This window comes from Pempheris klunzingeri, chromosome 10 (assembly GCF_042242105.1).
Source record: "Pempheris klunzingeri isolate RE-2024b chromosome 10, fPemKlu1.hap1, whole genome shotgun sequence".
Classification (NCBI taxonomy): Eukaryota; Metazoa; Chordata; class Actinopteri; order Acropomatiformes; family Pempheridae; genus Pempheris; species Pempheris klunzingeri.
This window is the reverse complement of record NC_092021.1, coordinates 8066729-8210907: the sequence shown is the minus strand read 5'-3', so window position 1 is coordinate 8210907 and position 144179 is coordinate 8066729. Positions and strand designations below refer to the sequence as shown.

The following is a 144179-nucleotide window of genomic DNA, read 5'->3' as shown; positions in this document are numbered from 1 at the left end:
ATTGTAACAGGGAAATCCAGAGTCACCATCACAAATATGTTGCAATACCACATGACAGTGTGTGTAAATATAATAAGACCCCATTGTTGTTTTTAGTGTCATGCTGAGTGTTGGATTTGGCAGACACATGCAGGACTGTCTCACATCTGTGTCCAATAGTGTACTTCCTCTGAATAACAAACACGCGCTCTCTCCCTGCCATACATATGATTGTCGATGGCAACTGTTGAAAGAGTTTTCTCTTCATTATGTAAATCTCCTGGGTCACGGCATATTTGCACTGGCCTTTCAAACGGGGGCCAAGCTGCGCTTACATCTGAAGTTTCTTAAAATCGTGTGTGACGAAAGGGCTGCATCACTTGCATTGTGTGAATGAAGAGCAACACAGATATGCATATTGGCTGACCTTTTTCAAACAGGGAAAATGGGTGCAAATTATTCTCGTATTTACTGAGACATAACTGAATGTTTTGCATGATTTAATAAAGTTTTTTTTTTTGCAAAACAGATACAATTGGTAATACTTTTCTTTCACACCGTTCATGCAAGAGGTAGAAAAATAAAAAATCATTGTTCAGTTATGGAAAATACAATGAGAAATCATGAGATGTAAGGCCCACATAGACCGTACAGTTTCCTGCAGTATGTAAATGAGGACCTTTCTAATGCATCAGCATGAAGAGACGTCTCACTCCTATCGATTTCCTATACGTACAGCACTACCCTCAACTCGTCTGTTCCCAGAGGAATGAGCCCAATCTGTATGCATGGAAACACTGTTCCATATGTATGACTCCGGTCGGGACACTGTGCAGTCAAAACTTTGTTTTTGTGGCAAAAGATATCCATTTTTACCATTCATCCATTTATTTGCTATTGTATCAGAGTAAAAATAAAACCATCTTATCTGCCTCCTTGTCGGTTGTTACAGCCCTGTGTGTAATCTTTGTTTACTTTGCTGTTTATAGCACTGCCGGTTGTACTGTATTCCTGCCTCGCTTGCTAGGAGTGAGTGTGTGCGTGTGTGTGTGTGTGTGTGTGTGAGCATGTTTGAGTGTGTAGGGTGATGACTTGCAGGCAGTGCTGTGTGATTGGCTGTTTCAAGTGATTGCAGAGGGGTTTCACCTGTTGATTGGCATCTGTTATGACAGGTTGGCTTCACTCTTATTCCAGCTCCTGACGACTGCACCAGCAGCTCGCCAGCTTCGCTGTGATCCAGCCTGTCGAGGGTCTTTCACTTGAGTGAAGATAATTGATTGCTGAGACCCACAGTTGTAAAAACGGCATCTTTGTGAATACATATCAGGCTGCTTAATGCTGTCGTTTTGGAAGCACTTGAGATTATGGCTCGTCAAATATAGGTGTAACTGATAAAATTAATAATGTGTGCTCTCTAATTCAAGTGATGAGGAGTCAGGACCTAAATGGCACGGAGTTGTCGTTAATGTCCTTAGTCACACCTTTTCGTTTCCTCTTACGACAAATCAAAACGATGTGAAAAAGGTTTTCACTTTACTCTGTAAATGGGAAAATTATTAACAGTAAGCTTTTTTGACTTTCACACATGTTACAAAGTAATATGAGCCATAAAAATAAGATCAACAAGCAATGATGAACAATAAGGAGCTGTGAACTATGAGCCAAAAAGATCAAAACAAGACATATTAATTGAGTAATAAAACAAACAGTACACTGTGTAGTCTTTGTATGGTGAGAAATAAGTTTCAAGGGGGACAAATGTGTGTTTTATAACTGTTAGAAATGATAAATGGTTTTCCAAACTACACAGTGTTTCTATATAAAGTCTATAATAAGGTCACAGCAGTAATGTTAAAGGGGTAGCTTCTCCGGTGAAACTAGATAATTAATGGATACTTGTTACATCATACATCAAAATAAGAACGTCTGAACGTGGATTTTTTCTTCAACTATTTATGAAGAACCACATAAATGGTTAAAAAAAATGAGTCAGGTAGTTTCCTATGTTTGAAAATGTACTTGGGGAAAATGAGTTGATAAGCATGTCCAGTCCGGGGTCTCTGGGTTCAGGCCATTTGTTAAATTCTGGTGGTGTAGTCTGGTTTTATTGTAGTGGGTAGACTGTTATGCATTCACACAGGGCTGGTGCTGACCCCCCCTGGGGCCCATAGCAGATTTCTGCTAAGGGCCCTTCTAACTGACCTGTGACCCCTCAACCATTTGCCATTTCCACACAGTCACACCTCACACCCCAGCGCTCCCATTACAGTCCTCCCTCCCTCAAACAGTTTGTGTCAGTCTAACAATAAGAAGACATACACAGAACAGGATGAGGTAAAAACTATCTAATCTATTGAATATAATTTTTTCTTTTGGATATTAATATTAAAAAGTGAAATTTTAAATTAGCATAAAGAAGAAATTGTAGATAAAATAAAACATAGAACATTTTGAATTATAATACTATTGGCTCTGCTACCTGATAACTAGTCTGGTCCTCACAATATTAGACAATTAGCTTTTGGCTTTATAATGCAAACATGAGCCTATACACTATGGCTGCTGCTGTATGTCTCAAAATAGTAAAAACTGAGCCTGGACGTGGATCAGCTGAGTCTGTGCTTGAACTGACTGATGATCTAGTATCTCCTCTACTGGCAAACCTGTAAAATATACATAACAATGCTATTATTCATTTTACAAGCTGTATCAGGCCAATCAAACTGGCATTAAGTGCCAGAACACGGCCCCGACAGTGGCTGGAAAGCAAGCGGGACTTAGACGGACCGGGAGATGCACTGACAAGTCAGGTAAGTAAAGACAGACAGACTAGAGAGCGAGATGTGCTGCAAGCCGCACATCAGTCTGTGTGGCTGTGTTTTTGCTGACAACAACCTCGGAGAAGAAAGAACACAAGTTTACCTGATTGCTGTTCCCCACAATTCACTCTCATGGTTTTTGTGTTTTTGCAGACAGATGAGCAAAAAAAAACAAAAAAGAGTTCCACTTTATCCTCTCAATGAAGAAACACAGACTCCCGCTTCGACATGAGGGGAAGGCAGCTCACTTGCATGATATTTAGGGTTCAAAGCAACTTGCTTATTATTAAAAAGAGTTAAAGACCTTTCATAAAACCTTTCAGTGGGTAGGCGGCGTATACCTGCGTTTCACAGAAACTAAACAACAGCCACAGGAGCACCCAGCCACTCTCGGTATCACCCTTGGTGATACCTGACATCTGTTCACGGCGGTTTGTATTTATTCGTAAAACTGTTTGACAGGGATGAGGGAGAGGAAGATGCATTTGTGTTCACCATCATCTGTTCTCAAATCACCACACACGCTGATAAGCCTATCTCATGAAACACTGTTAAACTGGCTTCTTTTTCAATGTTTCGCAGCTCACTCACCTTCGTAAAAGAGCTGAGAGCTGACGGGAAATGAGGAGAGGGAAAGATGTGGAGTGACATGCAACAGAGATTCGTGGCTAGACTCAAATTGCGGACACCTGCAATGATTTGGTCAGTGCAAAAAAAAAAAAAAAACCCTCAGCCACCAGGACGCCGATAAAAAACTCATTCCTCTCTGTTATAGTAACAGTTGTATAAAGAGTGAGCAGTCATTTTTTGTTTGGTGTAGCCTTGGCGTGCTTCTCTTGACGTGGCTCACCCTGAAGCTAAATTCTAAGATCACAAACAAAAAGTGCAGCTTTGAGCTTTGAACTTTGATTTTATTGGTCATTCTTGGAAGCAGGGAAGTCGAGCGGAGCACCATGCTTGTCTTCTGTCCTGGTTCCCAGAGACTTGGACTTGGAGTGGGTCACCCTCCCCTCCTCCCAATAAGCCAGTAAATAACACAGGGCTGTAAGAAATAGAATAGAGACCCAAGTCATCTGTATTTCAATTCAAATTCTCACTCGATATATGCCTTCATGGGGCTGATGTTGCCTCTGTATGTGTTTTAGAGAACCACCAACAGCGAGCGGCCCAAAAACAGCTTTGTCTAGATTGATGTCTGCAGTCCACCTGACATCCCATGTAAGTTGATGAGCACCTGGGAGCCGACAAAGCCAGACTCCCCTCAGCGCTCCAACAGTGACATCAACATTATTGCAGCTGACAGTGCCAAGCCCCTACATCGCTGTGCACTTCAACAAAAATTGAACGAGTCCACTTTCAAATGTCAGTATTCTGCTGCAATATTCAAAACCATGTTTTTGCTCTGCGAGGCTGCATCCACACATTGCATTTGATTAGAGAGCCACACTCCGTCTGTGGGTATGTATTAAAACATAACATGCTTTCTCTTGATGAAATGCTTGTAAAAACAAACAAAAAAAAAAGTCCGAAAACAGTGCCGGTAACCAGACGAAATGCTTTATTAAGCTTTGTGCTGCTTTGAGCACTTGATGCAATCCCTTTTTACTTATTTACTCTCATACAGAGCGAACAAGTCGAATCTGAACTGAGCCCCCATCTCATGTTTGATGCAATTGTTGCATACCTGTGTAAATATAATACACACACACACACACACACACACACACACATATATGTGTGTGTATGTGTGTGTGTGTGTGGAATTACATTCTATTTAAAAGATGCTAAAACTGAGCTCCACTTTTACCGATGATCTCTTTAATGATCTCTGTAAAAACATGACTGAGGTAAATCGTGTCCATTCCTGACCTTGAGTTTGAATCATGTTGACGACTCAGCTACAAGGAACATGATGATTAGTATGAAAAGGCGGTTCTTTGCTTTCTACATCTGCCACGTCCGTATACCCTCACCAAAACAAATTTCTTATTGAGTTACCTGGTGAAAGATGTGGACAGGAATCCACAGCGGGGAGCCTCCATGGACCACACTCTTAATTTCCATCCTGACTCCTCAGCTCAGGTGCTGCAGGTTCAGTATGTCTAAGCTTTCTCCAATTATATACTCTATGCACTCCACATGGTACCATGCTACAGTGAGCTTTACAGGTTTGCTGAGTGTTAAACCTCAGGTCAGTTCTTACAGCACGCCGGTGCTAACAATCTCTCATGGGATTGAAGCTGCTCACACTCGGCCTCCTCCCTCATCCGCCCAAACCTGGGTTTCACTTTCTGTCGCGTTCTGTTCCTTTGTCCTTCAAGTGCAGCTGCAATTTGGAGCATGGCGAGGAGCTGTCAGCTGAAAGTGTTAATGGTGAATGAGCGCAGAGGAAATATGGGCTCTTCTTAGTCGCTGGTTGAGCGGCTGAAGGTGTGGACACGTCGTTAAGTTTAATTTGAACTTGCTTAACATTGTGCCATGCTTGTCCCTCAAAAGAGAGAACGTTTCTCACTGAAGTATTACATTCCAAAAACTGTATTTTCTCATATGTTTTATTAAAAGCAACAGGGGAGCAATAGCTTCAGCTCAACAGTAACAGTCTGACAGTGTTGATGCCTCAAGTGACACTCTAAATGTAGTTGACACATTTTATATTGCACTTTTATTGCAGCAAGCGCTGGATTTATTTTCCTTTTGCTACTGAGTGAAATACCCAATTTAAGTTCACGCCTAAAATGACATAAAAAATACCCTGGGAAACTACATTTTTGCCTTCTCTTAAACCCTAATTATTTTGGTGCTAGTCTCATACAGAAATTTATAAATTCCTACAGAGCTCCTGATCTTGTTGACCATTCCATGGCTTTGAAGGATAAGGCTGGTGTTATTCTATATTTTCCTCATTTCATCTCTCAGTACTTACCATTCCCTTACTCTGTCTGTGACAAAATGCTCAGATATTTACTATAGCAGCAGGGCACTGTAGCTGTTAGCAGATGTGACTCAAACAGGAGTAAATGGCGGGTTTGTTGGGGATTATTTTCAGCAGTGGATACACATTCAATTGGTGTGCTAGTGAGTATTTACACCAGCGGGACGGTTTGTATGGAACTGATATAAACCACTACATCAGGCTTCGGCTACACAAGCAATACTTGCCAGTAGGATGTATCCATTGCTGGCTTTGGTCTTAACAGGGGATTGACAAAAAGAAAAACCAAAATCAGCAGCTTTATCCTTTAATGGAAGTGGAGTTCGCTTTATTACTTCATCCAAGGACATGTTAGAAACTTATTAGAAGTGTGTAGCATGGGCCAAGGAAGAACCCACTCAATTTTGGAGCATCTAACTGATGATAACCAATAATACTGACCAAGTTTTAACATCTATGACCACATTCACTCACATACATTTTTTAAAAGATATGTATAAATGTATCCAGACATATGGAGACCTATTGGAGATACTATATGTGCTCAAAGTGTATTTCTAGTTTGAACATACAATTGTAGAGCTCTGAAGGAGGACATAACGAAGAAGCTGTGAGGATAAAGAGATGATGTTTGCTTAGTCCTCGCAGCTTCTTCATTATGCCAGAACAGCATGAGTAAAATATGAAGTCAAATTGACGTTAAATGGAAGTGAAACTCAGACCTCCCAGAATTCACCGCGGCTCTGTCTCGGCCCGCAGCTTTGGACCTGAACTACAGCACGCCATGATTGATGCGCCAGACTAATCAGACGAGGGGGTGCGGAGGCTCGCTGGAAAGGTTCAGTGCTCCTGTTCCATTGATAATCGTATTCATTCAGTTCCTTGATGGAGTCTCATTCCTTTTAATTCATGAGGCATGATAGGACGATTTGAGGCTTAATTGGTGGAGCAAGTATCCCTGTCTCTCTCTCTCTCTCTCTCTCCCCCCCTTCCTCCCCTCCTTTGCAATTTGACCTTCAAAAATGCCCAATGTGATAACAGATTAAGGTCAAGATAAAGGACATGAAATGTTTATTTGCACAATTACAGTACACATAAGAAAGGTTACATTTGCATGGGCGGCTACAACACGGTGCCACAGCGAGCACTGCAGATGTGTTTTGCAGCCGAAGGATTACACTGACGTGGAGGGCATGTTCAAAATAGCCTGGCAAGCTGCGCGTCCCTCGCAGCAATGTTTCACAGTGCGGGACACGAGCTGTGATTTCAACCGATCATCTCAGTGGTCGGTGGAGGAGCAGTGTGAATAATTACACGGACACAGTGGATTCTCTGCTCAGTGGGGCCGGCGACACAGATGTACCACCGAGGGGTGAAAGAGGAAGTCAGTCCCTTATTTACTGTCACTGAAAACATCAGCGGGGTGCCACACATGACAAGGAATTTCAAATGCATCCTCACAAAGACTTGATAAATGAAGATGTGAAGCCTGGCTCTGTTTGGAGTTTAAAGAATACATATGTCTGACAACATCTATATACTGACCAACGAACATGGTGAATCTTCTTTGTTTCTAGAGGACACAAACAGATACAAAAAAAAAAAAAAAACATGCAAATTTGTGATTTTAGAAGGATTTAAGTGGAGTATGTTGACTTTGGAGTATATCTTTGATTGAGCTATACTGAGTGATGAAAGTCATTTTAATGAATAATGTAACTTTTGATGGTAAATAATGAAATTAGCTTTTTAACAAGTAATATCAAATGAGCAACTGATTCCATTTTTCTATGAACTTTCCCATCGCTGACCACGAGAGCGGTGTTGATGTTCCCATCTTTCTACTCTTGTTGGCTGATAATCTTCATTCTTGTCGTTTTGTCCCTTTTCTCTTCACATTTAACTTTTTCAAAGCGTGTATTAGGAGTGCTTACCATTTTTACAATGTGCCAGTTTACATGCATTTCAGTGAGCGCAGCTCGAGTTGTCCTGTCCTCGAGGCTGCTGCCGGACGTTTGGCTGGACTCTGACTCATCAATAACTGACTCACTGGCAGCCTGCGCTCACTGGATATAAAAGTAAGAGCAGCAAATGAGACTCTGACAGTCATTAATGTCTTTGCTGAGTCCCTGCACTGCTTCGTACCACGTACATGGCCACAGTATACGAATTTAACACTTAGCAATTCTATGAATCAAACACAGGCCAGCAGAGAGCAGCTAATAACATTGTGTAATATATGTCCTCTCATGTGAGACAGCTTTTTTTGGCCACTGGCAGAGACCCTTCACCATCCGCAGGTGAGGCTGGAGGTGGTGATGGATATTTGACCATCCATCATACTCGTTTTAATGACCACGGGGAACAATATTATTAATATGTTCCAGACAGCAAGTCTGTGCAGTGAGTGCAAACAGTAACACACAGCTAATAATGCAACACAGTAAAAGCAGGCGTTCTGGAAAATGAGCTGGCGTTAAGTGGCTGCGGTGGGTGGCTGAAAATTGAGTTTAAAAACCCACATTTAAGGGCAAGTCTTGGTTATATTAACCAATGCTGATACTGTTTTTGATTATGTGCTCTTTGCAAATGCTGTAAACCAATGCAAACCATTCAACCTGCATGTCTTCAGATTGTGGGAGGAAGACGCAGGTCCCGGAGAGAAGCCGCACAAGCGTGGGGAAAACATGCTGAGGTTTAAACTGCAAAACTGCATTTCTGCCAGTTTGAACCTGGAACCTTCCTGCGGTGCTAATCACCGCGCCACCGTGCGGCACATCAACATATTGTTACATATCAATATATCCTTGAAACTGTACGTTATAATTGTGACTTATCTAATTTGCAGTACTCCCTCTCTACTACCACAACCATTAGTTCATCATAACTACTGTTATTTTATGGGCTGCTGGCTGTAATCTCGTCGGACCACTTCAGTTTATCGTTGTTTTTTTTTGTATCCTTATCCAGTGCCTTTATCATTTTAGATAAACTGATTCCATTCCATTCACAACACAACACACACTGAGTATGTAGAATAATATTTGTAAAGTTGTTTCACCTCGTTGAAGGTAAATTTTATGGTTTGACTCGGTGTCAGTGCGACAGGATTATTTTTCTAAAACTAGCAGGTGTACAATCTGGATGGGATTATGTCATTCTCTGTTCTTTCTTTCTTTCTTTTTGTCTTTTTTAGGTAAGCAGCATACTACCATGCTGCTACCACTAGGGGACACCAAAGGTGGACATTTTAAAATCCAAGTTAGACTTTTAAATCACATTTCTACATGTGATCATACAGATGCAACATTTATTCTAAGTACACATTGATTCAAAACAACATCAGTATTAATCTGCACTTTTTCTACCAGCCACCTTGTCTATTTTCTTCATTATTTATAAAGCTAGAATCGAACATCCTTCCAGGTATTCATTCCACCTCTCACATTGCAAAGCATCACACAGCTGTGGGCTCCCCCGCTCAGCCTCCAGGTGGATTTCGTTGTGTCAGTAGTGGTGTGTGTGTGTGGTGAACAGAAGAGTAGTATGGCAGTACACTCCGCAGACCATCACTCCATTTTCACAGCCAGAGGAGTCTCTTAGTTAAATTATTAAATCCTGATTCCATTCTAGGCCAGTTTCTCTGCACTTTGTATGAGTTAGCTTCACTTTGTGCTGCACTGTATACACTGAGGATGTACAGTCCACACCTGAGTCACAGGATCTGTCTTTCAAAACACACAAAATGCACTCACCTGTCCTTGCCTCCGCATGGCAGCTCTGTGCCCTGTGCTCATATAGACTGTTTGTCTTTGAAGCCCCAAACAGTAAAATCGAAGGGTTTCTTCAAATATGTTTACTGGACATGTTTTCATTTTTTCATCATAAATCAAGTAGAAGCACGACACTGTCTCTGCTGTCTCAGGCTTGTCCGAAACAACAACGTAGACTTTATTTCCTCAGAAGAATCTGTTTGGAGCGAGCCGGGATGTGCCCCCAGTGGCTCCTGGGAACGGCCTCAATGCCTGGATGTCATCTCAGGGTACAATGCACTCTCGTCAAAGAGACAAATAACAGAAGATGTCACAACATACATTCCCTGTGTTTAGTACAGCACGCCAACATACCTGCTGCCTAAGGCGAGATAGAGACGCAGCGGGGAGAGGAGGAGAAAAAAATACTTGGCATTAAAATCTTACCAGATGCTCTGGCAGTGCATATAAGTGTCATGTCTCTGCATGAGGGCTGCAGGGAGGTATTGTTTTATATGTAAATGTATTTATATAGGGGATATCAGGTGCATTGGACTGCAGTCTAATTTATGCTATTACCTGTGGATTTAGATGGATTTGTTACAGTGCAAAAATAGGCCATGAATATAGCAGAATACATTACAGGATACATTTTGCAGATTTCATTCCAATACTGCAAACAAAATATCAAACATTTGGGGCATTTTTCATATAAAAAAACAGAGACAAATAAACTGAATGCATTAAAATCTGTGTATTGACAATAAAGTTCACAATAAAACTAATATAAAGGTTTACAGTATGATTAGTTTGTCACACATAGCTTTGGTAAAGAGAATCACAGTACAAAATTATTCACTCTTGTAGGCTCATTGATGTGTTTTTAATACTTTTTGGACAACAATGGAGCTTTGTGGCACAGAGGATTTATCAGGCTTTGGCTGCACACATGCTAGTCGGATCAATTCATTGTTAGTTTGGGTCTTTTCATGGAATAGGATGTATTTTTCAAAAAATATCACCAGACTCCTTAAATGGGACGTATTTTTCCTGTTTCAATTCAATTATTTATTTAACATAAATTCAGATTATTTTCCGGAGCTGAAGATTTAATTCTTGGATTTAATCAAGCATAAAAGGAATATCAAATGTGCATTTTGAATCATATTAATCATGTCCAGCAAAGCGACGAGATGTATCTCATCTCTACATAGTTGCACTCCTAATGAGCGGCTCGCCACTGTGGCCTTGCTAAGAATGCTCGCACTGTGTATCATTTCCATCCGTGCACATTGATAATAAGCACTGTGCTTTTCACTTGAGGCGTGGAGGGGGGGGGGCTGATTGCTGGCCCACGCTAAAACCCTGAATGCTCCTTTCACTCGAACCATGCTGCCCTCAAAACTGGGTCCACACTGGACCACTTGGCTTCGGAGAGAATGAAACGGACAAATCGCCGCTCTTTTGTTTCGCCAGTGGGTCGTTCCATTGGGGACGTGCTCGGCTGGTGGATTGCCAAGATTGCTGCTCCACATTCTTTCACATTCTTTTGGGCAGCTATGTTTTTGTTTTGCAGCATTTGTACCTCCCTCTCCTTTGTCTCCTTCTGCCTCTCTCCCTGTCTGTCTCTCTTTGCAGCTAACAGGCTCTGTGACACCTAGGCCAAAGGATGCGGTCTTTGCACGTCGGAAAATGAAGGAAGTGTTGATAGAGCAGAAAATTGCCCTTGTTGCTCCCTTAAGTGAGGCTGGGAAATTAGGTAGCCATGGTGATATCCCTCCATAGCTGCCACAGAGGCTCCACTTAACAGCTTACCACACTGGGCAGGTATCGACCATTCCCCTTTGGGCACCCGACTAGCCTCAGCTTGTGCCTCCTAATAAAAAGAATCAAAATGCATTAGGACTCAGGGCATAATAGGAGGTAAGCAGGGAGCAAATCCAGCAGGACTCTGAAAGAATGAATGACAGCTGTGATAGGTTGGGTTTTTTTCTGTTGTTTGTTTGTTTGTTTTCACCACTTTTGGCTGGCATAGCCAAGGGGTGAAACATCCTCAGTGAGGAAATATGTTGAAGAATATCTCCAGATACACTCTTCATCCACTGCATCATCTTTTCATTTCCCAGAAGACAAGGTTCTGCTGGCCACTGCGATATTGCTGCAGGCCACTTCTCACACACAATGAACAGCTTTTGTTGGCTTTCCAGCAGCCTGATGAGCTGTCATGACGATGTCACTATAATGGGCCTTGGACCGGCCCGTGTGCGCTGTAGCCAATAAAGTGGTTGTTCTTCATCTGTTTTTTCAAAGCGCCCCAAATCTCAAGAACATTTGGCTAAAAAATATCCCATGTTCCACTGTAGTGTCCCTCCTTCTGCTGACAGTGCTTTAATCGTGCTCAGGTAAATGAAGTACTGCACACACACACACACATTATACCACACACAAACACTAAGATGCTCATTGACCTGAATTAATACGCACTAAATAAACAATTTGGCTGCTTCATCTCACTTTATAAACTGGCTGACAGGTGAGAAATATAATGCAATTTCATTGCGCTGATTTCATTTTCTGTCTAGTGAGTCTAATGGTGCGACCAACAGATCTGACTGTAAACAATGTTCATTGAAAATCTGTTTTCATGCACTTTTCCCCCCAGAGGGAATCTTAATGGTCTGAGTGCAAATTTCTTTTTGATGAAGTCTTACATGGTGTGATTACTTTAATGAGCCAATCTGCTGGCACCCTGCTGTAAAATCCTGCACATGATAGTGTTAATGCGTGCTAATGTGGACCGCATTGCCTCTCACCTAGTTAGAGATCAGACTAAAACATAGGAGCTCCTACTGGAGCCCCTGATACGATTTGATCTGATTCCTGTAGGGTTTGAGTTCTGACTTGACTAAGCTAGAATATATTTTGGAATCTCACAGTTATGGCTGCATGAGGACGGATTCACAAAAAGCACAATTGCACATTATAGATACACTTTTTTTTTATTCAAAGAACGGTCATTATATTTGTTGAAATTGTTACAATCGAGGTGAAAATACTCTGCTTATGCATTCAGATTGTGTGACATATGCAAAGAGCAAATGTGCAGCATATCAAGGCCAGCAGTGTTTGAAAGAGCCAACTCTGTTTGCCTCTGAGCTCAAAGTATTGTCATGATAAAATGTCCTTCAAGTTCCCTCTGAATGCTGGCAATCTATCTCGAAAGCTGTTCATATTTTTTTTTTTTCTAGGCAAGAGGAAAATCAATGGCAAAGCTAAGTAATGAATTCCTATTGGCCTGCAGCAGCGAGTGCACTGGCACTGCCAGCTGTGCATCCTGGGTAGTGAGGGTCTCCAAATAGAAAATCCAAATAATGTGCCGGAAAACAATTTCACTTCTCATGGGCGAGCCATAATTCACCCGTTAAAGACCGCTCTCACCATGACATCCTTATCAATACAGTATGCTCCCTCTGGCTACTGCGTCTTGATTTGGCTCCGGACAAATTAATTTCTCCCAGAGTGCAATTCATCACGTCCTCTGCGGTTGGGAGGGAAAAAGTTTCACAACTGACAAGAGGAACACATCTTTTTCCATGATGCATTTTCAACACAGCCGTGTTTACTTTGCCTGACTGAATGTGTTCAAGTTGGACGTGAAGTCAAGTGTTTTGAGACCCTTATTGAAGTGCTGCTAAATGTTATAAAGAATCAATCTGGTTCTCTTGTTTCAAGAAACCAACAAAGAAAGCAAAAAAAAAGCAAAAGCATAAAAACGGCAGTTCTGTTGATCTTGAAAGCCAACGCAGTGGGCAACCGAACAGAAACCTTTAGTCTTGAGCAATCAAAAAAATCACACTCTTGAATTCTTTTTTCTTACTGAAAAGGAATATTTTGGTTGTTCATGTTAAGTTTTCGTCCTTTTCTTACATTCCATGATCCTTTCATTTTTGTTTTCTTCCATTCAATCGACACACATGCAGTTTGCCTCGTGTTTTTATTTTTAGTCGTAAATAAAGCCCTCTAAACATTCAAATGTATGAATATGTGGGAAGTGTTGCCGACACGTCCAGCACCACAGCTGCAGAAGGCCATAGTATGTCAAACGTGAGTGTGAAGTCCAGTTAAATGTTCAGAATGTTCAGTTAAAGCTTTGGTTTTGCATAAGCATGAGTGAAGTGCAAAGAAAGGGACACGCGAATCCAACATCCACCCATCCATCCATCCATCCATCCATCCCTTATCTATACCACTTATCCGTCAGGGTTGCGGGGGAGACTTCGGGCGAGAGGCGATGTACACCCTGGACTGGTCATAAATTCAACATGCGATTGCGAAATTTTGGAATCAAGGGATTAAAATATGAATAAATCGCCATCATTGAAAGCACAGATAACAGCACTCATCCATAGAAGACAGGCAGCATCACCCACAGAACAGCAAAGAGCATTTATGGCTACAGCTGTGTGTCTTGGCTATGATTATGCTATTGGGACAGTTTGTAGAGAACACTGATGGAGGAACAAACCCTCTGCAGTCTGCTCCCACTTTACAGATTATGGAAGGAGGTGGGAGGGTGAATCTTGGAACTATTTTATTTTGGTGTGGTGTTTTTGCAGTCATCTGCAGAGGTTCAGCGCACAGTTTGTTTTCAAACTAAATAGGATTTGTTGTGTTGCATATGCACTTCTCTTCACTTTCCAAATGCACCCCCGTCCATGTCCTAAAAGAAGAAAAATGTTGAGGTGTGAAATTGGGAATCACTTGGAGCGCTATGTACTCATCTCTCTTATCAGCTGACCCATTTTTAATGGGATTCTCAATTCCATGTGTTCTGTGCTCGTGGGTGCTGTCTTGTGTGGTGAACACATTTGGACACCATGCACCCACTGCGAGAGAGATTTAAGGCTTAGAACAGCCTCCCATCCACTCATACACATGCATACAAAGTATCCATGTGTATGCATATAACCAGCTGAGATGCAAACAACAACAAACATAGAGACGCATACTCGCAGATATTTATCCCTCACCAACAGCAGACACGCAGGTTATACATATACCAAAATTTATAAATGTGCTTGTAGCTAATTTTCATCATCGGCCTAAGATGGATGAGCGTATGCATCAGCACGCTTACACTTACACACACACACACACACACACACACACACTTAATTACATATATAATCCACCTCTCTTAAGAATGCATTAAAATTTTTAATGCATTAAAACTTTTAATGCATCATAGTACTTGTGGTAATCAAATTTGCACATCGTAACTTTGATTTACAAGATTTACAAGCAACATATATTTTTGTATTATATCACCAGATCCCATTAACTCATCGTACATACATACAACATATTCTGTCATTGCAGTTAACACAGAAAGTGAAAATATGGAACTACGTCCCTGAGTGAGATCCTCAGTGATGGCACAGAGCTACAGAGTAAACTACACTGGGCACCTACATTACAACAAAAGACTATCCCACCGTCCGCAGTGGGTTTTTTTTTAATTTTGAAGAAATTAAATGGTTAAAGTGTTATCTTTATCTGCTGGTTGGTGCTTGGCAGATACAGTACAGTGAGGTTTATCAGAGCTCCCAGCAGCTGCCCTCTGCTGCTGCAAACCAGCATAGTAAAGCTGCAGTTCATAAACACACTACACATAGTGAATTGATCCATTATTAATGCGAATATATTGATTAATTTAGCTTGGATAAGAGAACACACAGTTTGCAAAGGTTAATTGTGGTTTAAGTTTCACTGTGATATGTTTGGAAGAGTTTGATCAATAAAGTTGAGAAGATATACACTTTATTTATCAAGAATAAATCACATTGTCACAATCATTTCATGAGAAGAGGTAAAAAACATTTTATTCCAACTTTATGGGCAACAGTGTAGAACCACAATCAGTTCACAACTGATACCAATACCAATACCAATACTGTGTCATCACATTTACCGTGCAACAAGTTGTGATTTGGAGACTGCAATGGTGGTGGCGACACATGAAATGCAATGCATGAAGTCCAGTCAGAGTAACACATTTACAGTAACAGCTTGTCAGTTGCCAAACCACATGCACAAAGGTTTGTAATATTCACAGGAAGGATCTTACGATCTCAGAAAATTATCACAGGGGCAAGTATTTTGTCTTTTGCTGTGACGATCACGAGGTAAACAGAAGAAATATGGCATAATCCTCCAGAAATATGTGCTAGCTGCATGTATTTGTTTGCCAGATGACCCCGTGTTGTTTTGCTGGAGCCCCCCTGAGTTGGCAGCCAGCCGGCTCCTTTCAGTTGAATGAGAGGGCTGCATTTTTCCAGGCAGGGCTAAAGTCGGTCTCTGAAACCATTAGCTCCCGTGACGAATTGACACAACACACTGTATTGTACTTTTAACTGCTATTAGCTCAACACAAGTCACACTTTGTATAAAGACTATAATGAACTATTGATTCACTGTTTCTTTTTGATCAAGAGTTTTGTTTATTGTCCTTCAGAATACTAGCACTCATTAAATGTATAAATTGCTCATTTGGACCCACTAAATTCAATGAAAGTTAGAAATGGAACACCCACGCACACATGTAAAGCTCTCGGCCGTGATGCACCCGAGAACAGAGTGCTAAATGTTGCATCTTAAATCATTGATTCTATGGTTGCCTTCATCTGTAAACTCCTTTCTCTTATATTTTATTTAAGGCTTTTCAGGGCAAAAATAAACCAAGCAGGACTCTGCAGTGCACACACACACACACACACACACACAGAGACACAGACATTTAATGTGTAGCAGCTACTTACCATTACCAAGATGAAAAGTCATCTCTTTGTGCCCTTTGATCTTCTGTTCTCTACATCCTGTTGGTACACAGAACTGGATAATGAATCAGCAATGATGCTCCTGAATAATATCTCTGCATGTATTCATTCATTTTACTTCAAATGATGGCCTTGGATTCATCAGACAAGTCACAAGCTGCGGCGGCTGAGCTGTAACAACAAAGAATCAACGGTTTGACTGATGGATCTGTGACTGTGTGTGTGTGCGTGTGTGTAAATCAACTTCAAAGTCACTACTGGGCTCCATATATGACCTTGTTAGCAGAATCACGCCATGCAGAAACTAAGCTGAGATAATTCAGTTTACGGAGAAAGTCACACTCACTGCAGTGTGCAGTGCAGTGTTAAAATAGCTGTGTACGGTAGAGAGTAATGCTATAGATGACATTAAGTAGAAGCAGTGCCATGGTAGCACATAGGCTGCCATAGGCAACGAACCATGATGCCCTTCAGGGTGACCTCAGTGGAGTTCTTTATTCTCTAGAATGGGCAGTATACCACAGAAAAATGTCTTAATATAGCAAAGAGTAGGAAAGTGCTATAGAGGTAGAGCAATATAAATGTTTCCTTCCTGTACATTTTCCACATTAGAGCAATGAGAGAGATCCTTCGAGGCATTTGGAGTATGGAACCAGACTTGTGAGACTGATGTTTATGAGAAAAAATCAAGAAACTGATTTACACAAGAGGATTAGAGGAGCTCGCTGTCATTACACAAGAACACAATGTGTTCTCCAACTTATTATGGGTCTGTGGGCTGTAACTAGACCCGAGACTTTTATTGTGGTTAAAGCCACCTTGAACTTCTGCAAGGTCCTGAGCAACATTTGATTCTTACGCCTTCGACAGTGGTCGCTGCCATTATTGTCAAGCAGCTATGAATCCTGAGTTTTATTATCCGAGAGTCAAAGGAAATAACAAAGTTTATTGCTGAATATCACAAGAGATGGACTGTAACACGCAGGCAGCCGGTCACTGCTGACAAGAAAATCAAGACTTCTATGAATGACCAAATCCCACTGCACACACATACACACACACCAACATTCATGGGTTTTTGAGCATTTCATGTTACAAATCACTTTTTTCTCAATTTTTGCTCTTCCATAGGTTATTGTGAACCACATGTACTATATTTCTAAGACGTTGTTTGGCTAATTGACGAATTTGCTATTGTTTGCTATTTTTTCAATCGATACCATTCTCATGTCTTTGTGTTTAGTATGGAGCTAGAAGCTGGAGGTGATTCGCTGAGCTAGTCACTCCATCTAGCATCCGTTTGTAAAGAAATAGTCACAGTATGTAATTGCCCATAAAATCACATATATCATGTAAAATTTAACAAATCTAACCAAAGTAGAAGGAATCTTTGTCTGTAAGTCTGTCCTTCGACATCCACTCATCCGATCAACTTCACACTCAGCGTCCACAGTTTGCATTGCTGTGGAAACCAGCAGTGTCGAGTGTGAAGTTGACCAGTGTGATGCGATGGTTTGCATTGTTGCCTCACGGCAAGAAGGTTCCAGGGTCAAATCCTCTGACTAACAGGTTTATGGTTTAAACCTTGAACCTTTCTGCTTGCGTGGGTTTTCTCCAGGTTTTCCTGACATGCAGGTTATGTTAACTGGTAACTCTAAATTGCCTGTAGGTGTGGGTGTGAGCATGAATGGTTGTCTGTCTCAATGCCTCTTGCCCAGTGTCAGCTGGGATTGGCTCCAGCTCCCCGTGACCCTTAGGGATAAGTGGTATAGACACCTTCATTCTTCAAGCATTTTTCTGAAGCCAAGCCTTGGTGGGTGTTCTTATCAGCATATGCCTCAGTCTTCCTCCTCCAGACAAACCGCTGATCCATAAACCTGAAAAGTTCCGGTTTTGTTTCATTGCTCCATGGAACAGAAACCCAAAGCTTCTGTGGCTTATTTATATGGTTTCGAGCATATTGGAGCTGACCTGTCTTGTGCTTTTGGGTCAGTAGTGGTGTACATCCTGGAGTTGAGTCATGGAGGCCTTCAGCGTTTAGTATGCACCTTACTGTAGAGACTAAAACCTCAGTGCCTGCTGCCACCAAGTCTTGCTGCAGGTCTTTTGCAGTCACTTGAGGGTTTTTGGCCACCAGCCTCCTCAGAGATCTGGTGGCAGCCATTGAGAGCTTCCTCTTTCTGCCACAACCAGGTATTGTAGCCAGTGTACCTTTAGCCTTGAACTTGCGAACGATGCCTCCAACAGTATCTCCAACAGTAACAGTGGGTGGGAGGCTGTTCTGAACCTTAAATCTCTCTCGCAGTGGGTGGTGTCCAAATGTGTTCACCACACAAGACAGCACCCACGAGCACAGAACACATGGAATTGAGAATCCCATTAAAAATGGGTCAGCTGATAAGAGAGATGAGTACATAGCGCTCCAAGTGATTCCCAATTTCACACCTCAACATTTTTCTTCTTTTAGGACATGAGTATCCTCTCTTAACTTTTTGGACAATTCTCTTAACTTACCCATATTTCTAACATGCAACCAAATGCAATGTGAACAAACCCCTAGTCAGTCTCTGTATTTGATGTGTTCTATCTCAAGCACACCTGATACAACTAATGAGCCTCCTTGATTAGTTGCATCAAGTGTGCCTGAGACAACACCTGATTTGCAAATGAGTGCTCTTTTATTCAGGGGGTTGAATAATTTTGAGACTGCAGTAGTCATTAAAAGTGGCATTTTGTATTAGATTTGGAGAAATCACCTGTAATATTAGTTATATTGAGCTATTCCAGTTGTTCTTGCTTGAGTTGTTCATTGAACATAGCTGAAAGTTTGTACATTTTGCCAATAAACCTAATTTGTAATCAGGGTTGAATGGTTTTCTGCCAAAATAGCTGAAATGATGACCATTCTTTAACCAAAATGCTTTTGTGGCCTAAATTAATCATGTGAAGTATACACCCACCATCCTCCCACCCACCTCCCTGCATTTCATTCATTAAAGAAAACATCTGTCTGTGTACATAATCCAAGAATTGTATTTTCAAACTTTAGATAGAGCCATGCTAGCTGTTTTCTTTTGCTTCCAGTGTTTATGTTAAATTGCGCTAATTGCTTCCTTGCTTGAAGCTCCATACTTCAAGCACAGAAATGGGATGGATCCCAGAGATCCCAGGGATATTCACATTGAACTCTTGGCAAAAAATGCAAATCAGTGTATTAAATGGGATGTGAAAACATTGATCCTTTATCAGTGTTGAAGTTAGCGCTGATGTTACGAAGCCCGCTAAGCTGGCACCTCAAAAATCTCTTGCTGTGCAAAGCCCCAAAACAGCTTCTAGCATCTTATCCACACATTGTTCAAGTATGTCATGGAGACAGGCTTAAATTGATGGGGAAGTCGTGTTAAGTTATAAGCAATGCTGAATTAATTTTATCTGAAATTAGCAAAAGCATGTCAGACACAGGAAGATCAAGCAAAGCAACATCAAATTGGCGGCAGATTTAGAAAACACTGGAGCAAAGCATGCTTTTTCACCACAGGGATTTCAGTTGACACTGCATGTTTCTCCATTATATACAGATTTTGTGTCATCTTTTTTTCTTTTTTTTAAAATTCCAGACCCTGGCTAATTTTTTCTCCACGTTACTCCAGAGAATAGTTTATACTAAAACAACAATTCCAAACAACAATTTCTTTAAAGTTCCATTCACAGCTGGATGCTTTCTCCACTAGAATGGTGCCACATGGCCACACAGAGCTGTAATGCCTCAAAACTGAAGCTGTTGGGATCAAGAACAGAACCTGGTACATGCACTGAGGCAAAATGACAGTGAGCCCCTCTAATCCGCTGCTCTAATCCACCTCTACTAAAGGCAACTTGCCCGCTTTTAGCAGAGGTACACCACTCGCCAGAACACCTGATTCAGCAGGCACAGTAGCCAAATGGCTGAAATGTATAGAATACAATTTGGAGAACATCCTATTATCATAATGAGATAATAAAAGAAAAGAAACAGGTTCCAGGGATGTGCAGACATGCACTCTATGCAGTGACAACTTTGTGAGCCATTTTTAGTCGCATTTATTTATAATACCTCTGGTGTTTTCTGCGGAAAGCTCTCTGTGGTGGTAGAATGTTAATGTTCAGTCTTCACTGCAAAATGTACATTTAATGCAATATATACATGTCACAACATGCATTTTATGTCTTCATGTGAAGGAATAAGTCCTGCATCATCCCGTCTGGGTTTGTTTGGACATTTCATCCTGCTTATTATAAGGCTTGGCGCTAAAGAAATACACTACTGGACACAAAACACTGCCTTAAAATGCTCTCTCATGGCTAGTGTTTGTCTTTCTACTCTTGTTCTCAGTTGATATTACAGCACTGCATCCCCTTTACAGGAGCGGAGTAATAACACAATCACTGCTCTAAATGTATTGCATGTTTGGGATGATCTTAGATTTACTTACTACTTGCAGGATTATCACGTTGACTGAGAGACAATGGTTTTACTTTGCGGAGGGAATTCTCAGGCCTGCAGGCCTCTGATAACAAGAACGCGAATTGGCAATGTCTTTAAAGAGAGTCAATTAAAATTAAAGGGATGGGTGTTCTAAATTAGTCTCTGGGAGAGCTGGCTTGTAATTTGATTGACGGCCTTTGCTGAATGTGTAATGATGACTCTTTTGTGTGGACCTAATCTGTCATCTAAAGAGTAACAAAGCATATCCTTACTGAGGAAATCTGTAAAAAATATGGTAGGGGACACGTCTCTTCTTTAAACTGACTGGGCTACAAAGAGACATAACGTGAGATAAGCATAAACCTGTCTGCCTGTCTGATATCCTCTAAAACAAAAGCTAAAGACACGACGTGAGATTAGAATGGTGGAGGTGGGACTTTAGCTCATGGTTTTAAATTGATGTCTACAGAGCTGTTCACCTTCATTCGTTTTGGCCGGAGGACAATTTAACGATGACAATTTTCACTTTCTCATTTAAAGAGATTTACATTTACAAGATAATACATTGTCTAAGACAAAAAATATAGGCTCATGAACTCCAGCTCGCTCTCTTTTGTGTTCCACCAAGGAGCGCAATAATGAGGGCAATAACATCAGCAACACATGGACTCTTCTACTCAGTAATGGAGATTTGATTTACTTGTATCTGCCCTCTGGGTCTGAGTTGCCCGAGGCTGCTATCACGCTCAAAGCTTTCATGTTCAGTTCCAAACGGCCTCCAATACCTCTTTTCGTGTTGTACTGTGTTTTTGGTTGGCTGTACATTTCTATTACTCACGACGAAGCGTACCGAATACTTTACTTTACACACAGCAGCACGGGAGAACACAAGTACTATTTATTCATGAGATGTGTCCATAAGAATAAGTGAGGGAAAACCTAGTTTCGTTTTGAAGATTTCAGGTTGCATGTTGCAAATTTAATGGGATGATCCTGAGATTAGAATTGTAAATGTGTGGCTACATGCTGCTCTGACTGATCACACTGACTAGACAATGACATCTGTGGTCGTGTGTCGAGGTAAAATCTCAAGAAACCTTTGTCTGTAAGATGAAAGAATTCTCCATCTGCACCTTCGAGTGGAATACTGGAGTTAGTGGTGCAGAGAGGAACTCATACAGTGACTTTGAGTAAATGCTGATTCATTATTTTTTGAATAACCTAATATGGCAGGAATAATTTCATATCTAACAGTGGTTCCACATACCGTTGACCCACTTTAGAACCTTTTAATAGCATACATGCATCATACATGCTGTGTTTTTCAAAGCCGACACAGCAGTTGCACACAACATCGTCAACAACACACTCAGGAGGGACAATTGCAAAGAACTGAGAAGAGGGACGGAGATGGAGAAAGATGACGGACTAGTGTGGCAGAGAGAAACAACGAGTTACAATGTGAGGCCATACGTTGCATACGTTGCAATAAAGAACTATTAGCATCTCACTGTATCTCATTAAGTGAAATCTATAATAAAAATAGCATATACCTGATTACTGCAGGATGGCAGCAATTAAAATTAAAATGCCAATGTTTATGTCGACTGTTGTGTTAATTAGCTACTATAGCTGACTATAGCTCTCTTTCATAAAAGTTCTGTCTGACAATGATCAGAGATGGAAAATAAATGGTAGAAAGTGAGTCATCTTCTTTGGTCACTTTGATTCAGGGACACTTGAATACTCCTCTGAAACGCCTTGACTTTTTGTTGCACAATAGAAAAATCCTTATCCGCCACCTCACAAAAAGAAGTAATAATAGACCAAGGTCTAAACACTTAGATAATTCAGCCCATATAAAAAAGGCTTACCCTTTCCCACACAGTGGTAGGTACATATAAATCTCTCAGTTTTGCCAGCTGATCTTTATACTGTTGTGCTGCGGCACAAGACTGTCCTCCCAAGACAAATAACGCTGTCAGATGCTTCAGAAAATGCCCCACAATGACATTATGTTTATGACGTAAGCTACAGTCACAAAGCCCTCTGGTGGTCATAGGAATGATGACTCCTGTCCTTCAAAAGCAGAGAAGGAAATGTGTGACATGACTTTAGACACACAAAGTCTGCAGAGACCATGGTTTGTTCCCGTTTTTTAGTGACAGTCTGCATTGTTTTTTGAGCATAAGTCCCAACATTAACTAATAGTTATTTTAACCCAAACCATGACACTTCACTAATCCCAACCAAGTCATTTATGTGCGTCCAACTAACCAAACCCAAACACTAGGAATGTCAGATCAGAAAATGCTAAACTCAGTTTTATTATATATGTATATGTGATACACTCAAAATATGTCACAACCCTTGTGTTTCTGTTTTTTTTTTTAATTAATCATAAGTCATTGACATTATACCAAAGGGATAAATGGGAGCCGGCAGAGCGGAACTGTGTGCCGGATGGCGTTGCGGCCGGATTCCCGTGGCAAGGGGCGTTTCCGTCCATGACGTCGGAAGGAAATCCGGAGGAGAAACGAGCGGTCAGCGTCACCATCCCTAACATGTTGTCTACCTGTTTTCCAGGTGTGTACGCTGTGAAAAAACCATACATGTGACTGTTCACTAAATTATAACATTATTTAGAAAGACTTTGACATGGCTGTGACGGGATTTAAGTTTGTAGCGGCGAGTTAATTGCGTGTGAAAACTCTGCTGCCTCTGTTTCCTGTTTTGCCACTGGCGGGAAAATGATAAAAATGGCAGTTCCTGTAAACGCACCATTCTAATGTGAATGTACACATCTCCTAGTTCAATACTTAAGCTTCCTTTGTTCCTGACACATATTAATTAAAGTCAAGTTCTGATCTGATATATTAGTATAAAACGTCTGGGTTTAATCAGACTGAGTTCACAGAGTATCCCTAAGTGCTGTGTTTATTGAGGACAGTCTTAAATGACAGGGAATATCTAAAGAAAATCCCTTTAAGCACTTTTGTTTATTTTGACACTAAGAATACCCCGATGGAAGTCCAACTTCATCTATGTGATCTATTCAGAAACCAGCATTGAAGCTTCCCTGTTCCTCCTGTGTGAAACTGTGGAGTCATTGGTGAGGAGTGAAGAGTAAGGAAAGCCCAAACTATTTGGCTTATTATGTATTTAATTTTTCATTATTTATTTATTTTTCTGTCATCATTTGGTTTACTGACAAAGCAGGGACAGAGGACCAACAAATGGACATTTAAACAGACACTTGCACTAGTAAGGAGTGAAATGTTAATTGTTTACATGAGATTATGGTGGAAATAAAGAGAAGGAAATCCGGAGGAGAAACGAGCGGTCCATATTGTCCACCTGTTTTCCACTGAATGAAGTCCAACTAGTCAACATAAATCTATTTGTTACTACGGTCTCAGCCACTTGGGACTCGTAACATATATATTCATAAATAACATAACGTAAATATTCTCTATTTAATTTGTGGTACTAGCACGGTCCACCAGAAATTAAGTATATATATATTACTGAATTGTTTTCCCAAAGTACTTTGAGGGTAATCGCAGTGTGTAATGTGTTTGCAGGCAACAGTTTTTGTGACTGAATTAAACATTGTACATGGCACAAAATGCCGGACCGTGACACCAGAGGTCAGGATTTGCAGTCAGGTTTAGGCACACTGAAGCAGTTTGGCTAAGGTCCAGGAAAGATTGCAGTTTCCGGTTAATAAACAGAGCTCTTCTTCTGCACTAAACCAAACCGCCATCTCTCCCCAGCTCTAACCGAGTGCTGTGCGTCCCTGAACATAACCGTAAAAAGGTTTAATAATGCAGGGGGAAAACAACAACAACATTTTACTGATGCATTCAGAATCAGCACTCCAATGGTTTTTTCCTCATTATCTTAATAGAAAAGCCACCATTACGTTTCCTTCATAACGTATTTCCTGTTTCAAATTATTCCATGAAAGGAATTTTTTAGGAGGCAGAGTTGGTGCGGAGCTCGCTTGCTCTTAATGCTGGCCTGAAAAAACGTGACCATTTCAGTTAGATTGAGTCAAACCATTAGCGAAAAACAGAACTGAAAATAGCTGATAATGATGATGACTTAGAGGCGTGATGTTATTACATCACAAAGCTTCATGTTCGTGCAATGTGAGCCTGATTGTGACACAAATGTAGGAGGCCTGCTGGCTGAATGCAGAGCTTCGTGCTGTTGTTTATCCTGAAATAGTGTCTCGCTTCCATCAAATCTCCTTAGTGTTCGATTTTGCTGCTGCCACCGTGTTGTAACTTTCCATTCCCTTAATGATTCATGAGAGGCCATTTCTCTCCCTATACTGAAGCTATTAGGACCTTGCCACCAGGCAGGGCATTGTAGCTGTGCACTTGTCTTGCAGTCTATAAAGAGAATCATATCACCAGCTCTAATTGTAATAAATCCGATCAGCAAATTTACGACTCAGGGTGAAGCCTAACCTGCAGCCTGCTGCAGACAGAGCAGGTATCTTCGGAAGACAGCATGATGTAAATTCCAATCATGGGTAGATTACATTTTAACAGTGATATCCGTTTATATTTAGAGGCATATTTTAACAATTACCATGCTGTGACTATTTAGAGATGCATAGCCTGAGTGGAGCTCCCTTCTACATTAATGTCTCATTTGCTCTCAGACTCGCCCTTCTGTCTGCTTTCTCAACACACAGTAAGGGAAAATAGAGGAAGGAGTAATTGATGTGAGCAAGGCATGACAATGCATGCAATCATGGTGAAGGTTTTAGCCAATAACCTCACACAAAGCGGGTAAAGACTGCCAAAGCACAGTTCCCCTAATGGCTGCTTTATGTGACATCAATACTCTCATCTTATGAGATCGGATATACAGAGTACAACGCTCTACTTTTGGAACAAGCCCTAGCTCACAATGCTGCTGCGTGGATTTCAAATCCAATTATTACAGCAGCAGATCACAGGACAGCTGATTTTGGGGAAAAAACCCTGTGCAGAAAATGTGGAGTTGACTACTTCTGGTACGATGCGCCTTAAGAGAGAAGATCTACAGCGCAATAATTAGTATTTTTGTGCTCTCTAATGTTTTTAAAAGATTAATACCAGTTCTACATTGTGTGGGACTGCTTATATGCTTTTGGTATAGAACACTTACCTCCCACTGTGTTGAAATGAAAGAAATTACAGAAACAGGACTATGAGTGTCGCACGAAAAAAGCATAGAAGTTTAAAGATATAAGCCAGAAGAAGACAGAAACATAGGAAATGGAGCAGGCTCATTCCTCAAAGAGAAAACCATGTGAGACAGAAAGAAAATGATACTAGATGGAATTCAAGCCATAAAACCTAAAGTGCTGTGCCGTGCCGCTGAAGTTGCAGTAGCTGATAGTGTGGATATTGACAATTATGGCTCTAATTTTCTCTGAAATTCCTATTCCAAAAACAGACTATCCCCTCAATTTAAAGAGCAGTGAAAGGAAAGCACAGCAATGCTCGGCTTGTACATCTTTTTGCATTAATCAATTCAACGATGATCTCCCCTGACGGCTCCGCTGATGAGCTGCAACGATGATGGATATGTAGATCTGTCCTCAGCTCTGCTCTTAATGTGCGGCCTTGTCTCGCCACCGGGAAATGGATAGATCTGAGGTGTTGACTGTGACTATTTTCTGAAGAGACCCCTGTTGCCGACGGAGAATGGGATTGCAAATAACAATATGAAATAGAGGTGGCTCCAACAAGCTGCTGCTGCGTAAAGCGAGACCTCCAGTGCAACTGGAAAATCCACTTTCATATCTCCTCCTATATGAGAATTAATGTGCCGTACGTATGTGGTGTGAATTTCTAATGTTTGCCTGAAAATAGCTGCGGAGCAGACTACACACCAAAACCTGTCAAAAACAATCAACTGGCAGGGCTCGGCGTGCAGTTAAAATCAGCACGCTTTGACATTATACAGAGGAGACAGCCTCTCTAATGCTGGGAGCTCTTTTGAAAAGCCTGTTTCTCTGTTCTGCGCGCTGTGAAACAGGGAAGCTACAGCTGACGAAAAGAACAGTGAATCGGGAGAAAGTGGATGATGTTTGTGACTTTGCCCCGCAAATCAGCAGCAGAGGTTTTCCCAACATCTACCGCAGTACAAGACCAGTGGCCATAAGTGTAAGCAGCCTTTAACACTTATAAATAAACTGGGTCTTTAATTTACATATTATAGCATGTTTGAATATTTGCCATGGCTCAGGGGTTTGCTCCAGGAATGCTGTCGGCGGCAAAACGAGGTTTGATTTTTTTTTTGCTGCGGTCTGATTATTATTCATTAGCTCCCTCTCTCAACCACCTAAAGATTATTTTACCATGGTCATAAAAAAAAACCCAGTGATCTTGTTTGGTAGTTGTTTTGTAATTACCCTTTGGTTCTCCAAAGAAAATGTATTCTGTATCTTGATCAAAGGCACTTAGGAAGGACTAAAGTTATTGTTGTTATACAGACCAGAAATTGCCTTCATGTAATACTAATTTGCAACAACAAATACATTCTGAGACAAATCCAATGCTATACAATGCCACCCTGAATTCAATTTTTTTTTATCATAACGTGACACAACATGTTCACAATGCAACTGACGGACACAGACAATAATTTATTTTTGCTACAATATATTGTGCAATATGATATTATAAAAATATAAACGTTTTTTTCAATACTTTTTAACTATCCTGCTTGGTGAAAGGTAATGAATGGGCCCAACTCCTACTGTGATCTTTAAAAACAGATCACTTGTGCGCTTCTGTAATTTCCTGAAACAGCTGGGCGATGTCATTTCTAGCAAAACAACCTGTGCATTTGTTGGGCACAATTTTCTCTAATGAGCATTTAAGACAGCAGGCTATGTGAGACTGAGTCAAAATAAACTATAGCGCCCAGGTTCATGCTTCTGAGGGGATGCGTCACCCAGTACGGCACAGAGGAATAAGCTCCTAATGGCCATGTATTCAATGTATACAAGCCATCTTTTATTACCTAACAACTACAAGCTTTTAACACAGAATGGTTGCATCAGGGAATGCCTTGCTGGCTTATAAGATTTGCCTTCTTGCGTTGTGTGTTACATGCTGCGTCCTGCCCATCTGCAGTATTGCAATCGTATATTGTTTATGATATGTGTTTTAATGGTGTGCTATGAGAGAAGCTAAAGGCAAATTAATATAAAATATAATATAGTATAATGTTGGCTTTGTATTATTATCATTATCATTATTACTATTACTGTTGTTGTTGTTTTGGTCTTTACAATAAGGAACATATAGAATATCAGAAGACTTATTAACTTTTCATCAAAGTGCTTTTGATGCCTAAAACCACCCAGACCAACTTCAGTGGAAAACCATTACCGTCGCTGAATGTAATTGAGGCAGCAATTAAAATTCCAAGAAGACATATTCGATCAAACAAGTCAGTTGTATATAAATGAAATGTCTAAAAAACAAAAATAGGTATGTGCTATGAGCCAGGGATCAAATCCAGACTGTGCAATTGAATGAAGGCCTATGGAATTAACAAGACGCTAATTAAAGACGAGGGATTATCTCGAAAATGAAATTCAGATGTTCGTATTATTCAGCGTCATGGACAGTTTAATCCATCGTTGTGGAAATCAGTGTCAGCCCTAACCTGAAACCAGGAAGCCAAGACGCATGATGTATCGGCAATGTCATCAACAGAGTCTCTCTGAAGTTGGTCAGCGAGGGAGAGACTGTAAACACTGTGACAGCACCTGGGGTGATTCTCCTGTGATACTGATACATTTTTAGCACAGTGACGAGGGGTAGTCATTTAAATGTGACTGTCTGCCAGTGCCCGTGAGACCAGCCTCTATAATCCTCTGTGAAATATCTGAGCCAGACTTGGGCTGCCATGAAATAAACTTAATTTTCTTGTAAATGCTTTAAACAAGAGCCTACATTTGAAAGTGGAAAGCTAATCTCTCTGCCATTATGGAAAGGCCGACTGACCTATTTGGATTCTTCTCTTTTTGAATCCTTAAGAAATGGATTTATATTTTAATGTGATGCCATGTGTCACTGATCCTTGTGGGAAATTGTAAATGGTAAAGGGGGCTGCACTTGTGTAGCGCCTTTCCAGTCTCACGACCGCTCAAAGCACTTTTACTCTACACTCACATCTCACTTATTTATGGAACCCTTTTCCGCACATGCACACACTCACACACTGACTGCAGAGGCTACCGTGCAAAGCAACTTGCTCATCAGGAGGAGTCTAATCATTCAAACACACACACACACACACTGAGGGCACAGCTCCGGGGTGCAGTATCTTGCCCCAGGACACTTTGATAGGTGGACTGCAGGGGCCAGTAATTGAGCCACTGATCTACTGATTAGCAGATGAACTGTTCTACCTCCGTGAGCCACAGCCTCCCACAGCATTTTCTTTTCCTCTAAGCTTGGACCTATTAGTTCTAACCACACTAAGTATAACACTTTATCAAATACTAATATAGTCTATGCCTTTATGTATGCATTTATTTTAAAGTGACACAATAAATATGAGATAAATTAAGCAGGCTTTGTTTCTTTGTTTTTTTTTTTCCCTTTTAAACAAGCACATATGTACTCATTCAAAAGTATCCATTAAAGATAATTTACATCTGCAGTAAAAAACAGTGTGTGTCATTTCAGTCTGGGCTTTCTGTGTGCAGTTTACATGCTCTCCCAGTGCTTGTGTAGGTTTTCTCTGGGTTTACTCTGGCTTCCTCCCACAGTCCAAACACATGCAGGTTAAGATAATTGGTGGCTCTACATTGCCCGTAGGCGTGTGTGTGAGTGTGAATGGTTGTCTGTCTCTCTGTGTCAGCCCGGTGATTGACTGCCGACCAGTCCCGGGTGTACCCGCCTCTCGCCCAATGTCAGCTGGGATTGGCTCCTTACAGCTTATACTTAAGGATAAGCGGTGGCTAATGAATGAATGATACTTTCTGTCACAAAGCTGTAAGATGGCTTTTCAATCATAAAATGATATTTGATTAGCACTGACAGCCTGGGGATTATACTATTTTTAACATGCAGTATTCATTCATTTATCAATGGTACCATTGCCTATCGTCTGGTAACAGAAACAAGAAAATAGTCAAAAAAGAACCCCAATACTGTTAGTGTGACTCCATCAATGAAAACACAGAATAGATGATCACAGAGACCAAATAAAAGGAACACATAAAAACAACCAAAAAAACTTTAGGCATTATGGATGTTGTCTCACCTCGAGGCCACCATCAGATCTTCCAGAGCTGATGCTGTTTCTCATCCCACTTGTTGCCAGAAAAGTTAAGATATAAGCAATGCCAATTCTAGATAAAGGTTCTAAATTTTTTTTAAAAAAGAAGAGGAAACTATACAACAGAGGCTTTCTGGCTTCCACTAAATATCTCTCATAACCTTTCAGTGGTGTGACACTAGTAGCCCCATATCCAACAGATGTTCAGGTCATGGTTGAGTCAGCTACATTAGCGCCTCACTCCCAGCCTCACCCCTGACTGCCGGATGCAAATATGCTTTTCGACTTCCTGTGTCCGGTGACAAGGATTTAAAGGACAGGAAGACGTTAGGGTGGCTTCTGAAATTATTGATTGAGCCGATTTAATTGACATGGCTTCTATCGCGAGAAAGTCACTTTTATGAAACACAAATCCTCATGTTTATTACTTAACTCTGATCTTTCCTCAGCTGCCATTACCTGCTGTGTAGTTGTCTAATGTCTCAAAACGTGGCTTATTTGCACCCTCACTAATGGATCCGACATTGTGTATGCTGACTAAGGGGAGTAAATACCACAGATGACCTTTACAGTTAGGGAACATTTTCAGCTTTCACAGGACTTTCTGTTTCATTTTTTCCAGATAAGACAAAGTAGTTCCTTCACTTTTCCCCCTGAATTAACCCTAGGAGATGAATAAAGTATCTATCTATCTATCTATCTATCTGAACTTCCCTTAGACAATGTTCTGGGGCTTAACCCACAACAGACTTACTGTTTCCATCATACACAACTTGTTTAACTCTGTTGATTTTGGCACCCTCATCCAAGTCTAATGTGGAAAGAGGAACCAAAATTTAATACTGAGTTAATTCAAAATGTATTTGTCTAATGCCAAATCAGCTATTTGAGGTGGAACACGCTGTACCATCCCCGGATCCTCCAGTCCACATGTCACAGAGTCCTCGGGCAAGATACCGAACCCTGAGGCTGCACCCTGGCTGTGTGAGAGCGTGAGAGAGATGACGGTTGTATTAAATGTGATGGCTCCCCCACCAATTCACATGCTTGGCTCACGCCCCATTTACATGACTTTTGGATAAAAATGTTTTGTAACGCAATTATTCATTTTAAGGCAACGGTTAATCACAACCAATTACAGCGATTCTGGCATTTTCTATGATTATCTTTTTGTCACATTGTGTTGGCGCCAGCTTTCACTACCTGAAATGGAAACATCCCTCACCTCCTAAAGTTGGATCCAGAAACTCGGTTGAACCTTATGGATTTTGTGAAAACGAGGTACCTCACAGTGGGCTCCCTGAAAACGTTCCATTTTAGAAACCCAAAATACAAGTCTTCACATGTATTAATATATTATCCATAAAAGTTTTGTGTTTATTAACAGTGTATTGAATTTTAAATAAAATAAAATTTAAACAGAAGCCTATTTGCTTAAATGTACATGGTTCGATAAGAAATAGAACATTTGTTTGATGGCTAGCATCACACTAGCTAACCTTAATTGGTCCTACTTAGCTACCGTGCTGCATTACAGCAAAGGTCAGCTATCCTGTAGCATAAAATGTGCACCATTAGAGCTACTTACAGACAAACAACTAACTGACAGCAGAAAACTACTTATTTAGCTAAATTCTGCTGCTGTGACGGCCATGATAACATTTAGATGTGACTTTTGTAGCCAACTTGAATTACGTTAGCTTAGCCGCACAACTTTGCTAGCGCCACTAGTTTTTGTTTGTCTTGTGAATGTATTCAGGCAGCCATTTTTTGACTCTTCACATTCAAAGAGTCCTTCCATAGAACTTTATTTAGCTATTTCTTATTTACTTATTTATTGAAATGTAAAAGCAGACATTATATCTCAGACCTTATTCACCTTTCTTACATAGGAGCAGTGTTTCTTGTTTTGTTTTGTTTGCTGTTAATGAACATGGCTGTAGTGGAGGGGGCCTCCTCCAGTGTGGTGCCTGCCCCCCCCCCCGGGGGTCTTTCCGGTCGCCCCCCCCCTCCTCCTTTGCCATGTATTATTCAAGTTGCGACCAAAGAGCTGCCGGTTGAGACCGAGTGCTCGCTGACGTCAGCAAACTTCTCCGGCAGCTGTAGGAGAGCTGAGGAGGAGGAGGAGGAAGAAGAAGAGGAGGGAGGAGGAGGAGGAGAGGGAGGAGGAGAGGGACCCAGGCTGACACTGCTGGATGTGGAGCTCTGACTGTGGACGGCTGAGGACCGTGGGCTTTATTTTCTCTACGGGACTGTGCGCACTTCTTCTCTGGCCGGTGTAAGTGAAGTCGCCCTCCCTTTGCTGTGTGCTGCCGGCGGTCAGTGAGGCTGACGTCCCCTCACTGCTGCTCGGAGTTAGCGGTCGACTTTCTCTTCAACAACATCTTTTTTAGCGTGTTTGACGCACACGTCCGCCTCAGCGAAACGTTGTCTGCCATCAAAGGTCCGAGTTGACATTGTTGTCATGTCGTGCTCAGCCGGTTGTGTCCTCGTCTTAAATCCACTCCAGACCTGACGGGAAACTTTGTTGCGCAAGTCCGTGCAAGGTGGACTCTGGGCGAACATGTCGAGTTTGCGCCGCTTTCTGGGTCTTAAAAATCTTTAACATTTCACCGGTTGTCACTTTTAAGTAAAAAAAAACCCCAAAAAACACGGTGAATATCTGCGTGTCGTGCCTTCGTTTTGACCCCATTATTGTCATTTGGTTGTTCGTCTTCGGTGTCATTTTAATTTACGGACGCGTTTAATCATTTTTAGTTAAAAAAAAATGGAGGTTACAATAAGAAAAGTCTGATTCGTACAGTTTGTTTCTGACGTTAAAAACAAACGAGATCCGGTTAAGTTGCTGTACTTCAGACACATCCATTCTGAGGCAGTGACCCAGTGTAAAATATGCTCAGAGTATTTCTTAGTCTGTCTGTATTGCCGAGTTAAGCTCGTATTTGCTGTGTGTGTGTGTGTGTGTGTGTGTGTGTGTGTGTGTTTTGAGTGCACCACTTTTATCTGTGTCGCGGACAGGAGAGACACAGAGAGAGAGACAGAGAGACATTGAGACAAGTGACAGCCTCAAAATGAGCAAAGATCTATTATGTGGCTTTTACATCTCAACGTGTGTCAAGATATCCTGACTAGACAATTGTTTTCAACAGGGATCCAACGTGGCCGCTGTGTAAATTGTCTGCCATTGTGTGCTGGGAGATATTAATAACTTAAGTAATGGATACACCCATTACTGTGAGGATGGATAAACATCTGACTGTGTAGGACTTATTGTTTCTGTCTCACAGTTCTCATTTCGCTGCTGAGGAGTCACCATTTTCTTGTGGTTGTGAAATAGGCTGGAGGTTTTTTTTTCTTTTTTGTTTGGAGACTTGTTGAAGTCAGCAGTAACCATTGTTTCTCAAACATGCACGCTGCAGTCTGCCTTTTATCAGGTTGATGGCGTAACATCAGGCTCCAGAGGTTTTCCAGCTGCTGGCAGCGCTAATTGAATAGCTGCTCACCAAGTGGCTCGTCTCGTACGCTGTGAAAATCGGCACGAATTAGCTTTGATGCCCCTACAGATTGCAATTCGGGACAACAGTTGTTAATAATCCTGGTTGTCTGCCAGGAAGGGAACAAGGTGGTCATGGAGATCTGATTTCAAGCAGAGTTAAGTAAAGGTCATGTGCATCGAATGAGAAAGTGTTGTTGAGCTTAAACAGTCTTGGCTGTCACCTTGTGTTTTACTGTGCCGGATGAGTGTCTTTGCTCACCACGTAGCATTAAAGAGCGTGGTTGAAATATATTAGCGGTGCGATATAGTCTTTTGTAAACAAGTCTGCTGTCATTGCCTATATGCCATCAGCGTAAGTGCATTTGAAGTGTAATTTAGCTCAGATTTATTATTGTGAAGATGACTAGTGCCCCAGATCCTACAAGTGGGGATTGCTGGCATTGTCGTAAAGCTACGGATGCTCAAGAATCATTGAAATTCTCCTGCAAAATGCCTGTAATGTACTATTGTTAGAGAATATAATAAACACAAACAAGAGAGATTCCAGACACATTTCTTTGAAATAACATGGCAGTGGTGTCCACACTGGTGGAAAAGGGCATATTTTCAGTCACTCTCAGGTCCCCCTGGTGATGAAAAATTGCAAACCCCTTGAACTCCCTTGAACTCATTTTCCCTCCGTTTTCTCTCCTTTTATTGGCAGGCTTTTGCCACAGCCACTACACACCTTAGCTAGGCATGCCATACAGTGTTCCATTCAGCCATCATTTGACACGCCAATGGCACTATACATGTTCTAGGAGATATTTCTATTATGAAAAAGAATTATCCACAATTTTTCTGTTCCAAGAGATACGAGAGCCATTTTGACATTTGGCATCCGATTGCCGAAATGTGCTGATATATGTACATGCAAATACAACTACTCAAAAAGTTCTTCTCATATTTTTTGCACCCCCTATTGCTTGCCTCATTGAGTGAAATCAATTATCTCTGGGTGATGTAAACAGGATATTTCTACACATTTATATTCTGTTTCTTACATTTTGGTTGCACAGCCACATGGAAAAGTCCTGTTACATTAGCTGACACTCGCTTTTATTGTAACTATGTAATCGCAAATGTACAATCAACAGGATTACTTTGGATTATGGCTTTAAGTTTATCCTCAGTGGACATCAGAGCTAGCCCTGCAAAGAAACGAGAGGGAACAGGAGCTGCAGTTGTGCGTTTTTTGACATATTCGTGTTCAGATTTGATCAAAGTATAACCCTGAGAATAGGCTAAAGGGTTTTGGTTCACATACCTTGTTACAGGTTCAGAGGTGACGTGGATCAGTACATTTTAACACTGGCACACACGTGGACTGACTTCCTTTAAATAACCTGTGGTAGGATTTCTGCGAGCACCATCAGTCACCTGCTGAGACGTATCCTGACACATCTCGCTATCCATTTCTTAGTAGCTGACCGTTTAAATAGTAGACTCGGTCTGCATCTGGTTTTTGAAAATAGATTAATTGTTTCCAAGCAAAAATGCTGAAAAAACACCAAACATTCTCCAGTTCCAGCCTGTCAGATTAGATGATCTGCTGCTTTACTTTGTCCTTGATCAATTTTAACTGAATAGCTCCAAAATAAGACACTTTTGACTATTTATGGACATTTTGTAGATTATTTGCTTGATTGAAAATGTATTTTTGAGAATATATGACAATAATTATTGGTTAGTAGAAGCCCCGCTAACATTGTGAGTTATAATTTCCTCACATTCATTTCTTTGCGAGGCTGGACGCCTGTACTGTCAAACGTATGTAGCCCACACACACCTGCATGACTTGTGTGTTGTCTGCGAGGCTGTGTGTTCAAATGTGACTTGTTCTGTTAATTATTGCAGGGTGTTTGGTTTGCAAGCTGAATGAGACATTGTGAAGGTTGATGAGATGGAAGTTTGCATCATTCAAGAAGAACACTGCCTTCGACGTGTACTGAACGTGTTGTCGGCCTCTCGGTGTGTGTGTTCCTCTTGTCTGTCAGTGTGTCTGTGAGACACTTTGGTCTGGCAGAGTCTCAGTGCTTCTGATTACAGTATTGACATTCACATACTAATTGGTGACATGTGAGACATGTCTACACCTCAGCACATCAAGTAGGTAGTTAAGAACGTCAGAGTTTTGCTACAGTAATGTTGACAGCACTTGCCACTCACTGCCTGTCCTCAGAAGGCTCAGCAGACACTCCATCTATCAGCGCGCGATCACACAGTGACTGATAACATCATTACTATCAGCTCATGCTCCCCGTTCCTCACTGTCACCAAAACCTCTATTACGACTAGTTCATTTTTCCACCCAGTTGTTTGTTGGCAGATTGCTGGAAAGCTGAAGTGACTTCAGCCTCATACTTGGTCGGAAACAGCCTTTCATCCACTATGGCTATTGCAGAAGATACCTCTGACATCAAAATTGAGCAGGAAGATTACATGGCTGCTTATTGTTGGCTCAATTTTCTGATCATCACCAGGTCATAACCAAATCCTTCTGGTAGGCTATAACAGCATTAGGGACTTGCCTAAGTCAAGATAATTGATATATCATCTTGCTGGCTAAGGTGTTGACTCCCACAAATGTCAAAGCCTTCTGTCTGACCATCTCTATGATTGAATTAATCCTCTCAGCAGTTATTATACATCTCAATTAATCATGAGCTTTTGCAAATGAGGCAGCTGAGGAAGCCTTGGGTCCGTGCATGTTGCTGTTTTCCATACTCGTGTCCTCTTTTGTCTTGAGCTAGTATTGTTTCATTGAATAGAGGCTCCTTCTCAGTGCTAATGGATCGTCTTTGTTGCTGGTATGATGTGTCATTCTGAAAGAATGTTAAGAAGCACAAGTACAAAAAAAAAATTAATATAGCCAAAGAGCCAGACACTTAAATAGGTATATTTTGCATTCAGCGCTTTGATGTTTGAGCTGAAAATAACACTTTTGTGCCACTTTCCTCTGCAATTCAAAAGACCCACATTGCTAAAAAGGTAATGTAGTAATGTATGAGGGCTGAAAAATGTGCATGAAGCATTACTGGACATTTTAATTAAGTTGCAATACAATGTGCAGTTAGAACTGTACAGTATAAACAATCTAAAGCCTTCTAGGATACACTGATCACAAATTTTTCTGTTCCACTACTTATTCTAATACTAGTGGGGGGTTTTTTTATCTGCCAAATTTAAAAATCTGAACAACTCCCCTGTGTGAAACTCAACCGAATCAAAAACTGAATTTTATGTTAATGCTGTCAGAGAACCTGTATTTAATTTGGAATGGCTATGTCAAAATGACATTATTTATGACACATAATTCCAAATATAAAAAACTTTATTCATGTAATAGTAAATTCCGTTTCTTTGGGTTTTGGACCACAAAACAAGCAATTTGAAGACATTGCTGCTGTGAAAAATTATGATTTGTCACTGGTGTCTGAGATTTTATTGACCAAATGAAGTAAAATGTTAGTAGTCTTTAGTCTTTAGTGTGTCACTGACTTGGCTGACCAGTTCAGTATCGACCAGTCAAAATTTCAGTCAAGGACTCCCTTGTGTTGGAGTGCAGCCACAGAGGTCGTGGACGGCTCTACCAAAGTAAGTGACGTTTCTCCTGTCCTTTTGAGACTGGCACTGAATGAAGTATGACATATTTTGAACAGGGGACATTCCATGGATCATAAACACAGTTGGGTTGATCTGGAACCACAACACTGCTCACTGTTATATCACTGAGAGATCGTAGAGATTGATGTTATAGAATTATGTTTCCTAATAGAAATTGGGACCACAGAAAATATACCTTTTAAACCAAAGACAAAATTAAACGAGCCTGTATCAGGGACGTTTCCATGTTTCCTGTTTAATGCAGTTGGACTTTCTCTCTTAAAAAGCCAAATGAGTCAAGGGTGAATAAATCTGCCAAATAAGTGAACGAAACAAGGTGCTAGTCCTAATGAAAACTTTCAGTGTGATAAATGAACCATCTTATTGGCCTTGCTCTTTGGATGCCACTTTACGGACTCAAATGGAAATGGCTTTTCTGTAAAACCCTTCCCTTAGTTGTGCCTTAAGGTGTCTATACAGGATCGGCATTTACTGCCTAAGTAATGCAATGCTTCTCCTTTCAAGGTTGTGATATGTTTTTAGTGTTATGACCTGATGAGATGTAAAGACACAGTGCCTGCTTGTGCTATATAAAGCTTCGATGACGTTGGTAGTGCATTGAAAGGTCGGCTGCGAATATGGTCAAAGCTGAAATATGAGACTTGACAAACCGAACTGTCAAGGGTGGTGCTGACACCAAGGTAGGTGGTAGAACTGTGCAATGGGAAACAATAGGTCAGTCGGTGCACAATTGTTCAGCCACTGATGTGATGTGTCTAAGGCTACACACATGCATGATAACGAACATCTTTCATTCATTTGTTTCCATAGCTTCTAACAATGCTGTGAATTAAACATAATAATGTCATACTGTCAGAGAGGTCTTCTAATCACAGACCAATGCACAGTTATATCATTTAAGTTTGAAAGTGAATCTATTCATGATTGTTCAACCGTGCACGTAACCTTACTGTAGTAACGCCTTGAAATGATATATGAATATACAAAAACGTGAAAAGTCATTTCTTTTTTCTGACATGGCATCTGTAGAAGTGCGGCTTGGTGCCAAACCCTGGGCTTTTGCTGGATATTTTTTGAACTCATGCTCAGTGACACAAGAGAAATACTTTTCATAGATTTAGCTGTTCCTGTCTGCAAATGGAGGAAAAATGCTGGGAAAGATCATTATGCTGAGGCCTCACAGCAAAACACCGCAAGCATCTAAACCCATTTCGAGTGTGTTTCACTCTTGTCATCCTCCATGTGAAACATGCCTGTCAGTTATACAGCAATGTCATAAGGAATGGACCTCACTGAGGCACAACAGTTATATTGCCTGCAGTTTTCATCATAGATTTGTATAGCCCTGCATACCGTTTAATTTTTGCATACTGTTTAATTTCACTTGTACCACATATGCTGAGATTGGCCAAAAAAATCAGCTTGTATTGGCATATAGTTTACACTGTAAAATGCTAAAAGCTAATTTTAGGATGTCCGTATTTCAAATGTTTTAAGAGTGCGCTGATCAGGATTTTTGGGGCCAATCAAAAATCGCTGGAAGCAGTATTGGCCAATTCTGATCACAAACCATGGGGTCTTTTTAAATCCTTCTGTTTATTGTGTGGCACTATTTATTCATTGAACTATTCTTAACAACGTTGCATATTAAAATTAAGAGATGAGAAAATTAATGGCATTAATTCACTGTTTAGCCTGTTTATTGGCAGGCAACAGGTGCAACGTATTCCACTCTCTCTTAGACACACAGCTTAAACCATAGCAGCCTGTGCTTGATTACTGGGAGCAGCTTAGAGCTTAACAAATGTAACTTTCCTGGGGACTAAAGTAAATGCAATTTTATGAAATAAAGATTAGAATAAAAGCTAAATAAGCGCAACACACCGAGTTAGAACAATAAATTCTATATAATGAGGCAACAAAAATCAATTTACTCCAACTTTAGACACCATAAAACTGCAACACTTACAGGCTGGAGCCAAAATACTGTTTCGAGTTAGTGAGCCCTCAATTTTTGGGTGGCAAATTGTTTTTTCATTTCTCACAAAAATCATTGAGCTGGAGAAATAACAAACAATAAAGCATTAAGATTACATTCCTATCGGTCTCATTACTGGACAGTTGTTTCACACAACATTGTTTGGATGCAACTAATGATTCTTTTCATAAGAGAGGAGCAGCAAACAAGACCACATCTAAGAAACAAACTAAAAAACGGTGTTACACTCTGCTTGAAAAATCTCTCGTAGGATTACTTTATTATCGTTGAATGATTCAGCTGAATTTTCAGTTAGTTGACTCATTGTTTCAGCCCTAAACTTTTCACCTCTAAACATAGATGGGTATACATAGAACTGGCATTTGGATATTTCAAACATGTCACTTGGGAGTGATTTACAGCAATATCTGAGTTATGTATAGTCTCTAATCTCTTACCATAACCCTTTAAGCATCATTTGCTATGACAGACAAGAAAAGGTGAATGGTGAACGAATTCCAGAGGTACTTTTGTATTCATAACCATCTGTTGCCCATTGACATTTGGAGGAAATGTCCTTCACTGTCTCCAGGATGGGTCGGATTGATCTTGTAAATAAATCACAACTGAGAAGGGAAGCCGATGAGGGGAGAAAATGAGCAGGCGGAGCTGATGAGAACAACGTTCCCATCAGCCTCATTACATTATTGCTTTCAAACTGTGACTTTAGACTTTCTTGATTTGAGGCAAATCAGAACTGCTGATTTGATTTAATGTGGTCTACATCTTTGGCTCTGTGTGCGGCGCTGCATGCTGGGTGCTGTTTCTGTCTCTCTCTTGTGCTTTCTTGCCCTTCCTGTCTGAACCCAGTGCATAGCATTTGTAAAGTGTAGTGAAATTAGTCATACAGTTGCAGATGTTTAGCTGTTTATTTGCTGTATTCTTACATAGGGCTAGGGTTACATCCTCGTATTTAGTAAGATGAACCTGTGATTTGTGCATATTTAGATGTCATTGACTGGTGGGTCAGCAGTGCAAGTCTCAGCAGAGCAATTTCCTGATGAATGTGCTTCTGCCTTTGGAAGAGATAAGCTAATGGAAAGAGAAACATGGCCTCTCACACTTATTGCTAGTAGGGATCAACATTTGATCATGGTGGTAACTATAGCCAGTAACTGTAGACAGTGTGGACAGAATGCTAAATTGGTTTGTGACTTTAATGTTTGGCATTGTTCCTCATACCTTTGTCCTCACCTTGATGGCAAGCTCCACCATTTAATTAGCTGTGGAAATCAAAGTTGTTAAACTCACCACAGGGTCGTGCATATTGTTGTCATAGGAGTAGCTCTATGCATGATCGAGATCCAGTGGTAGCTTAATTGAGTCATGGTTTACCCATTCTCTATGCAAAATATGATATCCACTCAGACAAGAAAACCTAGCCCCCCTCTTTTCCTTTCCTCACACATTCAGTGTTGCTGGCTAAAATAAAATACACTGTCATTTAAACCAATTAAAACAAAAGAGCTGCACAAAACATCTGAAAGAGAACAATGAAACGTCCAATGCGGGGTAAGGATAATTCAACATTTTATTGTCTTCATGTAGCATGGAGGTAGGCAGAGTGACAGTCAGGACAGGCTACTCCATCCCGTCTATGTGCCTTCACTATGATCTGATCGCCTCAACATGTGGTAATCAGGCAACCAGAGAAAACGCACACAGCTGACTATGTTCAGCTTTCAGAAGCTTCGCGAAAGAGTTGCCATGCTTTGAAATGTTGTTCTGCTGCTGTGTCTGTGATCTCACCTACAATTAACAGACTGCAGCTTCACTGGTGTCTGTTTCCCCTTGTTGTGCTGCAACACGGTCTGTTTCTGTGTTGTGGTTGTAATGTGAGCCAAAGTGGCCTTGAAACATTCCTGTAGTGGAATAAAGGCAACCCCTGGAACCCTTTGTTAGCATTGTAAAGGGCATTTTCACATACTAAAGTTGGTTTGCTCTGATCCGACTCAGTAGATAAGTTTGTAAACTTGAAGCATCCCCTTGGTTTGGTTTCTTTTCTCATACTGAAAATTCCAATCATACTAAAATGCATCACTACAAATCATGTGAAAATGTTCACTCCGCATAGGCTATTGGTCAGATGTGTCTGGGGTGGGAGAGACACAGGAAGAAGGTCCTGTGTTCCGTTCCCAGTGCAGATTTCTGTGAAAGAAATATTGCCACGCATCAGCATGGAGCCACGGCGCAGTTGGCATTTCCTCATAACCGCGTTAATTATGTGGACATTAAACCAGGCAAAACTACACCAGCAGAATCCCGAATGCACTTTGAGGAAATGTCTTGAAAATATTGTGCTGCTTTCAGATGACTAAGCAGAACAAGGGAGCTAATATTATGCATCTACAACATCATGCTAACCATCAACATGTTGAACTGGCTGCAGGAGCTGTTTAGCTCATACTTGCAGAGGACACCTGGTAGTCGGGTTCGATCAAAGTCAGATCACGCTCCCACCACAGAAGCTTCAGAGTTTGTTTGGACCAGACCCAGTCTATCACCTCTGAGTTGCAGGTTGAGGCACATATTGTCTTTCATGCAAACCGTATTCTCTGACATTTCTGTTTTATGAAGGAGCATGTGGGCACGATGCCTAGCTATCCCAATCATATACAAGATCTGGCACAGCAGGCCCCAGCATGTGCTGCCCTGCCTCTCTTCTTTAGTCACATTAATGAAAAGCACAGTGCGGTGCAGACGAAGGCCACAGACATCTGCATGTCGTCGTACTTTCACAGATTGCGTTCGGCACTTATGGCGCTGACGAACACCATTTAGAGCTGATGGCTTTGAGCAAACCAGACAGGGAGACAGCCTAACACTGTCGGCTTTGGTGTTCCAATTTGGCTGAGGCTTTAGAAAACACGTCTTCTTGATTCAGCACCTCTAAAGAAATCACTGGCACATGCCCGTCCATGGCGTCCCCAGTGCATTCAAGAAGTCATCCCATTGTGGGCGACAACAGGCCGCTTTTTATGGCTCCTTTATTTCTTCATGAGTACCATTAATTTGAAGGGGCAGGCCTCAGTGCTTTACAGCTGGCATTTTTTTTATCCGCTTGAGACAACATGACTGCATATATTATCCTCCTTTTGGTAATGAATTGGCAGGAGTTATGTGAGTTTTATTGGTATTGTTTAGCACTTTAGTTGGGAGGCTGATTTCTATGTTCATTCTCTGAGTACACTGCATATCTCATCCTTGCAGGCCTGAATGGCTATTTATGTGTTGTAGATGTTTTGCCAAGGCTGCAGTCTGGAGTAAATTCTTATCCTTCTCCCTTCTCAAGTACATTATTTATTTTCTTCTACACTATCAGACTGGAAGCTTCCACCATAAAGATCACTCACATTAAAGCTAATTAGATTTATTTGGGCTCATTACAATGCTACCTCCCTGTGTAAACAGTCAGGATTTCACTGTTGTTTGTGCTTTAAGTTGACTATGGCAGACTTTCCTTATTACTTTGGCTGTTTCTGTTACGATACTTTCCAACATTATAGCGGTGTGTTCACAGGCAGTGTGATGACATCCCAAAAAAGAATTATTCTACAAAGCTATAACTTTTCCTGTGCAGCTGAACAACAGTTCTCTCGACTTGACTTCTATCTTGAGTGTCTTGAGTTCTTTTCCCATCCTCAGTCCTCTCAGTTTGCCTTTGTCTTGTCTTTTACCTGATCAGCTAAAGCTCTAGATGATCTAAATCTCGCCAATTTTATATAGATATATATATAGATATATTCTGACAGTTAGATATATTCTGACAGTTAGATTGTAGACATCCTGATGTCGGTTTGCAGAGTTGACTGCTGGCCACCAGCTTGACTTTGATCACCGAAATTATTTATGGTGCATGTATAATCAGAACCTGTGGTTAAAGTTTAAAGGCTTAAATTAGTTGATTATGACTTAACGCTGGTAGAAGCAGAATTGATGATATACACTTGCAGTGTGTAATGTCAGGTGTCTTTAAAGCTGCAGTAACAGATTATTTTATTATTTCCTTTTTTTGCTGGCAAACACAACACTGACACATTCTCTTCTTCAACGTGTTAGCAAAAAGTTCGTCTGCTGGTTGTAGTATTTACACAACCAGCAGACACAGAGCAACATACGTTTTCATTTGGTTATGTGCGGGGTTATGAGTCCAACCTTCACTCTCCCTTAAGCTCTGTTTTGGTCTCTACCAACTCCCTTAGGGAAATAACTGGTTATGTAGCTGCTAAATGCTCCACCGTGTCCACCAGCTCTTCTCTAACTGTGTCTCTTTGCTGGTTGGTGCTGGGCAGGAAGTGTACCGTGGCTTTCACGCTGCCTGCTGCGGCTGGATGATGGGACTGATGAGAGCAGTGAGAGTGAACCAAAACAATAAAGTCGTGGTCCGTAAAAGTAAAACAATGAGAGGAAAGGGCACTTTAAAGCTTCTTTGAGCCGAGCTGAAACTCCTTGGTTGGGTGGTTTTTCTCTGTGGTTTCATTACTGTAAATGACACCTATTAACATTGCACATAACATGTCTTGGATGTTGTACTGTCATAGCAAACAACCACATTGTGATTGTGTGGTGAACGTAACTGCAATAATTTTCTGTATGTTATGAAAAAGGATAACAGAAACTCAGTGTAGTCCCTGTAACAAAGTGAAGCAGCAGGACCTCAGTGGCAATTTAACTCTCCAGTCACAATTACAATCTAATACATAATTTAAGAAGTCATCAGGCAAAGTGTGAAAATAAAGTCGACCACAGTTTAGAGTCAAGAGACCACTCAACCAGTTTCAGGCTGGAGAGCACAGCTAATATGGGGCTTTGCAGAGCAACACAGTGATGTAACATCTAACTTGGCACTGGAATCAGTTTTCAGTCTAGTTTTTAGGACAACACAGAAAGTAATTCACTGTGGCATTGTGTCTGCAGGCCTATTTTAATTCCCCCATCAACCTCCAAAGAAAATGACATCCCCTGTCAAATTTCAACATTTTATGAGTTGGTTAAATCAGAGATTGTTTTCGGCCTCTTATCAGTTGTTGCTTTGCTTTATCCAGCTCACCAGCTTGGTTGGTGATTGCTTAAAAAGCTTGTCTGGCAGTATGGCCAAAAATGAGGCCAGTGAGGAAATCTAGTGTGTAATTGCTGCACTAACGGCAGCCTGGTTTAGCTCTTTGTGCAGAGGCTGAGATACAGACCTGCAGGGTGACTACTCAGAGACTGTTGATGCAAGCTTGGCTTGGCTGGGACTCTATGGCCCACCACCGCACTGGCAAACGCAGTTCTCCAAAAAGAATTCAAATGAAATGCTTCCCTCATACTCATGACTCCATATATAATTACTTCTCCCCTGTTGATTATGATTATGTACATCTGTCCCCATCGTACTACTCAGTACACACCACACTCAAGCCACCAGCTTTTCTCTTTGAAAGAGGGGATTGTGCTGTAAATTGTGCATCTCTTCTATGGAACACTGGCAGATCACACTACCATGCCGGCCTCTGCATGATTGTGTGTGATACAGGCCCACTGGACTGTAAATTTGGCGAAAATAGAAAACACAGTTCAGATAACAAATAACTAGATGGAAGTTTGCTGTACATGTTATTTGTCACCTTTTTGACAGCTGTGTTTACATGTCTTAGCAATACTATACTACTCAAATTCACTCAATAAACATTTGTTCACTCCATTATTCTAAATAACAAATGGCAATAATAAAAGGGTTAAGTCATTCTGTACTCATCCAGCCAGAACATGGCCAGGTCACAACTAATTTAACTGATCTTCATGAACAAACCAAACCTGACTTTTAGAGAAGTGATGGCTCAGCTCAACCTGGATCTGTCCGGGTGTGTTAAGGCATCAGTATGCTTCAAACAAAGTGCTTGTCAAATGGTTGGACAGCATCTGAAACCTCCTCCTCCTCCCACAGCCCTCCGACGTTAGAATTGAGAGGGCTGCAACCGACAATTTCTGTGACTATAAAATCGACATACAAACAAGTGGCTCACTCAGTTCAGCAGTTGGCCAGGTGTGTGGAGACGTGGAAGTAAACAGGGTTTAGGTTTCTCCTTCAAGCTCTCTTGACGTGGGAAAAAAAACGTGTACTTCTGGTCAGTCTTCGCGTAGATGAATAAACAAACACTCTCATTCTCATTAGATGAATGTATTTGATAAATGACTGGCCAGGGGGCTGGACTCTCCACAACAGTGGCTTACATAGGTTTTTGCTTGCCAAACAATCATCCCAACAGTCTAGTTACATCCAAGAAAACAAGGCCACAAACAAAGCTGTGAGTGGCTTTTCTGCCAGGGTCGGTTAACCATGACAATGCACAAATCACACATTCACATACAGTGGGGCAAAAAAGTATTTAGTCAGCCACCAATTGTGCAAGTTCTCCCACTTAAAAAGATGAGAGAGGCCTGTAATTGTCATCATAGGTATACCTCAACTATGAGAGACAAAATGAGAAAAAAAATCCAGAAAATCACATTGTCTGATTTTTAAAGAATTTATCTGCAGATTATGGTGGAAAATAAGTATTTGGTCAATAACAAAAGTTCATCTCAATACTTTGTTACATACCTTTTGTTGGCAATGACAGAGGTCAAACGTTTTCTGTAAGTCTTCACAAGGTTTTCACACACTGTTGCTGGTATTTTGGCCCATTCCTCCATGCAGATCTCCTCTAGAGCAGTGATGTTTTGGGGCTGTCGCTGGGCAACACGGACTTTCAACTCCCTCCAAAGATTTTCTATGGGGTTGAGATCTGGAGACTGGCTAGGCCACTCCAGGACCTTGAAATGCTTCTTACGAAGCCACTCCTTCGTTGCCTGGGCAGTGTGTTTGGGATCATTGTGATGCTGAAAGACCCAGCCACGTTTCATCTTCAATGCCCTTGCTGATGGAAGGAGGTTTTCACTCAAAATCTCACGATACATGGCCCCATTCATTCTTTCCTTTACATGGATCAGTCGTCCTGGTCCCTTTGCAGAAAAACAGCCCCAAAGCATGATGTTTCCACCCCCATGCTTCACAGTAGGTATGGTGTTCTTTGGATGCAACTCAGCATTCTTTCTCCTCCAAACACGACAAGTTGAGTTTTTACCAAAAAGTTCTATTTTGGTTTCATCTGACCATATGACATTCTCCCAATCCTCTTCTGGATCATTCAAATGCTCTCTAGCAAACTTCAGACGGGCCTGGACATGTACTGGCTTAAGCAGGGGGACACATCTGGATTTGAGTCCCTGGCGGTGTAGTGTGTTAGTGATGGTAGCCTTTGTTACTTTGGTCCCAGCTCTCTGCAGGTCATTCACTAGGTCCCCCCGTGTGGTTCTGGGATTTTTGCTCACCGTTCTTGTGATCATTTTGACCCCATGGGGTGAGATCTTGCGTGGAGCCCCAGATCGAGGGAGATTATCAGTGGTCTTAGATGTCTTCCATTTTCTAATAATTGCTCCCACAGTTGATTTCTTCACACCAAGCTGCTTACCTATTGCAGATTCAGTCTTCCCAGCCTGGTGCAGGTCTACAATTTTGTTTCTGGTGTCCTTTGACAGCTCTTTGGTCTTGGCCATAGTGGAGTTTGGAGTGTGACTGTTTGAGGTTGTGGACAGGTGTCTTTTATACTGATAACCAGTTCAAACAAGTGCCATTAATACAGGTAACGAGTGGAGGACAGAGGAGCCTCTTAAAGAGGAAGCTACAGGTCTGTGAGAATCTTGCTTGTTTGTAGGTGACCAAATTCTTACTTTACCGAGGAATTTACCAATTAATTCATTAAAAATCCTACAATGTGATTTCCAGGATTCTTTCCCCCCATTCTGTCTCTCATAGTTGAAGTGTACCTATGATGAAAATTACAGGCCTCTCTCATCTTTTTAAGTGGGAGAACTTGCACAATTGGTGGCTGACTAAATACTTTTTTGCCCCACTGTAATCATGTTCGTCACCTTACCTGTGTTTAAACACGTGCAACCATGCCATCTGAAAGTGTGCCCCCCCCATATCTCTAAATAACAGCTGGCTTCTCCCCATGCTTTCTTTTACAAAAACGCATTGGCCTTTAGGTGAGGTTGGATGGCAAATATGAAGTAGTTTGTTTCGAGGATTCAGCTGCTTTTGCATTGTGAATGAAAGTGTGGTGTGAGCAGTTTACTAATGATTTTTGGATTGAGGTTACCACTTACCGTCATTTGCAGACACAGCATTTACACATGGGTAATGCTATCGGCACGCCAGTAAGTGGAGGAAGAAACGTCAGTCAGCAGACAAGAAAAGGAACAACATAGCATTGTCTCTGATCAAAGAGGACTCACGCAAAGTAGGAAGATAATTAGACATCAAAACATCTGCTGATATAAACTGTTTACTTTTGTTTAATTTAAGCTTAAGTAAGAGAATAGCTGCCAAATAGCTGCTGTGTGATTTGATAATGTTTTAAGTATCTCATCTTGGCTCAGTAGTCAGTGAAGTGACATCATGATGCCAAGAATATTCTAGCCAAAGTAAAAAATACTGACTGAAGTTTTTTACATTGGCACCTGACACACATGAATTTACTGTTATTTGAACTTTGAATTTCTGATTACATACTGGCAGAGCGGTGTGTTTCCGGGAATGAACAAATGCCAGCAGTAACAAATGGAGCTCTCGCAGCTTTGTCTTTCTATAATGGACTGTCATTTACCAGAAAGAGCCCATTCTTTTAATCACTTTAGAAACCGAACCACTGCTTTGAAACTCCTCTTGTCATGAGGAAAATTAGAAGTCAGAAATTTCAGACACTTAGCTGAGGTCTTTAGTCACAGTGGCGTGACCAAAGGAGTGCCACTTCTTGGGGAGGGGGGGGGGGACAAAATAAGAGGGAATGGTGACATTCTGCAGCCCTGCTCTAAGTGCAAATAGCCTACATTTGCATTGGCATATATTTGATAACTCTGCTTTCCATGCTGTTGTTCTCCTCAGTTTAAGATGCATTGTGGTCTCTATTGAGATGTGTGAATGCCCTCCAGACCCATGTTTGTCTTCATTGACAGTTTCTCATAATAGTCATATATTCAAATTCTACCTGTAGCTGACAATTTGCAGGTTTTTACTCATGTACCCTCTTGAACCTGTCCCCACCCACACCCACTCACACACACACACACACACACCCCCACACACACACCCACAACAATAGATATTCAGACTTCTGTCATCTTCACAAAGCGTCCATTTTTTCCCATCCTTATCTTGACCTTTAAAAGCTGATGTACCAACTTTGTCATTTGTTTCAGCGGGCCGGGCTCATCCTCTTCCCTCCCAGGCTCCTTTCTTGTGCCATGCTTTGCTGTTCCTCCCTTGATTGTGTCTCCTTCATCTGTCACAGCCCTCTCACTGTCTGAGAGGAACAGGCAGTGATGGATGCTAATCACTTTCCCTCTGCGCCCATCCAACCCACCGCCTAGTCAACAAGCTCAGCCCAGGCTTCCCCCTTCTAGTCTGTGAATAAATGAGCTGCTCTCTTCATTTCTAAAACCACTGTCACTGTAAGTAATGCACCTGTACCCCATTATTGTTGAGCTCAGACAGATACAGTTCTCACCGCGATTGACATGGAAGAATAACGCACACATTAAGATATTTAAAACAAACAAGAAATGAATGTCTGTTTCTGCTTTTCTAAATCATGCTCCTCAAACTGAAAAAGGCGATATCAAAAACCTTGTTTTCTCAAGCTTTCTCTCTCATGTAAGATATAATGTGAACTTTGACTGGCCTCTAATCTCCTGTGCTATTCATAATGTGTTTATAAAGTACAGGAAGGGAAACGCTTTACAGAGTCAGAGGCAGTCAAAAATATGCAATATTAATCTTGTTGTGGCTCAGAACCATTTATTTACTCAGTTAAAAGATGAGGCGCTGGCTAGAAGAGGTCTCTTGATAAAGCTACCTCAAAATAACCACTTTGATTGCAGCAGGCCTCTTGTCGTGTTGGTGCGCACAGATTGCTTTGTTGAGTTTATTGCTGTGGTTTGTTGCTTGTTATAATGGCTTGAAATATTTCTGGGCGGCTGATTAAAATTCATGGTCCACAAACTATTATAATCCACCCCACCTCCAATTCATAAAACCATCTGTAACATTAGCCTCTGGATTATTTCCGTGGCTTGTCATGTAGCATACAGTATTGTAAATGCATTTCTGAAATGTTAAATCTAACATGAGCTTGGTGGTTTGCTCATACATACATTCTGATGAATATCTTATTTCGCACTCTCAAACTAAAAAAGAGCACTCGGTAGTGTGCAGATCTCTGCCAGGTGATCTGTGCTAAAGAGGTTAAAGTGGCCGGAGTGATCCGGCTTGTGTGCACGCTTGCAGTAATTGAAGGAAAAGTTCAACCTGCTCCAAATGATGACTGATTTCTGTAGTCTTCTGTAGCCTAAGACTACTCGGCTAGGTCCACGGCAACTGGATTTGTGTTCTTAGTCTTAGATCATGCAAACCAAATATGACAAAATGTACAGCTGCAGCCAGAGGTGGGACCATGTCAATGTTTTGCAAGTCACAAGTAAGTCTCAAGTCTTTGCCCTCGAGTCCCAAGTCAAGTCCTGAGTCAAGACAGGCAAGTCCCGAGTCAAGTCCCAAGTCCTACCATTTGAGTTTCAAGTCCTTTCGAGTCCTTTTAACAACAGAGAAATAATATTTACACAGATCATGTATGCTACAACATCTGTATTTATTCAAGCCTTTTTTAGCAAGAACATTGTTCAAACACATTTGAAAGAAACAAATGCAAATGTAATTTGTACAAAAAGTGCTGACATTGTATTTCCATAGCATACTGCACTATAACTAGTTGCACAGCAGTTTCTGTCCTGTATTGTATTGATCTCACATCATATTGCAAAACAGTTTTCACCTTCAACTAGACAGGCCCTTTTACTTTACTTAACTTAAATCTAGCCTTAACCTTTTCTTAGCCCTATAAGCTAGTGTTAGCTTAACTTACCGTTCTTTGTGCAGCTTCAAATGTCGAACAAAGTTGGAAGTTGTTGCGTCTCCGTCCGTAATCTTCGACCTGCATGTTTTACATACTGTGATTCGTTTTTGTTGACCACCTTGTAGTTTTTATACCCAAACAAAACTATCTTTGGTATCATTTTTGCCAACTGGCGCGCTGCTTTATCCGCTTCATTGGTTGTCCTGTAATTTGATTGGTTGAATGCTGTCGGATCAAAACAACGTGGATCTAATTTGATTGGATGTCGTGCCGACAGCGCGCTTGCTCAGGTACACACGCTTTCATTATCAGTTAATCTTAATGAATCAAGAAAACAATTAGAAATCAATTGTTTGTTCTATAAAATGTCAGAAAGCTGTGCAAAATGCAGTTTCACAACACAACTTCCTAAACCCGAGATTAGATACTGAAATTCCTCTTGTTGTGTCCAACCAAGAATCCAAACTGTTTAAGATATTTACTATCACATACTGTAAGACAACAAAAGCAAGCACATCCTCACGATTAAGAAACTGGAATATTTAACATTTTTACTAGAAACATGAACAATTTATCAATGACAATTTTCTGTCAGGTGACTAATTTATTTATTCACTAATCCTATGAGCCGTTGACATCTATTGACTCATAGCGAAGATGCCTCATAAACATTCAGGCCAGAACCAGAGTAACATGCCAACGATTTTCTTCTCTTTTCCCACCCTTTTGCTTTGTGTTGTTGGGAGAAACTGAGTATGTGAAGGCTCTCCCTTTGAAAAGAGGTTTGCTCAACATGATTAACTTGCCTTGCCCACAAATGGATTATAGGATATTGAGGGTTTGAAGTATACAGTTATTATGTCTCTCACATTCAGACAAATGAATATCACGTCCCCTGAAGCCTTAGGTTAGGGTTAAGCCCAGTTGTGGCATATTTAGTGTAGAAATGTGGAGGATCCAGCCTGTGAACTGTGGCAACAGTTACATTGTCTTCTCTTTCGTCAGCAGCCATAAGCTGACAAACCTTGAGCTTACCGAGTCTGATGGTAACCAGGTTTACAAGGCAGTGAAGGGCATTGTCTTGACACTGTTATTTATTGTAATAAGTCCCTTTTTTAAGCAAACTAACAAACATTTTCAAAGAGAGGATAGTTTAAAGTACATTTTCTCATTAACACATTCAGCCATTTGTATCATCTACCACATGCCCACCTCCAATGTAACAATAACAAGTCATGCTGATTTTAAGCGTCTCGGCTCATGAAATACGGACCTCCTATATGGGAGAAGTTAGGGGAATGTATTTCAAATGATGTCTTTCATTATACAATGAAATCGTGTGCAAAAACAGCAATATATTGCTGCCTTTGCTCTCATGTGCTCTGCAATGACATTGATTGATAAGCACATTTAAATAGCTGTTCACCTGAAAATCCCTGCAGGGAGGTTCCATTTTGAGCGAGGACACAAAATATATGTAGACATTTTCAGTGTTCAGTTCATGTCACGCAGCTGTTTTTTTACAGACTTGAGAAAATTGTCTGGATTGTGATAAATGTGTATAGTGTCAGAATTATGTATAAATGTGTAGCTGGCCCGCCTACAATATGCTTTCTACTTGTGTGGATGAGATAGAATATATGTGCAAGATGCAACAACTTGTGTTCAAGTGGGAGCTTAATTTTTCCAATTTTTCACTCAGTTCAGATGCTCTTACTCAGCCCCAACGGGGGTCTGCACTCTGCGTTAGAACTGAAGAATCCTGACCTCTGAGTTGAACTGCTAAATCAAGATGAGCTGGAAGAAGTCTGAAGATGTGTTTCGCTTGCTTAGTTACCCCCCAAGGCTATTTCCTGTCACAGCTACTCTGTACTCTGACAGAGAAGGATAGCCCCTTGGCAGATTGTTTTGGCCACTGGCCCATACATGCATTGAACTTTAAAGTTGGCATGAGGTCTGTCTTTCCCTATGTGAGCAGAATCTACTCGGGAAAAGATCAGCCCACGATTCTTCAATGTACGACTGGGCACAAAAATACTTAAACTGATAATATGAACGTCTCAATCGCATAATTTGAATAATGTAAGCATGTTCAGTAATATCCTTTGGACAGGCTTTTATTTGTAGCAAAGCCATTTCAAAACACCTGAATGTACAGCAAGATGTCACATCTAATCAAAGTCAAAGTACCATCACTGTCCAAGTACCATCACTTACCAAGTTTGAACGCTGGACATAATGGAGGCCATTAATATGATTTCAGAATCTTTTTATATTTGTAAATAATTTAGCATACAATATATTTTGTATTTGCAACGCCATCATAAACTGTTGTCAGGAGGAGCACTGTAATCCATCATAAAATCTTCCATTGTCCCACATTGTCTTTCCAAACACCAGAGTTGCATCTGTGTTTCACAGTATTAGAGTTGCCCAGTGTAGTTTCCCACTGTCACTATCCTGCTCTTTCCCTCATCGCTGACAGTAAAGGTAATGAAAACAGATGATAGCCCATTACAATGGCTTAGACCTATCGTCCAGCACGTTCCTGTCAAATTCAGGATCAAATCTGAAGTCAGCCGTCAACACATCACAGCTGCTGGGATGCGTACAAAGGTCAGCAGATTGAAAAGGTCACTTTCTGAAAATAGTTACAGAATACTCTGAGTAAAAGACAGTTTAACCTCGAGACGATCCAGTAAGTTTTAAATGCAGGTAGTCTGAGCGAACCCCTGAATAATGCGAGGGGTTGTTAAAAATGCAGCTTACCCTCTCTGTGACACTGTGCTGATTCAACTCACTAAAACGTACCTCCCACTATTCTGACAAGTTTATAGCACTGAATTGAGTGGAAGGGAAATCGTATATGATTACAACTTTAAGTGATTCCCAGACGGCAGCTGCCATTAGTAGACCTGTCTTAATCTTCTTCGCTAACTGTTATTGGAATATTGGGATAATGCTCCCGTGCTCGTCAAGATGCTTTGCTCTCGTTGTTTCTCTGGTCTTTATAATGCTTTTTTTCCATTTCAATGAAACAATATTTCAGCCAACTGTTACTGAAACAAGTATAAATACACATATGTAATGCTGGGAGCTGAAGAGCACTGCAAAGGAAGGTTCTTAGTGGAGATGAGAAGATTTTTATGATGCTAGCTGCTCCACAGTCGGTAAGCAGGGATGACCAGGGTAGAGTGGTAGGGTGGACTGGCAACTGGGCCTCAGGAGACATGTGGGGAAATAGAGAGATTTAGACTTGAAGATAGCCAGAGTCTAACAGCAGCAGTGCACCACTTTTCAGTCCATTTTGTAGAAAATGTGTTAACTCACAGACTGCTGTCAGTGAGTTAACATGTGACCAAAAGCAGGTAAAACTTTACTTACATAGCACAATTTGTTGTACAATGTGCTTTTTTAGGTAATTAAAACAATCAAATTAAAAAAAAAAGATGCATCTGCCACAAAACAAAGTGTGTAAATGTGTAGGAGGAAAAGAAAGTTTGAAGTTCAGTTTTGCTTTTGAACTATATTAACAATGGAGCACGTCTAATACACTTTTAATGAATGTGGGTGCTTCCCATCTTGCTGAGTTAACCAACAACAAGGATCATAAAGCTAAAAGCAGCTTCACTGATGTAACCCTCTGAACACCCCAAATCCTGCACCATCTTGTCTTACTCATTTCTTAGAAGTTTATCATAGTTACTGTGGTGCAAGGCCATGAAGGGCTTTTTGGAAAGTCCAATTTTGGAATCAATTCTAAAATTACCTGGCAGCCGATGCATTGATCTGAGGCCAAGTTTCACGTCCTACGATGTAAAATATTCAGTAGTTTCAGCAAGTGGCCAAGCAAGTGACAAAGACCTGTATTGACTGTGGTAATTAGGATGGGAGCAGTACTTTGTTAGAGAGCACCAAGGTCCAGGTAGGGAGGAGGTCAGGATGGACGGATGGACGACTGAACAAACCACTGGACTTGAACACAGGAAGTTTTTATGCGTGTCCCATTAACCTTTACCACTTGTTTATTGTGGAGCATCCCTCCTCATCGTGTTTCACCATGATGAAGAGGAGCAATAAACTCATTTTCCAATCAAAAAATCACATTTCATGTCAAATTGTTGATTTGTTAAGTACAAAGCTGTGGTCATTCGGTTATTAATCCAAGTGAACCCCTTCAGGGTGATTCAAGTCCTGCATCATTAGCCATTTCTCAGCCAACTAGTCCTAATAACCAAAACCTAACTATGACATTTTTGTGACTAAACCTAACTAAACCTTAACCAAAGCATTGTTTAGTGATACATGGTTTTCTCCTGCCAATAGGGACATCACATCAGAAGATGTCTGTGTCTTATGATGTATCTTGGCGTTAAATATGAAGGACTTATTTGAATAGTTGAAAACATTGGAGATGTGGACTGTGATTCAAAGTTTAAACCATATCCAAGAAAACAGGCCAAGAGTAAGTTATTCCATTGATTCTGATGATTTGTAAGGCTGGAAAAGATTTTCGATAACTATTTCCAACCTCTTGGATCGTTGAAGGGAAGAGATGTTTTTCACTTCTCTACTTCTGCCCATAAATTCCTTAGAAAAAGTTGTTTTTCAGGAAAAAAAAAAAGAACAGTGCAACAGGGAGGCTGCTGAGCAGCTAGCCAGGCGTTGAGATACTGTATGTCTGTGGCTTGAGGAAGTAATTTATGATAAAAGGATAAAAGCTCAGGCTTGACTAGATGAGATATCACTCACGGGCCATTCTTGTTTAGTGGTAAAAACATAGATACAACTAAAACTATAAATCAGAGCAGCTGAGCAGACAAACAATCAGACAACCAACAATCCAGCAAATGACAGATGTTCATGGGCATGGGTTTAGGCATGGTTTTGTGTTTGTGTGAAAGCAAGACATGACTAGGAGTGACATAAATTGCCTCACTGGTCAGTCAAAAGCAAGTGTGACTCATGTTCTCCCTGTGTGTCACCATTGAAAATACCTTAGTAATAATAATACAGTCCAGTAATCCAAAGGTAGAAAGAAGACAAAATGACTTTCCTATCTTAATTTTCCATAAAGCTGATAAACAACAATGAAAAAGAACATGAAAATGAGCTGATGAGAGTTCCACAGACCTGTGAACTCTGTTTCCTGTTCAGACTTTTAGGGAGGGATGATAAAGGTCTATAATAATTTCTGTGGCAAAGCAAAAGCAGTGTCACCAGCATTATCTTCATTCATTATCCAAGTGCTTAATTAAGTCAGTAATAATTGAAAAACAGCACTGACATTTCTGCATGAGCTTGATAACATCATTTTATGATTGCCCCCCCCTACTGCTGCAGATAAGAATGTAGTTTAACTATCTGTTGATGGGTAGACTACATCTCAAATTAAACTTAAGCAGTGAGGGTCACTTTGGCAAAGAAACTATTCTTTATCAGTCTTCAGGCAGACATTCACTTGCAACACATGCCTGCTAAAACATTTACCAAAAAAGATTGGTGTTAGCTCAATTTAGAATACAGTCTGAATGCCTTTACACCAGAACAGCTGTAGCTGAAAACCAGTGTCTGTCTGGTCTGACTTGCTCAGGTAGCTGTTTTGAATTAAGTGTCAACACAGGCGGGGAGAAAATCTCTCCCCAGCTTTGAGTGAAATGCTCAGCTGGGGATTGTTGGTTGTCTGTGGAAAGCTTCAACCCACGCGAGAAAACAGTGGAATTCACTTACACACTTTGAAGTAAAAAATGTTTCTTTGTACATGGTTAGTCCAGAGTGCTTCTGTATTTATTCCGAACGGTGGAGACGTGCTGGTAATGTTTTATCAATAATACAAATGCCCTTGTTGCATTTGCTTGTTGCTGTGTGCTCACTGGTGGAGACCCTTATTAATTCTGCTCAGCTCGCATGGAATTACACTTCAACCTTGCTTGACTGAAGTTGACATGGAATATCAGTTAGTGTTTAAACTGGGTCAGGTTGTGCTTTACGGCCGCCGCGAGTTCCCTTTTCTTCTAAAGCGGACCAAAGGAAACGCATCAAAATTCTGTGCATCAGAAAATGTGTGTGTGTGTGTGTGTGTGTGTGTGTGTGTGTGTGTGTGTTTATTGCTGGCAGTATTTCTGGTCTTCTGGATTTCAGTATATGACGTGAGCACAAATAGTGTTAGCACCTCTTACACATTCCTCAGCTTTTCAGTAAACTTATTCAGACCTGATTTTGTTCATTAAACGTCCAACTCAATTTTCTCCTCCCCAGTGCTTATACACTGACATTCGCCTGCCTCTCAGGTGATGAAAATTCAGCCTTTTACCTCCCGGTAATCTCATTTTTGAAGTTTTTTTTCAATCTCTCTGGCAACATTTTATTCAAGAACTGCGTTGCCAAGGTCTGGGGAAGTGGACAAATAATAAATGTCAACTAAAATAACTTGGTAAAAACTGCCAAGTGAACATCTGGGCAAATGGATGCATGTTTACAAAGTATTAGTTTACTTTTATGGAGTGGTGTATATTATATGCAGATGTTATCGTGCAGATGGACGTAGATGTTCACATTTCCATATTTTCCATGCACTTCTTGTCCATATCAAAGCCAATATTCTAATGAATAAAAAGTCTTGGAAACAGCAGCTGAAACGGCAATGTCACCACGAGGTCCATTCAGTAGCTCTTCTTAAGCTTTCAATCATAACTTATGATCTTCTTCAGCCCAGGGAGATTTCCATTTCTGATTCCATCATTTTTGGAACACTTGAAGGTCTTTTCCGTGTCGTCAGTGTTCAAAGTCTTCAGGAAAGCTGCTAAATGGACCCTGTGGTTGGAAGAATAAATAAAATAGAATTAAATTAATTGAAAAGACCTTTCACCTAATGCACTCTTTAGTTGTTTGTCTGTTTGGCCTTTTAATCTAAATAAAGGGTCAGGTTTAAGAGTCTGATGGATTCCATGGCTTCTTCTACAGGACTTGTAAAAGTGCATCCAGTAGAATCGCTGCATCCATTGAGTGTCAGCCATAAAGCAAGTGAATAAAATGCTGTCATAACCAACATGAATGATGACCCAATTAAAAAAAAACTACCAGGATTAACTGAGATCTAGTTGTCAAAGTTTTAAAATGAAAAGGATCATTAGGTTGAAATCTCCAGGGCCAGATTCCTCAAGAGCTGCTCTTGATATTCCTTACAGATACAGATGGTGTTATTTAAAGCGCACATACATAATCTTGTCACTTAATGCTGTATAAGTGCACTAATGTACCATGAAGGATGGACTATGAAGAAAGCCTGGGAGTATCAAAGTCTCTGCATGTTACTTGGAGCAACCCATACTGTCAGAGCTGGTGCATTTTCACTGTTGTTTCTCTGTGCAGGTTTTAAGATAAACTTGCCGGCTTGTACCTTCCGCGCACTAAACCTGACGTGCTCGATGCAGGCAGAGTGCTGCCCCTCAGGAAGTAAGATGGGTTTGAGCCAGTATGGTGCTATCTGTATGTCCCCCTGTCTCTTATCTACCACTTCCAGCATGCTTCACACTGGATCTGTGCTACTGCCCACATTATGGTGTTTTGTTATCAGGAAAGTCGTGCTTCAGAGCCCAGAGTAAAGACAAAGGTTCTTTGGGGAACTTTATTTTTTAATGAGGGTTATTATAAGGGAGCGTTTGATGGAAGGTGCTGGCCACCATGACCTCAGCCGTTAATTTCTCTCCACCCCCCTCCCCTAACTGGACCTGGAGCAATGTGAAAGACCGATTTCAGTGTATGATTGAGCTTTCATCATTCCCTCCACTGGACATTATTTTTGGACATACTTTATTAGATGTCCTATATTGGATTTACTACTTTAGTATTAGACCTATTATAATCCTCTTGTTGGATTATAATCCAGTTTTCTGTTACAAGTATCTTTTTTTAGTTACTCCTGTTGCCCTAGGCTTCTAAGGAGTCTGTGCTTTTTGGGAGCTCTTTGTTGTTTTGGGGACCTTGAGCTGGGTTCATGTTTTGGGCCTGCAAATCCTTTTCCGTCATACAGGACCATACAAACAAATCTGACTTGGAATACTATGTCACGGCGTGTTTGTTTGAGTTTGTTTAGAAATCAACTCTCTGCTGAGCTGTCAAAACTTGCCTAAGAGGATTACTCCAGTAGACCTCCCTCCTTCATAACAAGTAGCCCACCCCGTCCTCGGGACTTCAAGCCTCTCATTGCCAGTGTATCTTAATTATGACTTTTTTGGGGGGTGATTGGCTTCCACTAATGAGGAGGAGCAGGATGAATTAATTTTAGCTGAATGGTGCTGTGATCCTCTGCCATTTTCTTTCACATGTTTTTCCAACATGTACTTACTAGAGGGACACGGACAGCAATAACAGAAGCCTTTTACAGCAGGGTTGATTGTCTGACTGTTAACTTCCAAATAATGGAATTGTTAACAACTTAACGTCCATTAACGTTTTGTTTCTCAATGAACGCACCAACACCTGTTTTCTTGTTAAGATTCAGCTATCTATCATGTAAAACCACATCTGTGGAACCTAAACTCATTGCTTTAGCAGAGATTAAACTGACAGTGGATTGTTTATCTGTTCTCATGCATTATTCAATATAATGTAAACTGTGCGATGCCAAAAGGCACAAAATTGAACATGTCTAACAGGGAGAGAAATGCTGAACAAAATCCATTCCGCATTATTCCTTTCCTGGAGATAGGAGAAATTTTATCACGTCAGCGTTGTTTTCGCCGAGATAGAAATGACATCAAAAAGGGAAGGGGAAGGGTTTTAGTTTTAGGGGATATTTATTCTAAAGGAACGATAAAAAGTAGGTTCAGACTTTTAGATTTGAATTAAGTTACTCAACAAATTCACCGTCATTTCTTACAGCTTCCACTTTGCCTTTTCTCTACAGCTGCTGGACAACTGCTTCTTTTTACTGCTGATCGAAGAAATACACCAAATAGAATTTTTGCCACATTTCTATTCGACTATTTTGATAGTGCTGACACCATGAAGTCACGGGACAAAGCAATAAATATTATGAACTCAAAAATCTCTGTGACATCTGAGCCTATAATCGTGTGTGTTGGCTCCAGTGTGTGTTCATGGCAGATCTTAGCAGAATGTAACAAAATCAAATTGAACACAGCACTCACTTAGCTCATATTTACACACACACACTCTTTGCCCTTTACGGCTATCTCTGAATGTCATTTCCCACAAATTCCTCAGGCGCTTTCATGATATCTATGCAGGGGAACACATAATAGAAAAACTCGGCCCTCATTTATCAAGTCAGCGCAACCACTTTAATCTCGAAAGCAGCGCGTCCCTCCGTAAAGCACTAATTTGAACTGGTGCTTTCTCAGCTATCACTCTAATAAGGCTAAAACACAGTGATGCTTTAGGAGCGGTTCTTAAATGTGAGACCAAGAGTCACATGGGAAGGAAGTCTGGTCAGTCGAGGTCTGATAAAGACAGTAGAAGCATGGCATTCTAGTGAGTGGGACCGGCTGTCCTGTGGGCTTTGATTTCTAGAGAAGCATTTTATTGATTTTTATTTTTTTTTTCCCCAACATTGCATTTCCGAGAATGATTGATAAATGTGTTTGTTTGCTTTCTTTGAACTATTAATAAACATTGACAGCTCACAAATCTCTTAAGCTGACACTGGGCTATAAATGTAATAGCTTATCTGAATAAAAATGCTTTATAGTATTGGACAGAAGGCACAACTTATGGTGTTTGAATAAAAACATTTTTCATGTGAGTCAGCACCTCAGTCATCAAGCACGTGCTATGGTTGAATACATTCTTTGATTATATATTTGATTCATTATTTTTTATGTAAACCTGTCGTGTGTGTGTGTGTGTGTGTGTGTCCGGTGTTCATCCATACTCTCTCTGTGCTGTGCGATCTTTGCTCCTGTGTTCTCTTTATGTTGACAGGATGGACAGGGGAGGTGTGTTGCTTTGTAATTTTAGGCTCAGCCTTCTTCCACTTGTCATTCTGAGGTCGACATAGTTCAGTAGAACATTCTCTGTATCACTTTGACAGTGAGAACAAAGAAAACCAGAAACAAGCATTCTCATTGTGTGTCCATTACAGCGCCTGTTCAAATTGAAACGTGTGTTTATTTCTTTCAATCCAGAAATAATTTCCTCCTGCTAAACGAATTTCATACGCAGCTTTTGGACTGAGAAATAAGTGTAAACATTGCGTTTAATTGCTTAATGCAATCACAACAGAGAGCAGACTCGCAGCAGTGCGCGTTCGTCTATAAAAGCGTGATTCTTAAGTGTTTTCCTTGTCTCTTCCTGCCTACAGAAGATGCAGCACTAATGAGCTCCCATCAGCCTTTAGATGAGTGAGGCACAACAAAGAAACCTGAACATCAACAGCCCACAGTAACAGTAAGGCTCCATCACTCCACAGCTGTCTGAAGTTTTCATTATATATCATTATCTTCATTTACTTATACCCCCTACTTCAAATCCCCCCTCAGCCGAGATCCTCCCGGTTCACATGGATCTGCTTATTGTTGTTATCAGAGATTGCCTGTGGGATTATGGGAACAAAAAGACAGATAGTGGCATATGGTAGCACTCAGACACGCAGCTCTGACACCGTTTTCATCTGTGTATCTCCTTGTCAGGGTCTTTTTGCTTTGTGATACTACGAAGACAGGAGTGATGCCATCCTGTTATCTTCTCAGAAAATGTATTTCTGCTTGGCAGTGATATTTCTTCTCTCTGCTTTTAAGACCGTCATTCAGATTCATGCGGCACTGGTACATGTCAGCGCCCAGCGTGGACACTTTTGTTCCTTTGTCCATACCACAGGCCGACGACTGTATGTTGTTATGCTGTTAAGCCATGAAACCCCTTCATGGCTGTTCTGTTTTCATATGTCACATATGACGTATAAACTGACGTTAATATTAAGACAAATAACGTCTAAATCGAAAAAGGTGTTTGCTACAGAGGTGTTTTGTCTGTGGAGCTTACACAGCATCATTACTGTGTTGGGTAGCTTTTCCCTGCAGGTAAGGCGGTGTGTGTTGGACGGCTAGCTTCCCTTCCTCAGGGCTGACACCTATCACCTCTTCTCTGAGCTCTGTTTACAATGACAAATCTTATCACCGCTTGCTCTGATGGACTCTATTTCTGACTGCTGTGCAGCTGGAAAACACACGTGGTGTTACCATGACAACCAGCAATCATTAGCAGTTGTCACCGGTTTTAGTTGAATGCATATTTAGTTTGTTGATTTTCAGTTGCTAATTTCTTTCGCTCTGATGTATTTGAAAATGTAATATAGTGCAGTAGTTAGGTAGTGAAAGAAGATGTCACCTTGTGCCATGACACCACCTTTGGGAACCACTGCTCTAGAATTTATCATATGGGCAAAGAGAAGCTGGGGAGATGTAGAATTTGATCCACCTGGACAATAGTTATGTTAAAACATACGCACACTTGCATGATTGTGCCTGTGTACTTCGTGGGTATTATACAGTAATATGTCAATTCTAAGTCTGCATCTTTGTTTAACATTGATATTCTGGCCTTGTCTGCACCAGAGATCGATGATTAGATTAGTAAATAAGTGATGAAAAGGAAAACATCATCGCAGACCCTTTTACTTCTCTTCTCTGTGCGACACAGTTTTCGGGGACATGCTTTTTGTTTTTTTTTCCAGTTAGAAAGTCCAAAGTCCAGAGAACAGTGCGTCTTCTTCTATTTGAGGCATTATTTCAGAGGCCGGTCAGCACACAGAGTGATAAAAAGGCAGAAAAAACAAGCACAACATGCTGTAAAGTTGAGGCTTTGGTGTTTTTCTTGCCTTGAGAATGGCAGTTTCATAGAAAATGTGATCAAAGTTTTTTTTTTTTTTTGACTTGACATGAGTGGTGTGCCTCTGTAGCGGCACCTTACTTATCATTTAACAAGGAGACTGTGTTTGGTTGCAGGAGGTCTTTTATCATGGATGTCTTATCTGAGCTTCCGTGGACCTTTTGCCTTGTATTGAGTACCTTGTCTGCTTCTTGTGCACATTTTTGTATCTTTTTTCAGTGTCAGTGAATATAAACTTGACCTGAAAAGTATTTTAATATATAGTTTGAAAATAGAGGTTGCCATGCTCTCCAATGTAGTCAGTACATGTAAAGCAGTCGGTGACAGTAAAATATGGCCTTGTATAAATGACTTTGGCCAGATTTTATGTTGGAGCTAGGGAATGTCTTATCATGCAGAAACAGGAGTGTAGATTGCGAGTAAATTATTGAGGTAGATTTGCGCCATAAATGGGCCATTGAAATCCTTCCTTAAGATTTATGAGAGTGTCACACCAGTTAAAGCTGCATTTTTATTCCCCCAGAAACATGTCCGCAATCTTGAGGCAATTGCAAATGTAATGGGTACCTGCTAACATGCACAGTATTTCACCATTCTGACTGACTGAAGAGCTTTTTTAAGAAGTGACTTTATTTACAACCTGAAACCACGTTCTGTTTTAAGAGTCGTGGAGAGTCAGACAGTATAGTTTCTTTAGATATTGAGGAAGACATCGTGTCAAGTGTTGGTTTTGAGAAGGCAGTGGGCATACTTGTTGCTGTCCGGATGCAGCAGAAGCATCCTTTCATCGTGTCTATAGAGGATGGTCTTTATCCAAATACTTAGGACAAGCTGCCATACCCCCCCAGATAAGCCGTGCTTGGTCAGCTTTTTCCTCTACCAAGGAACTCCAGGTAGTCCAGAACCAGACGTCTCCATCAGAGCATGTTCTAGGAAAACTACTCTGACACAACCGTGAGTCTTGTACCCACCTCAGTAGGCTCTTTTTTCTGGAAAGTGACACTCTCTCATGTTAGCTGCTGACACCAAAGTTAAAGGATAACTTCTATAATGACAACATTATGGAAAGCGCCCCTGTAGAGATAGACCTGTAAGATCCTTCTTTAACCAGAAACAGCCATTATATTACTTGGTTCAAAGCCACCAGACTCCATTGACAAAAATAGTAATTTTGATTTACAGGACACAGTGGCTGCTAGTCTACAGCTGCCTCAGCTGGTTAGTTTGTTGGTGTTGTTGTGTGACTTTGGTGATTTAAAGAGTTAATGTGTTCAAACACCAAAGTGACAGCATCTAGACTAGCAACTATCCTACAGTATCTTACAGCAGGTATCTTACAGAGCTATCCTTGTGGTATCGGGGTTATATAATGTTGTCAGACACTTTAAGTAACAATCTGAGCTTGTCAGCGGCAACATTTTAGCAGACATAAGGGTTATTCCTATACCCCCTGCTTAATGTGTGAGGCTGTAGCACGTATTTAGTTGCCAGATGTGATAGGTGACCAAAGGTATTGGTCTCATAGGCACAGTGGCAACGTCAACGTCATCTGGCAACGTCAATGTGATGACAAGACTTGGGGAAGACACGCACAAGCCCTTTGTCTGCCAAGAAATAGCTCCCCTTGGATTGTCAGTTTTATCCTTCACAAACATATTGAGGCCATACTAAGTCCTATTGGACATGTGTAATGTCTTGATAGACACTTTAAAAATGCCAGGAAATAGTTTCAGCTTAAAGGAAAGGAAAGGAATTGCCATGTTAGTTGAAGGTTCGGCATTACAGTCAAAGATCCTTCTTGTAGACAATGTTTTGAAAACTACTTAAAAGGTCTTTATTGCTGCAATGGTAATGGGATCTCTCCTTTTGAAGCCTTCTTCAAGGTTTCCTCCTTTTTTTTCTTTTTGTCTTGAATTAGGAACTTATCTTAATTGGCTGATTTTCACAAATTACAACATTGTGAGGCGATTTTAATGTGTCAAGGTGATTAGGAGCCAGCACAAATAAGCCTGCCATCATTTATATGTATGTTTTTCTGACATAAGATAAGGAAAGAAAGAAGAAAAAGGAAAAGAAGAAAATGTTTCGCTTTCTGGTCCAGCTGGGAATATTTTGAGCCTCAGTGCACAGCTTTCAGCGGAGCTCCTTGATGTTATTCAAGGGCTCTTTGCAAATATGGGAGATAAGACAATATACTTAATAGGGCTGTGTGATTATAGACATTGAACGAAAGAATATTAGGAATATTCTTTCAATATTTGCAGTATTAGCAAGCAGACAGGAGTTTACTCGAGGTCGAACAGAAACAAACGCCCTCACTGACTAAGGAGAAAATGCTCTTTTGTGAACAAACTCCTCACTTTTACCAGCACAAGCTGCTGTTAGCACAAGCTGCCATGTTGATGTTTCACCTGTCTGTGAGATCCTCAGGACTAATTCATGCACTACTTTGAACTATGGGAGCTCAGGCAGTGGTGGCAGTGGTGGCATACCATAATTACAAAGTGAATCAACTTTAAGTTTTAAACGGCGTCTTGAACATAAATTGAATTGAAATAATTGATAAGATGAAGTTATTGGCCAATTCTAAGTGAACTATAGTTTTTTTTGTTTGTTTGTTTGTTAATGTGTTTTGTTTTTTAAATTCATTGTTTGTGGCAGAGATACGTTTTTGCTTACCTTAAGATTTAAAATGATAATTAACTTAAGTCTTTGTTGTTATTTGATAACCTTGAATAAATAGAAGTAAAAAAAAATTACTTCAGGTAGAAAAAACCTTAACATAGAAGCCTGTCATTATTTTCAAATCTTGTAGTGTGTCCATGTTTGAGATTAGAAAGGAAAACATCTGTGAAGATTCTTCTTATGTTCAGGATGTGACCTCATTTCATAATCGGTTAGGATTATGAAACTCTAGTGGTGTGATGCCCAGCATTGCAAAGCCAACACCCACAGTCCTGGGCTCACTGTGTTTATGATTCTGCTGTACAGTCCTGAAATATTTGCTGCAGACTGTGAGAGGGAATTGGAATAGAACTAGCTGTTGCCATTTCATAGACATCATACACAAAGTGCTTGTGGTGCAATGCATGCTTGTAATAACTACCATTAAAATGACTAACCATGTCTACCATCGGTTCTTACACAGATTCGCCAAAGGGGTAAACATGTCAGTCAGAACAGGCTGAAACATACTTAATATACAACATTCATAATATATTTGTACTCCTCCTGATCCTACCCATCCGCAGAACCATCTGAACGATACCCTAAATAGCTGCTACTTTATCTTTGAAATTTTTTTGACATGCGTCACATATCCTGGAGATCTATCATTTACCAGGGAATATCATGGAGCTTATCACCACAGACGCGTGTTTAAACTGACGTACCATCCACTGTATCTGCTAGCAACATCCACATCTGTCACAAGTAATATGTCTTCACTTTCGAAATCTTAATCTCCAGGGGACAGGTTGTATCAAATGTGTTGATAAGTTTGCATGAAAGTGGAAATGTCCTTCACTTGCGTGCACTTTCGGTGTGGGTTGCATAGCCGAGCCACTGCTTACTGCCAGTGTGCACTAAAACTGTGTTCACTGCTCCCTGTTTCCCCCTCTACACTTTCCATCCTCAATATGGAAAGTATGCTCAATGCACAATAGACATATTTAATGATAATAACAATAATAATCCGATGTAATAGGTCAGAAGTTCAACTGAGCCCGACATGTTCATTTAGTCTCAAATAGAAACTTAGAGAGAGAAATAAAGTTTGCAGTGAACAAAACATGGAATCCTATCTCACACAGAAGAGCGTGAAATATTGTGGGCCGTATAATTTTCGGTGACTTTTGCTGCTCCCCATTTGATCTCTCCGACATTATTATTGCTTCAAACTGTAAGTGTAGTGCAAACAGAATCGCAAATGTCACTCCTGGCTCCTCTTGGCGTAGGTGTGGTACAGCGTGACTCATAAAATGCCACATACAGCTTCTCAATATAGTACTCACTTCCAGATGAGCATTGAGTGACAGGAATGTTTAAAATGCACTGACGATAGATTCGTATTTTTGCCTGTGTGTGTAACTGAATGTAGGCTGTGCGTAAGCATGTGTCATGTGTGCATGAAGTCAGTACACACAGTGTAAAAAAAAAAAAAGTGTCAGATTTGAATGCATTTGGAAGGATAAATCAATGTCAATGTAATCTGTTGGCCTGCAGAACGAGACTCTTGATTGTCCTCAAGTGTTTGAAACTATTTAACTGAAATGTGTGATTAACATGAAACCTATAATTCGGTGTAGTAATGTTGTTAGTGGTAACAATCAAGGTATGTGAAGAGTAGTTGAATGGTGCAGTGCTCTCTAAAGATGTGTCACCTTGACAGAGTAGTAAACCCATTTCACTGAGACCAAAACACTGTAGGCACCTATTATCGCTCCTGTCTCGACAAAGAGTTATTGTATCTGTCCAAGGTTTTCTTTCACACCGTGGGGATGTTCTGATCTGTGAATCTCTTAAGTAAATATATGGAAATGCTGGATTTTAATGAGAACTATTTCACATTCCCTTGTAACTCAAAACGCAGACCTACCCAGTGCAAATACCTCAGAAACAATATGTATCACCCACATTCAGAACTCTCATTGTAGCTGCTAACCATCAGTATCGTCAGCTGTTGCCTGCAGATGCTTTCAGGTGTAGCCAATTAATGTTAGAGCTATAAGTTCATTTTGAGATGACCTACAAAATGAAAGACTTTGCTAAACGTACTAAGACAGTGTGTACGTTACTCTGAGTACACCTGTTATCCTCTAAGCTAATGCTGATGTTGGACTCTGTCAATTACTGTTTGGATTTAGAGGTCCATATAAACGTGTGGATTCAGCCAGCAAGCACAGCCCGCAGAGCATCTGATGTGCCTCCAAGTTCTGGATTCTATTGGATTAGAGAAGACTTCAGTGTATCTGCTGGATTACGATGCAAAGTGAATCAAGTACATTGAGGTTTTCTGTTAATCGCTCCTTATAGTAAATGTAAGAATGCCAAGACAGACCGGGACACTGCTGAAATGTTTCCCAGGGCTGTAGTAAAGTTTACAGTAAAAAACTGAATAACTATCTGAATTAGTGCCTCACAGCACTTCGACAAGCTAGCACATATATAACATGATAACCACATTGAGAACTATAAGTGTTAGTCTGTTATCATCACGGCACAACAGGGATTCAAATAAAAAGGCATGTCCATGTGTGCACATGGCATTGTTTGGTTGTACGGGAAAGATTTTTAAAGGCTTTTCAGAAAATGGTAGAAGAAATGATGGTGGATTCTTAGTAATAAAAAGAAATAAAGTGATGAAATAATATTCACATATATATATTATCTTTCAAAATAAAGTGCAGTTTGTAGGATAATGAATTTAAAGCTGCATTCTGTCTGTTGGCTTTGCCACTTGGGGGCAGTGTAACAAGCTTGAAAAGCAGCTGTGTACATGGATATCACCTCATAAAGTTTCTTACTTATTTACACATTCAGCGGACACTGAACTTGGAGTTTCTGGTCAGCTGATGAATGTAACTCCAATATTAATACTTTTAGCTCTGTTTTTGGTCTTCACCAGCACCTAAGGGAAATGTTTCTCTTCAGGTGCTACATGTTACACTATGTTCACTAGTAAGCTGCTAATTTTCTCTGCTGGCTGTTTGGTGCAGAGCAGGTGCTGTACAGTGGGTTTATCAGAGCTTGCTGCTGCGAGGCTGGGGTTTTCGGGAAATGGAAAACTAAAACATTGTGCTTAAATATTCTGTCAACTGAGTTGATTATTGCAGCTTTACATATTTATCTATTTTGCGGTTGCAAAAATTATCTGCATTAAGTATATTCAATTGTCAGGTTTTAAGCAATTCCAAGCAATAGTTGAATAAAAGCATGGCTAATAAATGAATAAATACATAAATGAATAAGTAAAAGAGAAAAGAAAAGAATAATATGAAAGAACGAAACAGCCAACAGTTAACTTGGCGAGGACATCCATCTTCCTGGAACTGTCACTGTTCAGCAGGTATATCTGTTTCAGCCTTCACGTGTGACTAATGATACAGAACAGCTCTGAATCAAAATGAGTACCTATTCTTCAGGATCCCCAAACTGAGTGCTGTTGGGTCCTATTGTGGCTGGCATCATGGTGGAGTGGACTTCTCCAGATTTTATTGACATCAGTAGTGCAGCATAACAGCAGACATAACATGACCTTTACAGCTGTCTTGAGCAGGCATGTAGCTGTGCACTGATGAGAGAAGCATGCACAGCGGACACGCTCCTGCTTTTACCTTGTACCTTGTGATATTGCATGCCTTGTCTTTTTTAATTAGCTTCCCACTGTAGACGCAGCAAAAAAAAAAAAAAAGGGCCACGACCTATCGAGTTTTCCTGTTGAACAGTTTGGAGGCAAATAGATTCCATTGTGATGTCTTCCTTTTAGTAAAGAGAACGTTCAGGACATTGCTCAGGGTATACTACTGTACAGTACATAGATTGCTCCCCGGGGGGGAACATTATATTTCACCTGTAAACCAAACAGGAGCGTGCAAGTAGGCTATAAAGAGGCTGCTCATGAAATCATGAGAAAAGACTGAATAATTAAAGTGGAGTGCACTTGTATTGAAGGAGTTGCTGTATTTAATTATCCCTTCTGTAGTACGTTTGTTAAAAGCCAAACCTGCCTGTTTAATGGTCCTATCTCACCTATATATACGTTTTGCTGCTGTAATATCTTGCCATATACCCAATCCTAAAAAGTTATTAGCTTTTTTGCCGCAAGATATTTAAGATCCAGCTTGATTTAATATTCTGGTATTAGAAGTACAAACTGTGTGTATCTTTTTATTTACTTAAAACAAAAAAAAAAATAGAACAATTAGTGGTTACTCCCAATCAGTCGTGATGCCTCTTTATATTTTAAAGACTAAACTATTATCAGTTCATTAAGAAAATAATCAGCAGATTCATTGGCTGTTTGGTTGCAGCCCTAGAAGAAACTGAAAATAATCCATAGAGTTCATAGAAGTTGTTTTTATTTAAACTCATCATGTAAAAATCATTTCAGAAGTTTCTTACGTACAAATATAGAGATGTAATGTAAGGGGAAAGTAAAAACTAAATGCTGCATGAGAGAAACATGCATGAACTTTTAACCTTGTTGGTATGGACCAAATGGCTGATAGGCTATAGCTGAGACTGAATGAAGACTGTGTTTCAGCATAGCATATTTTCAGTTAACACAGGCTAATACCAATCAGCCTTATGTGAATTAATTTCAAAACCTATGGGCACTATGATAATTAAATGAATAACTAATTATGAGGCAATGTACTGCATACCCCCTCCCTTCTGTTATGTGCTGTTGTATAAGGTGTCATTGTTCTGTTCTATATTTCTGTTGTTGCTGCTGTTTTTTATGTGTTGGTGTGATTATTGTTTGTTTGATATTCCTTTTTTGTAAGTCTGTTTTGTATAAAAGTATAAAAATCGAGAAATATGCATCAGCTATGGAGAGAGGAAATTACAGCAATACAATAAACCCATGACTTTATTATTTGGAGGATAAACAGCCTTTTGGTTCATTTTGTAGAGACATTCATGGTCACCAGGGGATGCATTTTAATGGCCACTAAAAGACATTTGAGAGAACTATTAACCTCAGAGGATGAATCCTAAAGACTTGTTGATGGTCAGAATTTCCATTTATCCAATACATTTTTTTTAATGAGCAAGTGCCTGCAAAACAAATAACACTCCCATCAGCCTCAGCTGTCCTCTATTTGTAGTGCAAATGATCAAATGTTAGCATTCTAACATGCTAAATTAGGACGGTGGCCATGGTAACAGTACACTAACTAAACATGAGCATTTTAAACTTGTCAAGTACAGGTGTAGCCACAGAGAGCTGATAGGGTGATAAGCTGGTAGTCGTGTTCGATCTCACTTCAGTACACTGGTGTTTAGCACTTACAAATCCTGCCTTTTATCTTGGAATTAGAAAATCGACAGAATGATTTGATAAGAAGCTTTGTGAGATGGGAGAGGGATCCAGGGATTACAGTGTCTGTTGTTTGAAGCTGCCGTATTACAAAAATACACAGCCAGTGTACACATTGATTCACCTGAGAAGACTGTTTCTTAAGCTCTCACATCAGGTTGAACAAAGTCAGGCCAAAAAAAAAAGGAAATGTAAGAACTGCTGGGCTCATGCTATTGGCCGATTAAAACAGTCTGGCCATTTGCTGCTTGCTTTATTAGCCTTCAGATTCGGGGCAGATTGGATAGAAATCATTTCAACTCAGCGCTTGCTTGCGTCAATGTAGTCATCGTGACTTTTGCTGCGCCGATTGTTGCAGGGAGCGTTCTCTAGCCATGTCTACTGAGAACACATCGCTGGTACCACACATTGCTACTTTGCATTACTGCTTAGATAGAACACAAATCATGTGGAGGCTGCAAATCTCAATGAAAATCCACTGAGATGCTTCTCATTGAGATGCACATTCCTGCGTCTCCACCCACTCCCCCCTCCCACAGAAACACACACACACACACACACACACACAAGCACACACAAGCACACACACATCCCAAGTGAAAATTGAAATATAATTGGACTCTGAACTTGTTTAAATCTGTAAATCATAAGAAAAAAAACCATAAATCATAAGAATTGTGGAATCTTCTGTATGTTTATGTTGTTATATTCTTACTATATCGTCCAACTGGCTTCATCCCATTGACTGTTATGCTACTGAACATGAAATATGAAAAGAGGTATGATTCCATAGCCTAGATACTAAACAAAGTCTGAAAAGATGACTCATTGGTATTGCCTTCAACTGCTGACCTAGATGCATTTGAGTTGTTGTGTTTGCTGTGTTTCTTTGCTGCTTTATTCAACTTTGTTGCCTCTCAGAATGGTCAAGTTTCATCCAAGTGATATGAGCCACTGTGCCATTGTATTTGTCTTTTGAATCCTTGACACTCTCCCTGCACTGTAGAAGAGGCACGTATACATCTAGAAACATTACAAAAAGAAATGTCATCAAATAAAGCGTCAGCGTTTCCACTTCATCTGGATAATGGAGCATTTTTTCCCCCTTTACTTTTTTTTTTTACCCAGTTTTATCCCAGGCTGTGTAGCATAAAGGGCCCCACTTTCCCGGAAAGGCGCCTGGGCCAGCCACTTCCCTTACCCCAGCACAGCTGTTCACACAAGACGCAAACATGAAATGATACAGGGCAGAGAAAAGTAAAAAACCCTAGAAAAATAAAGTGTGAACAGAACAGCCCAAATCCTGAGACCCTCCCTGTTTTAAATGCTCTCTCAGGCAGAAACCAAAGGTCTGCTGGCCAGCAAAAACACTCCACCACCCAAGGCCCTGACCAAGCTGAATCTCTACCCAGATACCATTAAAAGAACAACAAATTCCTTCCATTGATTTATATGACCTTTGTAAATAGGCTAACAAGTGTTTTTGACCTTTTTTTGGTCTCTGATTAAAACTCTGATTATTTCCCAAACACAGGTTCACAGAAGCTACTTTCCCTCTGAGTTGCTGCGTGCCACATAAACAAAACATTACAGCAGTCCATTTACAAATACACAACACCCTCAGCGCCAATACATTTACATCAGTGCTGATACAGGAATGAATTCATCTAAAGTGTGCCCATTATATTTGGATTAATGTGTCCTTCTGTATTCTCTTTCTTGTCAGTTGCCCCTCCTTATGTTTTAGATTACTTTACTGACACACTCAAGAGTGTGAGAGAGAGTATCGAGGGATGTGGTGTCAGACAGACAGTTCCCCAGGGAGACAGCATTTTAGATGTAAGGCTCTTTGCCTTACTCTCAGTAAGCGAGTCAATAAAAGTATTTGGACTTCACTTTGAGGTGTTTGTCAGTTCCAATATTGTTGTTTTTTGGTGCCCCCCCCCCCCTGTCCTCTGCCCTCTCCCAGACTGTCCATGTGAAGGACAATCCAGTGTCAGATTTGAACTGTTAAGTGGAGTAACACAATTTCACAAGGGTCTTTTTAAGCTTACCTAATCTTCCAGGCTTGTAGGACTTTGTGACTTACGGTTCCTGATGTTGTCTCCATGCTTCTGTTTTAATTGATGCCTAGATGTTGACCTAAGACTGTTGCCAGCGCACATAGGGTGATGATGAATCACGTACTGCAGCAAAAGGGGCAGACTGCAACCTTTTGCACGTCGGCTTTTATAGGTCATCTCTGGTATGCCACGGTGCATCGCAGTGGAACAGTTCCTGTCGAAAGGGGTCTCTTTTTTGCACATGCAAAACTCCTTTTGGACAAACTGTGGGCGGAGGAAGTCTGGTTTGAATGTCAAGTATCATGTGTCTAGGCAAAAGCTTCTTGTTGAGTTTGCAAACCCCATCATCTCTGCTTACTGCAGTCCTTAGTGTACCACCATCTGGCCCACAGCTGAAAACTATTAAGATCCGCTGGAACTTCCTCTTCACTATTCCTCCCCAGTTTGAAGGCAAGTAAGTAGCTTTTATCTCAGCTCTGTTGTTGTTTTCACATTTCTCTCCATAGATCATTTACTTTTCTTCTTCTTCTTCTTCTTCTTCTTGTTCTCCCTGTAAAGGGTAGTGGTGCTTTTCCTTGATAAAGTACGTCAGGGTGCTGCATTTGATCCACGGGAGTTAAAGTGCAAGGCTGTGAAAGAGCAAGTCTGTCTTTTAGATTAGACATCAAGACACCACGGTTGGTTCGACTGAGGAATTCTGGGACTAAAGTCACAAACAGATTGTACTTGTGATGTCTTATGTGCTGAGCTTAGGCAGCAAGATTCCAGAGCCGGGGTGAGAGCAAAGTGAAGAAAACAAAGGATCTTTGTTGATTTTCTTTTCTGAGGCATTATGTTAGGACCACAGTGCATGCTCCGCTTCTATTCCATGTTAAAAGCCTGCTGCATTTGTAGTGCATATGGGTCAGATTAGAGTCTGGCTGAGAGGCATTTTCAAATGGGACGTTAACTGTGCTTTCTGTCTTTCTTTTTTAAATGTGGCTTTTTAAACAGTAACTTTTGTCAAACTTCTGTATTTGGATTCATTTTCCAATGCTAAAGGTTTGAGAGAGGACTCCACAGGGTCAAAGTAGGTCGCGCTCATTTCCAGAAAGAGTCTTCCCCGAGCTAAATTCCTAATGTTTGAGTCATTGTAGATGAATTGTTAGACTCGGGGTTTTTGCTCTGTGATTTGGAGGATGAGTAAGTTATGTGTCGGCTCATATTTTCAACTGTTTTTAATAAAGGTCAGAAAAACAATTCAAGCTAGCATTGTGTATATGTGAGTGGTTATACTTCCAAATGCTTTGCGTTTTGAGTTTTTTTTTTTCACATGTTCACTTGTTCTGTGTGTCCATCGGTGAGGAATTGAGCAGAACTAACCTGGTGCTTCCACTGCAGCTGGTAAACATCCAAGGGAGACTGAGGAAGTTTGCAGCACTGTGTTAAGTCTGTGTGTGTGTGTGTGTGTGTGTGTGTGTGTAGGTCACGGGGTCTATAGTTCTCCCAAGGGGGTGCTGTTGAATCATCCAACAGGAAGCTTTTAAAACAGGCCGAATGCTGCAGCCGTCAATCAAAATGAGTGACATCATAGTCAGGTGTCAGGCGGGGAATTGCACTACACCACAGTAGGTCACAAACAAACAAAAAGGTAGCCAGGCTTTGTCTGCTGCCAGACCTTACTGCGATGGTTGCCAAAATGAAACCAGTCTTGGCTTTAAGAACTTAAAGCTCTCAGTGGTGGCTGTGAGGGTTGTCCTAAGCCAATCCACAAGATCCTGATAGGGGCCAGTTTAAGCAGTTTTCAATGATTCCGTATCAAATAGGAAAAGCCTGTTGTCACCCATTTCACTCCCGCTATCAAACATGACACACTCTCCTTTTTTTAAAACACCTGAACAAAGTTCTATATTCTAATTATTGTTATTTTTAAGTAGGTACAGTTTTGGTACATTTCTACCTTTACAGTGCAGCTTTTGGTTAAAAACCTTGATTGTTCATTATGGAAATTAAGACGAGCTGTCCAAATTCCCTCCATTCTTCATACCACAAAAGATTCCCGCTGAAGCCTCTCTGTAGGCAGATTTTATAAAAATGCAAAATACCAAAAACCACTGAAATGAGGCTGTGTTTTCTTAATGCAGTGCTGTTTCGCAGACAAAAAAACATGTCTAACATGCTTTTAAGATGAAGATAATGATGCACTTCAATCCAAAAAGCTGGTTCTCTAAAATTCTGAGGCTAAGTACCAAGGGCACCCCTGCCAAGGTCTTAATTTGGCAGCCCAGATACTGCAGAGTAGTGTGGTGCTGAGATCTGCACAATCTGCTCTCCCTCTCTTGGGTGAAAAGTAAACAATAGTAGTGTCCTTATTCATCTGCCAGTGCAATGTTTGCAACAGCATGCATGGACGTTAGACCTGTAAATAAGGAACTCAAGTTGTCTTTTTCAGCAGCAAAGATATTCTGTTTTGGCAGACTGAGGAATGTCCCAGTCCCCACCCTGAAGCTTGTTCCATTTAAGCCTTCTCCAGCCCTTTCCAGGGCCTCTGTTCCAGTAAAATATCCCCTTACTGTGAGAACCTACATTGTATTAGTCACTGCAAACTACATTTGCCCTAATTATATGCCATATATCATTATGTGTTTTATTATGTACTATCTACTGCTAAAGACTTTTCATTTTTCAGTTCAAGGAGACAGTTGCTTATCATTGCAGAGCCTTTTTAATGCAAATTCAGAAATAATTGGAGCGCTGTCATAGATGTGTCTTGCTTTAAGGATGGTTTGTTTGTCACCATCTCCTCCCAGCAGCAATAAAGACATTTGATTCAATGGCACAATTCCATCATTTTGCAGTTCACCATTCAGCTATTCAGTCAAAGTTAATGACCCATTAACCTCCCATGCTAGAGCGATGGCTTTGGTTTCATATACTAGCAATTTTTTTGTTATCTTCTCAGCTCCAAGGACCGTTGGTTGACAGTACTTTAAGTATAAATGCTCATTTTCTGAATGGCATTGTTTGTGTCATACTTCTAATTGGTGTCTGTGCATCATATAAGACACTGCACAGCACCCAACTCAGTTTGTTGCAGTAGCAGCAAGTGTGGTCTCATTTGTTAATTGTTGTTGTTTTACCAAAGTAACCCAGTCCATCTATAGCACTAAGGTGCTACATGCTACGGTATACACGAGGGTATAAAAGTAATCCAGGGTTGGGGTCTTCACAGGTTCGTATTGTGGTACTTCTGCGGGTGTGTGTGTCACTACAAATATAAATGTTTGTGTATTGGGAGATGGAGAGTGTGAATGTGGAGAAATATTAATTAACAATATGCACATCAAGTTTGAGCAGGTTTTCCACATTCGTCTTTCAGATCAGGTTCACAGTTTTCACACATCAAATCTTGTTTCTGTGTTGAAAGATGCAGCGTGTTGAACATGAATCCATTTTTCCATTCACCAAAAACTTTTAATAGCTCAGGCTTCCCTTGATAAATGGAAATGCCACAGATGGAGGTTTTCAACTAATTTTCTAAACTGCCCGGGCACAAGTAAATTTGTTTGCAAAGGCAAGGATTGAAATAGTTGTTATGTGGCAGGCTTTGCATATTTTCCCACAGCACAAGAAGAAAGAATATTGATTGTGAGCAGACTGACAACAGCTACCTAGTCCCGGACAGTCTGTCCTTGCCGTCCCCTAGATTGCTGAGCTCTCATGGGGAATTGATGCAAAGGTCTGAAAGCAGTGGAGGGAAAGTGTCAGATTTTCGAAACGCTGGACTTTATGCATTTGTTAAAGAAATTGCTTTACCTTTTCTGTAGTGTGGCACAGTGTTAATGTACTGCACCCGTTTCTGTGTGGGGGCACAACAGGCTGCACAGCAACCACTACAGTAAGCTTCAGAGAAAGAAGAAAAACTGACTTTGTCCACAGCCCACTCTTTTTAATCAATCTCTTACTTTCTCCATACAATGTCAGTACAAGGGGAACAATGATGATGATGTTTTTTGTGAGATTTTATTACTGACAGAAATCTGGAGATGATTAGTAACAAAACACTGAAGGTCAGCTCTGGCATATCTTGCGATGACTAAACTCCATGGGTGTGTGTGTGTGTGTGTGTGTGTGATTGTGTGTGTGTGTGTGTGTGATTGTGTGTGTGTGTGTGTGTGTAGCTGGTGATTCAGTTGAACAGGTAACACATAACGAACATAACACACTGACTGCAGCAAGAGATCATAGTGAACAATGTGCCATTTGACTGTTGAACACTGTTTGATAAGACATCACCATTCTGAGACATGATCAGCGCATTAGAGCAGTGAGGACAGTGAGTACATTATTATCAGCGCCAGAAGATTAGAATTCCAGCCGCCCAGTGTGATATGGCCCAGTGGTAAACAAACGTAATGCAGATGGACTGTGACTTTAATTTGAACACATTCTGACAGCTAAACATTGCCTCACTCTCAGAGGGTGGGGAATTTTTGCAGAAAAAGCTGCAGACTGTTTGTTTTTAGACTTTCCGTCTTTTTAGTGAAGGCTTGAGGTCAAAGCCATTTTTAACTCGCTTCTCCCTGCTGCTTTTCCAGGTGGAATATTGGCAGATACTCAGGAGGGAACTCGGAGACGCACATTTTCCACTATGAACCGCGCCTTCAATAGGAAAAAAGGTGAGCAGAAATAACGAATGCTAATTTAGCTTATGGAAGTCAACAAAGCCTGTTTGAGCTTCAGTGGTGCCACAGGCTGCACAGACGTTCTTTAGACGTCTAGCAGAGACTCAAACTCAGGTCTCTCCATGCCATGGGACCTTTTCATTAGCTGCAAAACATCAACGATATGAAGTCGTCCTGCCCTGTGCTGAGCCTTGACACTTTTACGGTAGTTTGTTCTGCCACCTTAGTGTCAGTGGGCATCACACACTTTAAAGAGGCTCTCCACCAATTTACACATCAAGTTAAGTTCACTTGTCATGAGTACTACTCAGATGTATAATGTCTTCTGTGGCTCTGGAGGAGCGTTCCTAAAGATTGAAGATCGACACTGATGGTGTCATCAGGGCTTTCTCAGCCTGGGACATTTTTTTAACAGAAGGTCTGTGTTACAAACTGGGACTGTGGGATTTGAAAGAAGTAGGCATTGAGGAGGCAGGAGGGATTTAATGAAAGATGCTGACTAGTTGCTGACCAGTCTACCGTGTCAGAACTCAAGGACTGGAATGGTCCTCTCAATTTAAGCCTCATACTAGCCATTGATTTGGCAGGACCATAAAGTCTTCACACTTGAAAGCTCCAAATAAAAAGGAAAAATAAAACGAGCAAATAAAAAAAACTGATGTTGATTTTTATTATTTTGGCTCATGAAAATTGTCAATGCCAGCAGAATACAAAACTGACAGCAAAATTAAATAGACAACAGTCATATCAACATGTAGTCTATGCCATGCATTTCAGTAAGTGCAGGCAGTTAAGGAGGCTGTGCAACACTCCAGAGTGTTAAGGTGACCCTGCCCAAATGCAGAGGAAGGGATATTTGAGATTGCAGTGTGCAAACAGCTTGATGTGTTTAGACCATCTGTCCCACTCCCTCTGGTGTGAATCAGACCTGGAGAAGCCTTGGTCAGCATTGGGGAAGGTGTCCAAGGCCCAGGTGGTGTGCTGGGCTTTAATGATGTTTCAGTGTTATAATTCACTTTTCCCCATTAGGTCCTCTATTTCAGGAGCTAAAGATGGTAATCAGGGAGAGCAGATATTCCCTTTGCACTTCACATGAAATCTCCCTTTGATGGCATGTAATCGAAATGCTGCTACATTTCTTTCATTTTAGCAGGGATGTCATTTCTGTCATTCAGCTCATACTTTAGATCTTCCGTTACGCATGCTGTGCCCATATATTGGTGACATGCCGGAAAAAAGCAAATCACAACACAATCCTAAGGTTGTCTTTGACAGCAGACAGATAATGAGGGCGCCTGCAAAAAGGAAAGACAGTAAAACAGACAGTAAACAGGTCTCTCACCAAATGCTTTCACACTGGATAGCACGATGAGGCCATTCCTTTGCAGCTGTGAGGAGTTGTAAACGGCACATCCATTCACCCGTTTGCCATAAAGCTGTGCTGAAGCCCTTTCACTAAAAGGACAAAAGTTTCTTGATCTCCACCATGCAACTAAATGCCCTTCTTCTTCTCTTCTCTCTGGATTTAATTTCTAAAACATTTGTCACTTGGTGGCAAACAACAGTTAAAAGTTGCTCTCTCTAATGAAGATGTTTTCATCTGAGAGCATGAACCATAAATTACAAATATATGTGGAACCATTCATTGGTGTGCACAGTAAGGGTCGGTGATGTCACGGTAACGGTATATATGAAAATGCAGTAGTTGTAAATTGAATCAAGAAATTGTTTAAATTGACCATATTTGCACATCTGATGAATTTCTGCTTTTATTTGGAACTTCCATACAAACAAAATCACTCCTCACACGTGACCCTTATAAACAAGACTCTGCAGTAACACTAATTTCTAGTGTTAGAAGTTTTAAGGTTAACAGGTCCCAATAAATACCAACCTGACCTCAGTCCTTGCCAGGCAGCAGGATTTGTGAGATCACGTGGTGGAAATCTTTTCTACCATCACACAGTATATACATCATAATGCCCAACTCTAATATGCAGTATATTTCACTACTTCCATATATTTTATTTACCTTCCATTTAATCTGGACGTCAGATTAAATGTCCCTTCAAAGTTTATCCTGCAAATATTTTACTACAAAAAACTGAACACAGGACTTTGCTTGAGCAGTGATTTCTGTTTTTAATTAAAATCCTATGATAAGGAAGATAAGAAGATGCAGGCTGAATTTGGGGAGGACTTGAAACCACATTAGAATTGATTTAGACCAGCCTAGTAGATTGTTTCTTGTGTCATTATGCAGTGGTATGATTCTTTTGAAAATATGCCTTTTTTTTCAGTTTCTTGCCAAATTCAGCTGTGGATGAAATGTTCCCATCAATTGGAAATATCATCTGATATGCAACATTTCATTTGCAGCTGCCAAACTCCCTCATGGGCTGAACAAAGGTTTACTTGCCAGTGATTTCCCATTTGAGTAAATGATTCAGTCTCTGCTGAACTCTTAATAAGTATAAAAGAGGGTAATTGCCTCATGTTGTTGAAGCTATTAACATCATGTCGTTTGTTGTTGTTCATTTATACACAAGGGTGGTTTGGACAAAGGCAGCACGGTGGGTACAGCTTGTCTGTCATTGTGCTTAATTGGAAATAGTTAAACTTAAGTTGACATCTGAATAGTCAACAGTCAGTCCAACAAGTGTATAAATGTCCAACATTTCTCTATAATTTGCTGCATCTTTCCTGGCTGTCTTTGCTTCTTTTGGCTGCGAGAGTGAAGGCAGGCACCGACACCTGGCCCACTCTACTGATTTACCTCCCCATTTATCTCTGCGCCTGGCTGTGTTTTGTGGACTTGATCACGTCTAGCAGGTAATGCCAGCGGGGATCTTGATCATTTTTATCTCCTATGTTTATTGCACTGTGCTCCTGGACGTGACTTGCACTGAATAGTTGGACGCTACAGAGGTCATGTGCCCCTTTTTTGGGGAAGCACAGAGGAGCAGTTTAGAAAATATAACTCACCTAGCATATTATGCACCATACCAGTGACTTTTCAAAGTGATTTCATGACTTGGTGGTTGATGAACTCGTGAAAAACTGTATCGCATTTACACTTAGTCGGCAGTTTGTTAGGTTCACCTAGCTAAAAGGAATGCAGCCCTGATTAAATCCTCCCTTCAAGAAGGTTATAATGTACTGTTTTTCTTGAAACTGTTTGGAGAGGTGTTGATTCAACTTCATGATCATTCCACAGGCTGCCGTTTGTGTTGCTGTTGAATTGGATTGAGTAATAAGAAATCTGTAGCATTTAGTCGAACCTCATTAATAGAAAGCGGGACACTGCAACCTTCATGAAGGACAAATGATCAGGCTTCTGTTTCAGGCTGCATAGGGTTAGGGTTAGGGTTAGCTCGGAGTACCAAAGAAACTGGCGTGTATTTCATTACGTCTGCCCTCTATTTCACTTTGAAGGGCTGAAAGATTCACCAAAATATTATCAAAACTGTAATGTGACAAAGTTCAATATACAAATTGCAGGAGCTGCACATATTTTCATAAAGGTAAAATGTTGATATATTATTGTGGTGCTGCAAAGATGCTTCGGCTTACAAATCAAATTGCCCAGACACATGGGACATGTTTGCGTTGTACAGATCCCAGCAACAATCACATCATCATGTTTGTATTTTTTACAGTGAAAATGAAAGAAATTATCACTTCCATTAAAATTGACGAAATATGACGTCTTTTGCGTATTGTTACTGCTTAAATAGTAACTTTACTTTGCTTCAAATATTTAAAAAGCTATAGCAATTTACTGCGTAGTCATTTTGTGTAGGTTACCTGCAAATTATCAACAGTCCTGATATATGTTTCAAGTCATGAATTATAATTTCTCTTTGCTGTTGTTTTCACAAAAATATTAGATTATCTAGGGAAAAAATGAAAAGTTTGATTACAACAACCAAGCTTTTCCCCACATCAATGTCCATATTCAGTGCACGTGCACAAGAGGGTTCACTTTTCCAAATTACTTTTTCAGAAGTAATTCACAACCTGGCTCTTAAATTCATGCCAAATTAGGAGACACACCATTTAAAAAAAACAAAGTTATCTGTCTAACTGAAGTAGCTCAATTATATGCATAACGGAGCATGGGTTGTGTAGATCAGAGACAGAGACACAGAGAGACACAGAGAGAGAGAGAGACTGGGTAACAGAGCCTAGATTTTATAGACTGGGAACACTTGGGCCCAGGTGTGACCAGAAGCCACTGATGACCAACCTGGAAACCAAAAAGTTAATTAATTATAAGAACGCTGTTGAGGGATCGCTACAACCTTTCCACTCAAGACAGGTTCCCAATGGGATCACCAACAATGCTGGAGGGCACCCCATGGGATGTTGTTTGGGACTAATAGACAGAACTAAAACCTTTTAGACCTTTTAGTCTAGTCTAGTTTTGCAGTGTCAGAAAATCACTGAGATTTAAGGTGAGGACAAAGAAACGTTCCACCTTCAGCAGGTGAATGTACAAACAGCCTTCTAGTGTCAAACTCAGCACATACATCATTCTGCACAGTGAAGGTCAAACGCCTCAGTGAGGTAAAAATAAGCTAAAAATGTTTTTGAATGAAGGAGAAATTAAACAACACACAGGATATCAATACTACAATGTGCACTGTTAGCATAGCCTGTTTTTTCACAGAGCCACAACATGGGAGCTACTGACCACAGCACACAAAAGGTGCCAAGTACCTGAGGGACTTGGACTTTTAAAGTTAAGTTGATGAAAAAATGTTGACTATCCAGGTATAATGTCACAATGTCTTGGTGATGTATTAAGAAATTCACACACTTAATCAGTTATTGGGAGCACACACTGAATCCACAGTGTGTTTTTTTGGTAGCTAACTGCAGAAAAGTTCATCTTATTGCAGGTCACCGTAATGTGCTGCATCATATCTGAGCCGATTGACTGCAGTAATAAATATATTACACTTCTGCCATAGCAACAGATGGTAGCTGCAGATAAGTCAGGTTAGTGCAGAGGAATAGCCTAAATGCAATGGTCCAATGTGCTGTGATTATACAGTAGACTGGGACAGTGCAGCACTTGCCCCAGATTTTCTCACAGCAGTGGGAACCACAGCTGCTTAGGTATTTTGGTGACACGCATTTTCTCAAGTTTACATATAATTACACATATATGTTGAATCTGCCTTTATTGGGTGTTTCAGTGCTGGAAAAAAATAAAAAATTACTCTCAGTAGCTAGAACACACCTTAATGATATTACCACACAAATAATAATAATCATTATTATTCTGATTATTATTAAACTCAGATGTCTCCTGTCATTATTATCATATCAACAAAAATGTTCCTACAGAGATTATGATGAGGATACACAAGCAATTCAGTTCCTCATGGCCATGTTAGCTGAAAGGCTGGACAGAATGAATGCCAGTCTAAGTGCTGCTCAGCTATTACAGCTATTACACAAGCCATCATTAACGGTTTGTAACATGATATGCAGACAAATAAATTGCAGCTGCTTCTTTTTCCTAAATGTAATGACGGCGTGTGTGATGACCTTGTGCTGGAAGGACACTATAATATACAAGGAAAAGCCAGAGCTGTGTGTCTGCTCTGATCATGCTTTATGAAGCCATTATATGACCATGCCTGTGATCCTTAAGGCCTAAATGGACATTATTATTCCTATCTGCAATATTTAGCATTAGATCTTTACATTAAATCGAAAGAACCCTTTTAAGAGCTTTTCAAGGTAGTAGAGCAGTGGCATTACACGGGCGTGACACAAAAGCATGAACAGTTGAGATGCTTTTGAATCCAACACAGTAACCCTACATTAAGTACATCATGGGCTTCATAACGTTTTGTTTTTACATGCAGTTTGTGTTGTTGTATTGAATTACAGGGATCTTGTGTGATAAATGTCCATTTCTCCAAATGTTCTGTGTATGGTTGAGACAAAACCTCAAATGAGATTTTTTTTTTTTTTTTTACAAGGACACACTGCTTTTATTGTGCATAGCCTTTTCTGTATTTTACACTGGTGTAATACTTTATGTCAAACAGAAGTTGACGTGTGTCACCGGATGGATTTTTGTGCCCAGACAGTTTTACAGTTTAAAATCCTTTATCTCAAAGTAGCAGCGCCCTGCTCGGCAGAAGTGTGGTACGAGTCCATTCTGTTTGTACCTCATTTGAAGTTGTCTTCTGCATGATGGAGAACTGTGCACACCCAGCAAATTCATTGTGTGTCATTGATTGAGCACTGCAGTGAATTAGGCTATTGCCTGCCCACTTCTTGTGGCCCTATAGAAAAATTGTGCACTCACAGCGCAGCACTCAAGCTCTAAAAGGTAAGAGCTAAGCTCAGAGAATGTTAAAGAGGGGCGACCATAATCCTCAAGGATATGAGTTAAAAAGGGCAAGGTTTTACACGGGACTGTTATTGTTATTTATATCATTATTAGTAACAATGCAAGTAATATTGTATCACTGCTAACAATAGTAACCTTTTTGTTTCTTCATGTTTTTCACATGTACTGTACATAGTGAGGTGAACAACTCTGCAAAAAGAGAGCGACCACATAAATGGAACAGACTAAAGACAATAGATTTGCACAGAAATGGAAAACTTTGTGATTAATTTTGAGGCTGCTGAACACATTTGCTTAGGCACTTAGTAATGAAGTATAGCTACTTTAAGAGCAAAGGTACTTGAATGATATCTGGTCTTTGAAAGTTTCTGGGAAATGTAAAATGAAATGTTCTTCTTGATCTCACTTAAAGTATTTTGAGCTGTGGCCAGCAGCTTTGTCACTTGGTCGGCCCACAGAAATTCCACCAGCCTTTGGCAGCCGCAGTTTACCCCATAGGAGACATTTGCCATGCATGTCAAGTGTGTGTGTGTGTATGTGTGAAGGTGTGTGTTTGTGTTTGTGCCAGTTAGAGAAAAGTGGGCGTGACAGTGGGAGTGGCTCAAAAGGCACATAACCTCTCAATGGATTCATGTAACACGGCCAAACTTTGTAGAAAGATACACACACACACACACACACACATAAAGGCAGACATACACATGCACACACAGACCCTTTCATTGGAGACGTGTTGTCCCGCCTCCACACCTCAGCCACAGCCCCTTTTATAACTCATAAAGTGTTTCTTCACTTTTTCTGAACAAATATACAGTATAGAAAGATTTTCACATTCAAAGAAGTACACAGTATTTTGTATCACAACAATACACTTTGACTTTTGCAAAAAGATTGAGCTAGTTTTATAACATCAGGTTATGCATGTGTTGCATGACAAAAACTCAAATGTTTGCAAGGGCTGGGCTCCCACCATTGATTCTTGCACAGCATCAGCCAGCATACGCATGCTTTGAGGCATTAGTTTACATGGTTGCAGCTATTTGCGAATTTCTGTTTGTTGAAGGTGAGGACGGCTTATGAAATAATACACTGTTGCCCATAAAGTTGGAATAAAATGTTTTTTTTACCTCTTTTACCTATCTTCTCAACATTATTGATCAAACTCTTCCAAACATATCACAGTGAAACTTAAACCACAATTAACCTTTGCAAACTGTGTATTCAGGCTTTAACAAAATTGGGGGTATTGAACAATTATTCCAACTTTATGGGCAACAGTGTATATAATATAATATATATTTTAAGGGGATGACTGGAGTAGAAAACTGGAGTACTTGTCTGGAAGACCGTGAAGACCTTTTATCACATCAGTCCCTTGGATTCACTGTAAAACATGAGATAAAGTGTGAGAAAAAGAGAAACACAGGTGTTAGCTCTTAGATTAGGAGAGATTCCTTGTGATAAAGGTCTTATAGATCAAAGCATCAATAAATCCACAAATTACCACAGTGTGGTAGACTTTTTTTCTTTGCAAGGTCTCCTGGTCTCTTTTCCTCCACTGCACCACAATAGAAATGTTTGTAGGCCTGCAAAATGTATTGTTATTTATAAAGGAATGGTATCGAAGGTGTCTGATTCATTACTTAGTGAAACTTTATATCATTTTGTAATTTGTTTTTGCCGCAATATTTCAACCTGTGAATTTAGCCATCACTACTTCAGAGTAGTGATGCTAATAATTAATGGTTTAGCATTACACGACAATTACAATTTTCAACAAGTCAATTAAGTAACATCAATTTCAAGTTAAGCAGTTAGTCAGTTAAAAAATAAGTTGCTAATATGAGTGCTTGTACAAGTAGCCGAAAAAACAAAATAAAGCAGTAACAGTGCAGTGTTAATCAACATGAGTCAAAATTAAGGTCACAATGATCTGTGCCCCTCTCCACACACAAGCTTTGAAAAGTGGACCGTTACACTGCAGTAGAAGGAACGCACCCTTCACTGCTCCAAAACAACAAAACAAAACAAAACTTCAGAACGGGAAGAGTGACCGGTCACTGCAGCAAGAGCGTTCCCTCAGTGGTGGTGACGGCAACTGGCAGGGACGCACAGCTTGAGGCTGATAGTAAGCGATAGAGGTCATGAAACAGAAGAGCTAGGGAAACAGAAGCCCTGATAACATCATAAATACAAAAAATACTAAAATAGTTTGTTTTGTTGGTCATTTTTTGATTGACCACATTTGCATTGTGGAATGAGCCGGTGTTGTTAACTAAACGTAGCCATTGGTGGCCATAAAAAAAAGGTCGTAACCTCACTGTTTAGTAATCATGTCAGTGTAATCTATCGGGAGGGACCATGATAAAAGGGCTGTTTTCAGAAAGACCCAACCCCGTGATGTGACAGGAGAAAGATGAAGGCAGCTATTGCTGGTAATAATAGTCGCTGGAGTGTAACATGCACGAAAGACTTGACTTGACCTTTCTGCTTTCACACGTTCTAACAGGTTCTGTAGAGAACAATGCAACCAATGCACTCCCAGGCTCCAGAGACCTGTGTGCAGCACACCACAGTGTGACGGAGAGGCACTGACACTTTCCCAGCTGTCATCCCTAGAGTTTTCCCTCATCTTCATCCAACACATGACAACTCAGCCACACAGAGTGACCTTCAGATGCCACAACTCATCCTTCCGGCCAGTTAATCTTGCCAACCTGGACAGAACTTTTGCTACTTTCGGTGTGCTTTTATGCAGTAAAGTGAGAGAAGGAAGTCTGCCCCTCCCTACCTCCCCTCTTTTAATCAGAACAGTATGTGCTGACGCCTTGAAAAACTGTCAGCCTACCTGCCATGCTGTGGCTGTGTCAGCCCTCCCCACTACCCTCCTTCCTTCCTCCTTACTGTCTTGGAATTTATAGTTTCTTAGTCTTAGTCTTAGCTATACAAGAAAGGAGACATCATCCTTCTATCAACTCCCACCGGGAAATTGATTGCAGTTTTGAGGAGACTGTTGCAAGGTGCAAGCAGGGATAATCTCATTGTGCAGCTGTTGAGTAAGCTTAAAACAATGATTTTAGTAGAGGAGAAGGCTCCAAGTTTACCATGCAGTGTCTGAAAAGTGACACGAGGTTACCATATAGTTATGTATTAGTAGTTGTTTCTTCGCTTCGGTGTTCATTAACTGCCATCACACTGATTTCCAGAAGGATAAAACATGACTTCCTATGTAAGTCAAGAGTCAGCCTGTTGGTTTAGAATTAATATGGTGGATTAGCAAACATAAGCGGTCCCAATTAAGCGAATATGAAGCACCAAATGAACACTAATTCGACTAGACTTTGATTTCATCAGGCCACTTAGCCAACAACATCAATGTAAACAAAGTCATTAGCATACTTGTGCAGAGGACACGGTAATTGTTGATTCACATCACTTGCACCTTGCAAAGTCTTGATTAATGCAATCAACCTACAGGAGCTGAGCGTCCCAAGGTCAGACCCATGCATCCTTTGTCACAAGAATCATTAACAGGGCAATAAGCTGTTTATGAATGGGTAATGAAGTCAGAAAAGGATTCCTTAATCAATCAATGATTAAGAAAAGCTGAAAAAACCCATCAATGACCCTTAAAGATCTCTGTCCTCTGCTCTTTTCGTGTTAATGTAATCTCCACAGACTGTCACTGCTGTAATTTTAAAGTGAGTCATTATCTGTCAACTGCACAATGTTCATTGTGAACACCGTTATCGAAATAGTTTTGAATAAACAAGATTTGCCTTTTGCTAGACACTTAAATTCCAAACCAGGTCGACTAATGACGGTTTGCTAAGAGTATCTTACAATGATGTCACAAACATTTTTGACAGCCTGCAATTTTCTGTATGAAAAAATGCTGCTTTCACTCGTCAGAGGCATTTTAAAGCCATAATTACACTACAAATGAACTGTTCCGGAGTTTATTTGGGACTGGACAGAGACCACCTCTTCCCCTAGGGTATCCGTGCAGTTGTTTTGGTGTACACCTGAGAGGGATTACGTTGTTGACGCCTGCTCAAATGAATCACACCAGAAAAGGAACTGAAGTCTGATTCGACAGGACTAAAGAGTGCCGGTGTAAAAACAGCCTTATTTACACTAAATAAAGGATGGATATTGGCAGGTTGGATATTCATGCCTGTCAATAATTTTAGAATGCAACTCTACTTACTCCAAACAAGATCTGAGCTGCGTTCAGCCTGACTAGAAGGTCGCAGGATCAATTATCAGAACTGCAGGACAAATAATGGAAGGGGGAGTGAAAGCAGCGTTTGCCCTTGACTAATTGCCACTGCTGATGTGCCCCCAACTGTTCCTGTAGAGCTTCGCAGTGACCAACTAATCAGACTACAACTGTGCTTGGCAACGTCCAGGTGGACATGTGGGGAAATGTGTGAGAGTGAAGTGTTCCTGACAAAGACAGCAGGGAAGCTCACCTGGTTAAATAAAGATTTAAAGATAAAATACAGATCTGTAGGAAAATGCTGTAACCTCCTTATCTCATACATGTTTCTGTTCACATGTTCAGCTCCTCCCTTTTTCTGCGATGCAGTGTTGTGTATGCACTTTGTTGTGTAATACCATACCTTTAATTGTGTAAGATTTAACCAGTTACGTAACTGATTGTACATCTGCCATACCTTACCGAGTGAGACCGTTGATTCAGACCACTTTACTGAGTGAGCTGTTTGTGTCATTTCAGATAAATCATGGATGCACACCCCAGAGGCACTGGCCAAGCATTACATACCCTACAATGCCAAGGTATGCTCCACCATCACACTGTTGCACTGTAGTGAGCACTGGAAGAGCTTTTTGACTGTAAAAGAAAGGGAAAAAAATGCTTTTAAACAATGATAAAATGAAACAAACTTCCTCCTTTTGTGGCTTCCACCTTCCTGTGCTCACAGACCCTTTATCCCTTTACATCACAGAGTTTTCATTCAAAGATAATTTGGATATTTAATAGTGGATGAATTCATTTGGATGCCACCACAGCCTTAGTTTGAACTGTCAAAAAGTGTATATTCTATTATTTATCTTCCCGAGCAGCTGTTTTCCCGCGGTGCTGTGTTGATAGATATCATCCTTGTCAAACTTTAATTTGAAGCCTTCTTGGTATGTTTACTTATTAATGAGTATGTGAGTGTGGGGTGTTTATGTAAAGTGACTCATGCCTCTTTGAAAACCAGCCAAAGCTCCTGGTCCCGACATAAAACGAACACGCTCAGTCTGAACTGGAAGCATGGCTTGTCGTAAAGCACTTTTTAAAAAAATTGCCGTTTTTACTTTTCAAATATCCAACAAACACGTCTTGAAGGAGGACTGTCGAAGTCGGACAGCACTTCCCCGTCAAACTGTGCTTTTGCTGCCTCTTTTCGACGAGCTTCTCTTCTATGAGGCACTGAATCTGTCAGCCCACATGCTGATGGAGCTGAGGTGGAGCCCCAAAAGTACTCCCAAACTGCTGAAGCTCCCTTAAAGTTTGCAGCAAAGAAGCAGAAGGGAACCAGTACAAGACACATCTCTAAAAATCAAAGCATATTGTCAGCATTCACTGATGAGTTGCCTGTCTGGCTAAATTTACTGGGATCTGAGCACACCACTCATCACTGCAGGAATCAGAGGGAATGAGACAGCCAAAGTGCTGAGACTGTACTTGGCCTATTCTCCCTGGTTTAACACACTCAGAATTATTGAAAATAATCTCACTTAGCAGTTTATTGTCCTATCTGCTTGCTAGAAGTTTTTGCCTTAAGAAAAGCTAGAATTTTCAATGTTTTTCAACTATTAATTCAACAAGGTCATGTAAATCTTCTGTGTCTTGAATTATTTTGAGCACTACTAAAGTACCTGCAATATTTTCATCTTCTTTTTCCCTCCAGACTTTCTGGAACTAACCCTAAGATGAAGTATTGTTTTTGACATGGCCTGTAGTTCTACAGCAGGGCTCTAGCTACTAATGAGAACACATTGGCTCTCGACTTTTCTGGCAGTTTGGAGGTTTTCATTCTACAGTTAAAAACTTGTTTGTTTTCGGCCAAGCTAACGAGAAAACTATATGTTTAACATTTCAGCATTTCAAAACCACAGTTGTAATCATCTAACTAGCTTTTAATTAACTAATTAATTAATTGGTGAGTCTGTAAAATGTCAAAAAATAGTGAAAAATACCTTTTGTAATTTCCCAGACCCCAAGATGACGTCTTGAAATAGTTTATTTTGTCAACCAACAGTCCAAAACTCAAAGGTACTACAGGTGTTTTATTTCTGATTCAGCCCCCTTAACAATCAGAGGAGACTATCAGCGGTCTGGTACCTTGGTCAATACTGATGTTCGGCCCGTTTTATCTGGTGATGTGAGGAGTTTACAGATCCAATCTTAAACCCGCCGATCTGCTGACAGACGCATTGGAGCTGCTTCAATCATTTCAAACGTGTTTGATATTTAGGACTCAAAATCTGGATAATAATGTCACTGCTTTCCACAACTGCTTCCCTGTGAATTCACATGAAGTCATCAATTGCTCCCTCTGGTGCTACAATCTTAATTATTTCCTGTAGTGTGTGATGCGCCATTCTTTTCAGAGCTTGTAGTTTATGTTATGGTTATGGTTAAGGTTAGGTTTGAGATTAGAGAGAGGAACATCTGTGAAGATTCTCCCTATGTGTGCGATTTCAAGATCAGTCAGGATTTGAAAACTCCTGTAGTGTGAGCCCGACATAAAACTAAGGTAAGGAGCAAATCATCGCACTGGAGAAGCCACAACCAGATTAGTATGATTGGTATTGTGCTTATCAACACATTTGATTAATTTTCAGGCAATCAATCAACTAATCAGCTCTACGTTTCATTTTACAGGTTGGTAATTTCCTGCAAAGTGTCATAGAAGGTAATTTAGTACTTATTATAGGGAATTTAGAACTTAAAGTTCTGAGACTTTTCATTTAGTCAGAGTTTCTAACCAGTAATGGATTTACTTTTTTACTTTTTGAGAGAGAATTTACCATTTATTTACAATTTACCATTTCACATAAAAATTGTAGAAAATGTAATTAAACATTTAACGGAGTAACTAAGATATGAAAATGAAAAAAGAGTGTTAGGTTCTGGGCAATTTTGATACAATCTCAGGTGTACTATAAAGTAAGGCTATACATACTGTATATAAGATAAATCGTTGCTACAGCCCTGTTTGAGAGTCTGACTTTCACAATGAATATATCGTCCACTGTCGTGTGCTGCTGTGTTTCAGTGATGCTACATTGATACTAGAGCTGCAGCAATTAGTGGAACAACAAGAAAAGGGTCAAGCTATTGGAATACATTGTGTTGGGCTATTATAGCAGCCATTTTCTGACATTTTATCTGCAATACAATCACTCGAGAAAAAAAATCCCTAGTGGCAGTTGTAGCTCATTCTGAGGGGCCAAATATGTATCAAGAAACCCTTTAACACCTCTGGCCTCTACAGTCCAATAAAGTAAGACAGATGCTGCTGTTTCATTTTATGCCAAATTGTTAGCCTGTTATCAACATGTCACACTACTGACCAGGATTTTTCAGTCTAGGTGGCATTTTCCTGTTTTGAATTTAATTAACTTTATGTTCTGGTGACATTAGAGACTGTCATCTATTTCTATAGCCCATCTGTTTCAGTGCTCTGCCACGTCTTTGTTCTGAGAGGTCCTCATGCATTTGGCTGTTGTACAAAGCTGCTATTGATGCTTTTTTGGCGCCGCTTCAATGAGTTTCTGCCAACCTCTGTAATCAACAAGTGTTACTGACCTCTGGACTACAGCAGGAGAGAAAACTTTAAAGGATTTCTTTGCTGCTGGGATCAGAAGATCTAGCATCAAGAACCACACCACATTTATAAATCACTTGAATGACACGTGATACAAATCCTGCCTTTTCTAAATTTGTTGGGAAAAAACAATCAGAGCATCTTTCCGTCAGGAGGAGTGACCTGTGCATCGACAATGAGATGCACTCTGAGAGCAGTTTTCACTCTTAATTGTGTCGTCTCATTGAGCTTGTCAGACCTGCCCGGGGGGGGGAGATGTCTGTGCATTCTGAGTGCAGCTTCTGCCAGACTTATGAGGGTGCACAGTCCCTTTCCGAGCTAGTGTGAATCCTCCCTGTAGGAATGAGGGGCAGGGGTGCTTCATTTTTCAGCTGCATGCATCAGTTGATGGATGAGCCTCTGAGCTTGGTCTACCTTGTGAAACCTCCCCAGTTGTAGCCTAGAATGCACTGGTCAGGAACAAGTGCTTCTCCATTCTATTTTGGGCATCTGTCAGCGGTGCTCTCAGACATGTCCTTAAGTGTGTAGAGTACATTTGTCACACCGATGCAGAGTACTGACAGCAGAAAGCTTCAGTCTAGTTTCTGGCTCTATTGATAAACACCATTTTGGCATTTTCAATGTAGACCCCGACTGATATTGCAGGTTTGATTACTCACGGTCCTTTAATGCTTTAGTTCTTTTCATGTTTTGGTAAACATCAGCAGTCACAACAGTGATTTTCATTTATTTTTTTTAAGTATGGACATGCTGCTTCACAAAATATCACAATCATATTAACTAAGTTCTTGAAATGCCCTAAACAATAGTGTGCAAGACAGACAATTGTTTACATAGAATAACATTATACCAAACAGACAATTTGTCTCCAAGCCAAGCCGCACAAGTAAATGAACATTAGCTAAGCCAAGTCATGGAAAGCTTCACACGGGTTTTTTTGTGTCATAGAGACAATCCATGTCTGTCTGAGCTGTTTGCCGTGTTCCAGTGGGAGACATTGTTATTTTGTTTTTCCAAACCTTTAAAGGGCTGAACCCAGTGTTTATGAAGTCTGATAGTGGAACAGGCTACACACATTAAGCTCAGGAGGCACTGAAGCAGTGTGTGTGACTGGAACAATTACTTGCTGCTGCTGCTGCTGCTGCCGCTGCCAGATGGAAAACACGATGTTCAGGCACAAAGGTTAATGGCTCCATCTGTTGGAGGATGGCAGAAGTGCCGCTCAGCGTGTGTCTGTTTGTGTGTGTGTGTGTGTGCGTGTGTGTTTGTGTACGTTCATTCCTCACATGTATGAGGCATATGCTTCGGTACCTTAGCAAGTGAAATCGTATAAGATGGTGAATTTATGTGAGCATAAATAATGTGATACAAATGTCATCCACATTCAATCAAGAATAAGAAAGACGAGATGATAGTGACTCAAATGCCGCCTCTGATGGATATGCTAATGTAAAGCAGTTCATTTTTTTATACAGATAGAAATCTGATTGAAGTCATTCCAATCTTCACTTTGTTACCTTTATGTGCTGTTTAATGCTCCAAACACTTGCTTTTCCACAGTACAGTATACAATATGTCTTTGTGGTGTTGCTGTCGTATCATGGATGTATGCCTTTTTGTTCTCTTTTCTAGTTCCTTGGAAACACAGAGGTTGAAGCGCCAAAAGGCACAGAAGTTGTAAAGGATGCAGTCAGAAAGCTAAAGGTAAAGCCAGTCCTCAGGAATAAGCTTGTAGCTGAAAGGATAGAAAAGTGTTCTTGAGAGACCAGATTTGATAGGGGACTCGGAGCAGGGGGGGTGGGAGTGAGTGACAAATGCCCCCCTCCCCACCACCCCACCGCCCCCCCACATCAGTTGCCAGCAAGGTGCCCTTGGAGTTTTTGTGTGAATGCCTATAGCTGCTGGATAAGCACAGCAGTTCAGTCAGTCAGTGTTACCCGGGTAGATGTTAAGTTCAATAAAATGGCTATTTATCTGCCTTGGAACCTGTTTCACACGCCAAGCTTCTATCCACCATCATACCATTTTATTAAAGCAGAGATGCTTTAATACACACTGACAAACTCAGTGACACATAATATCTCTCACGACTCGTTCCTCATTTGAATTAGACGATCTAATTAGGTGTTGCAGCCTAAATTTGCATATTAATAGGGCAAAACTTTGATTTGGTGAAACAACATAATCTCTTAATACTAGGTTACACTGTTAATACCACTCTAATATTACCACTATAATATCTATGCCACAATTAAAACTGTACTAATCATGTATTAACTATGGTTTAAATTACTATATGAAATGTGAGAGGTGATGGTAGAACTAACAAACCTACAGGGATAATATGAAATTATTTGAGTCTCTTTCAGCTCATTGTTTTGGTTCTTTGATTCCTCTCCCATAAGCCCTCATCTGATGACCTCAAATGAATGCTAATGCGACTCAAACCTGCATTAATTGAATACTTTGGCTATCTGGAAGCAGTGTAACAAGCTATAGACACAACATTGATACATTAGTGTTATAAACTTCCCAGCTTACTTTTAGTTTTTGTCTGTGCCTCCTTTGCAGGTAAATGCAGGACGTAAAACCAAAACAATGAGCTGACAAACCCTGAAAGGTTTTATAGATTAAAATCATAGTGATAATTCTCTGTGCGTTTTCCATCATGAGTAACACCTCTCACATTTTATAGTCATTTCATCTTTTTTTTGCAACATTTCCTACATACCTCGGGTCTTTAGGGACCCAAAGCTATTGTTGTTAGCAATAACAAACACTCAAAAATATATTTTTGCCATTTATTTTCTTTTTAGCATCGTTTATGGATGTTATATTTTTTTCATGAATTAATTTATTTTAGCACACCCCTTTATATTTCATGTATATTCTGCACTATTTTACACAAAGGCTATTGTAGTTTCCAGTAGACCGGCACCTATGAAACCCAAATTAGTCAGCACAGTAATCACAAATCACAGTGACTTGCTTGTGGTCATTGCTACATGGTTGTGTGCATGTTGCAATGCCAAGTTGCAAATAAACCAGCAGAGCTTGGCTTTTTGCATGGGAACAGCCACAACCCAGACAACTTCTCCTTTCTCACAGCTTGTTGGTAATGTGGCTGTGCTCGCTGCCCGCTGGCCTCTCCTCTGTCTTCTCCTGCCAAGAGTTGAATCTGTGAGGCCACTTGTAGGGGAGGACTGTTTTCCCAAACCCATACCTCTATTGTTGCATTACATTTGATCTCGAAAGCCTGTTTGGAAACCAGGGCTCTGTGGGTACTCTCCCAAATTCACTGGCAGCTAGGACAGGCTTAAGTATCCCTCCAGTGATCATGTGAGGGGAAAAATAGCTGGTTATGCAAATATGAGAATTGAGAAACAGCCCTGGAAGGCATGTCTCAATCAGTTAGATCGAATACTGCAGTCTCATATCAGTTAGAATATAAATGCCTGTGTGGTTTTATTCCCTGTAACACACACATACTGTTCTCCGTCCTGGTCTGTTCATGTTCATGTCTACAGGCCCAGAAAAGTAAATGTCTTAAATTACAGACGCTTAACTGGAGGCCTTACAAGGGTTTGATTACAGCTGAAGTTATAATTTTACTGTAAGCCTTGGAGTGATGTAGGGTTAGAGGCTGTAAAAATACTGAATACTTAATTGGAGAAAATGTAGTTTTGGCTCGCGCACACACACACACACACACATTTTTACATGTTAAAGTGAAATAAGGCAAATGTTAGAGCTGGAGATTCACTTTTCGCTTTAGTGTGTTTATATTAAGACGGAAATAATAGTAGGGTATCATCAGCTTCCTGTAGGTTTCCTTACATGTGATGACACAGAGTCTCTGATCGGTCTCCTTTTTGACTGACCTAAACTCACCGCCTTGTTAGTCTACCAACGTAACTGAATGAATCACACATTTGGTTCATTTCTTCTTGAATCTTATGTAAAATATTCTCTTAAATAAAGTCTTATTGCCCTTTAAGGATAACATGCTGTTATGAATTTACATTTCTATTAGTAATACATTGAACGACTGTTTGCTATTTGACAGTGTTTGAAGTAACCAACCTACAGCGAATTATCAGTTCCCCTCCCCCAAACTATTATAGCCTCATTTAGCTTGAATAGCTTGAATATGAACTCACAGAGCCGTCTGAGCTGGGAACTCAGCCGGGCACGGCACACCACCGGTAACATTCTAACACTCTGTTCCAGTTCATGGTTGAAGGATGGAGCTATTTCCTAACTTATCTCTCCTTCCCCCTGCTCCCACTGGGGGGCGCTGCCACGAAGAAACTAGTCAAATCACATTCTACTAGTCTGCAGTTCAGAGAAAGCTAAAATGTTAGCTAACCCTCACATCTATATATTATATCTACATATTTTGTATTCATTCTACTGCACATTTTATTTACCACTTTTCTATGCAGTATAACAATGTTGCAGCAGAAATCAAAGTCAGAAAACCTGAAGATATAAATCATGATGTACAGTCTCTTGAAGTATAATTACAATAAATTGTAATAACACTTCTAAATACATATCAAATCAGGAGATAAGCACATCATCCTAGCCCTACATTGAAGGTGTGTAGATTTGTTTCTGGGCTTCAACTTGTACTGTTTTATCTCATTAGAATGGGGTTTTTTTGTTCCTCATGAATATCAGTGCAATAATAGGTGATTTCACTCACCGGCAGTTTCAGAGACATATCAAGAAGTCAGAGGGACAGAAGACCCCCAAAGTGGAATTGCAGATCTCCATTTATGGCGTGAAGATACTAGATCCCAAGACAAAAGTGAGTCCAAAGATATGAATGTGAAGATTTAGAATTTTTGAAAGGTGCATTGATACACTGTGCGTACACACCCGAAGAGATACTGACAACAAACATTACGTAGAGAAGGAAGTAATTTGTTGTCAGCATTCACGTCAGTAAATAATGAATGCATTGTGTTTGTTTTCCAGGATGTGCAGCATAACTGTCAGTTACACAGGATATCCTTCTGTGCAGATGACAAAACAGATAAAAGGATATTCACCTTTATCTGCAAAGACTCTGAATCCAACAAACACCTCTGCTACGTGTTTGACAGTGAAAAATGTGTAAGTGTCTTCTGCTTTCTTTTCGCTGGGTTTTGATTTCCCTCAAAACACAATGAAAGCTAATGTTGTCCTCAGTTTGGTTGATGTTTTTACCTCACGCAGCCAACCGACAATGATCAGTTCCACAGTAAAGACGCTGTATGTGAGTTGTAGGTAAAAGTCTTTGCTTCCCATCTGCAGGCAGAAGAGATAACTCTAACTATCGGTCAGGCCTTCGACTTGGCCTACAAGAAGTTCTTGGAGTCTGGAGGCAAAGACGTGGAAACCAGGAAACAGATCGGAAGTCTGCAGAAAAGAGTAGGTGTCACGTCCAGTTGACTCAGCTTGTTTACTCTCACCTAGACTTTAATTTACTTTGCAAACTTGTACCAGCATGCTGACACGTTGGTATTTTCATGAGTTAGTGCATAGCTTGTTTCTCTTGATGGAATTAAGCTGTGTTGATGAAAAATGTCAGTAAGAAAAAATTAAAGATGGTAAGCTCTGTTGTTACAGACCTAATCTGAAATTCACTTATTGTGCACCCTGCTGAAACGGCCCTAAGTGGTCCTCGAGTTGTGACCATTTTGTCAAAGTAGAATTTTTAAAAGGGACAAATCTAAATTTGTCAAACAGTTTTTACCAACTATTTCTTAATTATTTCAGGACTGAATTTACAACCACTGTCGCGCTCTTGTTTTTATGCAGATTCAAGAACTGGAAACGGAAAACTCTGAGCTGAAGAAGCAGCTACAAGATCTTGAAGAACAACTGATGATAGCTCACGTGCCACCAGTAAGGACAGCATTAATACCTATTTTCATTTAATACATTTTATGCATTAATTGCTCAATGTTCTTACTGTTGCTTACTGATAAAACAATTCATTATTAGCTTCTCTAACCTCAGTGAACTCTTGACTAATGAGTTCATTGTTTAATTCGCTAGTTTCAAGTCTTCAGTACAGCATGATGTTCATTTACAGAGTACAATACATACAATACATGATTAAACAGGGTATGTGTTATGTAGGATTGCCTTGTGCCTAGTCCTAACCAATAAGAGGTTTGGGGAATTAATGCCACCACCAAAACCAAGATAGCAACGGCCAAAATGTCAAAGTCAAGGCTTTAAAACAGCTGACCACAGACCGACGGGCGGCGTCACGGTGGCCACGTCCACTTCTTATACACAGTCTGTGCTAAGGACAGCTGTGTTTGCTCATATTGCTTCTGTGATTAAATATACGGCATCAGCCTGAAGTTTGGAATGACCAAACTTATCTGCAGGGGAGGCAGTGGGGGTCTAAGCTGTGTCTGAAGCAAAGCAATTACACACCTGATTGGTCTGATGAGGAATGTGATACGCTCACCATCTAATTGGGCCAAACGCCAGTACCTGTGACAGCCTCCTGTGAATGCAATTACCCATTCCTCTCCTAACCTACAACACTGAATAATATTGTGCCTTTCTGGTCATTTTTCTGTCTGCGATCTTTCCTCAGCCGCTGCACATAAACGCAGCTAATGAAGCGTACATGCTGCAGAGGCCCTCCTCTCTCTTCTGGTGTCACAGCATCAAGTCGCTCTCCTGTCTGGAAATCTCCTCTGTCACGCTCACTCCTATGAGCTCGCCGGAGTCCAACTTGTCCAGCGGGCTACTAACTCCTCCACCTGCCAAACCTGCTCTCCTTCCTCCTAAGCCTACCGAGGGCTGCAGCATCCCGCGGCCTCGCGTAAACACCCTGCGCTTCCTTTCTGTCTGCCTGCTCTTTTCTGTGTCGCTGTTCCTGAAACCTAAATATCTCCCGCTTTTTGTCTGTCTTTCGCTTTTTTCTCCTCTTTCTCTTGCTCTTGTGTAACAATAGGTGTTTAGTTTATCTATGTGCAAGCTCACATGAGTCTGACCCCGGCTTGACTTCATACACAGGCAGGGAGCATCTCCATGAAACCGCAGTCGACAGACGTGTTCGACATGGTCCCCTTCTCTCCTGTGACACCTCTGGCGCCCATGCTGGCCAGCAACGGCTGCCCACCACCCCCACCGACCACATTACCACCAGATATAAGTGAGTAGTCACAGTCTCATCGTCAGATTTACAGGTTTTCATTGGTTCTCCAGTTCCTGAAAGATGTCCTCTGCAGAACGGAAGGACTGCTGCAGTTAAAAGCACACTCGGCTTTTGTTTCAATGTTGTAGCACAATACACGGAAGACATTACTTTACTGTCTGTTGAAGCTTTTTTTTTTTTCCTTTTCAGTCAGTGTGATATTTATCTCTGTCTCTACAGGGAAAGACCTGTTTGGTGCTGAGCCATTTGATCCGTTCACCTGCGGGGCAGCTGACTTCCCTCCAGATATTCAGTCAAAGCTGGATGAGATGCAGGTGAGCTCCTGTCTCTCTCCTTCCTCCACATTGTGTTTTTAAGAACGGCAGGGAGGCTGCCTGAACTGTGAAACCCCAGACTCCTGTCGGTCTTATTACCAGCATCAGCACTTTAAAGATTAAAATCTTCTTTGTTTATCTGAGCAGAGGTTTTCTGCATCATGGTTTGGTCTTAATTGGCGAGCTCCAGTACCCCGTTCATTAAAAGTATTAATGTTAAACTAGATCATATTTGTCAAAGTTGTACACAGAGCAGGAAAACAAGCAGATATGAAGGATTCTTTCGTTCTTTATTCCAGTTTATGGTTTTTCTGAAAAAGCTGAGCATAATTTAATGAGATCTTAAGCTAATTCAGTGGTTTCACTCCCTGATATTTAGATTAATCAGGGACGTGAAATGCATTAATAGAAAGTCTTTTGTGTATCACTCAGTTCTGTTGCCATGTCCCTTCATGCATTTCAGTGGAGTGACATTTTATTCACTAGTCAGAGAGTCAGAGTGTGAGTAAAAAGTCAACTCAGTCAACAGCATTTACTCAGCCACATTAACCCTTCATCAGAGGCTTCAGATATCATAGTCAAGGATGTGGCTCACAGTCTCTCAAGCTGTGGGCGGGACTCTCTGGGGGGGGGGGGTGTGTACAGAGCAAATGCAAGGGAGCTGTGAAAATGGGAAAAAAAGGAACGAGGCTGATCTATGATCTATTTCGGTCAGATTGTGTCAGATTGAGGTGATGCTCATCAACCAAACATGTTACCACACAACTTTTAAATTGACTTAAAATTGAATAAAGCATACATATGAAGTTATTAATGCAGATTAAGTTGATACCACAAAATTCCTCTATGATGTTTTACATTGTTCTAATGTGTGGGAGACATTTTCTGTCCTCTTCACAAACGGAAGCGCAATCATACAGTCATTACAAATACATCCACAGCAATCAGTCATTCTCTGCAAAATTGCAAGGTTTTGAATTACAGTATGATTACAAAATAATGACCTCTGGAGCTTTTAATCAGCTGCAACATCTGTGATTCTGCCTGTGAAACAAATGCTGAGTTTTAGCAGGGGGTTGCCAGTAGGAGGCGATGTTGCACTTACACTTCTTTTAAGTTAATTTAAACTTTTTCCTCATCTTCTGCTTTAATACTAACACCTGACTTCATCTCTTGTTCCTTCCACCTGTAGCGGCAGAGATGGTTTGTACTCTTTGCTCTGTGCTAGCTTCAGTCTGTGTCTCCGCCTCGCATGCTTTGGAGGATGTCGCACGCTCTCACAAATCCGCTGTGGTGTAAAATGACCTCCTCTGCGGTGTCTGAAATGTTCATCTTTCTCTCAGCAGGGATACAGCATGTTGTGTTCAGGCCTTAATGTCTTTAATTAGCAGTTCTCAGCTCTCGTGCTCTGTAGTTGATGAGCTGCTCTTGTCTCAGATTGTGGCTTGTTAATTAATGTGAGCAAACATCCAATGTCACATTTGATAGGAAACTGTGCATCTATAAGGCGCACATTAAAGTCATTACAAGTCCATTTGGCTGCATGTTCAGCAGATATTTGCAGCTTGCAAAATAAAATATCTCTGGACATCCGATAACAGTTTCACCAGCGCTTGTTCCATCAACATGCATGCCTTCTTGTTTGTGCTTGAGTGTATGATCTCGCACATAACACATGACCAACCGCGATGGAACGACATTTCATTCCCCTTTCCCCGTTGGCTTTAGTGTGAACATTACTCAGACCTCCCGTGTAGCAGCACCACGTAATCTCACAGACTATGTCGGCGTGCGAGGTCACTGAGCGTCACAGCTGCTCTCTGGCTTGTCTTCCAGGAGGGGTTCAAAATGGGACTAACCTTAGAGGGCACCGTCTTCTCTCTGGACCCGCTAGACGGCCGCTGCTGATGCCAAGACGAAGCTCTATGTTGCGTACTTTTAACTCGTTTGTATGAAGAAGTGCCAAAATCCACTCCACGGTCGAGTCAAGATGTCACAGTTTTCATCTTGAGGTTTATATGCATTTGCATTTAGATTGGTTTTTTCGATATTTCAAGGTAGACTCAGATCCATTATAGAAAAGAACTATTTTTTTAAAAATAAAAACTTATGGAAGGAGTAGTTTTGAGTACCTTTGCTTGCACAGGCAGTGAGAGATGTAAATAGTCGAATATGTCCAATGGTACACAGAATTTTCATACGTATGAGACAGTTTGTGTGAATGTGCCATTTGAATTCTGTATTGTCAACACATTCCTGTTTGTAAGCCAAACACAAGCTGGTGAAGAAAATAAATGGAATCTGTATCATTAACAGAGCTTGCCCCTAGCATCACATAGCTTATTTTACTCAACATTAACACACATTAAGTAGATACGTGATATTTTTTGGCTTACTGACCTTTCTGCCCTTTGTGTCTGAGTTGTTGGTTGTTTGTATTGTTTTTTTTTCGTATTACACTTTAAGATTGAGTTGCCATTTCAGTATTTACTTGTCATATTTTAACCTTGTCATCATTTTAGTCTTTACTTTTCTTACACCAGAAGGCACTTTTATTGGACAGCCTCTGTCCATATACAGTACTATTCCCATTATGTTACTTTTGGTTGCATTGACTTTGCTGTTACAGTTATTAAAGAAATCTCACAGCAAAAAAAGCTATTCACTATTGTTTAATATTATTTCTGTGACTTTATACAGCTGTTGTGTGTTTGAAATGCTTTCAGATCAAAGATTTGATTATGAACCACAGAGCTGGTGTAGCTCTAAGGATGGCGGTGTCGGTCGATCAGTCCAGCACTTTGAAATATCTCAGTGGCCATGAAGTCTTGTACAGACGTCCGAGGTTTCTACAGGGTGAATCCTACTGATGTTGTTAATCCTTTTCCTCTGGCACCACTAGCAGGTCAAACTTTTCATGTATTTAATGTAATAGCGTTCAAAATGCTGTTCACACCACAGTTGTGTAAAAGAAGTGGATGTACCTCACGGGCCTGAAAAGTGAAGTCGATATGGACATGCCTTTAACCTGCATTCTTTCTGTTCGTCAGCAGGAGACACGCACCACTGGAGTTTATGGTCTCAGTCGCTAGTTTCACATCATCTTCAAAAAAGCACGATGTTCATTTGGTAAATTATGGTTCCATTTTGGAGTGCAATTGACCCATAAAACAGGGTGGTAGTATCTTTTGAGTAACCATCAGAGACGGAGGAATAAACTCACACGTGACATCTGGCGTCAGAATCAAGATGGCAACAGCCAATAAAACTAAGATGCCGACTTTTATAATGCTAAACCACTGTGTGAAGTCGTACAACCTATGGCTCTCACATTGTACGTTCTCAGACGAGGTCTCCTACTGACTTTGGTGATACTCAGACTTTTCCTCCAGCACCACCATTAGGGTGACATCGTTGTACAGTAATACTTTAATGACTTGTCATCTAGATAAAAATGTACTGTGTCCAGTGTTTTGGTTTTTGGTGATATACCTGCAAAACTATTATTATTGCAAATAAGCTAATGTGAGCATGCTAATACGCTAACCTAAGAGTGTAGTCTGGGCAGATAATCCCTGTTAACATCATCATGTTAGCATTGTCATTGTGAGCATACTGACACTAGCATTTAGCTTAAAGCATAACATGGGTGTAAACTCTTAGTCTTGCTGTAGATGCGTGTGTGATTTGTAATGATGAAGTTTCAGCAGCGATTCCCTCTGCTGTTGTCCTACTTCTTCAGTTCCATCTGAGCTAAATTTGTGGTGCTGTGTCTGATTTCCTTACCTTCATCTCTAATTTTCCTTCATCTTTAATGTTCGCCTGAGGATTTCTACCCACTTGAAGCTGAAATTATTCTATTATGGAGCAAAGTTTTTAAAAAACCCAAACTCCTATGAAACAAGAACAGGCAGAAAAGAAGTATTTTCAATATTTATTTTCAATGGATGAAACGCATCTGCCTCCAGTGTGGAAAGCCCCTTCTCCCTCCACGTCTCTGCCTTTGGGGTGTCAGCAGGCTGTCAAGCCTCGTTAAAGTTACAAATCTATAATAAATATGATCAAATACGAAGCAAATGGTCACAATAGAATTACTTGAAGGCACATTCAGGAAAATTTAAAACAATCTGCATACATTAGAAACAACTGCGAGACTATGTTAGATACATAAATGTTTCTTAAACTACAAAATATTTCTAAAAATGAGTTTGTGTGCAAAATGACAAACATAAAGGACCTAACTATACCTAAATTAATATGACAAGAGCTTGGGGGGGATTAACAAGCATTTTGTTTAATTTGTTGCATAGCAAAAAAATACAAAGCAAACAGGCACTCACAGCCACGTTATTCTATAAAACTGATTATAAAAAAAAAAAAAAAAAAAAGATTTCAAGAGCATATAAGTCCAGGATACTGAAAAGGGGGAACTGACATGCATAAAAATAGAATATTCTGTGCTACCTCTTACTGTATATATTGAAATTGAATGGAAAAAAAAAAGGTTACAAATCACCACACACCACTCACACGACACCTCATTCATCTCTCCATTGTTGACAGAAAGATCTTTATTGGTATCCCCAAACCCTGCCCTGTACCGCGCAGCCGGGAGAAGTGCACAAGGATCATACTACTTACAAAACAGCACCTGTGAAAAAAGATTTACATGTAGCGTCGTTGTTTCTCAGTTTCGATGACGAGGTAGCTAACACTGAGGAGTTGACAGTCTTAAAGTGTCTTTAATGTTCTACGTGGTTGGTACAGAGTTTAAAAATAACTGGATACAGACATTGGTTCATCAAAACTGTCATGAGAAAATACCTGTGCCAGTGAACGCATCATCGGCTGTATTCGTTTCCTCAATAGCACCACATTGTTTTATATTCAAACATTTAAACAAAAAAAAAATTAATAGACAAATCTATAAAAAATAATTGTGGAGGGACAACATTTGTCATAGCTTTAGTGGGATCTCTTTGGGCCTATAAACAGCAGTTATATTTACCATTTTAAAGCTTCCATATTCATAAATCTTTGGCAATGTTTTGTGAAATAAAATTAAAGGCTAAGATCTTAAGATTAAGAGCCTCAAAATGCATCAAGCTCAAGTCAAACATACACAAAACAGAGGAATGACTCTGATTTTAACCAATTTGTCTTTTAAATTCCAAACATTCATTCTAACTTACAAATCTTCGATGTCTTGAACTGGGTTGAAAGGCACAATAAATATCTTGCCACAGGGCCAGAATAGTCCTCAGTACTCGTATGTACAATGTGGCTGATCGCGTCAGCTGTCAGTTCAATAGTCTCAGGATTCTCCTCGACGCATCCCTGCTGACGATTTTACAAGAAGCACACGGACCCGATATCGATGCCGAACTCTTGATTAGGGCCACCAATGTCCACGGGGGCAATATCCACAATAGGAAGTCTTGCTGTTTTCTGTGTCCTGTACTCAAACACTGTCTTGCCCCAGTTGCCATTCGCTTGCTGTAGAAGACAGACAAATGGAAACATTTTAATGATCATTTTCATTAGACTTTATGAATTAGTATAAATATTTTTTCCATAGTAACTTTAGACTCTTAGCATTTGTTTTTATAATTTCTTATAATCAATAAATTCCATGAAAAATTGATCCTCCTAAGAAATGATGTTTTTGTATCCACGGCCTAACAAATCTTATTCCTCTGTGTTATAGAGCTCTGTTGTTTATAACTATTAAATATCCTCCACTGTTGCACTGGGTGGCGTGAATCTCTATCACCATGAACACCGTTGTTGAATATTTTAGCTCTGTTTTAGTCTCCACCCACTCCTGAGAGCAATATCTGTGTCTTTAGCCGCTAAACTCTCCACTATGTCCACTGTCTTGCCGTATGGTGCTGGGAAAGCACTGCAGTGGGTTACAGTGTGTTTATCAGATGTTTCGCTAAAGCCAGCTGTGGCAGGAAAGGATGCTAATGAGAGCTGTGAGAGTGAACCAAAACAGTGACATTGTGGGACGAGTTGAGAGCCAAATGCCCCATAATGCTGAGGGGTTGGTTCATCACTACAAACTATCACATCACACAGAGTAATTTTGACTTTTTTTTTTTTTAAGATTTGAATCTCAGAAGGTACTGAGAGTAAAACTAACTCATTGTTGGTTTTGGACATTTTGTTGGATTTTTTGAGCATAAGAAAAATATGGAATAATGCCAGCCTTACAGTGTATTTTGATACTGTTAATAATCAATGAAGATGTGAAAGGAGCTAAGCCACTGTTGCAGTGTGAGAACTTACTGAGCACGAGTCCTCCAGCACTGTGTATCTGAACCGGTTGTTTCCCTCTGCTTTCAGCTCCAGATCATTGGAGCCTTTGAGGATTACAGCTTTCTTATAGTTGCCCATCTTCTCGTCCTTATAGCCCACAGAGTTCTTGCAGTGGTAGGTGATGGTCTGGGATGCCTCTTTGGAGAGCAGGCGGATGAAAGTCATCTGAACTGTGACTGAGTTTGTAGGCTGATCTGTGTTGCCGTAAGTGAACTAGAGAAACAAAGAAAGCAAATCAATACAGAGCCTCCCAAAATCCATTCAGCAAGCAAAGATTTACTTCTCAAAATACAACACGAGTTATTACTGTTTCCCCAAACTGGGCTTGTTCTGCACACTTTTTGAGCACACCTTTCTCACTCTTATCTTTGAATTACAAGAACATATTCTTTACAAGCTTCCCTCTCTCTCCCACCATCAAACTGTAACTGCTCACATGTGTTCCACGGTTGATGTCAGCTCCGAACCACACAGGTTTGTTCCTGGAAGAGCTCCACCAGGTTTTACGAGGTATGCTAGACGGGTTGGCAGAGATGCACGTCTCTCCGGTGTCCATGTTGCAGTGCACTTGGATGGCATCCTCCACACTGCCTTGGTTTGGATCCACCCAGTAATCACCTATGCAACAAAAAGGATCAGAATGCGGTAATCTGGGTTTTGATGACATTGTTGATTTATTCTACGGCTGCTATGACTGCAACAGTAAAATAAATCAGTTATATTGCATGCAAGTTGGCTTGTTTCACAGTTTGGATGCATTGAGGCCCTGACAATATTTAGATTTATCATGTTAGTGAAGCACTAGGAGGATGAAGAGGAAAAATAACAGCTAAGATAAGAGTAGAATAAACTAGAGAGCAAAGAGAAGAAGGATGTGATTAAAATTCATCCTTCACAACAAGAAGAGTACATGGTAAGTGTGAACTGTACATTTCTTGTTAACAAAATACACATTTCCTCTACACATATGTACAATGTAAAAACTAAAAGTGAGGACACTTCTTTTGCTCACTGACACTCACCACTCTTCTTCAAAGGGTAGCATCTCTTCAGGTCATCGCAGGTCCTGGCAGGGTGCTTCTTGCTGCCGTCAGGGCTTTTCATGCTGTTGATCTGGCTGCTGAGGGCCTTCAGGGTGGCCTGAACACCGGGGTCCACGGGCACTATGTTGGAGGAGTTGCTGTTTGGCAGAGCCTCGTCCTCGCTGAACTCAGGAGGAGGAGGAGGGCCAGAATCATAATCTTGTGGGCCGCCAAAGAAGTCATCCATAGCAGCCATGGGAGGTCCTGGGGGACCAGGAGGACCTGTTGGTCCAGGCTCTCCTTGGGGGCCCTGTGGATTTAAGAATTAGGTATTTTGCTTTTAATTTTATGTATAGTTTTTTTTTTTGGTTTTGTTTTGATTCACTGATCAAATCTCTATTCAGACAATAATTAGACACATACATCAGTGTCTTCTTCCCTACTTACCGAACATCTGTTGAAAAGATGCTCAACAATTTAATAACTGATCTTTCTCAACAGCTGTCAGTACTACTGGCTGTTTTTATCTAGATTTGCTGCAATCTCATTTCAACTCCAATATAGTAGGAATGCCCTCTGTGTATAATGAGACAATACCTCTGGTCCAATTTCTCCACTGAGTCCACGAGTTCCAGGAGGTCCCATAGGTCCTGGCTGTCCAATGTATCCTTCCTTTCCAGAAGGCCCAATAGGTCCAGGAGGCCCCTGAGTAACATTCCAGTAAAGTTTTAAATTAAGAGTTTGATTCCAACTGACTGCTATCATAGAAATAGCATGTACATTGTGTTTACTCCATGACAAACAACACCATTACAAAAAATGAAAACCATGGAAACCACCTGGAGACCATGTTTTCCTCCCAAAACAATAAGCATTTACCCTCGGCCCGCTGGGTCCAACGATTCCTGGAGCTCCCTGCTCACCAGTTGTACCCTAAGAGCAACCGGTTGATACTCATTAGTCTCTTTATACATATGATTTAGGCATTAGATTCAAATGTTTTCCCAGAATGATCACAATGCACAGAAGCACCTGTGTTTGATGGCTCTGTTGGATTATCAAACTCAAGCTTACATATAGATAACCTCACCACATTAAATGCAACAGAATTGAACAAAATCTTTAAGTTATTTACATAAAGACTGATTTTCATCCACATCGCAACTATTAACAGTCTCCCTGGTGGCACACCTTGGATCATAAAGCACTGGTAAATCAGGCCTGCAGAATTACCTCTACATGAGATTTGCGCTTCTAGACGTTCTACTACAATGCTGAAAAAAAGACATGCAGTTCCTACTCATCACAGAGTTGTGCTGAGAGTGAAACCAAAGGAGGGTGACTCAGCTTCAACTTACTGGAGGTCCAGGAAGACCCTGCAAACCAGTGAAGCCTCTGTGTCCCTTCTGTCCCCTCTCTCCATGATCACCCAGATCACCCTTATCTCCTCTTGGTCCTTGGGGTCCCTTAATTGGAAAGATTCATCACATTTCACCATGAGTGTTTTGAAATGGAGAAATTTCCGTCCTGGCTCTGGGATTATATCAACTATAATCTTCATCTATGGTAAATCTATCTGAAATAGTTTTAAAATAATTATTAAACATCTAGTCAGTGCACTGTATAACCTCAATTGGAGACTTACCACTAATCCTCTCTTTCCAGCCGAGCCAGGTGGTCCAACAGGTCCCCTTGAGCCCTGCAAATAAGTCAAATTGTTAGAAGGCCCTCGGGGAACACAGACCTCTGCCAGCACTGCTTGTTGTACCCAAACACATCATTCCCATCACTCTAAATTAAGTTCACGTTCCAACATGCCCACAAGGAGGAAATCAAATCATGTGTTCTTAGCACAAGTGAAAATCTGTTATTACGGTCTTGTCTCCTGCTGATGGACTGGCAGACAAACTAACACAGAGAACAGAAACTTGTAGGGGAAACAGAGGTGAAGAAGTCTACTTACAGCCTGTCCTCTCTTTCCAGCGTCACCCGACGCACCAACAGGACCTGGAGGGCCAGGAATTCCCTGAGAACCAACCAAACCCTCTGGACCAGAATCTCCTCGGTCTCCCTAGAAAAGTACCAATCCCCGTCAGTCACTCCTGGTTTGTAAACCAACACACAGGTCACATTCTCACTCTTTTCATCTCTCACCCTTTGTCCGAGAACTCCATCTTTGCCTGGTGGGCCATCAGATCCTGCAGGGCCCTGAGGACCAGACGGAAAACATTAAGACAACCGTAAACGTTAGAGATACATTTGGGTGGTATCATTCAAGAACCAAGACCAATTTTGAACTTGTTCTTACATCAGGACCAGGATCACCACGAGGTCCATTAGCACCAGGAGAACCAACCGGACCTGAAGGGCCTTTATCTCCAGTTTGTCCTGGGGATCCCTGTTTTCCTGGTGGACCCTAATATAAGAAAGAACCAAGAAACTCAGAGTGCAGCACTAAAAGGACCCTTCCACATAACGCACACATATCAAAATACTTATCAGCTGTGTGCTGTAGGAACACTGACGTTACAGACTAAATGTGATTCATGTTCAAACTCAGGACTTAAATGATACCGACCGCAGGTCCTGGGAGGCCTGGCATCCCACGCTCTCCTCTCTGACCAGGAAGACCCACAATGCCTCTCTGTCCTGTAGTTCCAGCTGGGCCTGGAGGACCATCAGGACCCTAAAGCCGCCAAAACACCACACACAGAAAAGTTAGACTAAATACTGATGGACCCCACTTTAAAGGTGATGGCCTGTGTAGCTAATTTGATGTAATATCTCTGACTGAATAACAACCGCACAACTTATTTCAAACGAATTTTTGTCAAAGAGGAGCATTTATACTCCACAGCTGTGATCGGGCAACTAGATTTAAAAAGTATGCTTCAGTACAAACAATTATAAAAGCACTGCTAAGTCTAATGTCAGTTTACCGTGGGTCCGTCTTCACCAGAGTCCCCTTTGTCTCCTGGGCTGCCAGGTGGTCCTGCGGGGCCTCGCTCTCCTTGTCTACCAGGGGGTCCGTGGTCTCCACGAAGACCAAGAGGACCCTCTTTCCCAGGAGGTCCAAGGGGTCCTGGTTCTCCAACCGGACCCTGGCAGGGATGGAAGTGGTCATTAGATAGATGCGTGCAGTTGCAGAGCATTAAGGTCGCAGTGTGTTTCAGAACAAACAGGCTGTTCTGCTGTTCCCACAACAGAGCTGAATGATGTTGTTTTCTTTAGGTTCACTGAGGGAAACGTTGTTGCTCCTGGGATACAGACTGCTAACCATTTTACTATGAAGAGAGAATTTTCAACTTCAACATCAGTCAACATTAGCAATACATTTTAATACAATAATCTAGTGCCACAGACTTGAATGGAGTGTCATCATCACTGTTCCTTATCTTCAATCACACCCTGAGTGTATGTTAGACAGTGATGACCCTTACAGGTTTAAACTTCCTGTTTCCTTAACTGTGTTCTCATACAATCTCAGGGCAGTACTCACAGTTGGGCCTGGTGGACCAACTCTTCCAGCAGATCCAGGGAAACCAGTAGGGCCCTGGAAGAAGAAAACAACACAAGGTCCTCAGATTTCCATGTTTGAAAAAGTGACATGAGAGAATACAGTGTTTGAGGTTAGTATTTGAGAACATAAGGTATTAAACTCTGCATAAGATGAATTGAATAGTCTGCAGTGATACAGCGCCTGCACTCATGAAATAATTTCCACTCCATGTGATTTCACCTAATCATGTGTAATTATGAAATGATCTTACGGGTGCACCCTGAGTTCCTCTTCCACCTTTGAGTCCAGCAACACCAGCTGGCCCCTGCAGAGAAAGCACTTTTATTAAAAACGCATTTAACAGTTACACATTTACAAAAAGTGAAAGATAGACTGTCTGTAACTTTGCTGGCATACAATACCCCGACGATAAATGAGTTTATCACGTTATTTATGCACTAAAACTTCCAGATTGGATCAAACAAAAGTTCAGCGATGACTGATGATACAGATGAGAATACTAAGTACAGTAGTGGGCTGTACAAACATACATCAGAGCAAGTAGATTTCTTTCTCAACTTTCTCAAGAGCATTTTTCATCAAGTATCTTTGCGTGTGAAACTCACAGGAGGTCCGTGAGCACCGGCCAAGCCTTGAGGTCCTGGTGATCCGGCATCTCCTTTCTGGCCTGGTTCTCCAGGTTCTCCCTTGACTCCAGGTTGCCCATCAGGACCCTGTTAAAAAAGGTGGTACTATTGTAAAAGAAAACATCAAAACTAGTAGCACGTGTCATCACTTCGACAACCCCTCCATTAAGAGCTATAAGTCACTTTAAGGGAAATAAAACAGAACAATGTGACAATGAATGAGCGCTTACAAGAGGTCCAGAAAATCCAACAGCACCAATGGGACCAGGGTCACCTCTTGCTCCCTGTTGGAGGAGATAAATTATTATATTGAAACACTCTGATAATGCACTTCCATTCTGTATCGCCAGTATAAACACTGAAAGGGTCTACTCACTGGCACTCCTCTGGATCCCGGAGGTCCATGTGGTCCTTTTGGTCCTGGCTCTCCCTGTAAAGATTTCACAAGATTACTCATAATCATTTCAACAACCATTCATTGAATCTTTGCTGTCCCATAAATAAACACTATCTTATGTTTGCAAAGGCAATGCAAGCCAAAGACTGTCCCTCACACGCTGCAAGGCGCTATCTTCTCTTCCTAAAACAGAACTAGTCATGTACTTGAATCCTTCAGAAGCCTCTCAAGAAAAAAAAGGCACTACCTTCTCACCACTGGGTCCACCAGGTCCTAGTGGGCCAACAGGACCCGGGGCTCCCTGTTGACAGAAAACAAATCTGGTTGGAGACCTTCGCTCATCACTGTTAACAGTAATTCATGCAGTCAAGTCAGTGAACACATTTCGTTGAACAAGCTGTGGCAAGTCTTGATTTTGTCATACATCATCAGATTTTTTAGCTATTTTTTTTTCTGTTGTCTAACAAGCATAAATGTAATTTCCTTGTTCCTGCTTGAGGAAAAGATTTTTTACTTACTCTTGCACCATCATTTCCAGCAGTACCTTCTGATCCTTTCTCGCCAATTGCTCCCTATACAAAAGAGAGCAAAAAAAAAGGTGTAAGGCTCCTTTCTCTATTGTTATTGGCAGGCATCAGAACTCAGGTTGCCAGCATGTTCTGTAATAACATTCAGTTCAAACTGGGACTCGCTGATTGTGACTTTAGAAGCATTTTCCAAGGACAATAACACTGGAACAAATAGGCAATGATTTTGCAGCCACATGTCTAAACTCATTTTACAGTCAAGATTCATCTATTGTTATTATTTTTTGCGTGTACCATAAAATAACACATATCTATATATAAGATATATGATGAACTTACTCTGTCACCTTTAGGCCCAGGTGGGCCAGAGATGCCCCTTTCTCCTGGCATTCCCTGAAGACCAGGAGGACCCACATCACCAAGCGCACCAGGGGGACCAGGGCTACCCTTCAGTGACAAACACCAAGGTTAGCATTCTTATTGCTCACAAATATTAAATTTGTATTGAATTATACAGTACAACCAAACGTACTTTGCTGACTAACATTCATTTGTTTAAATACAGCCTTTCACATCTTTTCTGATTCATTTCCTGCACAAGTCTGTCTTTTTTGCTCTTCTTTTACCTCAGTTCTTTTCATTGTAAAAGAGCCATAATCATCAGGGCATTTAATTAGCTGATATATTATCATACTTTATAATATGCATCCAGGTGGTTTTTACGTTATTTGTCAGAAAATGGCTTGAATGGTTCTGGACTTTTGCTGCATATACAGGTGTTGCCTTTCTATAGTACCTTTGGCCCATCTGGACCAGGTGCACCAGGGATGCCCTTAGGTCCCTGTAGACCAGGTGCACCCAGCTCTCCTCTCTCCCCAGGAATTCCACGCTCTCCCTGGTGAAGAAAAAGCATCAATTTGAGTCTTAAGTATTCAGCTTCCTCAAACGCCTGAATCATTTAGAATAATGAAATTCACCGACCCTTGGTCCAATTTGGCCCACAGCACCAAGCTCTCCAGGAATACCCTAAAAGAAACAAACCATGATATGACTCATGTCAAAACTGAATCCTGATCACCACCAAGCCCCTAAAGTGACAGTTCAAATGATTCAGAAATGTGACAGCAACATTAAAGACTTACAGATTAAGTATTTTGAAAGCTGCTTTCGTGCTTTAATTAAGGATAATTTTGCCCAAAGGAGCATTTACAGCTTTTGTCACACTCACCAGGTCACCTGGTTTCCCAGGTTCTCCAGGAGGGCCTTGATTTCCAGGCAAACCCTAAACACAAGATAAAAAAATCAGAGCATTTCTTCAGCACAGACTCAGGTTCTAATTATTTTTAACCCTCCAACATCGACCGAATCAGAGTTTCTGTTTTTTTCAATTCTTCATTCTTACATGTCATTACCAAGCAAATGCAATTACGCACCTGGAATCCATTTACACCTGGAGGTCCCTGCTCTCCTCTGTCTCCCGCGACACCCTTTCAGAGGACACAGAAATGTCTCACTCATTTGTGATAGCAGGAAAAAACAAATGCAATTAACGAAACAACAGAGAAATCAGACACTTACAGATGGTCCAGGGGGACCAGCAGGGCCAACTTCTCCATCTTTCCCAGGAGGACCCTGAAGACAAAGTGAACGTCAACAGACCTGTTTATTACACACCTGGAGGGGAACAGTATGCTTGATCTCCTGAGGGTGTGTGAGGTTTTTTGGTGACTTTGAATTATCCAACTAATGAGTTCTGCTGTAAAGTGGTTCATAGTGAAATTAAAGAAAAGGAAAAATAATACAGAAATCCTGGATGTATTTCATCTGAGAGAGGCTTCTGTATCCTCTCGTTCGTGCCACACATAAATAGTACTCACTCTTTGACCTGCCACTCCAGCAGATCCTTGTTCACCTGTCTTTCCTGGGTCACCCTTTGAATGTAAAAAATAAGTATTGAATTAGAAACAGACGAGGAGATAAACAGGACGATCTGACTATTAACGCAGAGCTGTGAGTGAATCTGCATCCTTACATTAAAGCCCTTGGGGCCTGGAGCTCCCATGGTTCCTGCAGGGCCTCTGTTTCCAATAGACCCTGCTGGGCCCGGGCGACCATCTTCACCTGGGGCTCCCTAGTGAAGGGAAACCACACTTTGACTCAATCATTTCTCATAATATATCACAACCTCAAAGGTACAATATGTAAAAATGGCCAGAATTTTAGTTTGAAACATTCAGAGTTTAACTACCAAAATCAACCGAATGTGAAGAAACAACAGTATTGTCGTTATGTCCAAGATATGTATGTACTGCGCTGCAGAGATATCTCCTGAAGTTAGCAGGCAAACCTGGATTAGTTTTTAGTTTGGATTAAGATCAGTGGACTCTAAAACGATTACTGCCCGTGGCATCCAGCTGGACCAAACTGCAGTGGGTGGTGTGCCCAAAAATACACTGATAAGCATTGGAAATGAAGTGTGGAGTTTGGATAAGGAACAGTGGACCTGACAATTGCTGCCTACAGCACTATAATGTACACCAACTGCGCAATATTTTTATTCAGAACAACATCACTCTGTGCAACATATTTATTCCCCCGTTTTTTTTTATACCCCCTCTATGTACATTGTCCCTATTTTTATAATTCATCTTTTTAAAATTGTACACTTTTTTAGGGCATATCTCTGTCAACTAGTTTATTATTTATATTTTCACTGAAATTCTATTTCTGCTGTTCTTTTACTTTTGCTTACTTGCTGCTGTAACACTGTGAATTTCCCTGCCGTGGGACAAATCTTATCTTATCTTATTTTATCTTATCTTATCTTCTGACCACCAGTGAGACCAAAACAGCATTGTGTGGTGCAACTGTCCTAGAGGAGAGGATAGAGAGCCAGTGATACACTGGGACAAAAGCTAAGCTAATCTAGCTTTGGACATACACCTGCGGTCAAAGTAACATGAAGTGGACGAAATGGAGCTCCTGCTTGTCAAGTAATGAGAAATGAGAGTGGAGCAGGTGGCGAAGTTTTACATATGGCAGCTTTAAAAGTAACTCCAATGTCACCTACCAATGGTCCTGGCTTGCCCTCTGCTCCCTGGACTCCAGGGGTGCCAGTAAGACCCTTTGATAAACAGATGAAATATATAAGCAATCAAAATTTGGACATGGACAAAGTAAGTATAATAATAGATAGAGATATATTTGATAAAAACTAGATTGCCAATCTCTTCAATGTTACCCTTGCACCTGGTAGACCAGGTTCTCCAGTACGCCCAGGGTCTCCCAAAGAACCTTTCGGCCCTGATTGGCCAGATATTCCACGATCTCCTTGAGCACCCTTTACAGAGAAGAATGATGATAACTCTTTCAATTTGCTGAAGGAAACATGTAAGTGCCAAACGTTTACAGCACAAATTCATTAATTGTTACTCTAATATGCAGTAGTAGAACACTCTCTAAAAACACCATGTTGAAAGTATAATGTACCTTAGGTCCTGGCAACCCGTCAGCACCAGGGAATCCTCTGTTACCAGGACCTCCCTGAAAAACAGATCATTATCAAATTAGATTTTTTAATCATGATAATACTTTTATTCTTACACAAAAGATGCGTAACAATTGTATATGACCAGATGTATGGAGTAAATAAACCATGAACAAATGATCTACTGATGAAACCCAAGGAAGTTCCCCAAACCGAAAAGGTTGTTGTTTCTAGAAAGTCAGCATTACCAAATACAACTGGGAAAATCACTGTTCAACCATCTTCGCCGTGCAGGGTCATGGGAAGGCAGCTGCCCTCTATGGGCAATTTGGATTCTCCAGTTCACTTCACTTTCAGACTGTAGCAGGAAACCAGAGGATCAGGAGGAAACCCACACAGCTTCCGTGAAGAAAGTTCCACAGTTGCCTGGTATTCAAACCCAGAACCTCTTCGCTGTGAGGCGAAGGTGCTAACCGTCTGCCATTTTCCATTGAGTCAATGCATTTGCATTTCCAGTTCCACACACTAATTTTCCAGTTCCACTGTGTCCCTACTTTTCTTGTCCTTACAGTGCATATCTCTAACTGATGAATGTTATAGAAGGAGGCAGAATGATGACTCACTCTCTCTCCGACTGGGCCTGGAGGGCCAAGAGACCCGGAGTCTCCACGTGGTCCTCGCTTTCCCTCCTCACCCTGAGGTCCTAGCACTCCCTGGGAGCCTGGTGGGCCCTAGGAAGATGACACACAAGCCTGAAAAGTCTTTCTTACTCATTCACTTCAATTACATGGCTTCGTCTAAAAGGGTCCAATGAAAAAACGATGCGTTCTAATTGTATTTTAGCATTAGTACATGTTTCACTCACACACAATCTCTGTGTCTCATAGAACAGAATTAAAAAGTATTTTTTTTACAGATATAGTTGAAGCTTACAGATTCTCCTTTGGGTCCAGCCTCTCCTTTAAATCCTGGTACACCAACATCTCCCTGTATCACAAAAATGCAAAAATGTGAGTCTCCTGCACATCATACGATTGGCACTATTTTTCAATATTTGAATAAACCCAGCAGTAAAATGCAAGAACATATAGCCACATTACCAATTGTCCTTTGATACCAGGCTGACCAGTGCTTCCCTGAGGTCCTGGTGGGCCAGAGGGTCCAAGATGGCCACCTGCACCTTGTGGACCAAGATTACCCTGTGAAGAGTGTGTCGGCCATGTTATATGCCACCTTTCTGTGTGTAAACAGTGAATTTAGTTGGTTGATTTAAATAAGCATGTACATACCACTGGTCCTTTGGTGCCTGTGCCACCATCTGTACCCATGGGTCCCTTTGAACACAAAATTTCCGATTAGATCATCAAAGCAGTGCACAGAGGAGCATGTTGATATGTGAAGTAAGATAACCTTGCCAATATATCCTGTGAAACAATACAATTCTACTATTAGGAGGTTTACCATCACAGCTCATCAAAAAGTAGCTCAATCCATAACGTCCTAATGATGTTCTGTGTGGGATGTGTAAGAAAAGTGAGAAATTAACCCTGAGGCCAACTGGTCCAGCTCTGCCCAGGTGACCGGTCTCTCCTCTCTGTCCCTGAGGGCCCTCTGGACCACGAACTCCTGTGGCGCCAGGTTGTCCCTGTAGAAACAATCACCAAGTATGGTTATCATACAGAAATGGGTTAAAAAGTCTATATATAGTATAGAGGTCTCAAATACAAACAGATCGTAAGTCATGTAATAGGGAATACAACAATTAAGGGTGAATAACCCTTAATGTTTCCACTTCTCCATTAAAAATTCATTAAAAGAGCCCATTCACTTTAGGATATAGCCAGAGAGAGAGTGTATACTGTGTGTAATGTGCCTTCTGCCTTCTTTTCAGGTGTTTTACTCTACTCACCTTCATTCCTGGGGTTCCTGGATAGCCAGGTGGGCCATTGAGACCCAAGGGACCCTGTCAAACCAACAACAATTAGACTTGTCAGGTGCCTTTCTATGACAAATGCACACACATATTGAAGGAAGTATGCACAGTTTAAGCAGGTGATGAGTGGTACCCATCCCTGTTTCCCCTCAAATCCACATTAACTTGTGGATCTACGCTCAGCTACGTGAGTGTGCGATAAATCCACGTGGATGAAACACTGTGAATGCTCGCTTACCATTGGACCAGGTTTTCCAAGGTTACCAGCAGAACCACGTTTACCCTAAAAGACAAAAGCGAATCACTTTGACTTATAAATTGCAGTTTAACATTGATGTCGGATGCTCTCTTTGTTAAGGCAACGCTGAAGAAACAAATAATACACATATCAGTGAGATACAACCACTCAACTACCACTTCAAATGTGTAACAGGGAGACAAACAGAATCATGGTAGTGGATATTTCTCATGCAGAGGGATATAATCCTTACCGGTATTCCGCTGGGTCCAGAGCGTCCCCTCTCCCCTGGCATCCCTGCAGGACCCTGTTAAACACAGGTAGTAATAAATCACAGCTGTCCTCTATTCAATGCAAATGTTTAGAGTCAGGAGGTTCACAGGGTTATTTACAATATACTGATTACAGCCATACCCCATTCAAGATAAGAGCGTACAGCAAAATCAGAGTAGTGTGTGCACTGCAGTCCTCACACACTCCAAAGCACAATTAACAGTTCAACCTCCTTAAGTATTCACTTGCTTAGAGACCTTAAAAAAAAGCATTTGAAATTATTTTTATGGAAAAGGACATACCATGGGTCCAGGACCTCCCATCTGACCTGGGGGCCCCGTAGCACCCTAGACAAACACAGAAAAGGAGCTTGTTTGGTTGTAATAATATCGCACTAGCACATGGTATCACTTAACCATCCAGAAATCCAAGCAATCAAACAAACAGACGGACAGACTGAAAATAAAAAAAAAGCATGTTTTATTTTAATACATTTATACCTTGGATCCAACAGCTCCAGTTTCACCTTTTTGGCCAAGTGGTCCGCCATGGCCCTGTTGACAAAAAGAGAATTTACTTTTATCTGAATGTTTCTAAAGAAACTGTGGTGTAACAGCCAGATCAGAGGAAAAGAGTACATGTTAAATAAGTTATAAGTTATGTAACTCAGTGACGTGACCACAGAATTTATACTCACCCTGTGACCCTTCAGTCCAGGAGGCCCAGGCGTACCTGGAAATCCTCTGGATCCCTGAAACGCGTGACATTACATAGTCAGTTATTAGTGCTGTATGCGTTAATGACACACATCATGGGTCATTCCCTGTGTGATCTGAACGAGCGACAGTAGAAACAGTGTCTGCAGTTAAGTGATGGAGGCGCAGAGGTCCAGAAGCTTACTGCTGATCCAGGGAATCCAACTTCTCCAGTATTTCCTGATCTGCCTGACTCTCCCTGTGTGAGGACATGACATCTCCACATTAGAAACTGATTTTAGCTGCACAAAGTTTGGCAATGAAAGTGAAAGAAATGCTACCAAATCACAATTCAGGTTGCTTCTCTCATTTGTTGCATTAAACGAGAAGCCTCTAACCACATACTGGACTGTACTAAGGTGCAGAGCCAGTTATTGGGTTTTGTTGGTTTTTGACTGGTAGTTGGTTATTTGTGTTGTTCTTGCTTATCAATATATTCTGAAACATGTTGTGGCTCCTTGAAAGGACCAAATGCTTTCATTATGCCGTATTTCATGTCAGTGTCACTGACATGTAGTCTTTTATTTTGCCATACTAACCCATGAAAGATAAACAAAGACAATGTCATAAAGCATGTCTAAAAATGCATTTGGAATAAAGGAAGACTTCACTACACTTTATACTTTTTCTAGCTGATCACAGTCACACTGTACTATAGCAGAATACATAGAATTATACTAAGTGTAAGAGACATGTCAGACTCTGACTTACATCTTCACCTGGTTTCCCTGGAGGACCCTCGGGTCCCCTTTGCCCAGATGGACCCTGAAAGAACACATTGAGATTATAAACACCCAGTAACGACCCATCCTTCTGACATCCATCACAGGAGCATTCAAATGCACTCAGGCCAGCAGAACTGTATACAAACAGTAAGTCTGGTGCTGTTCTCCCATAGCATACTAAAATTAAAATTTAATTCATGCAAATCACACACAAAACTACAACAAGTGTACTGATGGTTTGACCATACACACAAAATGTACAGAAGAATAACATTATACCATGTGTCCTGGATCACCGACATCTCCAGGAGGTCCTTGTGGTCCTGCTTGACCCTGAGAAGAGCGAGGAAAAAGACAAAACATTTTTAAAAGACGTACAGAGATCAAATGCTTGTTGAAGATGCTCTTGCTTTCTCTTCTTGAAAGGTGCTATATGAATCCAAATTATTAGCTGTATTATTATGTTACTGAAGGACTTACAGGTGAGCCATTTGGCCCAGGAGGTCCTCTTGTTCCAGCCTCTCCCTAAAACAAACAGACAAAACAAACCAAATGATGAGCAGAATTCAGCCTAATCGACATGAAAAGCCGGACATAATGAGAGTTGCTCCCTGGGGTTAGAGCAACAATATGAGAACCATTCAGGAAAACACGAAACTGATTCACTGTCTCGGTGGAAGTAAGGATTCATTTGGTGGATTAATTTTTAATTGAGAAACTCTGTGAACCCGTGTAAATACTGGTCCATTCCCCACCTGACTGATGTTCAAGCATTCCTAAATGTTCCACTCCAGCAGATGTGTCGTTACTTCACAGACGTTTGACTAGAAGCATTAGGCTGTAACAGGTTATTTCACTAAAAATGTAGCTTGTGAATTGTAAAACATGAGGAAAGTTATCAAAATGGCTTCCACGTGCAAATCTTTGTTTAAAAATAATTCACAAAAGTAAAACTATTATTCATCTCTTGTCGTGTTCAGGCCCACAACGCTGCCTCATGGTAATAAAATTAGAAGCATGGATAGAATTCAAAAGTCTGCCAAAGTGGTGCGGCTGTGAACTCACTAATTAAAATGTATTCTGTAGCTGACAAGCTGTGAAACTAGACACAAAATGGATTATTTTCCTTCTCAGGTTGAGCAATACACCAACAATTATTTTCAATTTTAAAGAAATTCCCCCCATCATTACAAACTATAAGACTGTATTGACTTCTTTTGTCTCTGTTTTTTTGATCTTCAATCATTCAAGTCTCTCCTAAGTCTCCCCACGTCATGGAAGTACTGCATTGCTGTAGTACCGTGAAAAACCATCCTATTAAGAAGTGAGACACTATGAGGTGACAGTCAGAACCTGAGAATCGTTCTGAAGAGATTCATGTATAGATATTAAACTTCGCATTCTTTCAGGTTTGATCGACAACTGAAGACCTAGTCAATTTTATTGACAGTCCTTATAGCCAAAGATTGTTGAACCATTTCAGAGTGCTCACAGTCTGTGCAACATATGACACCCTCTATCCTGAGAGGCTTGAAGATGAAGTATTAAATAAGGGTTTGGAAAGTCAGTGCAGTAAGCTGTTCTTCATTTCCAACTTGCCACATCTACAGACAGAAAAAAATACAGAGTAAAAAACCTAATTTTAAAGGATAAATAGTGCATTTGTCTGCCTTTCGGCTGTTTAACAAACACCGACAAATCAGATTAGTTCATATTCTGCCGACATCCTCTTACCCTTGAGCCACTTAACATGGCCTGAGGTCCTGTTTTTCCATCAAACGCTCCAGCCATCTGGGATCCCAGGCCCTGTAGGTGAAGCACACTCTCTTTGGTTTAAGTTCACCGTGTTTGATCAGCGTCTATTTGCCATTCATAGCGAATAGGTGCAAATGAAAAGCGAATTCGCACCAGTGGACCAGTGTGAGTACATGAAGTTAGTGCAAGAACATGAAGGTGCCAGGTTGTGGTATAGTCTTGCTCTCCGTCTCCACTCTGGCACATTTAAATAAAACTAAAAATGTCAGGATGAATGAGGATGAGAAGGAAGGACTTCACAACAGCAGAGTTTGATGTGCGCCGTTGGCCTCTCTGTCTCTCTAAGGCGTGTCATTATGTGTAACCCATCTTGTGTTTGCTCTTCCTCTGCATGTTAGCACATGCGTGTAGGTGTCATGTGTGTTTGCAGCACTTGAGAGCGCACAACTCACTCCTGGGTGCGTTGGATGTCCTGGAGGTCCTGGTTCACCAGGCTGACCTGGCACACCGGGCTCTCCATCATAACCTGGAGAGCCCCGCAGTCCCTAAAAAGTAGAGAGATGCTGATTCACAGGTTTGAAAATCCTTTTCTAAATACATTCAGTATGACACTGATTCATTGGTTTGGAGCTGTGAAAACAATTGTTTTGAGTTTTTTATTGGTTTTATTTTTTCATTCAATTTTTATTTTCAACTTAACTTAAAGACTGAAATATAAATTGATCGATCAATAAGTGTAGCTGGGATAGTCTGCTTTGGCCTAGATCTACAGTGGAACCTGTCATTCTATTTTGATGCAGCTTAATTTCATTTTATGAACCATGAGCTGTACAGTACGGTAGAAAAACCATCGCTTATGTACTAATAAATCACTCTTAAAATGCCGCTCTCGCCCGGATTGTAACTCCGCCAAGAGGGGCACATTCATTCATCACTATGCTACGTTTCTGCCTGCAAAGCACATTACGCTGTTCAACAACTTGCCACATTACATCATATTTTCATTGTTGGCCTCTTGCCCTTGAACAAAAAGCATATACTGTATCTACACATAACTGTGGTGATTCCACGTGCATTTAGAATTGCTGTGATAAGGAGAGCAGCAGAATCTCTACGTCCTCCAAATGTAAAAAATACAATATAGACACACTTTATATACATTATATACTGCTGTGTTTTCATTGATTTCACTTCGTTTGACGGCGTAGGGGAGTAAAAATGAGTCATTCCCATGACCTCAGCGAGAGAAAGCTCAAGTCAAGCTGTCACGGGGATGCTATTTTTAAGAGCATGGAGCTTCAAATGGATTATGTAGACGGGATGATATATTTAAAACTGTTTCTTTTTTTTCTTTAAAAAGTAGTGCTGTGCCACTACTCATGTTATGTACTGCCATACGTCCTCTAAAAAAAAACTATGTTTAATAAAATATTTAAGGATGTGACGTGCAGTCATTTTTAGTATTTCTCATAACACTGAGCTAAAAGAGGTGTGATGCTGAGTTCACCATTTGATCACCCAGCTGTGGCGACGTGTGAAATTCTGAGTACAATCTAATGACACTTTTTGCTTTAATATCATATCACAGTTCTTGTTTTGACAGCGGAGACTTGTGGATGAGACGTACAGGTCGTCCTTTGTGTCCACGAGATCCTCTCTCTCCTGGAGAGCCGGGAGGTCCCTGTTGTGATAAACAAAAACAGGCAATAAAAATCTGAGAGGGATGATGCCGCAAATCACATCACAACAATGTCATGCAGAGATATTTCACAAGGGGTGTTTAAGATGTCACAGTGGCGGCGATGACTAGAGGACGAGCCCGTTGTGCAGACGTCCTCTAACACTGAGATGAAGTTATGCAGGAGGTAACGGTCCTCTTATGCCATCTAGTGTCAGTTCAGGTAGCTGAACGTTCCCACAGAACTGGGCAACATGTCATTTTCAGAAGGATGATACTTAAAACTAAGATGCTCACCATAGGTCCAGGACGGCCTCTGATACCAGTCACCTGCAGGGATATCATCAAACACACACTTATATCCTGCATTTAGACTCTAGAGCTGTTTTTTTGACTAATATTGTAGGATTATCTTGGAGGTTTATATCTAACAAATACTCACAAGTGGTACAACCCCGGGTTCTCCCTTCTGACCCTGAAAAAAAACAGATAAAAGACAAAACCTTTCAAAGTCATACTCCATGATGGTGATAAACGCAGGAAAGAAGTGCTGAATAATTAGAATAATAATAATAATGATAAAAACAAAATTGTGGCCCACCTTATAGATCCTGCCCCCATCTACATTGAGGAAAGAGCATAAAAGGTCACATTATTTGTTCGTCCGACCAAAATTCCACTGTGAGTGTGTCAGGAATACGTCCAAAAAAAAAAAGGTGACAGTGGTGAGTAGATGGTGAAGCCAATGACCACAATCACCCTGATGTCACTCATTCTAAGTCTATTGATGTGCAACAGCTTGTGGTGGCACTAATGTGGTCACTGTATCTGTGTCAGATACATTTCATGGTAATGATGTCATTCATATCATTGATCCCAAATGTGAATGTTAATTCTTTTTTCTTTCTTTTTTTTTGTTCTGAGTGCTGCTCACTCACCAACAGTGCCCTGCCCACCGCCGCCGCCGCCGCCACCGCCACCGCCACCGCCTGAGTCACCCTGGCAAACAGGGCAGCACTCGCCGTCGGGGATGACCATCTTCTCACAGTTACTCAGCTCATCGCACTGGATTTCATCGCAGAGGACCTGGCCGTTGTCACAGACACAGATCCGGCATGGCTCTGGCTTCCAGATGTCCCTGTTCGTGTACACCTGGCCGTCGGCCGTGCAGCTCACCTCATCTCCTGGAACACACACAGGTGGAAAACACTCTTAGTTCCTCTACTTTCTGTCTGTAAATGAAAAGAAAAAGCATCCAGAAGACTTTTCTAAACTTTGTTTGTCCACAAACACACCAGTTCTTTATTATGATCCATTTTTCAGTTCCCAAGAGGGCAGACAGAAGTTTTCATACTTAGCTGGTGAACTGAAAAATATGTGTCAAACTATTTATACTGGAGAAGAAAACAAGATCATAAGGGACAGATCCCATATTCTTGAGCCATTCAACCAGATAAACAGAAAAGAAACATTCATCCTCATCCTATTTCTTTTTTGTGTTTATGGTCACCGGAGCCTATCCCAGTGTGCATTGCAGCAAACAGTGAGGTTATGGGGTTAAAACATTCACCCTTACACAGAGAACACCCTCTGTCTATGAAGCAGCAGCGCTTCATGCACGAACCACCACACTGCCTGAAATTCATGTATTCCTCCCAGGAGCGGCTGCCTCGGGGGGAGAAGTTGCTGAGTTCCTCTCCTGTTTGATAACACTGCAGGGTGTAATTGCCAAAGACGTCATGACACGTTTGAAATGTTAATAAAGCCATAATCTCAGGTTTGAGTGTTCAACAGCCGCTCCAGCCTACAGGAAATGATTCATCCAAACAAAGAATCCATAACTACGCTGTACATACAGTATACTCTCACACAAACAACAACATATTCTTAATGCTTTTTTTTAAAAATTATTATTGCTTTTACATTGTGATGTGAAACAAGGTTTTTCTCCCTATTCTGCACACGCTGTCATAAGTATAAAAGGGCTGGAAAAAAAAAAGTCTGCAGCCGTCAGACATGAGGTCATTTCCTCCAGAGGCAGCGTCTCCAAAACTTGACTCATGTTCAAAAGAGAAAACCTGCAGACACCTATGAAGCAACTGTTGGAAGCTGACTTCATATTTCTAATGAGCACTTCCCAAATAACCTAATATAGAATACCATGGCCCATGATACATTACATTTCACTGTTTATTTACTTATATATATAAATTCTGACCACAACAACCCTGAAAATATTCATCAGTAGTAAAATGGATCTCTATGGTCATGAAATAAGAGATGTGCCTCAGGCCTGTTGCGTGTAACAGGAATCCTGCATATAAAGACTCTGTAATCTGAGCTCACCTCTCAGGTCTGCAGAGACTCTGAAGCCTTCACCTGTTCCTGATAGAAACAGCAGGTGGCAGCTGTGAGCTTCAGACTGCAGGTGAGTCAGGTGAGACAGGAGCCCTAACTACTGATGAAAACTCCTATTATTCTGTATCATTCCAAGAAAAGCTACACGAAGCACGAGAAGAATATTATCTCAAAGCTGCAGAGAACACTGGCTTCATTTACAGACAGAAAAAGTCAAAGAGCAGCAGCACCAGTCAGGTAAAAGCACAGGTCTGCTGATAGCTTATGCAACAACACAACGTGTTTTAACATGGCTCACTCCCATATTTATATTTGTGTCAGACGAGCCTGGGACAGAAAGTGGCTGTAAATAATACTCGACAGAGGTTTACATTTCGCTTGAAAGCCAGATGGAAAGATCTGACTGCAACAGGGCAGCTCTGAGAGTCAGGTACATTAATATTGTAGGTTATCGGCACATGCAAGGAATTTACATCAGCATATTTATACACACCATGTAGGTGGAGGTTAAAGTCTGATCGCTATGGAATTTTAAACAGAAATACATAAAATAAACTACGTTTTCCTTCAAGGTGCCTCAGATTTGCTGATCAAAGAGTTACACTAGCAATGTGAAAATATGCTCCATGAGGCAGAATATCTTAAAGGTTACAGAACGCAAGAAGAAGAGAACATATTGTAAAATTCACACCAGTGAAAATGAATCCTAAAAATGTTCAGCTCTGCGTCTCCTTTTGGTCGTATAAAAATATAGTGGAGAGCCAAGCACCTTAAACCCCCTCCCCCCCACTAAATGGACATGATTTTGGCCACCTGAGTTACAAACGTGAATACTATCCATGGGTGTGATGTTCAGGGCTCCTGTTTGAAATCTGATAAAAAGAGATAAAGAATCTTGTGCAGGATCAAAGAAAGCTAATGTTCGGCTAGATTCGGGACGTGGGTGATGAATTACATTTTAAACGTGTCTTAACAAGACATCATGGGGAGAAATACCTTGAGTTGAAGGAAAATCAAGGCTTGGGTGCTTTACAAATGCACCATGTAATCAGACACTCTTAAGCTCATTACATCTAATCCCACAAGTGTAGGTAACTGTGATTTGGGCAATATATCAGACAGCGACATGGTAGACACACTTTTTTTGTATTTTCCACCTTTATGTTTTTTTTTTTTTTCTTTTTCCTACCGGTATTTTTCATTCAGGATAAAATCTACTAATACTGTAAGAATGCTGTGAATGATGTTGGCAAGCGTAAGTCTGCATGTGCACTGTTGCAATTTAAGTATAAAAACTGAATCAAATCGTTTTAAAAAAAGCTGTAAATGACCCCTTGACACACAACAGCAGTCAGTCTTTATCTCCATGCGTCTCCCTGCCAGCGATTGTTGGCTGAGGACTTCAGCTTTTATCCGAATACGTTTTAAAGGATCATTTCTCCCAACAAGCAAATACAGCCCAGGGGTGCGCTTTCTCAGCCATCCTTGTTCTGTATTAGCTATTCTTGCTCTGTTGAGTATTTGGCGACATTAAAAACACAACATGGTCCAACAATGAAACTTCCTGCCTCCAGTAACTTCTCACTGTCTAAGCTGTAGCGTTTCAGAATGGAAAACAGGGCTCCACGGCACGCAACAGTGTATCTCTCTCCATTTGCAGAGACACTTGGAATCACTTGAGCCATGAATCTTAACCTTCTGGAAAGCAAACTTTTCTTTTACTGTAACAATCTGTTTTTGTGGTTCACAAAAAAAAAAAAAAAAAAATCGCAGGTCTTCCCTTAGAAATGCTTCAGTACTTGTGATGGACTGGATTAGAGTTCTTGTTAAGGCGTCCTCGACATGTTTTAGCTTTCTTTAGCCACAATCACGCTGCTTTGTCTCTTGTTGGTGAGGAGAATCTTTACAGGGGTTAAAGTGAGTGTGTGACTTTAGTCCTTTTCATTGCTGGGACATGAAAACGTCACACACACCGGGGATGTCGAGCCGAGCTGAAAGCGATTTTTTTCCTGTTGGGTTCTTAGAGATTTCGAAGAGAGCGTGTTGGGAGAGTTTGAAATTTACTGGAAGAGAAGTGTGGTTTTCAGAGTGGTCTTAAACCACCCACTGCCAGAGGAGGAGGAGGAGGAGGAGGAGGAGGAGGAGAGAGACGTTCACTTTTTCCCCTCCTCTCAGCTAATTCATCGCAGGTTCCACACTTTTCCACAGACACCGTGAAAGCACATTTCAGTCGTGACAACGGCGAAAAGGCATGCGGCCCCTTCCGACAGTGACTGCTTGATCTGGATTTTCCACTAGTCAGCTAAGAGGGCAGACAGTTTCCTCTCCTGGTTTAAAACATGGAGTCTGGAGCTCTTCAACATGACTCATCTGTCTACTCTGTGCCTATCATTTGGATCAGTTCACCAGACACCACTCAGATAATGAAAAAAAAGAACCCCACATCCTCTCATGGCACACATCCCAACCATGAGGAAAACCTGGGAAAACTTTTTGCTTTGCCGCAAAGGTGAGGAGACAAAGAAAAAACAGACAGTTTATGGATTTTCCTCGGCTAATATGGAAATACTCATAACACAGTGCGTTTGGGGAGAATCTACTGCAGCCACAAGTCGAGGGGTTAGAAAATGACCTTATGGAAACAATGAGTCACATAAAGCTGGAACTCTCATTTCCTTTTGAAAAAAAAGAGGAAAAAAAAAAGATACATTGGCCCAAGTGCAGGGCCCTAAACCGATGGCCTCCGTGGTCTTACTTTCAGAAAGATAGTGCCCGCTGGATGATGTGTTTATGAGACCGTTTCTGACGTTTGTTTCCACTTAATTGCAGTGAGAGTAAGCTGCTCTAACTGACATGGCTAATACCATGAGGAGCACAGCCTGATTCCTCGTCCAGATGCAGATGAGTTACAGCTGCTGAGGGGTGGTTCTGCAGCAGCTGTGCTTTCCTGCTCCCAAACCCATGGTGTCATGGCCAAACATAAATCTTCCCTCTGTAAAGGACCTTTAGCTCAACCTTGGATCGGTCCGCTGAGAAAGCTGTCCATAAAAGAAGCCGTTCCTTTGCCATTTTAGCACAAAGCCTGAGTTGTAATGGTCAAAAACACGTCAACACAGTGTTTTGCTTCAAAGTGAATCAACACCCTGTGATTACCCCCTCTCCCTTTCTGCTTTTTAATGACTGGTACAAAGATTTGTACAAAAACTCCTTTCTGTTTAATTTTCTCAAGCATGGAGGATTTGCTGTGTTGCCGTATGTTGAAAGGAGGCTTGAAATCTGAAATAACGCTCTAGTTTGAACACGCTCTTCACCTTGGCTTCAGCAAACAAAGCTCCCTATCTCCTGGGAGGGGTAGGAAGCTCGGGCCAGGAAAGTTGAAATGAATAAGTAGCTTGCTGATTACATGTCTAGGCTTTTCCATCAACAGGCCCCCGTCTCCAGTGGGCCTTCCTTTCAAGAGGTAACCACAGTCACGAGCTGTTCCCATCCCATGGTCACCCCTGGGAGGATTGTGGTCCTGCTAAATTACACATCCCCCCTCCTCGTCTCTTTATCTATTCTGCTGACTTGCCTTAGATTTGACCCATCTCCATCTTCGAGCTGCCTTTTAGAGTAGAACTGGTAATTGTAGTCTAAATCTGCATTTTAGCGTTATATTAAACCCACGAAATAACTTTTTTAGTTCAGTTACATCGACCATGTTGATGTCGAGATGGATAATGAATTTGTACACATACTGTACTCTCAAGCACGGCCATTATTGTGAAATGTTGTGACAGCGCCAAGTGACAGAGAGGCCCTTAGTCCTTACAGTTGTACCAATCAAACAGGTTCTGTGTCTTCACACCATATGGAAGACGCAACTTACAACGCGCGCGTGTGCTCATTATGATAGAAATCTGCTGTACGACAGATGGCACGCTCTGAAGGATTAGAAAACACAAGCTGTTGAAATGAAAATGCAATTAACTAAACAGTGAATGTTCTTCACCACAAAAACCACCTTTGGCCTGGCCTCGGGCGCTCGCCAAGATCGGGGTCGAAGTTCAAAACCAGGGGCAGCTTTTTCCAGATGAAGTGCACTCAGAATAAACTTCACGTGAAAAACCGTGTACTGTGCAGAGAGGACACACTGATTGGACACAGAACATGTCTCCATGTGGATTATTCCTCTGGTCTGTCTTTGTTCTGTACGCGACACTGTGGCCTCGTGTTTGATCGTGTTCATGTTACTCTAGACCACGTACATTCTTTATGTTGGTTTTGTTTTCTCTGCTTTTCTGCATCGAATATGTTGCAGGCATGAGACTACAGAAGGCAGAGCGGCTCTTTGAATATCCTACACTTTGCTCTGCTTCATCCTAACAAACATGGAATGTAAACACTCGTGTTTAACCCCTCTTTATGTTCTGCTTCTTAAACCTTGAACAGCTACACTAAAATATACTTGCCGATGACTGTCAGCTGTCCTATCTCACTGTAAAGTGACTCGTACTGCCACACAAAAACAAAATCAATCAACTTATACAACAATACAATCAGTTTTCACTGAGCGACACATCATGAAAAACGCACCAAAAGGACTGTTTAACTTTACCAGGTGGAGCTGTTTGATTTAAAATCAACTCTTACACACAGTCCTGGTAAACTGTCAAACATGTGGTTTTCATATCCTCCCAAGTTAGGCCCAGTGCACATTGATCAAGCTAAGAAACACACAGACACACTTCACTAAATGTGAACGATGTGCTGCACCAACTGTCTGACGTTTACTTTAAAAATGTACCTACAGACAAAAACTAGTGTTTATACTTGTAGTAATGTGCATGAAACGGCTGGAACCGTCAAAAACACAGCCATCTGGTCATCAGATCACCTTATAGTAAAACCTAAAATACTGACATTTCCTTATGGAGCGTCTTAGATCAGAAAGTTCTCCGTGCTGCATGTAGGCTCCATAATCAGTACATGCAGTGTGTATTGTTGAGGATACACAATCACCATCTAATCTCATAGGTTTGTAGAAATGTATCTTAAACGCGTTGATGTCAGTTAACAACACGATATTTGGCCGCTCCGTGTAAAAGCAGGTATGCAGCAAAGGAAAATGGGTGACGTCAAACATTCCAGCTAACCGGAGCGGAGCGTTAACACATACAAGGGGTCAGAGCGCCCCGGTGTTTTACATCAACTGAGCACATAGCCAGATGTGACAGAGTAAACCGTGGATTCTGTGCACTGAGAATCTCTGAGGAAAGTTGTTTCCAGCACAACATGCTCTTGCTGTGTGAGTGAAACACAGAAATACAATGAAGACTGGTGATTAAGGCTTTTGTATGTAAAAAAAAAAAAAAAAAAAAGGCAGTGAAATATACTGCGGCTTCTTTATCCAAAAAAAAAAAATAGAATATATAATAATTTCTTTCTACCAAATTGATAGATGAGAGCTGCACTGGTCAACTATGATGACTTGGTACTGTGGCATGTCTGCTGGATTAGAGTGTATTATATGCTGTGATATGTAAAAGTGTTTTTCTACCATAGAAATTTTAGGTTTTTAGAAAATATAGCACAGACAGCAAAGGGCTGTTAGCGCTAGAGTTAAATACTGAAAAACCCCTAAATGTATTCTTGGTGTGGTGATGTTAAAGGGTCACGTTAGACACCAAGTCACCAAGAATGTTTTTCCTACTTATCCCTGGTGGTATATATCCATGTAGATCATTTCACATCAGCAGTCTGTTGCCACTCCAATAAAATATAAGTACAATAAAAGTTACCTGCTCTATTCAAACTTTTGAAAAATTGCATTAGAAATGTTCAAAAAAAGAAAGAAACTGTTCCAAAGTTACTCTTGATGTTCCACAGCAACAGTTTTGAGTTAATTTTCACTGAAATAATAGTTGTTAACAGTGTTTTTCTGCAGATTATCCTGAACAATGGGAAATTTAGCTGGAGAATTTCTCAGATGTCATTTCTTTATGCTAATTCCACTCGCCCCCTTACAACCAGGCTTGTGGCAGCACAAATTCTGATAACACGTGCACGGCCACATACTAAGTGTTAAATGACAAAATAGGTTTTTTTGTGATTTGGGTTAACCAGCAGCACGGAGCATTAAAAAATGCAATGCCCTGCACAGTTAACCATGGCGCCTGCTGCTCACATCAGTGTTGAGCACATCTGCAATCGTCTTTTCAAGCTGCCCGGCCCTCTGTGTCTTCTTCTCTGTCTGCATTTTGTTTTGAATGTGTGAGTACAGGAGGATGATCTCAGGCGGCGTCTTATTAACCTTTTCCCCTGTGCGGTCTGTTCTGGTGTTCAGCACTGCCAGAGTTCCCTGAACCAATGCAGCAGCAACACCACACTCATCAGACAACGCTGTCGTACATAAAGTCACAGCTCAAACCAACGTACGCAGCGCTGTACACAAAGTACACAAAGTACACAGTGAGGTCACCACTTAAAGGGGACAGAGACTTTGCACTGATTGATTGTCTAATGATCTAAATGCCGACTTGTAAAATCCAAATGATGGAACACACATGTTCCGACATTAGCATTTTTTCAGGTGGGGAGGGATTTTCAGCAGTTTTATGGGGCGTCCTATATTAGTGGTGTGGAGCAACCCTAAAGGCAAGACAGATTTATTGCCTCCACATTTTGTCTGACCTCAGTGAAACAGCAGTTTAAGAATGCTCCATCCTCTGCTCAAACCAAATGGCTGCCGGAGGCTTCTTTTTAAATCCCACTGTTTCTTTCGCATTAGCTTGTGTTTCCTCATATCCCCGTCAAGCTCTCCGATCTCCATCTCTCCCTCCTTATCTCTGTCAAATTGCGCTGTCTCCTTTTTGGACTTCTCCTCCACACTCCTCTGCTCTTTCCTTCTCCGCTGTTTGTTTCCTTTTCTTTTCCAAGTGTGCTGTCCCGTACTGTACTTCTAAGTTTCTCCTAACTTTCATTTTGTCCTGATCTTTTTTCTCCCTGTCTCAATTTTGTTAGGCCATGACTCCATCATGCACAGTATCACATGTGCAGCCCTGCAGGCGGAGGATGTTTTCCATAAATATTTACATTTTCAACAGGACTGCATAGTGCAAGCTCACAAGCTTGACATTATTTATGTTTACCTTAGATTGTGAGCTTTAGCCGAAGCTCTTGTCCAGAATGAGTTAAAATTCCAACACTGACAGCGTTATGAGCAATTAGTTCACTAGTGCACTAAGTGACCAAGGCCTTCTTTAAATGTATGTACACAGTTAACCTCATTAAATCACACCACTTCTGTTCAATTATTAATTTAAGACCACACGAATATGGGGAGTAAAATATATGATTTTAATACTTGTTCCATGAATGTTTCATTTTAAGCTTTGTAGGTTGAATGGAAGTGTTTTGGGGAGTGAATGCAGGGCTTCATGCCACAACAAAGGTTTTCAGTGCAGAAAAAATTGGATCGTGATCCATCCTCTCGAAGATCCTTTTCCCAAAGTTACGTGATATGATTGAATTTACAGAAATGCGATTTTACAAATGGGTTACAGTCCTGAATCTCACACACGAATCCAACATTATGGAGAGGCTTTCGTAGGCAGAGACTTAATTTGTAAAGAAAACCGTGTCTGAGCAAATGTTTAGGCAAAAAAAAAAATCAAAACATCGTGAGGTATGCTTGATTTGGCCTTAGTCCAGCATCATCTCTTTAACAGAAACCGTGACTTAGTTCCAGGTGAACTACATCTTCTGTTCCCCTAGTTTTTCAGGCCTGGAGACATCAGTTACCACTTTGCTTGTTTAGTCAACTCATCAACCATTATTCTAACAGCAACGGTTAAAGTCTGCAGAGCTTAACCAGAAGCATGGAGGAGTAACGGCTTGGGCAGTTTCCAGCAATTGCCTCTCCACAGGTCCAAACCACCTGGGACTGTCATCAGCCGTAGAAGACTCTTTCTTCTTTAAAGACCTTAAACGCTGTGTTTAACCGCTGCGCTGGCCATGCTGGCCAGTCACCAGTCTTAGCTGTGGTAGATAAGTGAGCACAGAGAAGAGCCTGGAGGGGTGAGGGGGGGTCAACACTGCGAGGCCCCTCACTGTGGTGACATCACTCAGGCCAATGCCTCTGGGGGACGCACAGAATTTATCACTTTCTCTTTATCACTAAATGGAGCCCTTGAAGTTTACTGCAGCCTGCATTTTTGTAAATGCCAGAGACAGACACAGACAGAGAGAGGTGATGAGGTCAGAAGGCTGCCGTTATGATGCATTTTAGTTTGGAGAGGTCACACAGGCCTCCTGGCAAAGTGGTGGCCACGTGGATCTCTTTTGAAAAGGTTGCATCTGAAGCGGAGACATTTGCACTCTGTTGCATAGTTTGTCCTCCAGAGGCTACATAGAAATTCTTGTATAATAAAATTAAAGGAATCCTAATTAAGTTCCACGAGCTGCTGTAATGCAGCGTCATAAGATCAAACCAATGACTGTGGTGAATAAAATATTTTTGTAGCTAGTGGCAGAAATGTAGTAAAGTACAGCTGACATCAATGACAAATCAAATTATATCATACTTAATACAATTTCGTGTTTTGTGAAGGATTTAACTGAAAATGTAACTAATAATCTACAAACAAGTAAATGATCTCTCTCCCTTTCTATCACACACACACACACACACACACACACACAGTGTGACCTGTATTTCTCTAATGAGAGAAGCATGATGGGAATATTCCCACCAATCCCATGTCCTTGTGACGTTATGGCAGAGCACCAAAATGCATCAACCAATGAAGCGCAATTTTACTCGCATCTTGAGAACATTCTTGGTGCAACGTCATCGGTGCCAAGCAGAGGATCGTTTCTTGGCTGATGTGCTGCAGTTTGTTTGCTGCAGACTCCTCCCTTGTATCAGTAACAGTTGCATACTTTACTCAACAAGTCATCAACAGCTGTGTGTGCCTTAGTCTTCCCAAAAGGCAGAGTCCAACCAGAAAAGGGCTGCAATCATAGTCGTCTTCGCTTCCAAAGAGCTAACAAATTGCCTGCTGACCTAGTTTTGATAGTTACAAAAATAAAAGGACCTTTTGCAGAGTGAACACGTTTCTACACCTTGAGCACAAACAGCTGCCAATGCTGCACATTTCCTTTGCTCTTGTGCATCACGTCCTTCATTAAGTTAACTCGTATTATTCTACAAACATTTGCGCTTTAAAATGTTTGGATCTCAAGTTTGTCTTATCTTTTGACCATGAATCACGATGGTCATTAACGACAACAACCAGAGTCAAAACACATGCTTTTCTAGAGGAAATTCCACGTTGACATGACTTCCTGTCCTGGCGTCGGACCAGTCTAATGCGATGTGCAGGGGGTAGAGTCTAAGAATACAGAGAAGTATTTGCCCTTAACAACAATCCTCTGGGCTTCCCTCTCTGCTGCTTCTTCCACACCCTTTCACATTCCCCCTCTTATTACAGATCCCTGCTCTTATCCTCTTTCCCTGCATTGACTCCCCTCTGTCTTCATCCTCCCCCATTCTCTTCCAGCCCTCTTGTCTATGCCTTTCTTCTCCTTCAGGCACCCTCTCACAATAGATATGAAATTATGATGAAATCCCCCTAAATACCGGACCACATCAGTGAACGGCTTACAAACAAGAGGGAGGGTGAGATTAAATAGAAATGGAGACTCAGAGCCTGCACTTAGAGCTCTATTTTAACCCAGGCCAATGAAGACGGTCATGATGCTCGCCCCAGTTCTAGCTGTGTAAACCTGAGGTATTTGTTGGAACTGGCGTGGCTGATAAAGTGAAGCCTGAGTGAAGATGTCTACAGAACAAAGCAACTGCCTGTGTGTCTTTAGCTTTGCTTTAACTTTAAGGTATATTTAAAAACACACACACACACACACACACACACAAAGTGCTTGTATTTGATGTCATTCATGTGGAAATCATTTAAAGCCAGCAGACTGTAAATGACCATGCCAGCGTTTATAATTGTTTTTCTCTCGGCTGAAACGGCTCTAACTTTCCACAATGTACCATAAACAATTTAAAGCTAGAGCAGCAAAGGAGTTGGGTTTGTGATTTAATTCTAGCTTCACCACTTTAACTCCATCTCTCTTCTATTTTCACTTGTTTTGCAGCAGCGTTTTACCCATATGGTGAAATGGTAGCCATGAGTCACCAACTACAAGGAGACATTTCCACATTTCACTGCTCAGACTGTGTGAGAAGTGTTTGTTCGGAACACTGACTGGACATTGCGGTCAGTGGGTAAGGGGCAGCACAGACTCACATTGTGCGACAAGAATGCTCCCTTTTTCTTACTGGACATGTCTTGAGTCTGTCACATAGAAATCTATTTTCATGCAGCAGACCGTGATCCAGTGGAAAAGAAAATCTCCCCAGTCTTGCTTTTTCTCATTGATCTGCATGACTTCCGTTCTAGCCAGAATTCCTCTTTTCAGCTCATCTGATTTACGTTGTGCTTCCACTGATGCTCTTCCCGGCTAATGTGTGTATCCGCTTTGCGCGTAATGTGACTTTAACAGCAGACGACATTTCAAGAAACATCATACTCTCTGCTGAGATCTGGCAGTGTTGCATAGCAGAGGCTCCAGCACTATGTGTGTTGGAACTCAAGCCTAAACCTAATATTTCTTTTCCTTCTGAACATGAACCTCTTGGAGAGTATCTTTGTTTGTGCTATGGAAGACCATTGGACATTCATTAGGGGGATTCAATTTGCCAGAGGTCCTCTCTGTTTTAAGACTGCATCCCATTGATCTGCTATAGAAATATGGAGCAGGAAAGACACATGGAACAAGTCTTGACAGCGAACGCTGGAATTCCAAAATATGTGGTCCAACTCAGTGAAGGCATCCATCATGCACAATCAGCATAGAGTAAAAGAAATCCATTGTTTTCTTGTTTTTGAGTAAAACCGTGACACAGCACGCCTTAGCTTGCCCATAATGATGAAACGCTTTTAGTTTTAATCACATAGACTACAGTGGTTCACCTCATAATCAAAAATGATTATGAATTACTTGTAAGGCAACATGCAATGTAATAATATTTTACTTTCAACCGCCTGCAGTAATGTACCTCCCACTACAAGACCACCTCAAGGCATTTCACCGCACTTGTGAGAGGCATCGCACCATAAAGTCAATCAGCTGTCCAACAAGTTGTTAAGAGCCTAAACATAACTTAGGCCGCATTGCTAACCCCTTGTCACCCACCAACACCCATGTGGCTCGTCTTTTTCACCCTCTGCAGCTGTAATATACACAACCTAGCTACAACTTAGAATTTAGGTTGGACCACAACCTGCAATTATGGCTGCCAGTTACCATTTTGCGGCATTTAAACAAGTTACTGTATTGCTTGAGAATCTCACAGACAATATTATAAAATTTTGAGAATTCACGAGGAAAAGTTCACATCTAAAAATATGGAGTCACTTGATATTAAAATCCCATCAAATTGAAATCAAAGTGTGTTAGCCTACTACCACATATTGAGTTCTCTGTAGACCTTAACGCTGACTCATACATGCATTTCCTATTATGACAATCACTAATTATTATTGACAACTAGACGCTTCTTTGCTTTATTTGGAAATTCCCTCAGTAGCAAATGTAATCAGATTTTGCTTAATCATCACCTGGCCCACAGCACTTCAACACTGAGAGAGAGGTTCCCAGGGGGGAGGTAACATCTCATGAAATTGGAAGATTTAAAGCAATTACAGCGGGCTTTGATATATTTACCAGGGGAGAGACAGAGAACATGTTCGCAGGGAGTGCTATATTACGCTAAGATCTGCCAACCTACAGAGGATGAGCTCCAGAGGGCAAAAGTCCTCCTGATCTCCTGGAAAAACTACAACCAGCTGTATCAACACTCACTGTACAGGGGAACCGAGCTGTGCGCCAGTAATGGCTGACGCTCTTAAAGGCAGAAACATGACGGTTGTGTTTGTGTTCCTGGAGTCTGGGGATGGACAATATTGCTTTTTAATTGATTGAGAGACATAATGTTTGCCTTGATTTGATGACACCAAACAATTATTTCATAAAGAGGTAAAAAGATACTCCCACATTTTAGTGTTGCATTCCCATAAGGAACCCACAGTCAACTGTCCATCCTTAGTCCTTAATAGGTGATGACACTGGATCCTACATTACCCATAATGCAACAAGATAGCATCTTTCTTCAGACCCTCCTGTATGACCACTTATTTCCAACCTCCCACCTCCGGGATGTTGAATCACTGAGTGCATCTTTAATTTTGAACTTTTTTTTTTCCACCACTGGCGAGAGACAGTAAACGCTGTTAACAGTACAAATATTCATATTTTTTATTCAATTACAACACATCACACGTGACTTTGCTCTTGTGCTTTGACGAGCATGAGAAGCAGTTATGTGGCATACTTAATTAGAATGAGATTAAGATAATTGAAGCACTTGTGAAACCCAGCCCGTCGTGTCTTTACGCTCTGTCCTGTCATCCTCCCACATGGACAGATCCTGAGAGGATCACAGGGCAGATTGGTGGGTAAGTGCCAATCAAGGAGCAGGAAACCTGTCAGGGGGAGCCATAATTGCACGGCTTTTAAACAAATAGTTACTTTAACTTGAACCTGCGTAGGTGTTCAGTGTAAAGACAGGAAAAATGACATCCCTTCAAACTGTTCAGGCAAACCATGAGCCAGTATGTTCCACATCTATCTGTGCTCAAGTCACCCTAAAGCAATATTGACACGTCATGTCTTACAGCATCCATCCCTTCCAGCTATCGCTAAGGCTAAGACTTTTAAAAAAAATATTTTCCATAAACTGCCAAAGCGTCTATTTTAACATCTGGAAGTCATCTCCCCACCCCAAGCCTCCATTTGCTGACTGCAATAATTTGGTTTATAAGTAGTTCCCATGGAGTAGTCCTCACAGGCATTAAAAATCTATCAGCTCCATCATCTGTGCCACCAAGACGTCCCAGGTTCGCTGCCAGACAACTGCATATCAGACGGCTGTTAAAAATTCGTATTCCTTGAACGTGTAACCCAAGACAATGTACAATCTGGTGAAGCCGACCCCCTTAACTCTGGAAGAAAAGAGGCGTGTAATCAAGTCATAGCTCAAAAATGCAGCATGTGTTTCTAATCAAAGCCGTCTGTGGACCTGGTTGAATTCACATGTTTGGACTTCTCAGCTTTGGTAGAAAACAGCCCATTTGTTGCAATGTCAGTGATGTGGCAACAACAACTGGAACCAATTTGGAAGACAGAGTGACCTCATGTGGGTTTGTTGATTTGGAACACCAGCTTTTTCGCTTTCTGCTCGTGGGCTTCTCTCAGAGAGGGAAAAAAATGTTTTGAGTTGATTTGCTTTTTGGCTTTGATGAAGATCTAAAACCTGGCGACGATAAGACAAATGTAACTCTGCTAACAAACTCAAATAATCTCAAATAATCCACTGGTTTCACAAAGACTGGGTGCTTCGCCTCTTTGATGTAAGTGGCATCTTTGAAGATGTTTTACAGCTATGTCAGCATCTGGGAGGAGTAATGTTCAAACTCTCTCACACACACATACACACACACACAGAGGCATGATTCTATCTCAGGCTAAAACTATGGGCACCTATCCCGCTTTTTGTTATTGGAGTCAATGATGTGTTTTTTTTCCCTTATTCCAACTCCAAATATTATTTTAACACTTCTGCTTCTTTCAATACAGGTTAAGGGTTTATATGAGGGGACGTACTATATTTTTACGCTGGTAATCTATGTTAGCATCACCATTTCCAACTGTGAGCTCTAAGTCTGCTCCTTGATCTCATTTGCCAACTAATGCTCTTTTGCAAGCAAACTTTGTGCACATGTGCAGCCATGTGACTTTCATCTAGAGCTGTGTAAGTGTAACTGACTAAAATATTCAACATTTGTTTTAAATGTGTTCTGGCTTCAAAGCACCATATTTGATTCAGTAAATCTTCCAATAACCTCCATGTCCTCCACACAGACATTTGCTTTTTTTTCGTCGTCGAAAGAATTGTGTTGATGGTTTACTGAGAGAATGAGTCTGCTTGCAATTATGTAGTTTCATCAACATTCAACCACACTCAATTTGAAGTTGCAATTTTCCATATAAAAGTCCCAATTAAATGGAGCAACACTAGTAATTGTATTTCTGCGGATATTTGTAGGGGTTGTTCTTGGATGTGTAGAATTGTTGAGTGTATCCGTCGTTCCTATTCAACCTGAGCATTCTGGCTGATTCATGTAGAACATAAAAACCAATGAATCTGCACTTAAAATCCCCTTCCATACGACAGTAACTGGTCATTGTGTGGAACAAGTTTTGAAATCCCCCTCGCACACACATGTACATTGTTTCAAAGCGCTGGTGAACCACATTTTCCCTGAGTCTACAAAAACCATGAACTTTCCACTGTTTTTATTTGGTCGGATTGCAATCGCCTCACCCACCACTATTCCATGGAAAGAAGGCTGCAAGCTCACTGTGCTGTTTCACATGAACAAATATGGACAGAGACAGTTCCACAACAGAGTGGAGAAGTTGATTAAAACAGAGCCTTCTAAGACCTTTTGAACAACACAAATCAAACGTACATCAACAGAAAGCCCTGGTCCTGTTACAGCAGTAGAAAGCTGCACAGCTTGGAAAAGTGGTCTTTTTTCAAGTAATAATTCTTAATCACTATCCATATAACTAAACTGCAGCGTTGGCCTATTTGTGAAATGTTAATGTTAAACTAATTCTTCACAGTATGGGGCATCTTCGTGGGGTTGATGCTGTAATCACCACAGGGTGGCGCTCTATCTGGTGCCACATTATCGCATGAGTGTCTGCCTTATGTGTAACTTAGCTTAAAAAGTAAAGCCAACTCATTTTAGTTAATGACATAATGGAAGAAAAACTTGAATTATCCAGAGGGAATGGCACCTTTAAGATAATAAACAGCACTGTGTGTGCTGCACCGCTTGACTCCACACTCCATCAAGGGCCCATCAAATGAACTTTCAGAGTGGCCCCATGACATCATGTGTAGAAACAACACAGCCCCTGTGACGACACAGGAGATCAAACACCCCAGTTGAAAAAAAAAGGGGGAAGCGCAGTTCAAGTAAAACAAGAACACTCAGGTGTTCCAGCTCTCGGTGTTTCCAGCTGAAGACATCAGCAGCCCCGCGGTACACCAAGTGACTCAGAGAACCCAACAGCATCTCTCCTTCTCATGTCTCCTCACATCTGCTCTGCATTAGCGTGCAGCCTGTGTTCCTTTCAGAGGCGCGTGAGCTCTGGCGCTGAAATTCTTTTTGCAGATGTACGCCGCTGTCCGAAGGGGAAGAAAACGGTTGTGGTAACACTTAATGAATGTTCCAATGTGCTGAAGTAGTGCAGGAGTAATGCAAAAACCGCAAAGGTGCTCATTTCCCTCCTCTGCACATTTTCAGTGCCTGAGGGTGACATCACTTGCAATCACTGACAGATGTCCACAAGAGCGTTTCCTGACATACACGGCTTGTTTGCCAATTGCAGATAATCCACAGTAGTTACTCTCATCTCTTAAATCTTCTTTAAACTTGACAGAGTGACGTAAGGTTCGTCTCAATCATCTAACTTACATACTCCATGCATGTACATCGTCTTCATTTATCATGTTCGAGGAGAGTTCACTCTGGCACAAAAATTCCAACACAGGATGTACGAAATTAACAATATCCAACAAATCTCTTATCTAAAGTAACTTATCTTTAAGGGAGTTTCTGTAGTCAATTGCTTAAACTGCAGGCAAAAAGATGTGCCCAGCTAAACACAACTCATTGTACAAGCACAAACGAAAAAATCCAAGCTAATGTCCAGTCACCATCAGCCACCTTCACACATTCAACCCAACAGCAATTAGGTGTTAAAAAAAAAAAAAAACAGCAGAGGGGTTCACTTACCACTGGTCCCGTCTTGACATGTCACAATCAAAACCTGAGCTACGGAGACTAAAAGAAAAAGGAAAGTCCTTAAATGCACAGAGCTCATCATGTCTAAAAGAAAGACATGAGCCTTCCTTGTGCACAAAGCAAGGGGAAAAAGGATGAAAAGAAAAAAAAATGCTCAGGTTATCACTGCACCACCATGAATACAAGAGTACCCCTCCTTGTAAGCAGCAAACAGACCCAGCCCAGACTGCGCGAGTGCTTTTTTGTGTAGTTACAGCTTTAAATGAGAAGAATGCTGGCCAGCCTAATTTTCCTCCCCCTTTTGTCAGCCCTCTCCCATAACCATCCTCTCACAGGCTTTTGTGGCTGTGGGAGAACTACACCCATGTTCACAAGTTCTCATACTTTCCTGCGATTCTTTGTGTCTGTCTAGCTATCTTAGCATGTGCAAGTCTTAACTTTGACTCACAGTCAGAGATCTGAGGGAGCAGATAGGGAAAAATGACTTTACTTCCTTGGAGTCACTGATTTTTGAAGTTTAGAAGTGGTTGCTAAGCAAGATCATAAAACTGCAGCTTTTATTGCTGTCTCTGGGGCACCAAACAAGACACACAGCAAGCTGAGAATTCCTTTTTACTGGCCAATTAAAAGTAAGAATAGTGTTTATAACTCTATTGTTTTCTGATGAGAAATCATACCCAAGAAATCGTAGCGCACGAGGTTGCTTGTCAAGTTTGTTTGCCATATAAAATCAGTGGCATCGCTTTTAGCTGCACTGTCCTAAATCAGAAGTGTAGAAAGAGAGATAAAATGCAACCCGACTGTGTGTGATAGTCACTGTGGGTGGTCATGGTTGTAGGTGGTCATGATAGGGAATCCAGAGTGCAAATTTAGAGAGAAATTTGAGGTCAACACCTCTTGACTTATGGCGAGAACATGGAATCTGCCTACAGTGCTCATACCATTTTACAACTGAGTGCAATGTGTTAGATTAGAGCTTTGTCAGATTTATCTAATGCATATTGTGTCAGGATTCATCATCAGTGGGGCTCTCCATAACGTTTTTCATCTGGACCTTGAATACAGTGTAATAACATAATCATTTCAGTACAATCGAATCGTTTTCTGTCACTGCCGACACAGAACATGTCATGTCCTCCTAAATCCAATATGGTGCAAAATTAAGCTACAGGCATTTAAAGTTTTATTGACTAAACTCCTAACTTGACTCTGCCTCTGTCAAATGAGATTTCTTGGCATGATGAGCCATTCCTCTACCCCCTTAAGACATGAGGGAATCTGTTGCAGTTTAGTCCTCTAAGTCACTTCTCTTCAAAAGAAGCTGTTGATTCATCTTTGGAAAAATTACAGACAAGGACAGCTGAGGAACATTTGCTACAGAGCAATTGTTCACTGTTTCATTCAGTTGTGGTGAATCACAGTCAAGAACAATAGGTTCTGGAAACAAACATAACGTTTCCATCAATTAACAACGACTCTAAAACCTTAACAGACAGACCATAAACCTGCACATGTAATGTGATAGCGTCCAGTAACTGTTCACACCCTATTTTTAGCTGTAAATTAGAGTTCAACAAACTGGTCAAACAAGTAGCTAAATAAGTCATCTTAAATACGCATTTAAATCGACATGCAAATAAATGGTATTTATATTTAACTCATTAAAACGACTCCGAGGTTTTTCACCAAAGCTTTGCCACACACAACTAACCCTGAACCGTGTGACAGGAAACAGCTGTGTGCCATGTTCACAAGGTGCTAAAAGCATCAGGTGATTGGCTTTCTAACAGACAGAGTGTGTGCGCGTGTCAGTGTTTGCCTGTGTGTGTGTGTGTGTGTGTGTGTGTGTGTAAGTGTTTGTCTGTCTGTGTGTGTGTGTGTATAGAATGAGGGGTGGGGGGGGGTCAGAGCAGAAGAGCTAATGAGAAAGACAGCTGTTTTCTTGTGAGCCCTGCCCACAAACCAGGCCAGCTAACTATGAGTCCCTCCACTACAAGACGCACAAGAAGCATCGCCTGTGTTTTCTGTGGCAACTGTAGGAAAAAAGAACTGTCAGGGCCACCCATTTTCCTAAGTTTGTCATCGTAAGATGTTGCCAAGGAGCTCTGGGAATTAGTGTGTGTAAACTTTGGTTGTCCCCTACTGATCTGTGTACAAACTAGCTTTGTAACTGATTGGTTGGAAAGTGTGTGTGTGTGTGTCTGGCCAGTTGTTCATACTGTATGGGCTGTTGTATTTCTATCAGGAATCCTTTAAATGTATTTACATTTGTTCATTAATGTGTTTTAAACAACAAGGCAGAGATATTCCAGGTTTTTGTTATTGCAAACAAATCCCATTTAAAGGGATCAAAACCAACACTACTGTCCATCTCTTATTACGCTCCAACTTCCCTACTCTGTGTGTGGCTCTCAGTCTCAAGCCAGTGCTCTTACTTTTACGTTTTTAGTCTATTTATGGGATTTGCTGACAATAAGAACAAGACCAGACTTCTCTTTAAGTTTAGCCTGCTATAAAGTGTCTCATTGCAGATGAAGAGTTACATGAGTACATAAGGGGAATGAATGCATCTGCTTAGATGAACCATGACTAACCGCAACAAAACCAAACAAGACTACAAGTCTGCAGCAATGCTAGCTGCACTGTGAGCCTGTACGTTGGCATAGAGGTGCTTGGAGCTAAATGCTAACATGTTTCCTGTGATAGTGATAGCATGTTGAGGTTTAGCAGATGCATTGTTTACCATGTTCCCATCTATGTTTAGCGTGTTGGCATGCAAAGAGTTTGTGTTGTGGTGATGCAGTGAGGAAAGTCAGGGGGATCAAATCTACAATCACAATTTATCCTCTGGGGACAATAAATGTGTGTAGTAGGATTGAGCGTTACATGAAATTATTTAAATTAATTCTAATTTCGGCTTTTGCATGTCTACATCGTAAAAGTTTTCTTTTATTCTAAAAGTAAAATAGACGATAGCTGGCTACATTAGATTGTATTGAGTCCCAACACCACAGAAACTTGTAATATGATTAGTTATACGATGTGTACACACATCACACTTTATTGGTCTCCACAGGTCTAGTTGACTCTGGCTTTATTTCAGTGGATTTAGCCATCATATCTGAAAGCAGCACACTGAAAAAAGACTCACTGCATGCTGAAGTCATTGTCTGAGAACAATGATAGTCTGTACCAAATGTTGTACCAATCTATTCAGTTGATGTCAAGATACCTCAAACAATAAGAGAAATCTTTGACCTTCTGATGGCACAAGAGGAAAAGTGAGAGGTTCACCAAAGTCTTTATCCTCTACAGCTCAAATCGCATCCTTCAATATATTCTATTGAATGTAAGCAGACATTGTAATGCAGCTCTGTCACTGTACATATGATTCGTTTTAAGTGTTCATGAAAGTGGCATTATCAAATCCAAACAGAAAATCGGTCAAATGTTCATAATGTAAAGGTTTTGCATGCACGGTGTACGTCTAACTTCTTGGGTGATCCCCATCTGATAGGCAGCAGGTCAATCTACAGCTCCTGGTTTCCTTTTACATTACGGCACGGCTACAAACATTATGCTGTCATCACTAAGAGTAATTCAAAAGAGGACGGATTATTTAGATTCAGATTTCAGGGGCTTTGGAGATCATTATCCACCTCCGCTTCCTGCCTTAATACATCACAAATGCTTGTTACCTTCTTTGACTGGACTGAAAAATAAAAAAAAAAATAGTACAGATATGCTGCAGGGCATCAGGTCAAGGTCACAAATATCAGTGTGAGTAACTTAAATAGGCATTTTTCTTTCACAGCTTGCCGTAGTAGGAAAGCTCGGGTGTTACTATTAACATTAACAATGGCTCTGTTCCATTCAAGTATCCCTTTAGGCCATGACAGAGTGACAGTAATCCATGATGCAAACTATTAGAAAACATCCATCCATGCATTGTCTGTACAGCTTATT

General features: G+C 40.9%; 2 protein-coding genes across 3 annotated transcripts; one reads left to right on the top strand and one right to left on the bottom strand.

Moving 5' to 3' along the window:
- Positions 1–32265: 32265 nt before the first annotated feature.
- gulp1a (GULP PTB domain containing engulfment adaptor 1a) lies at positions 32266–101233 on the top strand. Of its 2 annotated transcripts, XM_070837677.1 has the most exons (12): positions 32266–32367; positions 60605–60690; positions 76815–76895; positions 88019–88080; positions 92757–92828; positions 95839–95937; positions 96108–96245; positions 96426–96542; positions 96933–97019; positions 98154–98292; positions 98515–98609; positions 100446–101233. In XM_070837677.1, the coding sequence occupies exons 3-12, from the start codon at positions 76868–76870 to the stop codon at positions 100515–100517; spliced, it is 909 nt and encodes a 302-aa protein (XP_070693778.1). In that variant the 5' UTR covers positions 32266–32367; positions 60605–60690; positions 76815–76867; the 3' UTR covers positions 100518–101233. The 2 variants fall into 2 exon arrangements, with proteins under 2 accessions (XP_070693778.1, XP_070693779.1); XM_070837678.1 differs by lacking the exon at positions 60605–60690.
- Positions 101234–102530: 1297 nt separating this feature from the next.
- col5a2a (collagen, type V, alpha 2a) lies at positions 102531–140430 on the bottom strand. Its single transcript, XM_070837724.1, has 54 exons — positions 140205–140430; positions 122835–123050; positions 122468–122487; positions 122309–122341; positions 122164–122196; positions 121816–121869; positions 120641–120733; positions 120168–120239; positions 118914–118958; positions 118713–118766; positions 118420–118473; positions 117854–117907; positions 117651–117704; positions 117454–117507; positions 117256–117300; positions 116934–116987; positions 116681–116725; positions 116419–116472; positions 116056–116154; positions 115799–115843; positions 115610–115708; positions 115443–115496; positions 115133–115240; positions 114512–114565; positions 114264–114362; positions 114093–114146; positions 113055–113153; positions 112900–112953; positions 112601–112654; positions 112456–112509; positions 112251–112304; positions 112004–112048; positions 111819–111917; positions 111362–111469; positions 111014–111067; positions 110743–110796; positions 110475–110528; positions 110329–110382; positions 110078–110185; positions 109723–109776; positions 109452–109505; positions 108892–109053; positions 108531–108638; positions 108261–108368; positions 108107–108160; positions 107916–108023; positions 107598–107651; positions 107311–107418; positions 106832–106885; positions 106550–106657; positions 105953–106262; positions 105367–105548; positions 104901–105143; positions 102531–104105 (listed from the first exon to the last, which is right to left on the bottom strand). Exons 1-54 carry the CDS (start codon positions 140293–140295, stop codon positions 103959–103961), a joined length of 4482 nt encoding a protein of 1493 aa, XP_070693825.1. The 5' UTR covers positions 140296–140430; the 3' UTR covers positions 102531–103958.
- Positions 140431–144179: the final 3749 nt, after the last annotated feature.

Coding starts and splice junctions, on each gene's coding strand:
- gulp1a (XM_070837678.1), top strand. CDS start 76,868: ATGAACCGCGCCTTCAATAGGAAAAAAG. Junction 88,081..92,756: donor ACATACCCTACAATGCCAAG/GTATGCTCCACC, acceptor TCTCTTTTCTAG/TTCCTTGGAAACACAGAGGT. Junction 98,610..100,445: donor CAAAGCTGGATGAGATGCAG/GTGAGCTCCTGT, acceptor CTTGTCTTCCAG/GAGGGGTTCAAAATGGGACT.
- col5a2a (XM_070837724.1), bottom strand. CDS start 140,295: ATGATGAGCTCTGTGCATTTAAGGACTTTCCTTTTTCTTTTAGTCTCC. Junction 116,988..117,255: donor TGGGAGGTCCTGGACCCATG/GTATGTCCTTTT, acceptor TGTGTTTAACAG/GGTCCTGCAGGGATGCCAGG. Junction 105,144..105,366: donor ACATCAACCGTGGAACACAT/GTGAGCAGTTAC, acceptor TTGTTTCTCTAG/TTCACTTACGGCAACACAGA.